This window comes from Anopheles arabiensis, chromosome 3 (genome assembly GCF_016920715.1).
Source record: "Anopheles arabiensis isolate DONGOLA chromosome 3, AaraD3, whole genome shotgun sequence".
Lineage (NCBI taxonomy): Eukaryota > Metazoa > Arthropoda > Insecta > Diptera > Culicidae > Anopheles > Anopheles arabiensis.
The window spans coordinates 72,925,146-73,056,249 of record NC_053518.1 but is presented as its reverse complement, the minus strand read 5'-3'; the positions used below and the strand labels follow the sequence as shown (position 1 = coordinate 73,056,249).

Below are 131,104 nucleotides of genomic sequence, written 5' to 3'. Positions count from 1 at the left end.
ACTCGAACACTTGTTGGAAATCAACTTGATACCTTGGCCTTGTAGGACATTTAATTTTGGAGTAACAATTCAAATTGAAAAAAGATACCATCGTTCTGAGTTCGGAGAAAAAAAAACCTCTCTCAACTGCTAAATTATTACAAACATCACCTTGGAAACCTTAGTCAGGATGCAATTACGTCGAATGTTATGTAAAAAAACATTCAATGCTCTTGTTCTTGTTGCTCCAGCCATCATGAATTAAGTACAAGAGCGTAAATTTTACATATTTAACAACTTATTTTTCGTCATTTTTTTCGCGAATATTGGTAAATTATTACTTTAAGGCTTAGTAAGGCTCTTGCTTAGAATGAAATAAACATTTTCCAAATAAATACTCATTAACATCCTCTGTCTAACAAATAGATTGGAAGTACAGGTATCTTCCACTGAGTAGCATGAAGTACAAATAAACTCACCTACGATACATATGCATAACCATAATTTTCTTCACCCTCTTCGCCATCCCTTTCTCCCCGAGGACAACACGAACGTCTTCGGCAGCCAGGTAGCGACCGGAAAAGTGACCAACATTCGAAATCACCTTACCGTGATCGTGCTCTGTTGCTTCTTCGCTTCACGACAACCGGAAAGCCATCGCATCGCTTCCCCCTTCTTCGCCGGAACCGGAACTCAACTCCCCCATCCGTCCCATTTTGCCAACTGGCGGTGTGTGTCACGTAGTCGCACCACCGGAATCGAGCAATAAATGTCACTACAAATACAGACACCACTGCGTGCGTGCGTGTGTGTGTGTGTTTGTCTGTGACTGCGGCGGAAGCAACGCGGCCCAGAGAGGTGCAAAAGGAAGACGCGCCGAGCACTGAAGCAACTTTCGCCCATCGAGCGGAAGGAAACGACGATTAAAGGCGAACGCTCCTGCCCGGTCGAAGCCCGCATAAGCCGATGGCAAATAAAATCGTTTTCTGATATATGACGCCATTATTCATTTTTATGAGGTCGTCCAATCCGCGTGGGGCACCGTGGGGCTCTTCCCACGGCTCCTACCTCCGCACCACCAACGGGAAACGTACGTAATCGAAACGCACAACCGCACAGCGTCTGCTTTGGTCCAATTGATGCTGAGCCAGCATCTTGAGCGTATGGCGGGGTTTCCTTTCGGTGGTGGTCGCACAAGGCGGGCAGGCTGTGTGGTTTCGCCTGCGCTCCGGTGCGAAAAGCCACCCAGCCGCCAGCCGCAAGAGCGAGGAATAGTCACTCGAAATGCGCGAATTCTCACCGGTGCCGTGGTGATGCGGCTGCTGCTGCTGCTGCGTTTGGTTTCTGCGGTGCATCTACGTGCGCTACGTGATTCGGTGCTGGCCGCAAATTGAGTGGTGTAAGATTACCTGGCGCATACGCTCACCTCATTTCGTCATTTCGAATCGAGCTGGCCGGGTAGGATCATTTACATTCCGAGCAGGTCGCTGTTCAAGCAGGCACTTGACGCTGTTTCTCGGGCAACACCGGAACCCGGGGGTTCGCTTGGCCGGATGCGAATTTCACACAGATTACTATTGCATCGAGATGGGGTTTTGCTGGCGGGGGAGGAGGGAGGACAAACGATTGTGCTCGAATGATTATTGTAATGTTATGTTGCCATGTTTGTTGAATTGTAAGTACAGTGCTTTACAAAGGCAAGGCTTGACATTATTTTAAATTGCTTCTTTTGTGAGCAATAGTAGCATTAAATAAATAAAAATGTTTGGTTTAATCTACTCTTTTCAAACGTCTAGTAAAAATTTGTTTGATTGTAAAAAACAGACGCAATAATATATGCATTTAATATTATTTATGTTCTGTACTTGACCCATTCTTTAGTGTATTTCACTTGTCGTTTTCTGTGTTTTGTTGTATCGATTACTTACTACATTATTTACTTTAAATTTTTTACAAATTTATCAAGGTCATTTTGTGTTTTTTTACAACTTTATCACATTGGCTCTTATACTATCTTTTTTTAATTTCAGCACGGATGGCTTATTTACTTTGTTATCAATTCAATTTAGAACTTCAGTTGTTTTTTTCTGTTTACTTACTTTACAATACGCATTCAGTAATAGCTGTTTTCTCTTCTCTTTTTTCATTATTCCATAAAGTCTTTTTTATTGCTACCTTATCACTTATTAAACTTTGTTTTTGATATTTTGAATATCCTTTTGAATCATCGATTTGTTTGTTTTTTAATCTAATATACTAGTTTTTGTAATGTTTTTGTAATCTTTGATATTTTTGCTTGTCTTATTTGAGCTTTAAAGGAATTGCTTTTGTATTTAACAAGTTATATGATAACTACTTATATATTTTCCATGTTTTGAAATATAATTGGAGTCCTGTCTCGTACTTTACTCGTTCGCAATTTATTACGAAATTTGCCTATGCCTCAATCATCAATCCTTTAACACGGTGCATAAATAAGTGCCGACAGTCGTTCTGGGTTGAGTCATCGACGAGCCCACCACAGCTTGACCACCCCCGTTTGATGAGCTTGACAACAACTCGATAAACGACTTTCAGTGGTTTTACGTCTCAAGAGACTGTGGCCGGGCTGCCGAGCCGGGTTAGCAGCTGTGCTGCCCCGGACCCGAGAATGACCTAACAAGGATAGTAAAACTGAATAACGCAAACCGTTATTTCTCTATGATGGTCTGTTTTGTTTGCTCATTGCTGTGTGTCGTGTTTTCTGGCCGGCTTCGGCCACTCTCCGCCACCAGCCCGAAGTTGAGTAAGTGCTCGGATTTAAGATCCAGCCAAGTATGGTATGTTTTATGATAATTTTCAAGCTCCCCAGCAGCACCAGCAGCTCGGAGCGCTCAGGACGGACGGGCAAAGCGGAAACGATTCTACTCCGGGTCGCAGTCGCTGGTTGTCCATAAACGTGATGGGTTTTTCCTTCCTCTTACGCCCTCTTCTCTCCCTGCTTCGTGCGGGAGAACAACTCTTTTCGTCGGGGCGCTATTTCGTAGCGAATTATTACCGCATTAAAGTCAACCAACTCATCGACGTTTTTATTTTATCACTCCGTGCGTTCGGTCCGCCGGCCGTGTAACCGGCGATGAGTCGAGGAACATAAACCCATTCGGCGGTGAAACGAAGCCCTCGAGCTGCATCTTCGCTGTTACATCTATTTTGTCCTGTTTATCTCCCGCGTTCGGTTGCTCCCAAAAAGCATGGAGATGTTAACGATCCAAGCACCCGGATCAAAACCGAACAAGAAGCGCGTGTCGTGGCTCGGTCGCGTTGACGTATACCGGGAGACGACGACCATAAAGACGTTTAATGGTATCAAATGTACGGATGCTGGTCGTTCCCGAAAAAGGAGCGCCCTCCTAAATAACAAGCAAAAATTACAGGTTAGCGTGAAAAGGTTTGACAAACCCAGACCCAACTTGGCAGGGAATGAAACGGTTTTTACACGCGCCACCGGGGATGGAACAAAAAGGACACCCGAAAGCCGTACCATTTCGAAGTCTGGCGGCGTGCCATTTTGGACAATGGCATTTTGGAAAGCGGATACAGTTTCCGTTTTCTCGCACTGCTCCCCTCTATTGCTCATTTCATCTTGCTTGTGCCGGTACATATAATTCCTAATGCTTTTGTCACCCGCCAACGGAATTGGAGGACCCGAGCACTGGGACTGGGAGAATGCAATCAGCAAGAAAAGCATCCACCTGTGCTGCTTCCACCACTTCCTTGGCTGGGGTTCAGGCTTTGCTAGCGAGCCGGCGGTTTTAATAAGAATGATTAATAATTGATCAGGAAGCATCTGTCACGCTGCGTTACCGATTCGATTGTGTGCGATTCTGCGTGTGTTTTATGGCACAGCTGCAGGAACGCGGTGCCATTTGCTCTACGGGTTATCGGGTACGTCCCGGGTATATGGGAGTTTTATGAGTGTGTGTATGTGTAGGCCAAGTCGTAGCAAAAGGCAGCTTCTTCTTGGGAGCCGTTGTGAAATAATGATGAAAATACCAAACTAAACGTACGGGTCCGAAAGGAATGTTGAAATTCGATCCAGTGAGCGGTGGTTGTGAAGAAATGTGTTTTATGGCCTGCACAATGCGTGCCCTCTTTCATGCTGACTCTCTTTTGTTCAATGAATGGATTCCAGTTAAAGTTTACAGTATCTAAGTGCTTCAGTATCTGGACCAAGCTTTAACATTCAGTCGGTAATTGGAAATAATCAATCAGATGACGTAGCTCAAACTCGATATGTCAAAACAGTCAGTTTAACCGTTTTGTGTACAACCAAAAAACTCTACGTAACCGTGCAACCGCCTACCCGGGTAGGCCATACATTTTGTAAAAATGATGTTTTTCTTGGTTAAAAACGTATATCTTTTGAATTACTTGTTAGATTTGAATGAAAACTGTCTTGTACAATCATAATAATGTTTTATAACATAGCGTAGTATAATTATAATTTTAAGAATCCTATCAATATTTTTTTCAATCAAAAATGTGCTGTAACTCCAGCCAAGTAGGAAGTTTTTAGTGGATACTTATGCCTTTTTTAAAGTTTTTATTACGTTTCTTTCAAAGGTTCTGTACATTTTCCAGATGATTTGCTTGGTGTATAAAAATATATGTTTACAATCTATAAGATATGCTTATTATATTTTTTTAAACCGGCTCCGACCGGCTCCAGACAATTCCGAAGCCGGCTCCGGAGTCAGCTCCGCTCCAACTCGACTGTGCCGGTTCTAACAGATTGCACCAAAACAAATCCTTTTCAGTTAAGTTTCAATTGAGAAGATCCGTAAATAGCTGAATAAATAATGTTGAAAGGAATTTATCAAAAAAAATATCGATAAGTTTTGAACATTGTCCAACAACCACACATTCACATCGGGTGTTAGCTTCTACATTTGCGAGAAGATAGATCTATTTTTTACGCTAGCCTAAAATACATCTCTATTGAAACGTTAGTCCAGAGCCCTTGGTCCGGAGCCGTGGATTCGCCGCCGACCCCGGAGCCATTGATTCACCGCCGGCTCCGGAGCGGTTGGTGCGGAGCCGGCTCCGGAGCCTTGGGTGCGGGGCCGGCTTCAAGGCCACTGGAACGCTCCGAAACGCCGATCGGCAGTTACACTATAACAAAAAAAAATGAATGTGTGTTAACTTTCAGCCAGCGAATTCTATTTCATTTGCTTGGTGGTTGTTGATACCATTTTTAACAAGATGATTTCAGAGTTATTTTCAATATATTGTTACACAACAAGCAATACAATTTAACTGCAATACAATGTTTGAAAGAAAAGAACAAGACATAAGCATCCACTCAAAATATGCGCAGGGCCGGTTGGGGTGTTGGAGTTACAGCACATTTTTGATTGAAAAAAATATTGATAGGATTCTTAAAATTATAATTTTACTACGATATGAAACATTACTATGATCCTATAAGACAGTTTTCTTTCAAATCTAACAAGTAATTCAAAAGATATACGCTTTTAACCACGAAAAACATCATTCTTCCATACAAAATCGATGGCCTAGGCGGTTGTACGTGTGAAGGGTATACAAAGTTAAATAATTTAAAAAAATATTGAAACATTTTGGATATTTTTTTATTTTTTTGCACATAGTTAGATAACATCCTTTCTGAGGCATTTTTAAATTTTGAAGTCGAAACGACTTCTTAATCCAAAGTTATTTTGGAATAAAGATGCAAAACTTACCCGGGTAGGCGGACGTACACATGACGGTTAAGACCGTATTTATATTCCCCAAGCATTACTGAAGAAGTCCTCACGACTCATCTCAAATATGTATATCAGTACAGAATATGTCACTATACAAAGCAATTGCATATTCCAATATACTGGACAATCAATATTTTTATTTGAAAAGAGAAATTAGGTCATATTACTGTAGTTTTTTTTTCTGTAATTATGACCCAATAATCCTAACAGAGACCAGAGGTCTGGATGTACAACATCATCTCTCATTAAGAACATTGAACAAACATCATAAGTTATAGAAATAATGCATGGCCACAAAATGCTAAAAGAAAAAAAAGTTGTTCGTGTCCTTCAAGTTGCCCATAAGTTGAGCCACCAGAAAATTAATACTGAGTTATGTTGTGGCAAAAAATCAGCCAAACAAGGTTTTTGTGCAAATAAACGATTTGATATTCAGTGCTCTAGGTTTCGGAGGTTTAGTCACAAGAACAACGAATGTCTACGTAAATGCTTGCAGCAGTCTAAACTGCCTGAACTCACATCATGTACCACGAAATGAACAATAATTGAATCTTTGCCATCATTTGCATGATTTTAAAACGTTTTCACACCACTTTCACGCCATCTGAACGCTACTTCAGTGTCTTCTCATTTGCCAACACACCTTTTCATCCACTTCACCAAGCATAAGAAACAAAAAAAATACGCGACTATGCACTGTGCACAGTGGTATTATAGCCGATGAACTCAAGTTTACGTGCAACACCGCTTCCGGCGACCGATTTGCAAACGCTCTCTCCCAACGATACGAAGCGAAAGCAAGCTAAAGCACACTCCCCGTTAAAGGACCAACCCACACCGGGAGGGAGGGAAAAAGAAAAACCACATCAAAAACAATAAAGCGTAACCGAGTTACTTGCCCGAAACTCATGTTTTTGACAAACTTGTCGACAAATGTTTCTTTAAGGTGCAACTTTTGCAATCCTTCCCCGCCGCCAGCCGCGGATATGCTACCGGGGCGTTTTTGAAACTTGCTGCCCGATCGAAACAGCCAACAGGAGCGTATCCACACCACGGGAACGGTGGTGCCGCTCCGAACCATCTCAAGGCTGTGAAGTGCGGTGATGAAACTTTCCAGCCCGTACGGGACTGCAGCAGCAAAGCACGAGCTACTTAACAAAAAAAAAAACAACAAGGTAACTCCCTCGGCGTTGGTAAGTGGACGAACGAAGACAACATGAAAAAGAGAGAGAGAGAGAGAGAGAGAGAGAGAGAGCGCGAAAGAGGAAGTTGAAGTGCTGTGTTCGGGGTTGTTTTAGTGCCCAGTGCATTATGTGCACTTTGGCAAGGTGGAGAGAGAGCGGAGAAAGGTAGAGGGCACACTAACGCCGCTGCATTGTGACATAAATCAAAAATGCAAATGACTTCAGTGCCAGTGGGCCGCTACTCAAATCATGGGAATGATGATTGCAACGGCCATCGTCATGTTTCTGCAGCAGCTACCCAGCTGCTACCAACTACAACAACACCGGCCGCATACACTCACCCAACCACCTCTTCTCCTCTGGATGATGACGATGGCGCTGCCGGGTGGAACCTTCCGCACGGCTCGTAAGTGGAAAACACGGACGAATCAAAAACCCACCGAGGAGATAGCAGATAAGCTAAGCTTAGACCTGCAAACGGGAGAACAAAACTGGGCGAGACAGACAGAGAGAGAGAGAGACAGAGGAATACAACAAGAAAAAAGGCGCTTTAAAAACATCCGCTCAATTCATCGGGCCCGTCGTCCCGTACAGCCCACCCCGCATGGCAGGAAGTGCAGTCCCGGAACCCATTGTCCGGGAAGAATGTGTACAAGCTTTTTTATGCACTCCCGGTTTCGTGTAACAAGTACCATCGTCCCCGCTGCTGCTGCCCGTCGATGGGGTACTGCTGCACCGCTGCGGCCCGCTGGGAACGACCGGCAAAGCGTAAACGGCATCGAAATTGCTGCCGCGAAGCACACAAAACACAATCATAATCGCTCGCACACATATACACTGAGACAGGATTGGACTGGGATAAAAGGGGCGTATGACAGGGGAGCGGCAGCCATTATGCTTCACCTGCATTGGATGCACCACCATTGGTTCGCCTGTTCGTCGGTGAGTACAATGCAATGGAACACGCCACTCCACTGGGAAGGAAACTTGCCAATTTTGCTTCTTGTGCTTGTGATGTCGGGAAGGGGATGTAGATAGGTTTTTATGTTTCTGGTGGGTGGTGTGGGCTACTTCATTCCCATGGCGAGTGACACACACACACACACACACACGCCCGACAACCCACTTTTACAGCTCCTAAATGAGCCATCTGTGCCTGGCTGTGGTGCGAGAGCATCATCGCATCGCACACAGATGGGAGCGGCCCGGCGGCGGCTCATGGGCTGACTTTAAAATGGACCTTAAATTTAAGCAAACATCCTTCATCAACCAACTGAGCGAGCTCCTGTGCCTTCCTCTGTGCAGCGCCCGGAAACGAACCAGCACAATCCGTAGCCAAATCCGGAACATGGTCGTGCTCACTCTCTCTCTCTTTCTGTATGCTGGTCATGCTGGTCTGCCATCTTCACCGTACCGGGTCGGGTTTGGCATTGCCACCGACGTTGCAGTGGCGTGATGGAACAGCAAAAGTTATAAACATGCCTGACATAATCATAAATAATGAGTGTAGCATTATGCTGGGAGTGATATTTGCTCTCCAGCCAGACATATCGATACGGCCCTCTGCAAGGGGTGGAAAGGCACCATCCAGACGCAAAAGGGGCAGATGCGGTCCTCCTGAAAAGCTCATGCACACAATCCGGCCCCGATGGTAGTAGAGAGCAGTGGCGAGAGTGTGCAGAGAGTTTGGCTGGCCTTTTCAAATACAATAAACTACCGAGCGGTACCGAGTGACAGTTTGGCAGGACGGTTAAACAAGCAGCTGCCTACGGAGATGACGGGCGAGAGTTTAAACCCCACCATCCTGCTTCGCCAGCATCCTCCTCCTTCCCATCCAATCCGACCAACATCCGGTGATGGGCAAGAAAAGATGTCCCACCACACACACTCTCCCAGGAGGGATGGTTTTGGGCCGGGGATGGGGTTAAATATGAAACATCATCGTTACACGCTGCCGTGTCGTGGGTGTGGGTGTGTGGGTGTGTGTGTCGGCGAACACAGGTCGGTTACACTGCCGAAATGGTACATGATTACCTAATCGGAGATTGTTGGACCCGGGGGAATTGATTCCAAGGATGCCGCCCGATAAGCGGTGCCCGAGGTTCGGCTCGCTCCATGGCGGGAGCCAGCACAAAAGTGAATTATGGCTATTCCCCGTGTACAAGAAAACTGTGTCACGTTTTGTTAGAAGTCACGACACACACACACTCAAACATGGTCATAAAACAAACTGTTTTTCGACGAGTCCTTGAAGGTTCGGGAGGAAGTTGTCCGTGTTTTTTTTTCTCCTCTGTAGTGTGTTGGAGTGAATTCTTTCTGTATCAGAAATTATGCGTACCAAGGGAACGATTAATGGATGAGGGTAACGAAAGGATTACACGGATACGCATGAGTGGATAATTTTGATAAGCAGTGGTCAGGAGTATGACACATTAATCAGTTACAACCAGCTCTTTAGTTGGTAGTTGTGGGAACACTTAAGAAGGATTTATTCCGAGGAACTTTGATTTGAAATCTAAAATCCATATTCGTGGCATTAAATTCCAAAACTGATTTTATTGTTCAAGATCTATATTAGAGTAATGATTGCTGAATTTTTTTTTTGAATGTTGGCTTTAAAAAACTGATAACATAGTTCAATATATTTCAAATAAGTTGTTCATTTTCATTTATTGTACTTTTCTTTGTATCATATTTAAAGTTGAGTTTTGCGAGGAATTTAAAAATACTCATTTGATTTACGTCACGATCTAATAATATTCTAAAATTCTAATGATAGAGAAGAGCAAGTGAGACCTTTGCTTCATTCTAGATTTGATCCAACGACTAATCGTATAGCAGTTCATGATGTTAACACGACACTGCGGGATCAATCTCTCCTACATCAATTGCGATTCCCTATAGGTTTGTTTCAAATCGTAAATAATCAGCTAGCTTTCATCATCGTTACATTTTTTATCAATTTATGTTAATATGCCCTTTTTATTAGTATGATAGTGTGATAAAACAGCTAATCATGTTTGTAATTCCCGATATCTACAGCGATAAAAGTAATTTTACACGTGTGCCTTCACGCATGTTATCAAACCGCGTTCGCACTTCCAAAACTCTCTCACACACACACACACACACTCGATAATCACTGCATGGTTGAATATTGATGATAAATAAATCGTTCCGATATGATACTAATCTAGTCTTTCCACCTCGGTACATGGATTAAGCATGTCAGAGTTCATAAATCTTTTCCCTTAGGTCTGCGCCCCATCCAACTGGTGCGGCAAAATTTGCCGCTGCATATTTTTGCTCCCTTACTTTACATCACAAATTCTCGCCATTCACTCGTACCTCCAATCACTCGTCGGAGTTGTTGGGGTGGCCAACTCATCCCACTCTGCCACGGTTTAAAATACATTTACAAAAGGCGTGATGAATATACGAGCTTCCATCACCACTTCACCAGCACACACACACACTTTACCTCTTCAAGAAGTTCTAGGTAACGGTATAAGATCTGCCAAAAGCTCCTGGCGAAGGAATTTTGCCCAAGCCCATCAGCCCACCAGAGCCTTATGAAGCAGTAGTATTCGTCGAAAGTTTCTTCGCTCGGCGACCTGGCGTATGGATCGAGAGATAGACCCGGCACATTGGTGCCTTCGCAGGGGCCTGCCTGTTTTTATAAACTCCCGCACAACATCTTCGCCAACCTTTCCTTCCGGAGCCGTTCTGCCACCTTTTGGACGTCTAATCTCTTTAGCTCCCGGCAAATCTCTTAATTCTGCTCGGGCTCCGGGGGAGTAAACTCCAGCGTGCGGCACCGGTACCGTGCCGCTGCCGAGGCCGAAAGCCGTTCGTTTCCGTCATGCATAAATTATGGATAATAATTAAACTTAATTATACGGCAGCATTAAAACAATTTTCGAAACTATAAAACATCAACGAATAAATTTTCACTGCTACGAAATTTCTGCTCTGCCCCCGGGGTCTCTTCTGGCCCTCCGACTAAAACTATCTCCCCAGCGTCGTTTGCGTCGTCGTCTGCGTCGTCGTTGGTGTGTGTATGTGGCATCATCTTCTCACGGTAAAGTCTCGCCGGACCTGTGCTAGCTCGCATCCTTGCTGGAGGGTGGAAAGGATGCTTCTGGCGGATTGTCTTTGTCCCGCCTTTCATGTATGCCTGGTTTGTCCTACCCTTTGCCCGAATGAAGACGGATGTTACCGGTGTTTACCGGTTTTAGGTGAGATCCGGTTTCGGGTTTCGGGTGTCAGCCAACATATGTACTACCCGGTGTGTGGCTCAGTACTCAAAGGCCGGGTGCGAGAGTGTGAAAATCTACCCTGTTTGTCGGGTGCATGCAGTAAGAGCTACCCCCCCACCTTTGCAAGTGCAAAAACGGAAGTTCGTACGGTGTTGGGGCCGGCGGCCCGGGCTTATGAACTGAATATTCTTGGGAATTTCGAGTCGATTGCGAAACTTTCGCAACACCAAATTACGAGCACCACCGATACGGAGAACTCGGTTTGGGGAATTAATTTACGATCGCTTCGAACGGATATGATGGAGTTTATTGCAAAAGTTGCGCTCCACACACTCGCGCTGCTTGAGCTCGCAGATCTGTGCGTGGGATGGAGCGGAGGCACTGGGAAATCGTCCGGAAAATCGCACCTCACACGGGCTGAACCTCCTATTCATCGCAGCACCTCCCCGCCAGCTTATGCGAGCTATCGGAAGATTGCAATTTTCGGGAAGAACACAACTCCGGAAGAGCTGCCCGGTGCATCGACGCATAAATATGCAAACTAATAAACTTGTCTGCCGCCTGTGCTGCCAATAACTTTTGCACCGGTGTCAATAGGTGTCGGGGTGGGAAAAGTTTTGCTCTCCATGTCCTAATGGAAACACACACGAATGCACACACACACGATTGTGGTTGAAGATGCAGTTGCAATTACGCGTTGACAGTTTTCGCAACCGGGTGGCGATGGAGTGACATGACAGATGATGGTGGAGGCTGAAAATAAAGTGAGTGGTCCCACCCCACCATCGCTGATTTAAGGCCGGCCGCAACACCTAAACGAGGTGTGGCCGCAGGACCACATCACATATGCTGTTGAGCCACCGATGCCCTCTCGCCTCTCACTGCCACGGACGGGATGCCACGGAAGATATATTAGCGCTGGTGAAGATTTATTGACGCTCCGGACGCACCCGACCCAGGCCGGTCCAACGAAAAAGAAGATGTTTCACTTTTCCGAAATAATACAACCACACCCCCTCGCCGCGCGGGAAGGCACCTCCGGCGCATTCTAGTTTATGTAGTGTACACATGTGTGCCTTTTCGTCTTGGGGAGTAGCTTTTTGGTTCGTGTAATGTCAGCTGGCGTGTTCCTGTCATTGTCACGCATTAATTTTGTACAAAACCGGCGAAGCGAAACAATACGGGATGGAGTGAAAAATGGGCAGCAGAAAACAAAAAACAAAACATAAACTTGACAGACGCACACAGCCACTGACAAGGATGTTCGCGAAAGCTTAGTCTATGAAACGTTATGTCTTCAGACAAGCTGGCTATCGTGCTTAGTTTGAAATGAGTATTTTAAGACAAAAAACAAGCTTCTATTGAGAGCAAGCAAAGCAAAAAGCAACTGCTTTTAAAGAAGGACAATATAATAAATCAGTTCAAATACGACAGAAAGACTGAACCTACGGTTAAAACATTACGTCAACTAATAATATAACGTTGAAGATTCCAAGAATGTAAATTTTAAAGATCAGGACATACACTAGTTTGGTATCCAAACGTTTAAACATGTCAGTGACAAGTTCAAATGAACCCTAAAACGTATTGGTATGGAGTATCCGAGAGTGGTCTCATTTGACCACAGAATAAAATACGTGAGTGTACTGTTTCTTAATGACTCATGAATGCTGGAGCTTAGAGAATCTCATGGAACTAATAGAAATTCGTTTTTGGAGTCATTCGTCTTGAAGTGGCATCTATGGTTTAATATAACGAGACCTGAGAAATTTCAAGTGAAAAGAAGAAACTTCTCTAGTGAGCTAGACCAGGTCTCCAAACTACGGCCCGCGGGCCGCATGCGGCCCTCAAGAGCTTATAATGCGGCCCACGATGACTTTGCCAGAGTTAATATAAATATTACGTTATTATTAATTTTTAAAATTAAAATGTATTTTTTACTTTTCTTAGACAAAAATCAAGCTTTAGTAACACGAAACTGTACAAGTATCGTTGGTATTTTATTATAAAAACGAGATTTAAACGTTCACTCATCAGTTAAAGGTAGTGTCAAATGGCCCTCAACATAATTATTTTTTAAGCAATGCGGCCCGCGAGCTGAAAAGTTTGGAGACCCCTGAGCTAGACAGTAGATCAATTTTTGGAGATATCTCTTATTCTAGAATGTGTCATATGACCGAGTTCCAATACCTGATTTCTGTTCAGAGACACTGTCTTAGAAGATCTGCAAAGTAGTAGGTTTACGTTTATTGGCAAAAGTTGCTCTATGTCTTCAATTTCTAAAGAACCTATGTTGCGCTTCTGTATCTCAGAGATTTTGAAGCTCATTAAAACCTCATTCATTAATAACTTCTGAATTAGTGATGGGAAAAATGAAGTTTTTGTCGGAATCGATTCCGGCTAGATCCGCAGTTTTCTGGAATCGATTCCGGATAGTAGGTCCGAAATCAGTTTCCGGAATCGATTCCGCAATCGGCTCCGGAATCGGAATCGACTCCGGAATCGGCTCCAGAGATGATTCCGGAATCGGCTCCGGAATAGGAATCGGTTCCGGAATCGACTCCGGAATCGGCTACGGAATAGGAATCGGTTCCGGAGTCGACTCCGGAATCGGCTCCGGAATCGGAGTCGGTTCCGGAATCGACTCCGGAATCGCCTCCGGAATCGGTTTCGGAATCGAAGTCGGCTCTCGAATCGGAAATGGCTCATAAATTAGAATCGGCTACCAAACGGAGTCAGTTTTGGCATCGCCATAAAAAAAAGGCGTTTGGGTCCAATCATACTACTTACCCTACAGGCAAAGAGAGCGATATTTACAGGCGAGGGGCATGTAGAAACAGGGGGAAGGGGTTCGGTCGATTTTGTATTGGCCGCCATAGTCGAGCCGCAGTGATTTTTTTCCGAATTGAGAGTGAGCGCGCGCAGCGCTCTCTCGCATGCCTTCAAATTACACGGGGCGCTCTCGCTATACAAAACAGCTGATCAGCTGATACCCCCTCCCTCCCGTTTTTTTCCTCTCGCGATGCGCGGATCAGCTGTTCTTGCTCTCTCGCGTTTCTTTCGGTTTGCGCTGCGCTGTTGCCGCACTTGCGCGCTGCGCTGAACACCCCCTCCCGTGCGTTCTTTTCGGTTTGCGCTGCGCTGTTGCCGCACTTTGCGCGTAGCGCTGGACACCCCCTCCCCCACGTTTCTTACGTTGCGCGTTGTGCGCTGTGCGCTTTCGTTCACTTTGATTTGCAGCGTAATAAAATCGCATGCATCGCGCTGTAACTTAAACACATCAAACTCGTTTGATATTTTAACACTTTATTGAAACTTAAGGCACAGTTCCACACATCGCTAGCCACAATCTTTCCACAAAGCCACACATTTTTTATTATAAATAATAAAATAAAATCGTCACTTCAAGCACCCGATTTACTGCCTGTATGTTGTTCTTGTTGAATACTGTAAAAAAAGCATTGAAATAAAGCAGCGTAATTTACATATTCACGTTGAATTATGAAAGATTATCGCAGCTTTATTTCAATGCGCACAACACTTCATCAATTGAAAATACGGCCGAGGCCGTAATAATGTGAATTGAAATAAACAACACTTCAACACTTCAACACTTCATTTCAAATTACATCGAGCGCCCGGGACTTAGGCTAAAACGCGCGCGGCCTCACACTGCGAAGGTTTGAGTTGTACTGACGATTTTGTGTGGTAGCAAGAAAGGGAACGCACGAGGAACACTCGCTGCACTAGTGCGAGCGAGACACCGACACCAGCAAGCCGCTGCGAGAAAACCAAACTGAGCGCACTGGCTGAAAGTGAACGCACACATTCACACATGTGTGATTGTGTGAGTGCGAAAACTGTGTAGAAAGCAAAACACGCTCTCGCCGCCGCGTAATTCCGCGTATTTCCAACCGTCTCCTCCTGCTTCTACATGCCCCTCGCCTGAAAGACGCACACTTTTACATTCTCATTGCTAGTAGGGTAATGATAACCGCAAAAATCCAAATTTACTTGTAAAAGATCCATTCTCATGGAGATTCCCGGAATGATTTCGCTCCGGAGCCAACTCCGGAATCGGCTCCGGAGCCAACTCCGGAATCGGCTCCGGAGCCAACTTCGGTATCGGCTCCGGAGCCAACTTCGGAATCGGCTCCGGAATCGGCTCCGGAATCGTCTCCGGAATCGGCTCCGGAATCGGCTCCGGAATCGGCTCCGGAATCGGCTCCGGAATCGGCTCCGGAATCGGCTCCGGAATCGACTCCGGAATCGGCTCCGGAATCGGAATCGATTCCAGCATCGGAATCGGCTCCGGAATTGATTCCGAACACGGAATCGGAATCAGGTAGGTCCGATTCCGAGCTCCCACCACTATTCTGAATGTGTCATTATGTTACATCATGTACCATTACTAAGAACTTTTGGACACAGTATGTATCTCCGAGGCACTGTTTAGGCTTTGATGCCTTAATATAACTTCCTTCGGATATCAAACTCACTAAGATCTCCCTGCATTGGTACATTATGTCGTTATGCAATTTTAATGTCTTAATGTTCTTATTAAGAGATAAATTGTAATTTTTAAAACCCAATCCTTGCGTTCAGCGATACGGCCTGACCAATTTTGCATACTGTTCTGCAGGAACCGACCCAAACATAATAGGTACATCCATATTTTAAACCATCTACTAAATAGCACACTATTTGTCTGATCAAAATAAAATGCAAAAATATCATAAATTCGTCGTAATTATGGGGCAATCTATCTTGCAAACGTTCCCACATCTGCTTGCTGCACAGCGCCAGAACTCCTACGCTTTAAGAAATGAATAAATCTCACCAGCATATTAGGCAACCGGCTGAAAAATGGATCAATTGAGCAACCAATAAGCTAGGACCGCTCGGCATCATCCCGCACAAGCGAGGGCATGGGAGAGAGAGAGAGCACACCAGAGGAAAAGCTAATGGTGTAACATATACCGCACAATCAACAACAACACCGAATCACTCGGCCCGGTTAGGTTTGATGGAGACATGAGCTATAAGCAGCCGAAAACAACCACAAAAAAAGAATCAGCCCCGATGTATAATACATCCAGACTCTGCAGTTTCCGCAAGTCACGCTATCATTCCCGAAAAAAAAACATCACATGAGGAGCCTCCTGCAACTCAGATTGAACCTTTTGGCCTGGAACAGCAGAAGATGGGTATAGCAGCACATAAAAAGCAAAAAAAGGCACACACACACTCACACGCAAGCTCCGCCGCCGGGTTTTGGGCACGGTTGGGCGCCACAACAACAAATTTGCTTTACCATGGTGCGCTCCACGGACCGCGGAGAGTACCGCGGAGGCTCCACGGTTGGCAGATGAAGAAAAATGTCGACGATTATTAATCACAAAATGTATTTTCATCCGCGTGTTAGCATGTGGCACTTTATTTCCACTCCAGGGGCGAGGGCTCTGGGTCCCGGGTTGCACGGGATTCGGGGATTTTCTCGGGCGGTTGTCACTGCCTGCTGCTAGAGAGCTATCTTAGATGTTACCCGGACCCCCTCCCGCCACTACCACCGCCGCTATGCCACCGTCCCGCGGGGTTGTTCATTCATTATTCTCTCTGTCAGACATGTTCCGGTATTTGGGACCACGGGGGTGCACACAGCCACACACACACACATGTAATCCCACGCGCACACACACATATATATACGGACCGGCGAGAAATGGTTTACATTCTCGTTCGCGCGCCAGGACTAAACAACGGCCTTGGAGGGACAGCAGCCACGGCTTGGCAGTGCACATTTTTGCTCGAGCTTTTCATCACACTGCCAGCGGCACACATAAGCGTGAGTTAAACGCTTTGACTCTGCACGACTCGGCAAACCACTACGCCACCCCTCCTTACACGTGCTACGACGTCTAGGACAGAGGGCGTCTATGTTACTGCGTGTGTGTGTGTATGTACTGTAGGATTTTGATTTATTTCTCAACGGTGACAAATTTCGGTTGCGATGCGGTGAAATGGAAAAACTGTGCGGTGTGTAAGCATCTTCACAGAGAAGGCTCTACTCCCCCCAATCTCGCCATACGCGACTCGAGCGCGTTTCAGTGGGGCGCGCCAGTGAGTGCTCGCGCGTGCAACTTTGCCAGAAAATTTACGACAAATTGTTAACGCTTTTGCTATTTTCATTAATGCGCGCTACATTATCCGGCGAACGACCGGCTGGAAGTAACCGAGCGAAAAGAAAAAAGAGATACAAGAGAGCACACAAAAAAAAAAGATTAATAAATCGAGCGGTCTCGATCGTAAGATTGGAGCGCGCTAAGCTAAGCAAAGCACAAATCCGCTAGACTGTGGACTGTATTTTTTGTGTTGAGAGGATTTTGCTTCGATCATCAAAGCCGGGCGGTGGCTGCACGTTTTGTGAAGTTGAAAAATTACACCACCAAAGCGGTTGGGCATTGATGGATGTTTCAATACCATGTGGGATAGCACAAGAAATAAAACCATGAACAGATACGTCGACCTTGCATCATGGTAGGCGCGCAGGCTGATACTGAAACGAGAACCACAATCTGTAGGGGAAGGTAGGTAAAGACGGACACTGTGGGTAAGATGGACACTTCCCATAAATGCATGAAAAAGGTAATTTTCGAGTAATTCAACAATGTAGAATCCAAACTGAAGGCAAAACAAGACATTTGAGAATATTTTTGGCATAATATATATAAAATTGGTTAAATCCACGAACAAAACAAATTTTCAATCATGTGCACCCTTGTGGATCTAATTTGACTACTGCCGATCTTAAGCTGTACAACTTGTATTGTTTATATTTCCGGAAGTTTTATTTCATGAATGGGTTGTCGTGATCATTAATGAAAAAACTGGCGAAAGAACGAGAATGAAAGCAACACAAAATATTGTTTTCTGGTGGTTTAAACATTCTGACACCATAGCGGGAAAGACGGACACTTTGTTGTAGGGAAAGATGGACACCAAATTTATTGATTTATTTTACTTCTTTTATCAATTGGTGATGAATATATTTCTTCAAATACCTTATTCCGCTGCTATAAATCATTCAGTAACTAGAGAAAGTAGTGAAATAAGCGAGAAATGAAACACCGGTCAAAATAGTAGCCATTCGTTATGCTATTACTCGCTCGACGCTGATGAGGCGCTTTACAAAATCCAATATCTTGTCACGACTTGGACAACTTTAAGCAATAAAAATATGAGGCATTGATACGACATCGTTTAGGAATAGATGAGAAATTCTATGGGATTACAAATATCAAATGTTGAATTTTGACATGGTGGAAAATGGATTAAACTATTAACAAGTCCCTCAAAAAATACTGGGGTTGTGGTCTTTTTGCGGAGTTATTTTTTCTTGAAGGAAGTTCTAGGCTGTTGTTCTGTAAGCTGGAGCACGTCAGCTGTTAGTGCGCGATATTTCAATAATGCTTTAGATGCTGCATTCTAAGATATATTAGAAGCAGTGCTTACAATTTCTAAAACCACGGCTGAATGAATCGCCGTTGCAATAGGCCAAGAATTGGTTTATAAATGTACCAGGACGTGGAAAGCGATAGAATTTGTTAAAACACTGTAAAACTCTTCACTTTCTAACCTTTTCTACAGGTGTCCATCTTACCCATATCAGGTGTCCGTCTTACCCGAACATTTCAAAACCGCACGAAAAAAACCATGTTTTTCATTCATGAAAAATACGCAAAAATCGATGGAAACTTAAAAGTTTCAACACATTTTCTGATAAAACATGAGTGTAAGATAATATATGCACATTTTCAAGATCGTTGCACTTATATATCCCTAGATTTTTACCATTTCCCTTAACGTGTCCGTCTTTACCTACCTTCCCCTACTAAATTTAATTAATTCCCATGGAAAACTCTTCGCTACTGCAAGAAATACAAACATTACTAAAACCCCCTTGCCATGAAAAGAGGAACTGCATAATTGGACGTCTATTTGATCTTTCACTAACACCACACTGGACACGTCGCTAGACGAGCAATGATAGTGCGAGTGACATAACATTCACCTTTTTTTGCTATGTATAAAAGGAACGTGCAAATGTACATCAAAGGATGAACTGTTTACTTCTTTTCGCCCTATGCGGTGTGTACTAGTGATAGGACAAATGAAATTTGAAATTTCGGAATCGATTCCGGCTAGCTCCGAAGTTTTCTGGAATCGTTTCCGGATAGTGGGTCCGGAATCAGTTTCCGGAATCGATTGCAGCATCGGCTTCGGAATCGGAGCCGGTTTCAGCATCTCCGTAAGAAAACGCGTTTGTGTCCAATGATCTTCTACTTGGCATAAACGACCTACGGGAACATGCCATCCTGCACAGTCTTTCGAGACCTTATTCAGTATCACGTAGACGGGGAGTCAGTCCTTTCTAAGGTGGGATAGTCGCACAAATTGACCACAAAAAAGCCACAAAAAATCCAAATTCGCTTGTAAACAATCCATTCCCATGAAGATTCCCGGACTGATTTCACTTTTGAAACTTCTTCTCGTAGTTCTTCAATTCTGATTCTCATTCCGGAGCTAAGTCCAATCCTGGAGTCAACTCTGATTCCGTTACCGGAGCAAATTGCGATTCCCAGGTCAATTCCGATTCCTGAGCCAACTCCAATTCTGGATTCAACTCGGAGTTAGCTCCACAGTCGGCTTCGGAATCGGCTCCGAAATCTCATCATCTGAATCGGCCCCGGAATTGATTCTGAACATGAAATCGGAAACGGGTAGGTCCGATTCCGAGCTCCCACCACTAGTGTGTACTGATAGACAAAACAATACTGAGAAGTACATTTTCAATAGCACATGTATTCGTTACGAAAGATGCATTATTACAGTTCAGCTGAAATTCACTAGCAAAGTCCATATAGGATACAGGTCGATGCATGCTTAAGGAATTGACAAATGAAAGTAAGTAGAAGATGTCTTGGTTTGGCAGTTGCCTCGTTCGGTTCGTTGGTTTACATTTTGTATGGGATGCTGCACCCGATTCATTAATTTTGGAATTTTTAACCTAAATTCTCTTGAAACTATATTTCTCGAAGATACTTCAAGTGTAAAAATTATTTATGAATACCACACACCCAAAAAACTCCTAAATTCATGTGATATTGTGAAGAAATTGGTGCATCAAAAACAGTTTACTTTTAGTAAAACCCGTGTCTTTGGAGCGAATTTTCGCTAAGAGAACACATTTGAACATAGTAATAATTTTATTAAATTAAGAAAAACGAAAAAAGCTCTTTGGAGCTTTACCTATTTTGATAGGTAAAAATATTCGCCAAATTAACACCCCGTTCACTTCGTGCTTGTGTACGTGCGTGTAGAAATGGACGAGGCAACTGTCAAATCCATGATCTTTGTATTAGTGCAAAAAAAAGCTATGCATCGACCTGTATAATACATAGACTTTGGTCGTTAGGCACGAATTCGGTTGAGTGAAATTATTATTTTGATTTACTTATACAACGAAAAACATTATTCGCAAAACGCTAGAACCGGAAATAATGATAACATTTCAAATTTCAGTACAAATCACTGCTCAATTAAACGATTAAACAAATTGCATGCTCAGCAAACGGGGCGCGCTGCAGCTCATATTTCACGCCACCCCGCTAAGAATAATTGTTTTTCATCAGCTGCTCTCTCCACCACGCGGCGGGGTTCGATATTTCATTCTGCCTTCGGAAAGACAAAACGAATGTCTTTTCTTTTATCTCTCGTCTTGGGAGGTGTGTGTGTGTGTGTGTTTTTTCTCTCTCCTTTATCTTCTGTGTGCTGTTGTCTGTGCTCTGCCTTGTCCCGAGAATCATCAGCGATAAATTAATTTTTCTTCGAAAATTCCTTCGTCCAGTCCAGCCGAGGGATCGACGCGAGCGCGCGACCGGGTGGATGGGTGATGCCAAAAAGGATGGAAAAGTTCATTCATTTCCTTTGCGCGTCAGAACCTCGAGGTGGGAAAGCGACGCAAAAGTACTTCTTCTTCCTTTCGCTCCAGCCATCCTTTTTCGCTATTTCCCCCTCATTGTACTTTCTCCTACCGAAAAACAGTGAGCCCACGGAATACCTGCGAGTAATTTCACGGTGACGTAATTTATGATTCGCATAACTTACATTTCCGGCCGTGCAAAACGCACGCGGCCATACACACATTGTCGGGCCGGGAAAAGCCAGCCCTGCCAGCGGAAACTGTGCAGGCAAGTGAAGACTAACAAACGAATGTTAACATCCACACACACACACAAAAAAAACATAGAACCATGAAACGTGCCAACGGAATTGGAAAGAGTTTTTCGCATCTTTCTTTGCGGAAGTTTGTCTCAGACACTGTGCGGGTGTAAGTGTGTGTGTGCTACTCTGAACGATTGTGTCACAGGGTTTTGTTAGGGGTTTCTTATTTTTTCCCGCACACAACATTCACCTGGGTTCCATCAATTAAAAATTGAACAAAGCATCAGGCCACACGAGCCAACGAAAAAAAGAAAAAAATGGGGAGCTTGTGGGGAAGGAAGAGTTAGAAATTTCCCAAGGAAATCGGTACACCGGAAAAGAGCAAAAGCAAAAAAAAAAGAAAGCCCAAACACACAACGAATCATCTCGCGTCGGAACAGATGATACAGAAAACGAGCGTGCCCATAGAGCAAAGAAAGCAAATCAAACAAAAAAGCACACACACACGCAAACGTCCTCGTACGCACGACAAAGGCGTCCGAGGGGGTTGGGAACAAAAAATTGCACCATTTGCCCAGCAAGGACGGAGGCAGGAAACCGGAAACGAAAACTTCAATATTGTAAAAGCGATCACTTCGACTACTCGGCGGCGGGTATCGTTGCGTTGGTTCGAAAAGTTTTCCCTCAGCCTGCTGGCTTCCTCCAGGCTCAGGTTGCTTATCCCTTTCTTTTCTGTGTGTGGTGTGTGGTGTGTGTGTCTGTGTGTCTGTGTCGATAAAGCTCATACGCAAGGCGCGCGCACACAGCTTGCCGGTGCCACACAGTTGAGAAACTTGCCTCCACCTGCGCCGTTTTTGTGCCTTTCCCCAATTCCATTCTCTTCACGTGAACAGTTATACCATAAGCGGGGCCCCCCCCCCCCCCCCTGGAGGTAGATTTTGTTAAAAAGAACGTCGATGGACCTCGAAATGGATCAAAATGCGGATGGGATGGTGCGCGGGAGCCGCACCGGGGAAAAAAGAACCTGCCTGAATGCTGGCCGGCAGGACACAAAGCAGTACGCTTTTGGCCATTGCGTAGGGTTTAAGTAAAAGTTAGCGCAGCAAAAGGGGTCCTTTCTCGGCCGCTGTGTGAGAACGATTGTGAGCGTACCGACGTCTACTGGACTGGGGATAAGAAAAGGCGGAAATGCACATGTACATATTGGGTGAAGACGCTCTCTTTACAACTTTACGCCACTGAGGGGAAGAACGTTGGGAAGTAAGGGAGCAGGAGCAGAAGGCCAAAGAGGCACAGCCGTACCGACAAAAACATGCCCTTGGTTGGTGTGTGCTGCCATGTCGAGTTTGGCGAGCGCATTTCAGCTTGCAGCGATCTCCAATTCAGCCAGCAACCGAGCCAAACGAAAAAAAAGAGCCTCGGCGACTTCCAACTTCCACACAAAGGCTGGGGCGATGGACACGCTCGGCAGCGAGGATGAACGGTCGAGAGAGAGAGAGAGCAAGATAAGAAAAACAACGAATGAAGAGAAAGAGTGTGGAAAATTTTAACACACTCACACACATACAACACAAAAAAACCCTTTCCACCATGCTGACCGAACGATCACAACGCTTTTCATTGGCCGCTTTCCGTAAGTGAAACGGACGAACTTCATAACTTTGATAGAGCAAAATCTACCCTCACAGTCTTCCCCCTTCCGCCTTGTCCACACACAGCCCGACTTCATACCCCGACACTAGCCCACACACACACAAACGCGCTCCCCGAAAAATGATGCAAGTAAAATTCTTACCGAGAATAAAAGCCCATTCATAGGCAAAGGAGAATGAGCTAGCATGAACGGTCCCGGGGAGCCGGGTTTGGAAATAGTCCTTCGGTTTTTTTTTTGGAGGCGGAAAATACACACACACATAGCGACACACCTATCCGGTTGGAAGGAATCCTTTCGCACAAAAATAGCATGCCACTAGCCCAGCATTCTCCCAACACACCCCCTCCCCCAAAATGTCGAACCTGCTGCAGTTGGCACTCCGTTACGGACGGACAGTGGTGACGGTGGTGTGAACAAAAAACAAGCCCGGTGTAGTGAAAACTTTTTCAAATAAATTTGAAGAAAATTGTTTTTGGCAGAAGCCCCTTCAAAAACAGTGTGTGTATGTGTGTGTGTGTGCCACGGGAAATGCCACACGGAAAGGCCGAAGTTGACTGCTGGCGAACGGTGGGGCAACCCAGAGGAAAGGACACCGATGGATGAGTATTCTCAAGGCAGAAGCATTCCCGAATGTTTCCCCCATTCGTTTTCCCCGTGTATGCTTATGACGAGGTAGTCCTGGGATGGATACAGCAAAAAAAAGGCAACGGACCAAACTTTTCCGTCTATGCGATTTTCTATTGAAAGTGTTGGGCAAGCGGGATTCCGAGGAGACAAAGAACAAAGATGGACAAAAAAAACGGCGGTTCATTTCACGCTGGACGACCAAGCGGCTAAGCAGACGGAAGGCACAAAAGGCGATCACAGAATGATCGATGAAGAAAGGAACGGTTTTGACCGCGTTGAACGAAGAGAAGAGAGAAGGGGGAAACAAAAGGAAACGACAAGGAAGTTGTGCGGAAAACTCGCAAGACAAAAGCCAAAAACACATATCTGTCTAACGGGGTAAAAGATAATGAAAAGTGGTCGAAATCGAAATCAACATAGCAAAACTACTAGGCGCTTCCATCTCCTTCATCCTGCCAGTCCTGTCTTTGTGGAGCGATGTGGCAGTCACACACACACACGCACAAATCTTATATCTCAGTAAATTAATGCTGTCCTGCGGAGGAGCGAAAGGACAGAAAAAAATATTACCAAAGACAAACCGGACACAGGACAAAAAATTAAAAAAAAATCCTTCCCTTTGCTTGAAAATTTCACGCAAGAAGCACACAAAGAATATGACGAAGTTTGCAAAACGGGAAGGAAAGAAACCCAACAAAAAAAAAAAGAGTTCGGCCCGCCTGTCTTGGGCAGCAATTATTTTAAAATAATTCCCAACGCCGCGTGCGCGCGCGTAAGTAATCCCAAACGCGTTCAAACATAATTAAAAACGACGATGATTCCCTTGCCTGGCGTCGACCCTGCCTGCCCCCGGGCGGGGGATTTGCGGCGTTGATAATAATGGTTTCGGCTGGTGGCAGCCCAGGGGGAAGGGGGGGCCGGCTGGATTGTCTGGCAGTAAGAATAAAATTAGTGTCTTGTGGCTGGTTGACTTGCTGGCGGAAGAAAAAGGAAGAAAAAAAGGAGGTACGGAATATCGAAAGCAATTTCGGCGAATCAAACTAACAGCTTCTAATTAAATGTGGGAGATTATTTTACCATCAGTTTGAGGGGGGAGTTTTCTCGCTTGACAGTACGGGGAATGGGTTGGGTTTATTAATGTTAAACACAGAGCGGGTCGTGCTGTTTGCTTCTTCAAAATGAAAAGTTACGTTTCCTTGTGATTAGAATAAGAAAAGGATATTCGGATGACCGATTGTTAAATTTACCGGCTACAATAATGTGTAGTTTTTGGGAAATTTTAGTAACCTCAATAGTCCTCGATTGCCTCCTCTTTGATCACTCAACAAAATGGTGTTGGGTAAGGCATTTTGGATTATTGAGGACTCATTGTCACTCATGAACATAATTTTTCATTTATTAAATGAAATTAGTACCATTTAGAGCTTTGATACTAAACTGATAAACAAAAAACAAACACTTATTCGTTGCGTGCTCGAACAGATTAGCTCACTTATGGTTCCGTTTTTCTATCATAATACATGGAACTCAGTAAAAATGATGTTTGAAAGTGTCCTACCGTTGTCTACCATATCAAATTATTCAAATTACTCCATATCAAATTACCATATCAAATTACTATTCTCGATTATACCAAGCCGGATGCAGGCTCTTATTTACGTTATACCATAAAAAGCGTTCTATATATAATAGTTCACAACGAACGCTTTGTTAGTTAAGCAGAGTTCATGTATCTTTCCTCCCATTTCACAAAGAATCAAGCGACCAACTGAATGAGCACTTGACAAGTGAAGCGTTGCAATGAACTCCGATAACTGAAACGGGTTTAATAGGTCGTCTTTTTTGCAAACAATATCTTGAATCTTAGAAGTCTTGTTGTGGTAGTTCTAGAAGTCTACCGAATTCTAGCTGCTCTATTTTCGAGCAGTTCTTGTAATCTTTATATTTTCTATTCCATCATTATTTAGTACTACGCAGCCGTATAGTCCTTTGTTTACCACGAATGGACGGTCCATGTGAGGCTTAAATCCACGAATCCTTGACGGGCATATTATTAAGTCGTACGAGTCGACCTCTATTCTACAAGACCACCCAAGATGTGGCCGACTTTGAGCAGTTATGTTTCATTATTTGTCGGAAAAGAATTTCAGTATAGGAAGAGCATGTACTGCTTCATTTCCAAGGATATACAATTTATCATAAAACAAAGTCCAAGAATCCATACCAATCATATGATGGGTCGTAAGTCACCGAAGTCTTTTGTAGACAAAACATCTTCGTTTGAGTCATGTTTGTCAAATAAATGGCATGCAAAATGCACTAAACTACTGAGAATTCTCCTCGACATTATTCCTTCAATCATTCCTTTGACTAGAAAAAGAAATTAACGCCAACTTTCAACTTGTTATGATGATGAAAGGAAGCATCAATTTGCTACTTCCTAATAAAGCCTCACCTTCTGCAAAAAACATTGCTATGAAAGTAATTAATTGCATAATTCTAAAACCTAGCTCAGGGGAAAAGCACACACACACACTTATCAGCTCTAACCCCATTTACATGCATCAGCACCCGCGTAAACAACCACAGAGAACGCCCACACACACACAGATCTGTCCCAATCCCTGTGGCCCTGTGGCGTGGCGTGGACAGCGGACTGCGGACTTCACCCGGCAGGGCAAGATTTCTCATTTCGTCGGCAAATTTATTACAAAACTTGTACAATCCTTGACCCTTTCCGTCTATGGGAATGGGAATGGAAAACGCACAGAGCATTCGCCCCAGCCTGTCCCTAGATGTCATCTTTTTCTATTCATCTTGGGCACTTCGGGGCAGTGTGTTGAAAAATAGAATGAAGCCGCAAGAGTTCGCTGCAAATGTGACGATGGGTCTGTACGCAAGGAACCCGGGAGCGAGAAGTAAAACAGAACTGCTTCCACACATTCACCCAAACAAGCGCACCGAAGGAAAAAACCAACACACACACAGAGACCGGAAAATATTAGACAAGTGGACAAGTTTACGCCAAAGACATTTTTCTAGTGCAGTGAATAGAAAATGAGGGAAAGGACTTCTTTCTTTGTGCGTTTGTTGCGCTGAGAGCCTTTGCAAACCGCAGCATTGAACCCAGCCTTCGCATTCGGTACAGTACCCCGGGCGGGTCGGCGGATCTCTCCCGGTGCCGGATGAAATATCACCTACATTTGAATGGGAATATTACACTAGTTTCCTTCCCACACAGCGCCCACCGGCTGTGGGGGTCCTTCCCGGTCGTTCGCCGTGGTTTGCTGTGCGTCCGGGAGCTAGCAGATGGTACCATCTTTATGATTTGCTCTTCGCGCACACAGTCCCCCCGATTTTTTCCTCTCCTTTTCCCACTTATTGCCTCAAGGATGCGAAAAACCACGGCTGAAAACCACGACGCCACGGCTGGAGAAGCAGAGAAAAAAAAAACGAAATGCCAACCACCATTCCTCCCAACTGGGCTGGGAATTCCGCTCCTGCAAAAGAGTGTAGGAAATTATGCTTTAAATACAAGTGCGCGCTTGCTAATTAAGTTCCGTTGCAATGCGGCACCTTTGCCGCGCGCGTGCACTGCAGCGGAAGGCGTTGGCGTCAAAGCACATTCCGTGCATGGTTTGGCTTGGAGCATTGGAGCACCTTTTTTTTCTTCATCCCCCTCCCCCCCCCCCCCCCCCACAGAGCACAACAACAAACACATTCCATCTGCCGTGGTATTCGCCAGCTTTGCTGCTCCCTAATGCAATGTTTTCTGATTTGCACAAGCGTACAGTGGTGTGCGAACATTAAGAAGAGAAGGAAAAAATGACCAAACGGAGGTAAAAAAGCTTTATGGCAGCATATTAAAATAAACCAAAGCTAACGTCGGCCTGAGAAGGAGGTGGAGTAAAAAAAACAAGGGCAACCCAACCAAAACCCGGAAAACCGTGTGCTTTTGAATAAAAACTTCAAGAAAAAGCGGTTTTACACGAAATGCGCCGAAACGGTCGGAACGGAAGGAACGGAAGGAGGAAATGAGGCTTTCGACCTCCCCTCAGCCGCATGGGCGAAAATGAAATGTCATCAGAACAAAACTTTTACCCCTTCCAAAAACAAGAATAACCCGGAAAGCGCGGGGGTAGGGCTGATGATGGCGGCCGCTTTGTGAATGAAAGGTTGAGGTGGTTTTTGAAAAATTTGATTTTTCCGCTCCAACACTTGCACGGTGTCGCTGGAGCCGTGTGTGCAAAAGGAAAGCAAAAGAAAAAAAAAACTCGCATTACTTCCGCCTGGCATGGGTTTCCCCGGGTCTCGAGCGATGCATTTCGGCCCGGTTGCACCCATGGTTGCGCTTGGTGCTCACGAGAAAGTGTGTTCGCTTCGGTCGACGCCTTCAGAAGAGGGTGCCGCGCGCGCTTGTTGCTTGCAGTGAGCCCTGCAGTGCAAAGTGGGGGGGAGGGCAAGTTTGAGGGACTGCAGTTCACTTGTCACAAGTGCAAAACCGCCCGCAACCTGTGCCCACTGGCTGTCGTGTAATGTGCTCTCTATTGGAAATGGTTTTTTTGTTCCTTTTACCTTCCTCGATGTGGATGATGGCTGAAGTGCAGCAGCAGCAGCAGCAGCACCAAATAGTAGTAGTTGTTGGCAGCACCCGGGCACAAAATGCACTTACACGCGGGTTTGCCCACGGCTGGCAGCGGCGGCGGCACAAATGGGAAAACGAGGCCGGCCACATTCTCGGATGAAAATCACTCCATTCGTTATACGACCGGCGACGGTTCTCGCCTTTCTTGCTCCCTTTTTTTTTGTATGTTCGCCCAGTTGTACTCCTCAAGCCCGGATTCCGGTTTAAATTTTCTTGAGCCGACCTTCGCCGGCAGCGTTCGTCCCCGGGTGCAAACCTTTTTCTGTCGCTTCCAATATCCTGGTGATGGTGGTGGCCGCCTTTTTGCATCGCTCAAATTTTCCTGCATGGCAGCATTTCAAAGCCAAGAATGTTTGCCTGATTCAATAAAACATTCTCGAGTGCGCGAGCGAGCGCCGCTTCCTGGTGTGTGTGTGTGTGTTGTCCCGTGAGCCATGGCAAATTCGACAGCTCCCAAGTACGGTGGAGCGTACCGAACTGGGTCCCGCATCCTGTTCACCTCGCTCCACACAACCACCCTGGGAGTTTACTTCTTCGGACGATCCGCAACACACTTCGGGCACTTTGGCCCGGTGCGACTCTCTCCCTGTGTCCAATCAAAATGGCATCATAGTTTGCTAGTGAACAGTGATCAAATAAGCATGCAAACACATACACACACAGAGCGGCGGCAGCAAACAAGCGTAACACAAATATGGGCAGGAAAACACACACACACACGGTTCACGGAGAGCAAGAGTACATCGAACAGGAACAGACAGTAGTGTAGTGCCTTGGCCGCAAGGCTACTGGCGGCAAGCGTTTTGGGCAAATATTTGTTCGTTACACACCGAGTCTCCCCAAGGGTGGAGAAGGGAGAAAGCCGCTGGGATAGTGAGATGGAAGCTACCAGGAGAAACTTGCTCAAAAAGTACCCTACTACAAACAAGCACACACAAAAAATGCTCCTGTAACTCGTTAAGAAGATGCAACTTCCCCGAAGATGAAGGACAATAAAACTCCCGGCACTGGAAAGGGTAAACAATGCGACATTTTCGGCATCCAGTGCTTGTCTTCGGAGGCCCTTGGAGAAATTTGCATCGATCGAAATCGGGATTGGGTGCAGCCGCGCGTTTTTTATTGGAGCTTTTTTACGCAGGTTTGAGCACCAGTTTTCCACTCAGATGCATTTGCATTGTTTGCGCCAGTCCTGGATGCTCTGTTTGAGGTTTGCTATTTGCGCTAATGCACAACCCGAATGCAGCTGCTAAGGTAACAAGGTGGCCAAGAAAGGAAAGGGTATTTGATACCCACCGGGGAGTGCTTAGCCGGGCGAAATTGTCCAATTAATTCTGTCGACCCAGTGTGTCGACAAGCTGGCACCTGTACACACCGATGACCACCACCGAAAAACCATCGCCACACCAACGTCAGCAGGTTGACTGCAAAGCAGTGGCTAGGAAGGGTATGCGATACTGACTTTGAGACCTTAGCAACCTGAGCCAGAGAGAAAGGGTTCCGGTCCGTGAGTGGTTTGTACCATTGGCTGCTGGCTGTTCCGCAGCAAAACGATGACTACAGCAAATAACAACAACAACAACTACAAAAAGCGTTAATACTAACAAGCAGCGATCATCGTCATCCACCAACCGGGAAGCAGGGCAAGTGTTGCCGCCGATCCTGCCCCGACCTGGAGAGCTCTGGAGTGACACCAGGTGTTTATAACAAATGGTAGCGAAAATGATTAATCGTTCCCGGGTCCCGTTGTCGGCGCGGGCTCGGCCAGGTTGGGTCCGGTAGGGTCGCGTCGGTTTTTGTGCGAACATTCGGACCAACCAGCCTCATTTATGCTCCCCCCCTCCGCATGTTCTTTGTGGGGCAGCAGAGGGATGCATTTGCTGGTTGTTTGCTTTTTGTTTTGCTCTTTATGGTTGTACCAACTCTGTACCATTTTTTTTTCGCTCAATCCCCCTTCTTGTTTTGTGTAAATATATATATTCCAGCATAATTTGCCGTTTTCGCGAGATGCAACGAGAGCAGGCAAAGCACAGTGTGCCGTACGCTTTGTTCGAAACATTAACGATTATTATAGTCAACACACGGGCAGAGATGGGGGGCAGCAACAACACCGTAATGATGTTAAATTATGGTGTTCTTTAACGGGTCAGTAGACCCGGTGCACGGCACCGGTGTTGCCAGATGGTCGTCGGGCGGAGCGCTTTCGCGCGGACCTCACAGCAGCTTAGCGCGCGTGAGGCTGGTGATCCTTTATGGTCGTGGGCAAAGCTTCGGTAACTTGTTGATGGGGCAGTAAGGATGATTTATATTGCGGTGGTATGGTAAGGAGCGTTGTAACACAGGCGTTCAATTAAGTGGAAGAAATATTTTAGGATTTTTTGGCATTACAACTATATAATGGCCTGAAAACATTAAACAACTACTGAGCCTTTGGGTACTGTTCTATGCTGGATGTATCAACGGTTGTTTCCTCTTTTAAGTGTTTCTTGCTGTCTTTTGTAGGATGGAAATGGCTCAATATCGTATTGTGTGTTTTCAGACCTATCATACTTTACAATACATCATTCCCAACCATTCAACCACGGTGACTCTCAACTGTTAACGACAAATAATTCAAAGTCCCAATTTCCCCTCCAAAATTTTGGCGCATGCGTATTTTACCCTCCATGATTCACGCAAATTGCAACAGATGGCGCTACAGCTATTGGGTTGTTGTCTAGGATAAATTTGAATCGCTTCAACGGTTTCCAGGACAAACAAAAGGAGAGTACACTTTAGTGATTGAACATTATCGTTCAACTCAAGGAAACTATGATGCAATATCCATTGCTGCCAAAGTATCACTCAAATTCGACCATTAAATGTGTCTCGCCGGTATGCAAAACGCTACAAAAGAAAAGTTCACAATAAAATGAATCCTTACCACCATGCCACATCATGATTCACAACACACCAGACACGAGCACATCCCCCAAAATGATTATTGAGCCTCGCAGCCGCAATGACTCATCGCGTACGCCGTACTTATTTACGTACTGGAACAAATTGTTCTTCCGTCCAGACGATCGGTAGCAATGATAGATGGTTCTACGCAGTGTGTGTGCGTGTCTGCTGCTGGCGCTCAATAAAAATGGTCACCCCGCCACATCGAATGGCATGAAGGACTGATGTAATCCATGCATCCAACTAACAGCAAAACTTTTGCCACTTTTATCAGTGGCTGCTCCCGCGGCAACAATTCCATCATGAACTAAACTAATTTAAATGCTCCTAAACCCGTCCCTGCCGGTTGCTCCCAGTGCAGTCGGTGGCTCGGGGGTTTCGGGTGGTAGTTCATAACAATTTTACAAACCATATATAAACAATCAATTACCGGATCGAAAACCGAACCGTTGTCGCAAATGCTAAGCTGGATGGAATAATCCTACCCAGAAACGGGTTGCTGTACTGCCCCATGTACTGCTTCCCCGTCCGTGGCCGCGCGCTACCGAAACGGTGTCGTCCGGCACGAAACAATTTCTCAACCATCTTTCCGGTACATTTCCGTCAAAGAACGCATAAAACTGTCATACATTCGATCATAAATTTCAATTTCAAAACTGGTCGGCTACCTCGCCCCGTGCCCCGTGAGTGGTGGAAAAGCAGAGGGCCCCTTGGAAGGAGGAAAGGGAAAACCCGGGGAGGAAGCTGCTCGATACGCTCCATATCAGCGGGAACAACTATTTCTCCTACACACACACACACGCACACACAATCGCTTCGAATTATCCCTCACGTCAAAACAAATCATCCCCAGCGTTCGGGTGCGAAGGGTAGAAATGGTCGCACACTCGCACACACACACAGATCGAAACTCCAGGGACAGGCAGTTTGCCCGGCGCGTCAGGCCAGAAATTGCGAAAAGCAGGCGAGCTGACATTTCGGATTTTGTGCATCGTCGTCACCCGTCGTCGTCCCATTGGTATCGTGCTCGCTCGTGCCATTCACCGTCGTCGTCTTCCTGTCGTCCTCCTGTCGTCCTTGACGCAATGAAGGACGATTACGGTGTGAGAGTGTGTGTTTTTTTTTTGTATTTGCTAACTCGCTGTTCTTACGATTTCGCTGCACTTTCCCTTTTCATGTTGCGCTTGATGCTTTATCATCCCCCTTCTGAAGTTTGCCATTCAGTGATTCATTAATGTTTTAATATTTCCCTTTTTTCCCATCCGAGTGCTTCATATTTGCTTTCCATTTCATTCAGTTGATTTCATTTCGGTTTCTTCTCTCTCTGCATCACTTCAGCTATTTCTTCCATTACAGCCCATTGGTGGAGTTTTGTCTTTTCTTTTTTTTTTTGGATTGGTGTGCGCTTGCCACTGGGGGTGGTTGTGTTTTCTTGGCACTACTTTACGTTCTTCTAGCAGCGCGATGCATCCCTACCGGAACACTCAGGAATGTCTTGCCATTTTGCTCGCAAGCATTTCTTTTTTTATTATTTTTGCTTTTGTTTGATGGTTTGAAGAAGTATGCTTTATTCTTCTTCTGTTTTTTTGCGCATCAACGCCGCCCTCCTGCAAATTTATGATTGCGTTGCGCTTGTGAACGTGAACGTCTTAGTCATGGGCAGGGCAGGCGAGTTTGAATTTAATAAAGTGAATGCAATTTCGTAATTGCTTGGTTACAATTATTTATATCGTGCTCGATTGAAGAAAACTGATGCGCGAAAATCGCTTGCAGGAAATGACTTCTCAGAATTTGCGAGGCGTGACCGGAAGATTAATAGAAAAGCTAAGGGCCAACAAGTAAGTTGGTAAGCAAGCGAAGACCATTAAGAGAAGACGTAGTACTTACTCATCATGCTACAAACAAAAATCATTTGAACATTATTTGAGTAAAATACTCTTTGCTTAATGACAACAATATGTCTCTGAGCAAACATTTCGCAACTGATCAAACCATTTCAATCCTTGATGGATTATGACCATCAATATCATAAAAAAGATAAATAAAATAAATGATTTGCTGAATTTGTGCTGCCCCCTTTTTTCCCCGATCTCAATTTATCATTCCATCGCAGAGGTAAAAAATGAGAAACAAACACACCACACATACACACACACTCCTCAAAGGCGTACATTAAAAAACACGTGTGCGCAAAAATGCAAACAGCGAACAGTTCATGCGATACGACCTAATCCATCATGATTTTTCCGATAATTGTAGTCACATAAACGCTTAGCGAAACAAGGTAAACAATTTATCATTAGTACAGCCGAAAAGGCCAAAGAAAAAAAACGAAAAAAGGGGCGAAACGGGCAAAACCGTTTGCCAAAAAAAAATTGCCACCCCTTGCGACTTTCTTACTCGCAGCTCCATTACGGTGCGAAGGAAGATCCGCTTGCGTACGGGCATAGCACACCCCTCGGTGGATTCAATTGCAACAAATCACCAACAAGCCGTACAAGCCGGTCAGAGCACACAGCCAGCCACAGTGCGCCACAGTCGGGACGAACGGTTTCTCGTCGGTTCGTCGTCGTTCCTTCCCTAAGGCCTAGGGGAATATTTATTTTCGATTTCCCTATCGTCGATCCCTTGGGTCCCTGGCGTCCCGTTCAAGACCACTCCGCCTGTTTCGTGTAGGGGACGGGGCGCTCGAACGACCGGGGACGTCCCACCGTGTGGTGCGCCGTGAATGGTATTATTTTTCGATTATTCAATTTTCAAGTAGCTTGTTGAACACGCTGTTTATTTTCCGTGCAATGGGCCGGGATTAAGTTTCGGGTGAAAGTGTGTATGGTCGTGTGTATACACCGTTTATTTTTTGCTTTGCCTTTTCCCCTTCTTGGTTTTTGAAGTTTTTTTTTTTTTTTGCTGTAGCCGTTTCCGTGTTCGCTAAAAACAAGTCCTTTTTCTTATAGTTTTTTCTCCTCCTTGTGCGTCCAGTTCCGTCAAAAGTCACCCCCTCCAACCGCTCATGAAAGTGTTCATCGGGTGGAACACCCATCAAGCATGTTTTGTTGGTGGGGGGGAGTTGCACAACCCCTCCCGAGCTGACCCGAGCAGGCGTCACATTTGGTGGTTATTTGATTTTTATGTAAATCGACCAAATTGTCGCCAGACTGCGACAGACGCGACCCGCTTTTGGTGGAAGGCGACGAGGACGCATATACACACCACGAGAGAGGGTGGTCCTTTCCTGTACGACCCCGGCCCAAAAACTGTTCTGGCGAAGAAAATTACAAACGAAATTGATTTTTCACGCCTCATGAAGATGCAAGATAAACATCCATTTGTTTGAAGCAACTACAAATCAGGGCAGCACCCCACCACCGTAGCTAAACAGGCCAAAACCGTTCTCGCCCATGTATCTGGCGCTTGCTTGCGGGGAGGGTGCATGTTTAGCGAAGGGGGGTGGAGCAAGTGGAAATATTTTATGACGCTCTCTGATTTATTGTATCAATTGTATTGAACTCATTAGCAAGGCGAAAGCCCGTGCCAGCGAACGGCGATAGGATCTTGCTGAGTTTGGGTTGATAACTGTAATAAATATGAAATAGATACTAGGGCCGATGTCAACCGAAAATTGCAGCAGTGTGTATGACACAGCGGAATGAAACTATAAATAGAAACATAACTGAGCCATTCTTTCTCACACCAATATGGGGCACGTTCGGCTGACGCGTGACGAATGGGACAACACGTACGCCAATCCAAAGCATTCATGGAGCGTGTTCTTTGCCGATGACCAGCTCTCAAGTTGTCCTGCTTTCGAAAAAGCCCTTTAAAGCTTGTCTGGGACAGTTTTTTTTCCTCTGTTTGATGCATTAAAGATGATTCCGACGTTATGACTGACCTTCGTCTGGATGAACGAACATAAAAGCTCATAAATAATTAACGAACGTATCAACAACCGATCAATATCTTGTGATAACTTCATGATGTCTTCTTGTACGTTCAGGATCTGAAAACACTGTACGACTAGCTGAACAACAAAATAACTTGAACTTCGGTTTGAGGTACATACTTCTTCTCTATGCTGCCTGCAAATATTTGAAACATCTAAAATCTCACAGGTTTTAGATTATTGTTATCTGATTTTGATCCGTGTCAAGAGAATAAACTGTCACGTGATCTTTTCCAAACAAATAAGCATTATCAGTGCGTCGAGGTATCCCGATTGTAATCCTGAATAACATTAACACATAGGTCGGGTGAATAGTAAAGAAAACGAAAATCAACTAGTTCTACATCTTCATTAAATGAGCTATTCTAAAATACATGTACAGCGGGTGTTAAAGGCGTTGAAGTATATTCAAGATGCATAAGTTCTTCTTGGAGGTGATAAACAATGAAGGTGCTCTAATGTGCTCAGTATTTCCAGAATTACTACAAAATCTATGCAATCTATGAAATCTGAACATATTTTCGTTACCTAGAAGACCACAAGAGGTAAAATCTTGACTTAAACAATTCTCTTATTGAGCCTTAACAGAGGACACCGTTAAATCTCACTTAAGTAGTACTTACGCACTTTTTACTCTCAACTACTACATGATTATGACACAAGAGCCCTAAAATCACAGTTTAATGCTTCCAAATGATCATGTGCACATTAAAGCATCAGTTTCGTCATCTGTTTCCCACATGGCGTGAAAAATCAAAGTCAAAAGAACCATCTCAAACCCCTTTCCCAAACCCCATTGATTATGCAATCGAGATCAACGAACCTCCATAAACAGCGCAAGACAAACCGGTTCCAAGAGCAACTTCCCAACAGCTAACAGCCATTTCGAACGCCTTGCCTTACGCTTAGTATAAAGTTCTCCGCGCAAAAGTATCGTGTTTTTATCGCGCCCCCCATAATGCGAAACCGCCATTGCAGCCTCCGAAAGCCGAGACTTCGCAAAAGAAAACCAAATTCGGCGTAAATGAATGGAAAAACTTCACCGTCCCTTATCAGCGTCACCGGAACTGGCACCGGCCCGCCGGGGACTCCCGGGCACGATAATTAATAAACCATCCCCAAACCACACACGCCGCGCAAACCATTAACATATGTTCGACACGTGGCTAATTGAGAGCCGTGGTACCAACGACGATGCCGATGATTGCTGCCACCGAGTCTCGGGTCGGCACAAAAGTTTTCCCCAGCCGATGAGCATCCTGATAGCTAAATGAGGACATATCCCGCTATCTGTTGCGAGGACGAGATTCGGGGTTGCCTTTTTTTTTTCTTTGCTTTGCTCGTGTGCCATACAACCGCATCGCATTAACGTTGGTTGAATTATCGTTAGCGTAAAGTCTCGTGCCGGAAAAAACGGGACCTTCGGAACTTCCCTCGCTCAACAAAACTCTACAAACAGGTTTTTTGTTTCGTGCATTGCCCACAGAAATGAACTTCGCTCGCTACGCTCACTCCCTTTCGATTAAAGGGTTGACCTTCTGGGCTAGATTGCCGGATCGGATCTGTGCGCTAAATAAATCTTCCAACAAGCCGCACCAAAAAAATAAACCAAACCACACACACACACACCCAAAAAGAAGTCAACAGCTTTTGATTGGTTTTGGGAAAAGCGGTTTTCGTAGCAGAAGCTGGACACTGCCCAAAGAGTTCAACAAATGCTTCGGTCGGCAATTCGCACTCGCTCGCCAACCCCATCGGCGGCGGTCTGGACTTACTCAACCATTGAGCAGTGCGCAATCATTGAAAAATGTATGTAAAGAAGGAAACCTAAATCTAGATCCCGGGGTACGTTTTTCACCCACCGACTGGTTGAAGCCCGAAACTCCCCCACTAGCAAATGGTCACCGAAAATCTCCGCTCGACCACACCGGCGCAACGACCGCGAACGTCTCTCCTCTGTCTCCGTAATGGTAAACAAAGCTTGGAATTTAAATTCTCACTGATTTATTGGGCAAATATGTCGCCATTTAGCAGAGAGGACCTTTCGGATGGCTTGCTGTTTTATTCCCTTTGCTCGTTTTTTCACCCTCAAGCTGGATGATATCGTTTTGTGGTAACTCCTTTTTGCTGCTTTTATCCCGCATCCCGTCCACTTCTACCTCCTGCTTTTAGTCCCTCTTTCGTCTCAATTTTTCCTCTATTTCCCATTGGTTTGGATGGTAATTTTCATCCCTGGACCGCGTTTTTTACCGCCCGCTTTGTGCATCCCGCGTTCGGGTGGACACTTTCCATTTTCCACCACACAAAGCCAAAGCCCGAGCTCGAGCGAGTAGAGCAAAAGAATCGCGTAGCTGTACGAAAACAAAAAAAAACGAAACGCAAACAGTACATCTCCCATGTCTCCCCCGTTCTGCTTCATTTGGCAATTCTTGAGGTCATTCTGTGCAGTGGCTTAACTCGGCGTACTCGGTGGAAAGATGCTGCTGCTACGATATGCAACGGGATAAGAAGGATGCTGCGGTGTGCCGAACCCTCCTTCTCGCGGCCTCCTTCCGACCAGGAGGGAGAGTAAGTGTATATTATCTGTTGACAAATGATGGGCTATCTAGTGCAGAAGTGGCACAGTGGCCGTAGCAAAGTGGGAAGTCACAGAAATGAGATCGAGCACCGTACACACCCGTACAGTAGGTACAGTACCTTGGATTATGCCGTTGAAATTTCCACAAACAATGACATCGGGGACAGGGAGACACACCGAACGAGAAATATTAATTTACCAACAGTGCACGGTGAACGGTCAACTCCGCAGGGATTTTGACGGTTAGTTTTGCTACCGTATAATTGAGCCTTCGTTTTTGGATGGTGTGGTGTGGATTTTTGCATCATCTACGAGGGTAGGAGAGGGAAAGTGCACTTAATGGATAGGGCTTGAATACAATGTAAGCAAATAGAACAGAGGGGAGTGAGTGACTATCAGCGGGACACTGATTTTTTTTCGGCGGGACACTGAGTAGGGGTGCAAATAGATTTAGGGCAGAGGGAATGTGCTTGCACGACAAATTGCTATGATTTCATTAGATTTGGTGCACTTGCTCGTTGTTAGAGCATCATAGCAATGAGAATTTTAATAGAAGCATAATTATGATCATGGTTGTTTCATATTATGATAAATTGCGCTGTTTAATATTATAAAAGTGATTCCTCAAATCTACTAAACTCTTTTTTGGTATTTTAACCCATTCATTACAACTGAAAGCATACAAACCACAAGTCTTGAAAAAAATCTTAAAGATCACTTAAAACAATATACAGTCTGTTCCCGAGTTACACGGTTCTCGAATTACGCGGATTCGGAGATACGCGGCTTTCTAAATTTGACAGATTAAATTTCAAATCAGTACAATTTGCTTCAAGTTCGGTATAAATTGCATTTTTGCTAACAAATTGAAACCGCTTAAAAGCCAGAAATATAAGAATTTTCTGCACGAATCATATCAAATAAATGATAAAGTGTACAAAAGTATTAATTTAAATCTAAAACTGCGAGTAATAAATAGTATTTTAGTCAAAAAACGTGAATTTTGACTTACGCGGATATTCGAGTTACGCGGATTCGTCGGGAACGCAGAAACCGCGTAACTCGGGAACAGACTGTATGCGTTAATAGAAAATACCTCGAAAAATCGACTTGAACAATTTTTTTTATCATTTACTAAGTGTAAACCTTCAAAATCAAGGATAAAAACTGGTTACAATGTTTTGATCCATTTTTGCAAAATCACGGGACTGTCAAAGGGTTAAGTATTTAAACATCCAAATAGATCTTGCACTGACAATTAAATACGATTGGATAAACTTATGTATGTTGTATAATGAACGATGTTCAACTCGGAATATTGAGACTCCATTCAATGTATCTCCGAAATTGAGTCGTTTCTTTGTAGAATTGAATATTTGAGCGATGCATTCATTTTACAATTAAATGTTCCTGATGCTCTAAAGACGAGATATAATCCGATGTTAGTCTAAACATCCAACAATACACTTTAAACGCGTTATAAGTGTATCACTTTGTATCAAGAATAACTCCCTCCCACGGTGCGAAAAACCCTCGCACAAAAGGATTACAAAATTATAACCATGCTTAACTTCAATCCCGCTAATCCACTCATGTTGCAAACTACGCAAACTAAACAACTACATTCTGTTCGCCATTAACTCATCATCTTCGCGAAATGTTAAAATAGAGTTTAATCCTGTTGCTATACACGCCAACGCAAACTTTATCCTTCCGTATGCCAGGCTGCTGCACGCGCTCCCGGAAGTGTGTTGTGACTTTAAAACCCCTTTCGACAAACGCTCTTGCCAAGTGGAAGCTGAGGCACACACACAACATCGTTTTCGAGCGCAACGGGATAGATCAAAGCAGCCGGCGACGATCTTCGTTCCAAAATACGGCTTGTTTATGTGCTGAATTCCAAAGAAAACGTGCTATTACGTCGATTAAAACTTGAACAATGTAGGCGCTTGCCGTGCTCGCATCGGACAACTTTAGGCCCGCGGAAAAAATACCCCAAGCCCTTCTGCAAAGTCAGTTTGCGCCAGGTTCATCACCGCGAAGTGGCGCTTGTGTGTTGTGTGCAACAAAGGAAAGAAAGAAGATGTATGAAGAGGCACACAAACACACAGACACACAATATACAGCCCACAGAAATCGAATCGAGCCAGAGAAGAAGGATAACTTCACTAAAAAGTTCAGCAGTGTACACTATGGCCCGTGTCAGGGATGCAAAGACCATCCTTTGCACATACACACGTACCCCTTACAGGACGACTTTGCAACACATTGTGCGCTTATGTGTGTCTATATCCTGCGAAGGTGTTTGTTTGTCGGGGGAGGGCCGCGTGAAAGAGTCAGTCAGAGTCAGCTGGTTGCGCGAACGCCTCAACGGCACACGCGTTTGCTCCGAACCGTCCGGAAGTGAAGCGTTTTGTGTTCGCCAGTCACGTTTAGCTTCCGGTGCTTTGCGAACTTCCGACATTTGCCGCGTGCATGCATTGGCGGCAACTGGAGGCTTCGCTCGGGATGCTTCTTTTTTTTCACCTACCAGGATCCTTCGTTCCATAAACACCATAAACATTGGGCGGTTATGCTATTTCGCAGCCACGACCCAGGTTCGCAATGGGCCCTTCGTGCTCGGTGGTGTGCTTCACATTTGGCGCGCGCCATCGCTTATCAAAGGCAGTAAAATGCAGCCCTGCAAGGTGCAAGGTGAAGAGGCAAGGGTGTGTGCGGAGGGAAACAATAGATGAAGAATTGTGCAGGAAAAAAAGGTGAGCATAGGTGAAGGGGAGCAAATTTTTGGAAGTCTTCGAACAACCGCGAACTTTGTGCACACGTGCGGGGCGGGGGCATTCTACCTTCTCCGTTTCGTTCGGTCTCGGCTGTGGGCCGAAGAATCTTCCCATCTTTGCATTCTTTGAACCAAACCAATTGATGTGTGATGTGTGCACAAGTGTCTTGGAAGAAAAGGCCGCACGTGTGAGAGTGTGTACGTATATCGCAAAATGTTCTTCAGGACCGGCGTTATGTTTTTATTTTTGCTAGATTTTGCCCTCCTCTTCGGCATTCCAATCGAACCCCGTTTTATCGTACAGCACAGGGCCAGCCATACACGCTCGCACACAGCGAGCCGTTATTTTTTCATATTCGAAATTGGAACATGCCCATACACCCCGTGCACCCCGGTTAGGAAAATGGGAAAGATTGGCTCCGTGCTGGAGTGCAATATTTGCCCGGAAAAAAAGGCAAGTACGTGAACTGGGGGGGCACACATAAAAAGCGGAGCACGGTGCAAGAGAATGAGTTTTGGTGCAAAATGCAAACCAGTCCAGCAAACCTGCCTGCCTGCCTTGCCTGGTGGGATATGTGTGTGTTTGGGCGATTTCGAGCAAACTCTCTGGGATGGAAAGTAAGAAAAAGTTCTACATTTTCCGTGGTAAAGCAAGGCGAATACACTGCCGGTAATAAATGTGGCTGTGCGAGTAGAATCTTAAGAAGGCATGGGGATTGCCATTTTTGGATGATGGAAAGTTTAGTTAAATTTGAAACCATTCCAGGGGGTTTTTATTGCATTAATAATCGTGAAAAGGTCCTCATTTAGAAAAGGAATTGAATTAACTCAAAGTAAATCAACTCGTACATGCAAAATTTCAACATTGCACGCAAGTTGTGATTCGCCAATTTACTTCATATTATTTTAGATAAAATTGATATCAAAAGGAAGCAAAAAGTCTAATAATTGTACAGCGCAACTATCAAACCTGTACCTGTCCAGTATGACCCTACATTCGCAGCACTACCTGTCGGCACCAAACATTCCACCAGCACACACCACACTGTCAATGAGCAGTAGCGCGACTTTTCAAACGATCAAGTGCACACCGCTGTGTGGCATTCCTTCATGTCGACAATCCACGAAATGCTTACCCCATTTCCGAAACCGGTGGTACTCGGGAAGAGTCTTGTTTTTGTGTGTGTGATTTTTAGCTTTTTGTCATGATTTTATGCCAATAGGTTTTTGTTCCCCCCTTGTCGGAGTGCCTGATTGTGCCAGTGTCGCTTGAGATGATTTTCATCATACAGCGCACAGGATCGATTGTTGAACATGTTCGCAGCCCTGCCGATGCGGTGCTGTAAGGCAAACGGTCGCAGCTTCTGAGCGGCGGAATAACAAGGCCACAACGCCAAAAGATGTCTACCACTGGCGCAGCTTTTACCCGGAAATCATCGTTAAACTGGTGCGGGAAAGTAGTACAACAAACAAAAAAGCAGCTGCTTCAGTGAAACAATACATTATACGGCCTCTTTCCCGGGTTAGATGTACAGATCTTCTTGGTCGCAAGAAGGACAACAGCAATGTTGCTGCAGATTTGTGACATGCCAAAACGGTGTTATCCTTTTACGGCGCTTTTTTTTGCTTTTCCTACCGTCACGAGGGAACATTTTTCCACACATTTACGTTCACCTTTCCGTGGTGTTTCGGAGCGCCACTAATAGGTGCGCTCGAGCATGTTTTTTGTTGCGCTCCGCTGTTGTCCCGTGTCGCCGATGCGTACACCGGTAGTATCTTCACTTGATCTCCGCATTGTCTTAAGACGCATTTCTACAGCGAGCAGACGCTGCGCCAGCACCAGTCCAGCCACTCATAAGCATTCATAAATGATAAAGGTACAAAACCCTCCTCCACCTCGGCACATATGGGGCGGTGTGTGTGTGTGCGTGTTGCAGGATGTCCCCAGCATGTCCTACACGTCGGTGTACTGCGTGAAAAGCAAGCGCACCCGGCGCGAGCCCGGTGTCGGCGATGACAGCTGGTGAGCAGATTATTCAAATAATACCCGACGCTCACAGCGTGCCAAAGGATAGTGCACACACACACACACACACGCAACCAACAATACAGTACCCCCAAAGGGAGCTGCTCCCTGCCCCGCGTATCATTCCTATTGCTCCCATGCTGATGATGATGTTGTGATACGGGGACAAAGTGAAATGAAAAATATGTACATTTTTCCGTTCGCTGAATGTAACTCTTTAGCGTTCAAGCGCGAGCTTTTGTATAAGCAAATGCTGCTGCAGACACGGCACACTGCACACAAAAGAAAGGTTTACTTCAAATATGCACGCAGCGAAGGGCAATGCACCACCGACGCCAATGTTTCGCCTCTCGCTGCATTGTTGCTCATTAATTTTAAATCTTCACACTGTTGTGGCGGGGCAGGAAGGAAGGCTGCGCCTTAGTTGCATCTCAAGGCTGGTCTCGTTTCATTTCAATTCTTCCCCTTTTGTCGCTTAAAGTTGTCTCTAGCAGCTCTTTTGTTGTCTTATAAAGGATCGCACTGCTACTAACCAATGTGCACATGGCTTTAAATAATTGTTGCTTTTACTTGATTAAAGACAATACTATAGGCAAGAATTATGTAGCAATGTATTGCTTGAGGAGTTATAAATGGAAATGTTAGTTAATGATTACGTTTTTTTTTGTATTTTAATACACAACGTTAATGGAATTACTTTGTAACGTACTTTGTACTAGCTTTTAAAAATGTTTAAATGTTAAAATGAGAAAAAGGAGCAAAAAAATGAGGATTAAAGATTATCAGTAGGTACCAATTTAATTTTATTACAAAGTTTTGGAGCAATTGATTTTAATCGCTATTAACTACTAATATGCAATTTTCGATTTTATTCCAATAATATTTTTTTATTATTTTGTCACGTTATTGTTCCCAAATTATTTAATTGTGATAATTTTCGTAACTTTTCGATAGTTTTAATTTTATGATTAAAAAAATAAAATTTGACCTCTTCTATGTTTATACAACTAACAACAGTTACAAGTCTCAAATTACAGTTTGTCTTCAGTTTCTGTTTTTTTTTTCTTTTGATTTTAGCTTGACTTGAAGGAGGCGGTAAACGCATGCAGTTTTCTTTTTCATTTGAGCATGATGCATTTACAGAAATCTGCGATCCTTAAACGTCAAATTACCTTTTCCAACAGCTTAGCTACAGGTAAAGCTATCATATTGCTGAAGTGTTCATTATACTACCATTCAGACCTTATAAATCATGCACATACCAGCTCTAGCTCCTCCCGTTCCCTTCCTTACCCCACACAACCGCCACCGGAGAGAGCTCTCTTCACCAAAGTAGCGATGAAAAATTCATCCCATTCTGCAACCTTATTTTCACACACCCAGCAGCTCCGATGCACCGTGTTTGCACGCGCAGATTTTGCGATGCAACTCGAGAGGACCACAATCCCCGTCTCCCTGCGGTAATGCATGAGGGGTATAGCGTTCCATTTTCACCGAGATTTCAAGGCTGGCTGCACGACCATGCAGGCACGGCCAAAACAAACGGCCCTCCCCAAGCGTTCCTTCGGGCACGGCTTAGCAGCCTCAAGAAAATGGTCTTAATTTGTACGATTTTACACTCACCAGCGCTGGGTGAGGAGCGCGAATGACACTCTCTTTTCCCGGTGCTGTCTCAAGAGCAAACACGACAGCATACAACACATAAATCGTGCCGGTACACACACACACACACACACACACACACACACCCGGCTGCCAGACACTTCCTCTAACGCCTCCGGTCGGAACCGGTGATAGCGTGATGAGCTCATATTTTTTCGCACGCCTTTCTTCGGGGCGGGAAACCCCCACACACACACCCACCAACGAGCAGCCTACACCCACGAGGGCGTGTTAGAGAAGGTGGCCGTGGGCCTGACAACTGTGGGCGACACTTAGGAGACACTGTGCAGCAAAAGCATGGGACCGTGGGGCGAAGATAATCACAATCATCCTTTGTGCTGCACACCTACCGAGGCCGGCCCCAACAATTCTCGGAAAACGGCGCCTTTTGGGCTAAGCGGAAATGGTATTCAAGATGTTGTTCCCAAGTGGTACGCTTCGGTGCGTACGTGATGCGGACACGAAGCCGTATCATGGCACAGCCGCCCCCCTGTGCGGTGGGTGCGAAGAAGCATCCACTGTTATAGTGTTGTACACGGCCCACTACTCCCGGGCCCCGTGCGTCCGAACAATTCTGCCGACGAGAGCAACAAGAGGAGCAAAGTGGGCAAGCAGCAAAAAAAACCCCTCCGTGTGTGAAAGCATTCGCAATAGGATTAGGCAATATTCATGAGGATGAACTGTGTGTAATCCGCTTAAATTCCAGCGCCCCGACACAAACAATTCGATTGCCCGGGCCGTTCTTTCTGTTCGAAAATGATGTTGTCGTGGTGCAGCGATTTGATGATGATGTTTACCGATCGATCGGTTTTTAAATGGAGTCTCTGAAGGAGGTCCTTTCCACAACCTGTACACACTCTCACGAAAGGCACTTGATTAGAAGCGTTCGTGAGTGTCTGTGTGATAAATGGATGCTTAAAACGAACCTTTTAAACCTCCCATCGCCACACAGCGACGAGAGGGCAGCCGGCACCACCGCAATGGACACACACACATGGGCGATCGATAATGATTTGAATAATTGATTGCAAAACTTCTACTGTCGTGAGTCACACCCGCTGTCCTGTATGGACAGCGGCCACCATATTACACGCTGCCACACCGTACAACGGTGACGAGTGTCGGACAAAACTTCCGGCCATTCCGGCCACGCTTGCAATTATCGGCCCGATGTAAATCATATTAATTAGTCGCTGAAGGTATGCCGGCGTTTCCGAGTGCTTTAACACCCAGGAAGTTGTCACCCTGGCAGTCATGGGGACGGGGGTCGTCACGAGAGTGCATGCGAGGTGTTCAAAGCTCCAGCGTCGCCGAGATTTACAGTACCTCGTCCAACGGGCTTTTGGAGTGTTCTTTTTTGCTTCTCCCGCCAGCCATTAAATCCTGCGCTCGGAAAGCGGGTGAAAATTATCGTCCCAAGTGCGGAGGCAAACGTTGTCGTGCCGTCGTCTAACCAGTGACCGTCCCCCTTCCGGCTTACCGTCCAACCGTGGGGGCTTGCGTGTAAACTAATGAGAAATTGTTCATGTACCGAAGACTGGGCGTAATTAATTTAGATTGATGTGCGGAAATTAGAACCATCCAGGCACACATATATATGGGAAGCGCAAAACTTCTCGGAAGCAGCTCACCTTACCCACAACCAAGTGGCCAGTTGGTTCAGTTGCATCGTGCTGTTTGTTTGCAATCATGTTTGCGTTGCATGGTTCGCGTTTTTTTCTGAGGAAGTCTGAGGGAGCAACCACGAAGGAAAAACTTTCAAAACGGGTCACACGTTCGTTTTGCTGGAACTTAAAAGTATGTAATGGGCAAACTGGTTTTCTAGTAAATAAAAAAGAAGTATTGATTTAATTATACTTTGGAAGGAAAGAGCTGTAAGCTATTAAAAATGTAATGAAGGTGCATTAGCTTACTTTCTTATTGAATTTACGTGTATTAGTTACCGCAAGGCAAGACGAGGTAAAATATACAGCGAAATGAACTATTTGACAGGTGAAATATCTGTCAGATAACGGGTACAAAATCGCAACTAATTCCATTAAAAAAGTTCAATGTTAAGTATTTCGTTAATTTCCAGTCAACAGTTCATCATTTCTTCCCATTTGTAAATGTTCAGGTCAAGAAGACTCTTTTTAAGTGATTTTCTAAAGCGGATGTTGTATCTCCCCCAACCCTTTAGCTTTACCTGTCAAATATGTCGCCCGTCAAATAGTTCATTTCGTAGTATATTTCACCTCGTCTAGCCTCACGGTTACAGGGGTTTTTTTACTTGATTTCGCAAGCGTAGCAACGTTTAACGCAACTGCAGCATTTGACAGGACAAGCGCATCAGTTGTTTTTGGAACGTCATCACGCTTTAACGGCCCTTCGCACTTGATATCACAAGCGCGGTACACAAAGGGTGTTGCGGCTTAAATCAATCATTAAAGCTGTACCTATAAACGTTTTCAAAGCAATGCACACATTCAGAAGTAATCCAGAAAAAGTAAAGAATTGCGTAAAATATATTTCCCGTGTGATAACAAAAATTGCACGAAAAAGTATGGTGGATAAAAGTTCCTTAAAAACTTGTAAATAACCAAATTTTCAAGCTGCCAAATGCCCTGATTCCGATTATATACTTTTAGTTAAACTCCGCAAAGAGGATTCCGAAACGGAAAATCAACCACTGATCAGATCTTCACCATGCGGCAGATCTTGGAGAAGATGGCTGAATACAGAAACGACACATACCATCTCTTCATAGACTTCAAAGCCGCATACGATAGCATAGCCAGGGTAAAACTGTACGACGCTATGAGCTCATTTGGAATCCCGGCCAAACTGATAAGGCTAGTTAGAATGACTATGACCAACGTCACATGCCAGGTGAGGGTGGATGGAAAACTCTCAGGACCTTTTGCTACCACCAAGGGTCTGCGCCAGGGGGACGGGCTTGCCTGTCTCCTATTCAACTTGGCGCTAGAGAGGGCCATCCGCGACTCGAGGGTGGAGACTACGGGAACCATCTTCTATAAGTCAACCCAGATCCTGGCATACGCTCATACGCTGATGATATAGTCATACGCTGATGATATAGACATCATTGGTCTGCGGCTCTCCTCTAGGAGGCGTGGTAGGCCCAAATTGAGGTGGCAAGATGGCGTGGAGGCGTCCGCCATTAAGGCCGGGATAACGGACTGGCAGACGAAGGCGCGAGACCGTGAGCGGTTTCGGACACTCCTGAGGCAGGCCAAGACCGCAAAGCGGTTGTAGCGCCGGATAAGTAAGTAAGTAAGTTAAACTCCGCAACACTGGAATTGTGATATTGTGTACCGCACTTACGAATTCAAGTGCGAAGGCTGTGTTAAGCGTTATGACGTTCCGGAAACAACTGATGCACTTGTCTCGTCAAATGCTGCAGTTGCGTTAAACGTTGCTACGCTTGCGAAATCGAGTAAAAAACTCTGTACTCTGTTACTCATGTTTCTTTATTTTTGTATTATAATCTATGCTTTTAAAAGATGATTGGATTGTAACAATGGGCTGGATTTGTTGTTATATTGCGAATAATCTTTATTTGTTGTTGTCATACAGATACGTTGTTTAGAAGCAGTGTTGCGAACGGTGATAATCGTCGACAAAAAATTTTACAAAATGATACTTTTTGCAGCATTAGATTCTAGATTAGCGCTTTCATTTGACAATCACGGAAAAAATGTGGTTTGATGATATTTTTCTGGCACAATCCAAGGTGCCTTGATAGCCTACAGGTGGGTCCTAAGCCTTGATTTTGGTAGCCATGATAGAAGGCGATTTCTATGGAGATTGGCAGATAGGGAGTATGGGTTGCAAAGAACTTTGTATGAGTTGCCAAGTGAATTTGGACTCCCTAGCTGTCAAATGAAAATTTGTCAAAGTACACTGGACGGACCGACCTGTAGTAGTTTATACAATCCAAGGATCTCTTTTATCATTCGTCGCCAGGTTATAAGCAAAGGACGGTGTGCAAATTGTACCAGTGTGTGCCGATTGAATGTTTCATTTTACTCTCAGTGTTTAATTGAAAGTTAATAGGAGTTCTTTTACCCAGTTGGAACATGTACTGTGCTGTTTTATGCCTGTTAAACTTTTCGTTCTTCCAGTAGGACCGTTGCAAACGGTAGTGATTCGTTGTCACGGAATGGCAAACAATGAAAAAGGTTATCAATGTTTCTGAATACAGAGTAGGCTGCAATTACTTCTTCTTTATTCTCCAGAAGTGATTGAAGAATTTACCACAAGAAATTTACCCAATATAATCTTCGTCATAGTAAATTCGTCCACTTTTCCGCGTTAACTATTCACCGTTTATTGTAAACTATTTTTCATGAAACTGTCAACAGCGAGCTGAATATGGCAACCTAGCAACGGGCTTTGCATCGACTTGTTCTCCTTAATCGATATTGCTTGGTACATCATTAAACTTTTTTTTATTTTTCCGTACTTCATGTGAACTAGATCTTCATCCATTTATAATTACTCGAATCAAATATGTTTAATTATTAATAAATAACAAATATGTTTATCATAACAAAACATTGATTCGAGATATAAAAAGTTTGTAAAACATAACAATTAAGAAATAAAAGGAAATAAATTAAAATACGAAGCCACAAATCCAATTGTTTCAATTTTAACCAGTATCTCTTAGTGACTTATAAAGCTTTCGTCTTAAAAATATGGTAGAAATAGTCCCAATTGGTACAATTTGGTAATGAAATGCAAGCAAAAGTAACATAAAAGCAGCAATATACGAGTAGACAAAGGATTGCTCCCCATCCCCAATGCGTGTACCCTTCCTAAGCGTGCTTTATGCGGCAAGCAGACCATTTAAATTAAGCTTAAAGTCTCAATTTCTTATCTTTCCGTAGCTACCGTTTCAAAAACACTCGCAACCAGTGCGGCACACTACTACTATTTGCTTGTAACCTGGTTCATGCAACAGCAACAACAAACCACCTGGCATTCAAACAATACTCTGTTTGATTTTCCCATCAAAATGAGCATTTAATTTCCTTCTCCCAGCTTACAGCAGCAGCACGCAAACCAACGCACCGCAGCAGCAGGTGAAAGCAGGTAAGAAAACGAGGTGAGCGAGCGAGCAAGACAAACCTGACGCAGACATAAACGGCCGGAAAAACGATCCGAAACAACGAACAGCAACCACGTGCCGGGTCGGGTGAATCCTGTCACGAAACGCTTCGGGAGCTCACGAGAGTTCATTTTCTACGTCCACCCATCATCGACTACTCCAAATACCATCTCCTGCCCCTTATTTCCACAAGCAGACAGCAACAGACGACGTCCCGGCAGGCACACAACGGCACCGCATTTAAAACAGGACGCAAAGTAACCAAAACAAATGGGAACTCACTTCACTACTTGCGGAGGAAAAGCGCGGGCTACGGGGCTGAACGCGCAAAGAGGATGCGTTACCCTCGGCGCCCTTCGGTGAGTGCCAACGCCGGCCCGAAGAATACTCTCCCCGTGTGCGGTGTGTTTTTCGTTTTCGTTTTCTTTTCTTTTTTTCTGCACCCGATTCGTTTGATTTTTCCCGCGCCCGTTGGTACCTTTTTCGGGTTTTTCTGATCAGTTGCGTTTCGGTGCTGGGCGAGTTTGGCAGCGTGGCAGCGTCTGATAAGCGGTTCGCACCATATTGGTAGCAAAAACCTTACGGGGCGGAACAGTGTAAAAGCGTGTGCACAACTGGTAGCAGATTTTGGGGGTGAATTTTGAAGCGAATAATTTTTTTTGTTTGATAAGAGGATTAATTTTAAAAGGTACGTCAACAACAACAACAACAAAAAAGCATCCACTAAGTGTGTTTAGCAATGTGCAGAAAGTGTCAAACTGTGCTGCGGATTAAATGCGGAATCCTTTTGCTGCTACTGTTTCCCGTGTGCATGTGTGTGTTTGTGTGTGAGAATAGCGGTGTAAGCTCATGACAGTGTGTGGCAGTTATAATTGGAAAACAGGCGAACCAAATCGGGACTACAATATGGCATTACACCGGGTCGGGCCGTTGCCGCCGGGGTTAAGTGCTGGTTGAATAATTACGCTACAAATAGATGAACAGGAATGCCAGGAGCGTCACCATTGAGCCGGATCGTCGCCGTGAGGTGAAAACTGATAGGAAACGAGTCCGACAAGAAGAAAAATGCCTGCATGCGTGTGGCTGTGAGTTCGCACGGTGCGGCGCCTTTGTGAGGCTTTTGTAAAATAATTACACAAAAAAGAGAAACACATGCACACAAACAAAAGGAAAATATATAATACACGCGCGCGATCCAGTGAAGAGGTGAAATGGCGAAGAAACAGAACCAAATCAACGCGCCATCGAGCTTTTTTTCGAGCACCAATAACCGATTGTTACAGCCCTTGAGTTCAAACAAGCGATGGGGAGTAGCGGATTGATAAAACCAAAAAAAAACAGAATACGGATATATACTGTGTCAGTGAGTGCAAGTGATATGTAAAATGGTGGATGGAAAATGGTAGTGGAAAGAAGGGAAAGGATGGAAAACGGACCGATAGGAATGGCTGATATATGGGCGATTGCAATGTTCCACTTTTCCGGTGTTCCACTCCGCACACATGCTGCTTGGAGCATGGGAATGCTGCTGTGATGCTGCCGTTGCATTGTCGGTTTTCGCATTGTTGGTGCCCCCGTTGCGACCGGCAGTGGAACGATTTCATGCGTTAAATCAATATGCAGGTTTTTAATTACTGCTTGATTCTGCGCTGCACACACATGTTCGCGTTCCACATGTGTTTCGGGGTGCTAGTGGGTCGGTTGGGCCGGTTGGGATGTGCGCCGTATCGTGGAAGTTAAATTTGTTGCAGAGGGTTTTATTTTGCGCTTGTGTGATTACTGGGTAAATTTTATGGGTTTAATCAATGTTTTTCATTGATTGCGTTTGCACAAGGGAGAAATGGTAAAAATTATGGTGTTTGGTGCTTTTCGTTCATTGAAACACGCACATTTTGAAGCGTGGCATAGCATGAAGGTTTTCAAAAAGTTTCCTCAACAGAGATTGTTCAAACCCTTTCAAGAAAGTGACTTTTTAAAATCCCAGGAACAGCTTTCTGCAACTTATTTATATTTAGGTTCAAAGCCTCCACTGAAAAAATAATAAATATCCCAAGTTCCAACGATATGATAAGAAGTTGTCAACAATTAATAACTGAATATCTGATGTAAGTAAAGGAACGACACTTGTGCCATTATGAACTCTAAGCAAAGACTTCAGAAAGGAAATTATCTTTGAAGTATACATCCACAACGCTCGCTTGAATACCATTTCTTCTATCTCCATCAAGGTCGTACAAACTTTTCAATGTGAATTCTGTTCTAATTTAACAGTTCCATCGAAATACATACAAGAGGGATTTTTCGTAGTTAAATTACCCTACCTATATACACTTACTGTTGATCTATTTTTAATTTAAAATTTTGAAAGCTATTTTTTGCTCTAGAGTGATTGTAAATTATTGTTATCGTGCCAATTTCCTATAATATGACATCCGTGCGAGCTGAAAGAAACCATTGATAAGCTGTGCAAGAAACAAGCAAACCTGTGAGCCGTTATGTTCCCAAAGGCCGTAAATTCAGAAGTTTCGGCGCCAGATTTTCCGTTCAAAATGGAAAAATGTGCGCTTTTTTTCTTCCAGAACAGTCATATGATTTAAGGATGAAACTTTAATGACCAAAGCTTTTATATGACAATTTAGCGAAAGCTTTCCGTTTTATTTATTGTAGTCCATATCATGGAACACATTCAAACCATTCTTTTAAACCATTAAAGTAAGTGCTTTTGGAGCACTTTTCCAGAGCAAGCTTCTTCTTTTTTTTTGGTTCTTGCAACCGAAAAGAAAAAGAAAAAAGCATGATCGATTGTAGTATTGAGCCATTATCACAATGTGCAATGATTGTGAATATAAATGGCTCGGTTTGCAGCCTCCCAGCCGTCCCACCTCTGCTTTCCTTGCAGCATTTTCTCCCCGGGGCAGTTTGGCCATTATCGTGCGCGTTTATCTACCAGCCCCCTTCCTATACATCCGGTCTGCTCAATCTTTCAAAATCATGGATCTGCTCCGAACGCTCCGAACGACCACCCTCCAGAGATTGTGTGTGTGCATTACATCGTTAAAAGCATGAAACGCAGCGGGAAACGAGCATGAGTGTACTAGGGCCAAAGATGTCCTAACCGACTCGCGGCGCAAGATCCATCATTTACTCTACAGCTTGCTCCATCTCACTCCAGTTCCGAGCCTCTTTCACTGACTGGTCGGTGGTGGTGATGGTGGTGGAATCGATCGCGCCACTAAGTTGACACCGTTATCCGATGTTGTCTCGGTTGCTTGATTGATGACGATAAAATCCTAATGCTTGAGCCAAAGCAAACGCTCCCTTGCCCCTGGAGCCCCCGCGCACAACCGAACAGTGTGTGCAGACACGAACACGCCCGGGTGTAAATTATAGAACGGTACCACTTCACTCGACAAATCATCTTTTTTTTTCACATTTCGCCATATTTATGTCGGCTTGCGATGGTGGGGAATGGGCAAAAACCCTCCCCACTCGTTCGGTTTGTCCGATTCGGAACAATTGATCCGTCACAGAGTGTCTCGAGTGGTACACGACTTGGAATGGGGAATGTACGACAGTAAGGCGAGGAAATGCATGCATGTCATCATACCATCAATATTCATGAAGCGCCAAATCAAGACACTCAACTCTCAAGGCAACGTGAGAGGGCGCGGAGCGCGAGCGGTTGAAAACAAAACCGAAACAAATAAACAAAAAAGACATAAGCGGATGCTGCCGGCACGCCTTCTCGTTCCGCAGGGGAAAAGCAAGTCGATCGAAGGAGACCGGGAGCGAACGATGAAGCATTGTGGGGTGAAAATGACGGACAATTGTCCTGCCACTAAATGCACCGATCCTCACACATGCCCACTGAACCAGAATCGACCGGTGTGGGGAAAAGAAAATGGGCAAAAATGGAGAAACATTGAAACAAAAACCTTTTCCACTTGGGCACGGGAGGAAACCGTCGTCGGGTGGAACACGGCCGGCTGCCCATTCCGTTCCATTTTCATCTGGGCGCATCCCATCGGAAGCTCGTTCAGGTCGTCCAACAATCGGAGCAGTGTGTATGTGTGTGTGTTTGTTGATTTTTGCTTGTGCTCCATGTTTGACTTGGGACGAAACTATGCGCGCACCGTTTGCATGACTACACTCCCCCGAGAGGTCTCGTTTTGGATTTCAGTTCCAGGCTGGATGGGAGGGGGGGGGTGAAGGTTTTGGGTTCCCTTTGACTGGCGGCTGGTTTATCCCGTTCGCGTTTCGCGTAGACGACAGACGCGGGCGGGAATGACAAAAATGGGTGAGATTCAACCCACCCCGCCATACACACCATTCGAGCCGAACGAGTGACATTCCACTCTGGCATTGACGAATGCTTCCGCTGAATGCACTAATGCACTCACCCGCCAGAGCACCCGGCGGCTCTGAGGCCCACTAAAAACAGGGAAGAAAATTTGTCACGGTTTTGCTATTGGGACGTTTCTTTTTTTTTTTTTTTTGTATGTTTTTTTCCCTCCCTCTGCTCACACACAGACACGCGCGCTTCATCTTTTATTCTGGAAACGTTGTCGGAATTGCTGCAATTGTATGCAATTGTGACGGCTGTGAAATGGACTATTGTATTTGCGCTGTGCCGATGCGTTTTTGCCGTGCAGGGAATGGAATGTACGCGTGCACGTATCGACAGCAAACGCATGGGAGAAATTTTTTTGAAGGAGCAATTTAATACAACGGGTGAAATTTATTTGGTGTGCCTGGAAAATCGGATGTGTTGGAGGAATGTTAACTTTACTGTAAAATTCCAATCGAAAACTCCAACCATATTGAAGTGAAAAAATTGAACACGATCCAATAGAACATCGTAGCAAATGTATAAAATGTGAAAATAAACTACAAACACATTTCTACAAACAAAGTCCCAAAAGAGAGCAACACCTTTCAAAGGTTAAACATTCACTGAGGAATTATCCATAAATTACGTACCATCCACAATGAAGAGGGAAGGCTCTTTAAAATGCTACAATTTTCATTACGTAGATATAAGTGTAGTTACATTATCTGTAGCGTAACAGCAATCAAAATTATGGATAATTATTTCATAAATACGATTTTTTTTTGTATTTTAATCACGTAATATATGGATGATGCCTTAAAATTCTATATCATACTGTTTAGTGTAATTTTGATATTTTTTACTAAACTCAACGAATTCTGTCATAAAACCCAATGATTTTTAACCTCTTTAGTGACAAATTTGACCCCCAAAACTCATTAAAGTACACTTAAAGCTCACCAGAATACTGTAAACTGCTACCATTCAGTGCGTAGTGAAGTGTATTTACATCATCACACAATACGTGTTTTGATTTGAACGTTACAAGTCGCTCAATTTAAAATACCCACCTCCAGTCTCCCCCCCCCCCTATACGGAAACCCCATCGTAGAACCAATCGTGCAGAAGAAGTTGCATCATAAGAAATTACTTTCGCAAACCGGCTTTTCTTGAGCTTCGGATGGTAGTGGGAGAAGGTCTTTGAAAACTTCAACCACCGCCTTTTCTTCGAGTGCAAAACCACAACCGAGAACAATCCGAAAAGTGCAAACGAAAGCGGCAAAACTTATCAAATACGTCGAAACAATCACCCCGGGAGCCGATGGGGATCAAAAGATGAGTAATGGTTGTGCAAGGTTGTTCTATGTAGCCCCTACCCCGCCGCCATTCATCATCATAACAAACCCAAACATCGAAACAACACTTCACTGTTGATTGCGCTTTGGCGGTGGGTTTTGCAGCGCCACTACACACACACACACACACACACCGTCGGACGATCAGCACACCGGCGTGTTTTATTTTCAGCTTCGTTCCAGCTGAAAACACATTTCACAAAATACGACTTTCGCCCGGTGTGCTTTCTCGGCTCCGTCGACTGCTCGGTCCGGAATGCTTCTGCCGGTGAAGGCGACTTGCCCCGCTCTTGCTAAACTTTGTTTTTGCTCCGCAAGTTTTCCGCAAACTTTCCACAATCCACAGGCAAACCCCAGCCGCACCTCGCCTGGATTGTCAGCTTCGCTGCCATTTGAAGAAGGACCTCGCTGCAGAAGACTGGTGTGTTACGCTACGTTACGGACCAGTCACAGACACGGCGCACACAGTAAGGTTCGGTGTCGATTCGCTCGACCGACACACCACGGCCACGCGCTACCCATAATCAATCAAACTCCTCGGCATCGTTATGCCGATTGATTGTTTGCCAAGGAGAGCCTTATTGAGTGTGAAATTAACCATAAAAGGTCGGAGGTACTTAATTCAAAAGAAGTTTTCACTCCCGATAATGGTGTGCCCGAGGTGGTCTCGGTCGCTCCGGCACCGGGTTGGAAAGCCCTTCGAATTTCAGCAAATGGTGTTAAAATGAAATTAATCAATATTTGCTGTCGTTCATCAAGCGAAGTGTTAAAGGTAAGCGTTTCCGTGCAGCTTATCTTTTGAAGATGCTCCGGCTTTCATTTCAATATTTCGTTTCGTTACGAAGGGTACTTTTTTGGAAGGGAACTTAAAAGGATTTACCATTGAAGAGTGTTCTATTTCCTGGACTGCTCGAATTGATTCAAATACGGCCCAAAATCCTGCCTAACTCAGCCACATTCGGCACTGCCAAAAGCACTGCTACCGCTACCATTTTTGAGGGGTGCAAATCGTTGACATAATTCATAAGCAAAATATTTGTTTAATCAATTCCCTCCCAACGTTTGCACCAGCCGCGCTGTCTTCACCTCTGCTCGGATGGCTTGTGTGCCGTGTGTCTCTCGCGTGATCTCGTGACATTTCGCGCGCCCTGAACTTTCCGAGCATTTTCTCTTTTTTGATAAACTTTCAGAAAGCCGCCGCACGCCGCCAAATCACACCGTGGCTCTTTTCATAGCCCGGCTTTATCCTTGAAGGCTTCTGGCGGCTGTCTCTGAGTCGGTCGTGCCGTGACAGAGTTTTTGAGAAGGCTCAGCCAAAAAAAAAAAAGAAAAGCAAAACAAGACGGCACCCCGCCAAAGACTCAGACACGCTGCTGCTTCGGGAAGACGTTTTTCGCTTCGGGATGAAGAAGCGTCGGGCCGCGAGGATATACCTATTTGATTGGATCTAACCCCCTTTCAGGCCGATGTGGTGTATGTGTGAGTGTGTGAGCTTGTCTGTTGCCCCAAAAATCGGGGTCGTCATCAGTCGTCGTTGGATAGTGTATGCAGCATTTTTCCTAACGATCCCAAACGATCCCCACCATGGACAGCAACTCTCTCTCTCTCCGCTAGCCGCGGCAAGGAAACTTTCAAGCGTGCCGTACCTTCCACGGCGGCGAAAGAGGTTTTACCCGCCCGGCCCCAATTGCATGGATGAGTGTAAAAATTCAATTACGTTTGATTATGTTTCCGTAAATTGAGGCGATGGCCGGGGAGAAATGAAATGAATGTGTAAAAAAATCCTCCAAAAAACCCTCACAAGCAACGGAGCCACGGGAGCCCCACCAGTTTTACACCTTTCAATTTCTGTCTACTAGGCCGCTTTTATGTTCAAGCATATGCTACGCTCTCTCTGTGTGTGTGCTGTGCGCGTTCATTTGTTTGGGCGATGGATTGTGAGGAGGGGCTTATGTGGAGTGTTTCGTTCATCAGTGCCGGGGCCCGTCAAACAGATTGCCGGCTCGTCAAAGACCGTGTGTCGATACGCATTAAATCCGATCAGTGGGGTAAAATGGATGGAAAAATTAGATTTTTCACGCATCACACGCATGCCCCCGCAATTTGCGAAGGCATTTGAAAGGGGCGTGAGGTAGATGGAAGGCTGGAAATATTGGAATAGCTAGGAAAGAAAATGATTGTTTACTTATTCTATTGGGAAATATAAAACTTGCTGTTGATGGTAAATTCACCACGATAATCAAGAGCTATATTTTAAGCTTATCGTTTCTTCTACTCTTAAGATAACGCAACCTAATTCCATCATTTCGTTCTCCTTTTGAAATGCCCTACATTAGAGAAGCAAAGCTCATTAAGTAATGTGCATTAAGCATCCTTAAAAATGTCATTTTTTAATGGTACGATAATGACAATTCCACCGATGTGTAAACATGCACATTTCCCATCCTGCAGGCATTCTAAAGTATGATGCATCTACGGTAGCCTGTCTTGCCAGACTTGCCAGACCAACATGTACGCTAATCAGGGAAAAGCTCACCAAAAAAAATCCACCAAACTGCCAATATTACTCCTCCCGGAAGTCATGAATAGAAAATGGCAACCGAACACAACAAAAAATACCCAATCATTACCGGTAATGATTCGCCGTTCACAAGATACCGATACCGGGCATGGAGTTGGGGAAGGCTATCCATTGGACCCATCAATGTTGAACAGGGTGAAGACACCGTACCTCTACCCTTCGGAGCTTTCTTCCGGAGCGCTAGACAAACATCTTCAAAATGCCCAGCGTCCTCGAGAACAAGAACGCCTCATTACCGGTTTTTGGGTGGATTTTTTTTTTTGGAAGGTGGAGGATGTTGGAGACTGGAAACAGAGCGCAAGAGGACAAACAAGGAGCAGGCTCTTATCATTTAATGAAAGTTTTCTTTCGCCAAGCTCTAACTTCTGGTCAGTGTGCAATTTTGTGTTCCCGAGAAATCGAACCACCAGCAGCAGCACCACCACCATCACCATAACTACTACCACCGAAGCACCATTAAAAGTTGCTCCTTACTGATTTCCTTGCATCCTTTTTTTGGGAAGGGAAGTGGAGGGAGCATTTTGGGAGTCGACCAAGCTGCAGTGTAATGTAGAAAGTGCGCCGTAGCAAACATTGCGGAGAAACAGGAAAAGTTAGTTAGTTTTGTAGAGCGTATCTTAGCGCAGGAGAAAGAGGCAGCACAACTTAGCGCGCAAGAAATTTGGCCGGCATTTAGAGATGGCTCGGGAGTGTATTTTTCAGCTGTGGGAAGAGTTGCAGCTTTGGGGTCGTAAAACTATTCAGTGGAATTGGTTTTGAGGTGAACCAAAAATTGGGAAAACATTCATTTGTATTGGATGGCGTGGGGAAAAGTGCAGAGCGAAATTAACTCCATCCTAGAACTTGTGCACGCCAGCTAGATTGCAATTGTGGGCAGTACGGCACGAGATTGTTTGCAGCGCTTTAAAGGGACAAAACTACAACAGATAATTTCTCATCGTCCTAGAACAAGAGGTACACTCTTTGTTTGTATTTAAGTTGCCAACACCGAGCTTTAAGTATCGCACAAACAACCCACACAGTAACCGATCTCTGATTGGGCATACCAGTGAGATGAATGACGGACGGTGATACTAGAGATGTTGTCAGCTTTGAGGTGTTGTTTTTCTAGCAAGAAAAAAGGGCTTACAATTTCAAAGCAGCATTCTCTACCTTCTCTTTTAAAACTCTAAAACCTTAACGAATGCAAACGGTTCAGATAAGCACTGTACACTGCTCGAGCTTTTCTGCATAGAAAGGTACCGGGACAGAAGCTTAATTCTCTTTCAAATCAGTCCAGCAATTCACGGGTTGAATCGGTTTTCGATCGAAATGCCGGCCCAGTATGATTGAATCCGACAAGTGTGGGCAGTTTTGTATCTGTGTCTGTGTTGTGAAGGATTTGCTTCAAATGCTATTATTTTTTTTTTTTAAAGTATCGATTGGATAAAAACAAAACTAATAAACCCCAAACATTTTGCAAAGTGTTCATTATAGTCACTTATTTTCATGCAATTATTGGTCTTTTTCAAAATGTTCATTTTTTTATTTTAATTTGAAATAGTTTTCAATCGTTCGCAATAAAATATATACTCTTTGTGGAAAATTTTAAAAATAATTGTTTAGGTCGGGGGACACTGTCCGTACTCGCTAGTGTAATTTAGATTTTCACTAGCGCATCTGGAACTACTAGCGACAGGTGGAAGCTTTTTTTTTGGACATCGAGGGAATGGTCGGACGCGATTTCAAGATAAAGTACTATTTTCACCGTTTTTCCCATGCAAAAATGGCTGGAATACTTGCACAACATATTTATCTATCAATTCCAAAAATTGTTTCCAGTCCAATCTAAGTAAAAAATATGGAAAATTAACATATTTTTTGAAGCGGCTGCAAAGTGAAAATTGAAATTACACTAACGAGTACAGACAGTGTCCCCCGGTCTTTTGGCTATGACTTTTATTCAAGCTGAACAAATTCTGAAATAAGTTTGATGCAAGGTTTTAAATGCATTAAATGTTGACATTATATGCCCTATCAGGTTTTAAAATGCATTTTAAAAGCGTGCTAGAATAAAACGCCTTATTCCAGATTTGTTTAACTCATCTTCAAGTCGTTCACCATGAGCGATTTTGTTCTATCGCAGACAAACTGTATCAGCCCATTAAAGACACTCAATGGCACTGCAGATAAAAAATAACAATATTCACACACATTTCAGCACAAAACAGAAAAGGAAATCCCCGACACACTCGAACGCTCTGATTGCTTTGTGCGTACCGTTTAGTGCAAATACGGATATAAACCCTTCGAGAACGCTCTTCAATCGCCCTTCCAAAGAAAACCCTTCCACCAAAACACCGCTAGCTTACCCCCAAGAACCGTTATTTATCCGCTAGTGAGGCCACCTTTCCCTGTTTTGCAAATTTTCATACCGGCGTGACAAAATTCGCACGCACGCACACGCGCCCCTGGCTCTCGGGTGTGCGCTTGTTAGTGTGGAAAATAATGAATTTACACACGCCGCTTCGGTCGGTTGTTGGATAAATACGCCAACCGAAATGAAGCTTGCCTTGCTCGCCCCCCCTATCGCGCCTTGCATCACCAAAGGACAGTCACACACTTTAATCCGGCCGATAAAACCTCCTCTTCAAAACGGAAAAGCGGCTCTCGTAGCAGGGGGGAACACACTGCACACTGCAGACGGCAGAGGTCCTTCCGCTGCCCCGCACAGCCAGCCACGTGCCCATCATTTACTGCTGCACACGGTGGAGTGGATTTTGCGAATTGTTCAAGCGTTAGCAAATTACTTCCTACGGCTAACTTCCGACGTAGCGTGACGGTTGCGCTCGTCCCCCAGCTTTCTATTCCGGGCTGTGTGCGTGTTTTTTTTTCTTCTTTTCTTTTTTTCTTCCCTCTCACCGTCCTCTGCCTTCCCAATATTAGTGGTGTAAGTGTCGGACTTTGTAAGTTGCGTCTGTGATCGGCTATGCGAGAGGCCCGATCCCCGATTGATTCCTTCGTTCAAACGGTCCCCTCTCTCTCTCCGCGTCAAAGACAGCGTGTGCGGGTGTGCAATTTTAATCCTGCCAAGCACCACCATCCCACACACATACACACACACACACACACACAGGGACACAAGGCAAGCAAGTGTAGGTAGTTCAGAGAGGACGGAAATGGATTAGATGGCAAATTGCGGAAATTCATTGACTTTCATTCGCCTCAAATGGCACATCGTGGCTTCGAGGGAGGGAGCAGCGATGTGGAGTGGGAGGTTATGGAATGTTGATTACTGGGAAGGACAATGGTGTTTCCATGTATCCCGGAAGGAAGATTACTCAGCCGAAAGGCCGCTTTAAGCCCGGGTGTAAATACTCGGGCCCGGCTCGCTTCCGAAAAGAAAAGGCCGACCGGGTACGGCTCTGATTCATAATTTATTGCCTTTCAAGGTTCTTCCTTCGGCGGCTGAGCCACACTAAATTTGACGCTGAGCGAGTGCCGGGAAAGTTGCGACTTTGTTCAACATGCTCCAATTAATGAGCCGATTTAACAAGGTGAATTTAGTAGATTAGTTTGAGTGGTGTGCAAAGTGGAAGCACAACTGGTTCAGTGAGTGATTTAATTTCCCGCTTCGGGGGAAACGTTGAATGCAGTCTATTGAAATTATGTGAACATATTGTCGATACTGGTAGCCCATCAATCTTGATGCAAATGAATATTAACGACAAACTTGCTATTTTACTTTTCATTTTAAGCGAACAACTAATTAAAGCTATGTTGCCTCTAACAATATTCAAAATCTCACAGAAAATTTGGGACACTTTTGTTGTCTTTCATAACAGAGCCCTTTTTTGTAGAAAAATAGGAAAAACAACGTTTCATCATCTTTTATTTCATCAAATTGGTTGATCTTTCAAAGCAGAAAACAGGAAAAGTCTAATATGCAACCATGTAGATGAAACAGATAAAAACTGAAAGCTATTTTTTACACTAAACAAGTCTATACTCCCAAATTACGCTGTTTAATGAGCATTTAAGACATTCCAAGTGTTTTTAATGATCGGCAGATTGTTCATCCTTGATTATATTATTCGCAAGGTACATGTTTTTGGCAATTTTAATAAATTTCTCTTGTTTCTTCACTGTCGTTGGTTCGCCGAAACAGCAATCGTTTTTTTTAATATTTGCAAAAATAACACTCACACAGCTTTATAAAATTCCGTCGCGTCCAGCAGCAAAGAATTTGCATCCCACTTTGGCTACCTTTTCCCGACGATCTGGCCCACGAAACAGTGTGTACAGGGGCACACGAGACACTTGTATGTATGTGTTTCTCTTTTTGCTCAAATAGCCATCTTTTGATTTTGGCCAGCGTCCAGTCCGTTTTGGCGGCAAAAAGAAGGCCTACGCAATAAATTCCTCCAGCACGTGCTTAAGATTATCTCCGGCCCCGGCTCGGTTATTAAATTCTTCCCGAAAGCGCGGATGATTAAAATGCTGAAGCGTCGTCCCAAGCATTCCTCGGCAGCTTGGGCCGAAACAGAAACGGATACATTTGGACGCTCCTGCGAAAGATTTAAGCCCGTACCTTGAATTGTGTTTCAACGCTGGTGGGTTGGTGCCATGTTTTCCAACAGTTTGAGACCAAGATACACCACGCCAAGTGGCTACAAACAATCATTCACTCGGTAAGCACTCGGCTTACGACAACAAGTGAGCGTGTAAAACATGAACGATTTAGCGAGTCTTTAATTTGAGCAGCAGCAAAAAAAGTGTTCAAGTAAACACAGACAAAAAAAAACCAGAAGATCGATAGCGTACCGTGCTGTCGCGTACAAGGCTTTCGCGGTCCTTTCATTTTATTATTACGCTTGCAAAAACCTGCACGACGGCGAAGAAATAAAATTAGGGAACCTTAAATCTCTTCCCAAACTACCGTCACACGGCCGAGGTCACCGAGGCCTCCGGCGGGTCGCGATGTGACAGTACGATATCATAATTCTTCCCCATTAATGTTCTCGGCAGTGTCTTTAGCGTGAGCGTTTCTTCTTTTTGTCTTTTTTTTTTCGTTTTCACCCTTCGGAACAGGACGCGGCGAGCTTTATTTCCCTACAATCCTCGCCACGTTCCGAAGGCGATATTAAGGCACATCCGCTGCAGACGGCACGACGACTAACGCCTCTGTGTGTCTGGGTGTGTGTGTATTAGTACGCGTCGGAATGTATGTATGTGTGTTTTGGGGCACTTTTTTTCTAGGTTAATGCATTTAAACTGCTGATAACGATGGGGAAGTTCGTGCCAAATTATTCCGCAAACCGGCGCGCTATAACCGGCAACCGGAAGGCAAAACTGCTCGCCGGTAAGTCCAGCCGAGTTCACCGTTGCCGGCAGAAACGGTTGTAAATGTATTAAGACCGTTCTTTCTCTCGCTCTCTCTTTCTCCCGCTTTTTCTCGCACAATGCCCGTTCCTATCACTTTTATAAAAGCGCCATTGAGCAAACTGCCAAAAAAAAAAGAAAAATCCCGATCGATGATCACCGGAAGCTGGTGCCACTGCTACAGGCGACGAACTTTCACATTCACAAGCGGCACCAGGCACCGCTTGCGAACTGCCAAAAAGTCAGAACTTCCAAATACCGAAACCATCAACGAAATATGCACGAAGATTTAGGTGGCGGTGGCGCTGCGCTCCGGTAAATCAAACGCCACATGGTTTTCGCGCAGCGCTACGGGAACAGGATAATCGCCATTATTTATTACCGAGCGCGGCCCGGGCGTGTGTGTATGCCCAAAACTTCAAAGTCTTTAAAATCAGCTTTGAGTGCGCTCCGGGACCACTCATAAACGCTTTAGCGCGTACGGTACCAAACTTGGAGCAACATTTTCAGCACACTCCAAATTTGGCATCTTTCAAACGTGCCGAGTGAAGGAAAGTTCCCTAGAAAGCACAACACACGAACTGAGGAAAACGAACAAAAAAACGTTCTTGCATGTATGCATGTAGGAAAAAAGCCTTGCGAGTTCAGGACTTCAGAACAAGAAACGAGCAAAAACAAAAAAAAAAACAATCAACCAGCTGTTGTAGGATCTCCTCCAGCGTACTCCACGTCTGACTACTGTTGTTGCAACTAAATCATCATAAATTTTCCCCACACACATACTCCCCGCTGCAGCTCTCTCTCTCTCTCTCTCTCTCTCTCTCGCTCTCTCCCTCTCTCTCTCTCTCTCTCTCTCTTTCTCTCCCTCTCTCTCTCTCATGTTGCCCAATGCCAGCAAGCAATCGAATCAACAGTCGCGTTTCAAGAACAAAGGAAAAAACAGCAACTCCATACCTACCCCCCCCAAGCGTTGCGTGTATTTGCAAATGCAAAAAAAACCCCTCTCGACAAGTGCAAGTGAGACAAATTATCAGAAGGCATAATAAACGGCCGGACACTTTAGCACCGTTTAAGAATCGTGTGCTGTGTGCTGTGCCTCGCATACCTTCACTCCCGTGGCGAAAGCTCCTGGCCCGGGCGGAGATTAGCATGAAAGAGGTTTGGCCGCGTTTGAGTGTACTGCCGGGGCGAGACATAAATGCTCTTTAGAAAAGCGGTAAAAAAAAGCGAAACAAAACGAAACAGAAGCATCAGGGGTCGGGAAAACAAAAGCAAACACAGGCCGGCACCACAAACAATGGCCGGGCTCAAATAAGGCGCGCGAGAGCGCAAATAATAGTCTCGAAGAAAAACAAAAGCCCTGAAGATCATCCGGTCCCATTAGTGTGTGTGTGTATGTGTGGATTTGTGTCCTTCGGGAGTGTCGAGTGTTGGGAGTGTCCCTTTTCCCAGCCGGTTGCCGCAAGGCTTAAACGGTCATCCAGGACAGCGAAAGCGGGGGAATGTCACACAGCTGGCGAAGGTGATTTTTTATTTGTTTTTAATGGTTTTTCTTTCTCTTCCTCTCAACACCCCTTCCTTAGTGCTACTTAGTGGTGCGTGTACGTGCGAGTGTATGTGCTTTAGTGAAAATTTCCATTCCATAGAGTGTGTGTGCAAGTGTCCGTGTGTGTGAGTTCATAAGCTCCGGTACATTCCAGTTCGCTGCGCCACCAACCCGGAGAGAGAGAAAATGGCCCTCAGCAACCCTCCGGGAGTGTGCGGAAATTAGTGCTCTTGCACTGGTGGGAGCAACCAAACAGCCAAACACTTAGCAAGCAGGTCCTCAAGCAGGAGCTAGAGGTGAAAGGGGAAAATCCTCTTCTCCGAAAGCATTACCTTTCCGCAGGTGCGCCCAGGCTAATACGTCCTCCGGCTTGAGCGAAACAGTGCCAACACACAGGAAGTTTCACCTCCGCCCGGAGTGATCCCACCGATCCCATCAGAAGTAGCAACAACAACGACAGCAACCAGCGCATTATGGCCGGCTTCGTGTGCCATATTCTGCTATTTTTCCTCTTCACCCGGGAAACGGCTTACGGTAAGGAAGAACCAGCTTACTCTTTTTATATCATTTTATTTTATTTATGACAAAAGGGAATTCCAAGGGAACATGCTGACGAAAACAGAATCCGACACTGCTCCAGGAATAGTAGAACGGGTGGAACGAATTTTGTTGGCGGCTAACAATAACTTATTGACAGGTTTGTGGGTAGCAATGTGGAGCATGTGTACCGATAAACACGATCACCACGCGATGCCACATTGGTCTCAGGAACTTCAGGCATCTGTCAGCATCTTGCGTGTGGTTTTACATGTGGCGCGGGTTGTTGAAGTATCCAGCAAAATGTCACTCTAGTACACTTGGTTTTTAATGCACTGCAATCAATCCTTGTTAACAGGGAAGTTATTTCCAAGATGTTCTTAGCAAATCAAGTCATCAGTAGGGTTTTGCTGCAACTATAGGAATTAGCATTCTGTTTCTCCATTTAACTATGCAAAACACACCGGTTGCCGTTATGCTGCAGTCGTGTTGTAAGTAAGCTGCTGTACCTCGGCAGATAGCTTCCTTCTGCTAAAATTACCCTTTAGCTATGGCCCTGCCTACCCCAACCCAGCATCCAATGCAATGTTGTATCGGCTGCTACTCGGAAGCAGACAAACTCCACCACCCCCGATCAGATGTCATCACATCGGGAATATATGTCAACTGATCCGTAATTGACAACGGCATGGATGCTGATAGTTGGCTGCCATCGATTACAATTTGTTCCAATATATCCCTCCCCCTCCCCTCCTGCTAGGGTCCAGACCGCATCTCGACTGGTCGGTCCGTAATTCGTAATAAGCTTCCTTTGCAGCCGTTCCAGGGCATGCCGGCTCAGGAAGATAGCAATGCCAATTCCCGATAACCTAATCAAAAGTCAACAGAACCTACGGACGTTTACGACTCCGAAGGGAAGGGAGGCACAGCATGGTGGTGCCTGAGGACCTGTGCAAGATATCTTCATCATAAACACACAACAGTGTGCTCTCGCTTCAGTACGGTCCAGCGTCCGGCTCGTGCAAGCTCCAAGGGACTTCCTACGTAGAGAGGATCTACGAAACGTGCCGTCGGCCAGGATAAACGATGTCGTCTTCGTCGTCATGACTCTTAATCAACTTTTGTTTGCGTTTTCCCAGAGCGTCTTCGGTTCGGTAATCGATGTGCCACACACACGTATACCTATCGACTTGATCCTGTCTGCACATCTCGCCCCGAGTGGGCATAGGTCACGCTGGACGGTATCAGAAGGACCCTGAGAAGAACCTGAGCAAGTTGCGAAAGTGTAACTGCACCAGTTGTCTCGAAGTGATTTCCATTCCATGAAACCAAAATGTGTGACGATACAATGTGTGTTGAGATTTGTCTTTGCCATTCGGCAACTGGTGACGCTTTGTAGACACAGGCAGCTACCGATTCCGTTTGGAATATGGCACTCAAATTGTCGGCCAGTTGTTGCTGAGCGATGTGGCTATCCGTGTACATGTGGCTGTATGTGCGTTTGTCTGTATCTTCTTCCTCCGCTACGAAAAGTGAAATTAATGTCCATTATCGACCGATTTGCATTGGCTTTTAATTGAAATGAAAGAGCGTGTCAGTAGTTGCCAGCAACTCCGCTGGACACTTCCCAAGATCCGGAGATTCACGTTTTGGGGGACAGAATAAACTGCAGCTCCTTATACCCAAAACAAACCTGAACCGGACACAACGCCGGTTGAAGCATATCGTGCAATCTCTTGGGCAAACGAACGATCTTTCCCGTTGTGACAACACAGCTCACACCCATCTCTGTGCTCCTTCTTTATCCAACTATCACCCTTTTCCGGAGCTGCTGGGATAACTCCTGGGATGCATTTGCATCATTCAAACAATGACCCACGCCGCACCTCCGGGAAAAGGTGCTTTGATGCAGATGTTTTTCGAAACGGCGCAAAAAAGACCTCTTTGCCATTGCGCTCCACCGTTCGCCGTGTGTTGTGCTGTGACTTTCCCTGACTTGACGGGCGCACGTGATGTTAAAATATTTGCATTTCAAATTAGCCCAGCCCTCTCTTTCTCTCTCTCTCTCTCTCTCTCTCACTTAGACGGACACTGTTAGTGTCCAGCGCTGGACGGCGTGCACCGATCCGTGGAAAGGAACATCGAACACGGTAGTAGCTTATGCAAATTGTTCGCTCTCTACCTCTATCGCTCTAGTGTAAACAGCACACAGGGGGAAGTAACCGCCCGGGTAGTAAAGACAAGACATAACGGGAGGAGTTCCTTTGTGCCATTGCTTTAACGAACTTGGGTGGTACACTTTAGTTTCCGCTTTTTTTGTTGTTGTTAGCTTGCTTTTGCTCGAACGAAAAGCTGCTCGAAAATGGTGGAAATAAATAAATTAAATCGTTTCACTGTTCAACCAGTACTACTTCGCTTCATCGTTGGAAGTTGTGCTTTTGTCGTATCTTCGGATCTTCGGTTGTGCTTGATGCATTTCTGCAAAACGGCATACGGCATTATTACGGTTAATTGGATTGGAACAAAATCACCCTTCACTGTGTGGGATTACTACCACACGGACAGAAGGGACTACTAGTGTTATCCCACATCCCGTTTACAAGATAAATCTTCGATATTGCTCCAGGCAATGACACTCAATCTCTTCATCTATATCTCACCTACACCTCAGGCAGCATGCATACCCCCCCGGCAGCTTTTACGACAATTTCCATTGATTGCTTTTCCAGCTAGTTCAACAACGCGCGCTAATGAAAGTTTTCCATCCTGTTACGGGAAAACCGGGATGTAGAGTCTCTGCTCACTGTACTTTCCCACGTCCATTATGTGCGGTTTTCGTTCGACCGTGCCCCACCACGCGTGGCACAACAAATCCCGGGAAGTAGTAGCTTTCATTCTTGTTCTTTCTCTTCTTCTATCCACGATCGCACCACAGAAACCCAGCACCCAGGGCAATATGTTGAAAATTAGAAATGACACAACTTTGCCCAAAACTTCCACTTGTTCGCTGTTGCAAACCGAACCCGCTCGCCGAACGCAACAGGGTACTACTACAGTCCATGCTGGTGCGCCTGAAACCGGGCGTGTGTGTGTGTGTGTAAGATGGATGCACAAAAGCCAACGGCATATTAGCTCGTATATCACGTACGAGGGATTTACCAGCGAGAGAACGTGATAATTAGCTGTAGATTTCCGATTCTTCCGTTGTCTTGCCGGTGTCTTGCGCTGTTCTTAAGTTGTTGCTGTTCACCGAGAGACGGCATAATCATGGCACGTTCCGATTAAGTGTGACAGCTTGTTTTCCACCGCTGCATTTGCCAATCTTGCGCAATGATATTTGACGCTAATTAGCTTTTGCCGCTGCGTGTGGTATTACACTTGGTGGGTTATATAAATAAATAAATTACCAGCGGAAAAATGGACTGGGACTATCCATTACAGTGCCGCCGTGTGAATTCATTTCGCTGCAATAAATGACATCATTTAGAGCAGTAAAAATCCCCAAACCACAAGCCAGCGGAGTCCCAAAACCCATTCAAATGGTCCAAGATGGGTTGTTATTGTTGCTCATCGGACAACAAAATCAAACATCGATAAATCTTCCGATTAAGATTGCGACCGGGACCACCGGGAGGGTGAGGTAGCGACCGATCGCATCACGTACCAAGACGCCGCCCTATCCGTTGTCAGGCTGGCGCCATTCGAGAGAGCCGACAAATTCATGAGCTCAGCACACTCGAAGCACATCACCCCTATACACTATCCACAGAGCAATTGCAATAAAAACGGGCCACCGAATGGCCAGATAGCCGGTATATTCATAAATCAAAACATTCACAAAACATAAACGAGTGGGGTTCGGGACAAAACGCGGAGGATCGGTTTTCTTATCGCAGATGAAAAAATGGTCGCTGCCGTCCTTCGGTCGGGAGTTGATTTTTCTTACGCGAACGATCTTGGACGCGATGGGCTACCAGTCCGAGTAACTATTTTCACCTTATGAAGGGTGCACACAGGAACCATCTGGTTAGGGATGGGCTTTCTTTTGGATTGTTTTTATGGAGTCGGAATTAGAAAGTTTATTTGTATGTTATTGCGGCAAGGGATGTGTTCTTAGCTTTGATAAATAGAAGAAAAAACACCTTATGCTATGCTAATAAATTTTCCGTACAATCCTAAGTATATGTATTGTACGTGTTACTTTTCTTCTGAGGTTCAACAAAGCGGAAGCTTCTTTTTGCGAGATTCTACTCCCCTTGACATACTCGAGTTGCAAAGAAATTTGCTTCTGGCATAAAAAAAGACCTAATTAGTCGACTTCCCCGAAAAAGCCGTTAAAAGCATGTCGCGTTTGAATCTATTTTAATATTGAATGTCAATGTTGCAGAAACTTTATACCCTGTAGTCCAAAAAGGGAACACGAAAGAGTTCCCAAATTTTGGCAGGAAAAAAAAATTCACTGCACTCAGAGAGCGACTTGTTTGATTTCGTCGCAAAGCCAACTCTTGCGATGAAGTTTTACCCAGTGGGTTGAGTTATGACTTGTGACACGAAAATGAAATAGTTTACAGACCACGTTCGCCAGCCGACAAAGGAAAAGAGCACTAGCAGTCGTCGTGTTTTCGTCTTCGGTTGCTTTTTTTTCATCCATCTGTAGTTTGACTACCTTCCTCAAACGGGGAAAAAACCCCAAGGAAGTTCATCAATAGGTTTCGAAAGTTTTACCGTCTGCTTCATCACGCTTCGATTCGGGAAGATGCCTGATAAATATTCATACACAAGTTTTCACCCCAAACTCTTACTCCCCAAAAAGCACAAAACGGAATCGGGGGTAGCCTTGAAAATTGTTGCTTCCGTTCCATTTACGAATTGGGTGTGCGCATTTTAAGCGGCACTGCTTTGCACCGTGGCACGACACAAAAACTTATCCTTTGCGCCTGGATCCCCTGCTCGCGCTACGTTGTCGGAACGGCAACAAAACCTTGGGAATGTTCGAAAATAAAAGGAATTGCTTTGTACAAAAGCAAACTTTCCGTTCGCTTCCCTGCGGGAAAATTCATTGCAGTTTTCCCGTTCGCCGTTAATTCCCACCGCACTACTTCGACCGCCGTTTCCAAGCGAGTCCATTGTCATTCGGTTTCGATTTCCCCCTTTTTTGGGAATCATTCAGATCGCTTAGCTCAATTGAAAATGTTTTCGTCCCCAGAAAATAGTCAAGCGCTGTTTGATTTAGTTTCTCGATTCATCTAACCCCCCACACTCGTCGACAGATTGAGTCCGAGACAGGGTAATAAATGAAACAGAGGGGAAAAAAAGATTTCAACTCGCAAACAAAAGTCACTATCGGTAATCTAATAAATTTATTGGTTTCCTTCATTTAACGTACTGCGAAACTATGCGCACAAAGAACGGCGGCACGGTACGGAAGCCAACATTAGTTTCCGTTCCCATCCGCGTGTGTGTGTGTGTTTGAGGGGACGCGCATTACACATAGTCGCGTAATTTGGCAATTGTTGATTAGATCTTTGGTTTCAAACAACGTTCCGAATGCACATGGCAATAGATAGCAATCGGGTTCGCCGGTTGTCGCCGCTCGTTGCGTAATTCACATGGCCATTATCCCGTCTGCAACATGATGAAAGCGGGCAGCATCATACGCGAGCTACCGGGGGCTACCGGGCTTCATCAATTCCACTTTCTTCTCGAACCCCTGATTTCATCGGAAAACAGGGGAAAACTACCCTCGAAAACCCATCCGACAATCGTTTGTAGCTAGGGACACGGTTACAGGTTACGAAGCCACATCCCAGTGGTCCTTCCCCTACAGGTCGTCGTATCACTTTGATCACTTTGCGTATTAACGGTTTAAAGGCTACCGCAACATCCTCCAACATCCTCATCGCTTCGAATCAATCCCCGGGTCGCCACACAGCTGGCAGGAGGTATTTATTTTTCCACCCATCGCTTTTAACAACGTCCGCTCCGGGCACACGTAATCGAGTTTGGCAACACACACTTGGACACACAATGCGAAACATACCTTGCCGAGGTGTGTGATTGGGTGTGGTGGCAGCGCAAGGGGATCCAATTTTGCGTTTGATTAACTATACTGATCGACCGCAAAAACTGTAGCCGAAACTGTGTAGCCCGGGCCCGGAGGGTTGAAAAATAAACTGACCTATCTGGCCGGGAGAAATCTGCCGCTGTCATCAGATAAAAACGCGCGAGGGTATGGTGGACGTGGGGGAATCGGTGGAAGCGATGCGATTGACCGCAATGATGGTCGTTACTGGAGGAAATATTACTGCGCTTAATCACTGCTGTTCGCATATGGCTTCCGTTGCTGGCATCAATTTGTCTCATTTAGGCGGTTATCTTGGATCGCCGCAGCTGAAACTCAATGGCTCAAGGGCTGTAAAATTAATCCCATTTTACCCTTCGTAGCGTTGTGATGCAAAGGAGATGTTAATATCAAAGAACAAGATCTTTTCTTTTAAAGGAAATTCTTGATTTTCAAAATTTAGATTAATTTGTTGTTTTGTTTTTACTTAATGTATAGAACCAATTTTACCACTAATTAAAAATTCATACAATTTGTTTGCAAAGCATGCGACCCAACTTCACAATAAAATCTTTACTGAAATGATAAAATTAACTAATAGACTCATGCTGGTGACCTTAGCGTTATGGTGCAGTGCCATGCGCTTTAGTTTACACAAGAATGGCACTGCGTTCAATTCTAGGATAGTAGCAGCACAATGTATCAACCATATGGTTTCGCGGTTTTATGTGTAACGCATTGTAAGCTTTCGGTAAATATGGAAAAGGGTAAATAAATCCCTAGGACAACCACATGCTGCACACACTTCTGCTGTTATGTCGTGTCGGTAACGTGATTTCGCGAGAGCAAAAAATAGGAGAAGAGTAACCCAAAAAAACCATTTGTTATAAAATTGTGTTGTCAATTTTTTATCCCTCCATAAATCGTGAATCTTTCACCGCAACATCATGTAAGCCAGGGGTGCGCTGCCCGCCAGATTTTAAACAACTTGTGTAAACAATGTTTTGCCTTCAATAGCTACACCCCGCAAGCGTTGTTAGAGTATTGCTACATTTCTTCACCATTCACCACACACAAACACACAGCATAAAAAAAACTCCTCAACATCCCCTCTCAAACAGACCACGAGCTCCGTATCTCTCTTTCTCCTTTAAGCCCATCGGTTAAGCCAAGCCATCTGTTTGACGATTATTATCCGTCCGCCAGTCCCGTAGTTGCTACAAAAAAAAACCTTTCGCTACCTTTTATTATTGAATTTCACTGCGGTTGCGGCATCGTCCTCCCGGTGCGTATCCGGCCACTTGCGGACCAACTTCGCCGAGGACCGAGGATTGCATTTACTCTCCCGGGCGGCCAAGGTAAAGTCAACCACTGTCACTGTTCCGCACCCGCAAAACGATTGTCCCCGCATCGCCCTTCAATCTCACCCATCACCGTGTCGTGTCGACCGTACTGCAAAAAAAGGTTGCACCGTCGTAGTCTCGGATCCTTGCCTCGGGTCCCTTTTTTCCCATTATGCTGTCGATGGTCGATCCGGTGTGTTCCGGTTTTTGAAAATCGATTGTTTGGGTTTATTTTTAGACGATTTCTTGAACATCTGTCGAAGTCCCCGGTTGAGACAGGGGCATTTGATACACACACAAACTCAGTAAAAACACTTACTGAAAACGATGGCCACCGTTGACGACGAAGAACGATACAGATTTGGAATGAGATTTCACTTCGGAGGGTTAATATTTGTTTAACAATCTCTTGCAATCATATCTTTGTCGGGTGTTCTTTTTACTTTCATTTTCTCGGTTTCCCCCAGCTCAGTACAAACTTTTTATGTGCAAATAATCAATGTACAAGAAGCGAACGGTTTTAATCTCAATCCTTTGCCAGGTCTTTCTTCCCTGTGGCCGCACGCCAAGAAGGATCGCTTTTGGGAAGGATAATGAAGGCTACTTCGGTGGATAACTTTTTAAATTAAAGACAATCCTTGGCCGTCCCGGAATGCTTCAACTTCAACCGGCGCTCGGGCGGACCTTCAACCGGGGGCGTGACGTGATTAAAAGTTGAAAATTGAAACACTTTACACCTGACTCGTGCAACCGCAATCCCTAACCCGCGTCCCGTGCGCGAGGGGCGTGAAATAAAAACAAACTCCCTTTTCGGCAGAGCACCGATTGAAATGGTTGTAATCAGAAACCGGCCAGGTTTTCCCGGCAGCGCTCCGAAAAGGTGAAAGTGTCAACATCAAAGGGAAAAATCCGATGCCATACACACACACACCGCGAGGATTGCGTGTACACATCGAGGCACCACATTGAAAGGGCTTCCAAAATGCGTTGCGAAATAAATTGTAGCCCCACACCCCTGTTTGCCTGTTCCGCCAAAACGCAACACATTATTCAAAATCGTTTCATTGTCACCCGACACACTTTTGGGCCTCCACTCCATTCTAGAGTTTGTGGGTGAATCCTTGCGAATGCAGCATCGCGATAAATCGAAACCGTTGCCATAGAGTTTTGATATTAAATTGTGTCTTTATGTCATCACACACATCAAATTGCCTGTTGGCAGGCGTCACTGTTTTAGCTAGGTGAAAGAGCTCAAATTGTTTCGTGCGAATGGTTTGAATGCGGCGCTCTCGATTCAGCTAGTACTTCACGTGGTAAATCGAACAAAGTCTTTTGGATTTCAGTGGAAACATGAAACATTGAGATGTTTAAAAACAGATATGGTACAGTTGGCGCAAGAAAATGTAAGCTACAATTTAGAATGTTGCGTTGACTTTGTTACAATCAGTTTAAAGTTCATTTCAGTTTCGCATCATTGAACAATGCGCCTAAATGTAGGCTAAACGTATATCTAAATCCGTCCAACCTAAAAAAGCCTATGATTAAAAGCGCTTAAAACCCTCTTAAACATTTGAAACAAATGATACATCACCCTGTTGTTCATGAAGTTAAATACATTTTGTGGTTTTACACGCTTAGTACATCATAAAAAATTAACTGTCGGTTGAAATCGTTTGATTGCAAATTGACATTTCAGTTGGTTTGAAATCACCAATGCGCCTGAATGCAGGCAATTAATACATCTAAAAGAGTAAGGAACATTTCATGCACTTCCGTTCCGCGTCGTAAATAAAACTCATTTCACGGCCACCGTATCCATCATTTTCTTGTCAATCATTCGACGGTAAACTTTACTACACCAATCTAAACTATTAATTATGTTTTTCTTTTTTTTGCCCCTCATAACTTCAAAGCTGATTCTGCAGGCTCTCTCGGCAAAGCACCATAAACCGTTCCGATACCTTAATTATCAAACAGCTTATAAACTTTATTCCGCTGCTGCTGCTGCGCACAACCGCCACAATATTTTTACTTTCCAACCCAACAAACAACCAACTCCGATGTCAACCGACTCTTTTCATTTGATGACAAGCAACACTGGTGTAGTAATCTACCTCCCCCACAAGTCGAAAATACCTTCCGCCTGTGTTTAATCCTCCTTTACCTTTACGTTCGCGTTTGTTATCTCTCCCGGCAGACGGCGGTGGTCACATTGTTGTGCCAGTACCGACACACTGGGAGGTTCGCCGTCTGCATCGCGTTCCTCCCTCGCTTCTCAATTGCTCAAAGTGCTCCTTAAGCCTCCTTAACTGCACTCAATTATTTTCTCCCTCCCTCTTGACTTTTGCACTCTGGCTCTGCCCCTGGGCATACTGCTGGCAACGACGACGACGAAGACGACTACCCACGCCGCACTACTCTCCGACGCACTTCACCAGCACGCCATCATCATCATCCTTCAAACGATTTTTGCCTCCCGCCCAGCGGCGGCGGCGACCGAGCCGAAAACGGACTCAAAACAAAAGGGAGCGCATTTTATGGGGTAGTTTCATGCGATTATTACAGCGTTTAGTTTGAACGGAAAATTAATAGAACTCAATTACTAACCTTCTCTGCGCGTAATGCTACTTCACATGGGGTGCACACACACACACACTCCTGTGTGGAAACATCCAGCGCAGAGGGCAAATGTAGCCCGGCCGACCGAACGTACTTCCCTTTTCTACAGTCCCGCACGCACGGATGTCACATGCCATCGTTCGTTCGTTCGTTCGCCATGGTGGCGGGGATGGCTGCCAAGCTTAACGCTTCTACGGCAAGATGATTGATTTTTAACAGGATTATTACAATTAACTGCAAAGCATTTCCTTTGCCGACGGGGCCAACTCACCCAAACAGTTCCCACCACCAAGGCCGGCGGTATCGTCTTGCCGTGCTGGCAAAAGCGAAAAGCAGGTTGTGATTTATTTTCAATTTCTTTCGCCCTCTTTTGTTTTGCCTACTGCTCGTCGCTCCCGGTGTGCACCGGCAAATGGGAAGCAAATTTATCATTCGGCTTTTATCGCACCTTACGCGCTCCCGCCATCATATCGTCATAGCCGGTGCCCTCAGTGTTTGGGCGCTTTGTGACGTTGATTGGAGCGTTGGGCAGCTGAAGCATTTCCACGAAAAACACAGTGGAGTGTATCATTAGATATTCCAAACTTTGTCGTTGCGTTTTCGTTATCGGAGTAGCTATTTGTATTTCCCGCAGTTTGTTGATTTTACTTTCATTATTACTAGCTTTTCTTCAACTTCCCAGTTCGAAGAAAGATTTGACAGAATGTTACACCTTTTTAGAGTTTAAAATTTGCAACCGAAGGAGGCATTCGCATTCCATGTTCAAATAATACGTTAAATTTATTGGAAAACGTAAAATTTATAATAACAGCACTAAATCTCTAAATTAAAATAAAGGAAATAATTATTCTTAGATTATTTTCGGTACGTTAAACAGCTTTGTTAAACACTCTGAAAGAAAAAAAAGAATGGCAATTTCGAGGATGTTAATACAAATAGGGTTTCTTTACTTATTTGTTTAATAGTCTCGTATTTTGAACGCATAAATTTGTATACAATTGTATATTTTTTCATTATTAAACACTCCGTTCGCATTTGCATACTACGTAACACTCAAAACAAAGTTATTTTTAAAACACAAAACCATCCCCTTTTCCTAACGAACGAACACAGCGGGAAATATGTAACTCCAAACCCATACAACCTTCCTCCGCTCTAGAGCATATGTAAATTTTGCCATTCAGCATTATTTTGCACCAAACAGCGGAACCGTTAGACCGTTCTGCCCGCAAACCGGAACTCGGGTATAATAACCAGGCAAAGGAAAGACTATTTTGACACGTTGATTTATTGTTTGACCAGCTTTTAGGCTAGCCCGCTGCCTTTCATGATTGATGTTACACAGCTCTTGAGGAAAAAACATGGACGCACACAAAACGCTCTAACGGCTCGTGGACCCAGCGTTATCTCTCGCTTTGCATCAACGGTAAATTAAACATAATTTTTACCACCTTTTGGATGAATGATTTGAGCGCATTTGCATACTGATCGATGCGAAACAGATGTGTGTGCGTGTATTTCGCAACACCATGAAAAGCATACTGCAAATCCAGGCTGTTATTGCAAATAACATTTCCATCCTTTCATAAAAGCAGCTCATCATCCATTCGAAAGAAAAAGTAACGCGCTCAAAGACACACTTCGATGCCGCATTAAGACATTCCTGGCTACACATCGGAACGTGTTTCCACCGGTGTCGTGTGACGACACACGCCTGAAGAGCAACCACAATCGTGTTTGCGGTTCCGATCATAAAACACGGAAGTAGAGAGCAAAAAAAACACGTAAGCTCAAGCGCGTTGAAAACACTTTTTCTATCGCGTTCGCGTTCCATTTTTCATCACTCTGCCACAGCTCACACCACAACACAACCCCCGGCGACGGCCCGTCAATAAACACAATGGGCCAGCCGGCAAACCTCAGGCCGGTCCCACTCGAAAATAACAAGTTCAAACTAATGAATCATTAATCCGTCATATCACTCCATACATATAAATTGATTCATTATTTATGCTATTAAAATTAATGAAACTGTCACTCGCGCGCATTCCCGGTCAATCTGGGCGCTGGGCTGGCACAGCCTTCATCTTTGCCATCGAAGCATCGATGATCCCGCACGTTCGACGAAGATGTGATGGTGATGGTGAAAGCTCAAACGTCATCTTTCGTCTTGGACTCAACGTTGGCGCCAAAGTCCGTAACCGTCGGAAGAAGGGAAGCAGAGCAAAGCAAAAGTGTGGTGGAGCATTCCCTCCACATTCTAAAGGGTTAACTTTCCCATCGCAAACTTATTGAATAGTGGTAGCGGTATTGGGTAGGGGACTCGCATACTTTGCCAACCACAACAAGCTTTGGGCGAAAACAACAAGCGTTTGTGCGAGCAATGGATGGGGAGGCAATGAACAAAAACTCCCAATTCTTTTCAGCAGCCAGCCAGTTTTGACCGGACTGGCTGTCAACATCACTTTTCGCAGCAAAGTCATTACCATGACCGAGAGGAAATTTTTCACCAAATTTGACTCCCCCATGGGTTTCTCCCCGGTTGCCAATCGGAATGCTATTCAATCGAATATTCGAGATTGTTGGGTGGATTGTTTACAACGTTTTCCCTCGAACTTCATGCTTTGAGGAAAACAATTTTCCCGGGCTTTTAATGTTTCAGAGAACTTCTCCCAGCGGAAGGAGTACGTTGTTGGGCGTAGTGGTAGTAGTAGCAGTAGTAGAAAGTTTTACGCAAAACAAACCACCCAAATCAGATCAATATTTGAGAGCGAGCGAAGCTAATTCGAAGCTTTTGCTCCGTTGGGAATCTTTTCCACGGAGCTGATTATGGTTTCCACTGAACCGGGTTTCCACCAAACGGTAGGAAGCATCAAATATTTACGGATTTAAAGATTCCATAGAACGGGGCTTGCCCATCTTCATTGTTTGGTTGGAAAGTTTCGTCCTCTTGGCCTGATCTCGTCTTAGTAAGCGATTAAGCTCGTCAAGTTTTTCGTGCGTTCTAAAACCGTCAGCGTCCTATGCAAGCTGAAAAGTAGCACCCGTAAAGCTAACAAGCCGATTCACTAGCAGTATGTGTCTGTGTGTGTGTGTATGTGTTGGGCCACATCATTACACAGCAGAGCACGCCGAGTATCACATTGCCTGCCATTCATTTAACACAATGTTATCTTTCGATTACGCTTATCGTTTCGCTGATTTGAGGTCTGAATAGCAGAGGGCTGCTGGGCTGCTGGGTGGCGCCGATCCTTCTGACGGGCTTTCTGGCAGCATGTCTCGGCAATTAATATTCATAAGCCGCTGACGAAAGCGCTGTCGCTCCTCACGACACGGCACGGGAGGAAGCTTCCGAACGCAAGCACGGGGAAACAGATTGTTAGAGGATGATAAAAAATTAACTCACCTTGCCTCATCCACCAATCAGCTGGGAATAGAGCCGTTCGGGTAAAAATGAAGACATCCTCCCTCCCGCAATAGGATGAAAGGCGGTGGCGAAGTATTCGATAGAGAGGCGAATAAACACAGTGCCGCCAGCCAGTCAGTGTTCCAGTGCCCCGCGCCCCATCATCGAGCCACACGCCGTTGACAACGTTGACAGTGCAAGGACATGCCACCTAATTTATGTATGGTTTTGATCATTAATTTATATTAGTACTCCCGGATAGAGCCGTTCGTGCGGCGTCGTCCGCCATTCTTTTTCTTTCCCAGGACTTTCTCACAAACACACACACACACACAAACACAACAGATCGGTGTGGTGAGGGATTTTTTCAAAGGAAATCATCCTTCTTGAGCGCCAAGTGACAAAGCGGCGGCTTAATGGGACAGGAAAGCCACCCAACTCGCAATCACCCAGGCAGCTTTTGTGGTGTGTCGTACCATCGTGGCGTAAGACGACGCTACCATCACCCCTTAGGGGGAGGCTTTTTCTCGCTTCTCGAGCCCAATTGAGACGGTGCTTTTAGGCTGATGAGTATCGGTGGCATCGGTGGGACTTCTTTTTTTGTGTGTGCGTGTGTGTGTGTGTCTCAACCGAGTTCTGAATAGGGCGTAATACTATCAGTCTTTTCAATGCATGCTTTTATCTACCAGTTGCTGTGGTAATTACTTTATGCGGTGGTGCCCGGTGTGAAAATATTTGCCCCAGCCAGTGTGCGTTAGGCACAGGTCCTTTGGCTAATGCTTATGTGAATAGAATTCCATCGTTGCTTCTTGCTGGATCGCAATCTATCATTATCGGGGGCGTCTCGAGAGCGACTCTACTGAGTATGGGGAGCATTTCGTAAATTAAATATTAAAAGACGTTGATCGATGTTTCAGGTTTATGCATTTTTTAAATATGAAATGTTTGTAGTAATTTAATTTTTCACTTTTTCTATGCGAAAAAAATTCAAAATTCCAAAATTCAAATGTGTTCACTATAAATAAATAAATGCTCCTTAATAATGAAAATAAGTAATTCCATTGCATACATTTAGGCGCTAAGTGCTAAAGATGTCTCTACTGTCATGACATACCCCTTAACAATGACTATTAGTGCTTCCATTGCATACATTTAGGGGAAAAAAGGTACCAAAACAGTTTAGAGCGTGCCAAAACGCCCCAGATGGGGGCAACTTAATGCTCCCATAATAATCATTATCTTTCCACTGTAACTGTTACCTTTATGAGCGATTCAGCAAAAACGAGCTCCGCCAAACGCACATAGACCACTTCTTCAACCTCGATGTAAATGCTTCAAGCATAAATATTTAAGATGACATTTACGTAGAAATAGCGCATAGAGACACAAACTTATCGCCCTGGTCCGGTCGCCGCACCGTTTCGTCTCGGACGGTAGCTTTATGGGCTAACCTTTCGCAAATATCATTCGTAACGCATTTCGAAAATTTATCTCCTGTGTATTCCCCCCCGCCACAATTCTCTTTATCTCTTTTTCTAGTTGCTAGTGGCCCGAGACGGAGCGCTACAGGAACGTCTAACATACTTATCAACCTCACAGCACAAACATACACACACAAAAAAACACAACCACATACGTTAACTATCCCCTGTTCGGAATGGCTTTTGACAGTTCATCGTCGTTACGGCTCAACCCCGTGCACTACTCTCGCTCGCCATCACGCCAGAACTCGTATCCGTGGCATTATTCGCTGCCCACGTGTGGCGCACGCTTCAGCGGTACGCTTCACGGCATCGCCATGCTGCTCCACACATCGCCACACGGCGCGGAAACAACGGTCCGTGCCGAACGGTTAGCCAAACACGGGAGGGAAATCATGCACGCGGTGCATGGTCCCACCGGGACCGGCCCCTGTAATAATGTTCCAATTTTCTCGGACAATAAAAAGCTCATTTCAACGAATTGTTCCACCGTGCGATACCCCGCGTTCCGGATGGTGGGGAAAACTCCGCATCCAGCGCAACCGCGCGATACCCGGAGGAAATTTTCCAAAACTTCCCATCCATCCATCTCTATCGAGTTGATACAGGCTCTGCTCAATGTTAACGGGCACGTGTGTGTGTATGTGTGTGCGTGCGTTTGTGTGGAATTCCCAGCGTGGGGAATAGTAGGAGAAATGGGGAACAGCATTACATCTGCTTGCAGGGGATCTGCCCAATGACGGCATATTCGCACACGTGCGCTCGTTTGATAATGAATAATTAATCGCTTATGAAGTGGCTTGGGCCCTCGCTCCATCCCTGTTTGCTGTGGTGGTGGTGATGGTGATGTTGGGGTAATAAATTTCTCCAGAACTCAGGATGGAACTACCCCTTTTTTTTAAACGAGCTATAACAAGCACGATTGGCAACTGTACCTTTTGTGCTATCGTATTTGTGTTTCCAATTTGAAGTCCATCGGAATGATTGAACGCACAAAGGAAAGCGATCATGATGCTGTCTGCTTGTGCAATAAACCGTAATCTTCAGCCAACCATCCCGTGATGAAAATGCTCCAACCATTCATCGTATCACTGGCGTGCGGAGATGACAGATTTGGGCTGACTGGTGTCACTGAAAATTCGCCCTTGATTATATTTCCCGACCATATTTTCTGTCGCAGACAATAAAAAACACACGTAAGCTCGCCAACCCACAGAATCACGTTTGCTGCATCCATCAAAAGGCTTAATTGAAGAGACAAAGTGGCCTGGAGGATTGATATTTTATTACAATCACACACAACCCACACACGAGCAACGAGCCACGGTTACGCTGATCATCTGACGGCAAACGGCAGAAAGCCTTCGAATGTGCAAACCGGCCGAGTATTCCCCAGGACGGCTGGAGGCTCCACAGCCACGGTACGGGACGCTGGTCACATTCGAACACGAAACGAATACGACCCTTTCCGATTCAATTAGGCAGTGGAATGGATATGGATTACCGCAAATCTTGATACATCACCTTGGTTTCGGTTTCCCTGCTGAAGACTTTTCGCTGGCTTTGGTGTGGCTGATGATCCGTCTGGTGATCTGTCTGGATCACCCCCAGAGGGGTTGCACAGCGTGATGTATTTCTGCCCCCAAAAAGCGATGGACAAATGTCCATCCCTAAACACACATAAAATTTGCAAAAGGACTCCACAGCTAAGGAAGGGTGATCCTTTTTTACAATCAAAAAGGATTTAGTTTGAAGTCAAACCAAAGTTTTTCCAACCCCATTTTAGGACATGAATTTTGAATTTGAAACTCAATTTAGTTTTCGTTTTCCACATCCAAAAATGCGTATCTGAGGGATGCTTATGTCAAATCTATATCAAATTAGACAGCCACCAAGTACGATTTTAGACTAAATTATTGAAGCTTTGGAGCATTTGGAGACTAATGCTTGAAATCAAGAAATTGTAATCAAATTCTCATTCATGTTCATTCAAAACATAATAATATTGCTATAACTCACGTCAAATCAAACAAACATTAGGTACACGTGTTGTCAACATCTAATATGGCAAAGCACTTCTTTCTTATAAGGTAACAAAAGTACAATCCGATTGGAGAACATTTATCAAAAACAAGCTGACATTTTCAATTTTCAAATGTGTAAGGTAAAAAAGCCCCTATATTAGCCAAGAACAGTAATAAATTAAAAAAAAATATTTCCGATTGAATACTTTCAACAATTTAAGGCATATTTTTAATGATTTTTTTTCTCCGGCAAATTATTTGTCAGCTGTCACCGAAACGAATCGGAAGCACACACGGTGTGCGTTGAAAAATGAATCGTTCAAAATCTGATTGCTCGTTTTTCACATACTGCCTCGCTGCTATCCGACACTACGCTTTCCCCTCTTCCATCCCCTTCCAAAAGGAAAGCAATAGTATCGCACTTTATGTTTCTACCAGTTTGAAACTCACTCAAATGTGTACAATATACAACACGAATGAACAGAAGGACAAATTGTGTTCCCGAAATAGGCCAACAAAAGCTTATGCAAAAAAGGTGATAATAACAAGAAAAAAAAACTACACCACACAACTATACAAAAAATCCTCTAACAAAAAAACTCAAACGATGTGTTAAATGGCTTCCCCGTTCCCCATGTCCACACTTTTTTTGTCTAGGTGCTGATACTAGTTTCGTGGCTATTTTGTCCACTCTCTTTCTCGTACGCTTCCGTATGTATATGGGGCGAAAATTTCGATTCAACACCAAGCAAAAGAGAGAACCCCCAGCTGAATAGTCCATTATACTCGACTGGAACGAGGCGCGAAACGAAATAAAACTCCAAAGCGAATACCGAGCAAAGGAACGAGAAAAAAGCGCCCTAATCTCTAATTGAAATAAAAACAAACCATCGTCGCCGTGCGGTGCGATACCCATCCGCGTGCTTCAACAGCGGCATGGTTGCTTTTTCAGGGCATGGTATTTCTTTGTCACCTTTTTGGAACTGGTGACAAAGCAGTGCGCAAAGATAGTGGGGGGGGGGGGGGAAATACAAAAACCAACCGTCCTCCACCTCATGGATATCGTCATATAAAACAAAACAATACGGTGATTATCATCCGAGCGTATCCTTACAACGATTTTCTCCCCACGGAAAGGTGCGCTCACCGGTGCAGAGGTATGCCAGTCCTGTGTGATGGTGTAGGCAAAGGTAGCAAGAACGGGTGGGAGCAGTTTTTCGTTCCGGCTGGGAGTAAATTGTATTTTGCCGGAGCCGTCGTCATCATCATCATCATTTTCGGGCCGAGCAGTAGGGTCAGCGAAGGTACGCGAGCCGCGCGAGATCGTTATCGTGGGGCCCGGCGTTACTCCAACTGGCAACGGCGCAAAACCGTTTGTCGCTAGGGTCGTTATCGCTGCCGTAACGAGGAGCTCTCGTTGGTGGCGGAAAGGCGGAATCGACCAGGGCTATCCAATTTGTTGTCACCGTGTGGAAAGCCGATGGAAAACCCAACCCGGCTAGTCGACTTGAAGTTTGGAGCGGACGAATAGGGGTCCGGCGACACACGCGACCTTTTCCGGTCCTCCGGTTTGAACGATGGCTAAAAATGCGCGGTTAACTCCTCCGCCGGCTGTCTACCAACGTAACATGACCACCACACCACCGCCGGTTGGGCCGTGCGGCGCCGTGCAATATTTTATCTAAATTAAACCAATATTTAGCGGACCCGTTTAATGACGGTCAATCATGAAGGTTTGAAAACTTTTCACTACCTGTCACGGCGGATGGCAAGCGAGCGTAGCAAAATCCCTTCGTGACGAAGGGACATCATGAATACGCACCCTAGAATCGGCTGACTGCAAACCATAATGCAGCAGCAGCTCCGGGAATGGCGCGCTTCCAACCCGACAAGAACGACGACGGCGGTAACGTGGGCTGGCATACCGTTACCATGCTTTATTAATACCCAATAGCGAAAGCGACGGCACCCCAACCACCTCCAAAAACACATTGCCACCAAGAGAAGGTCCACACCGTGCCACACCGCTGTTGCTGCTACTGGTTGGAGGTCGTCAAAAAATTCCATTAAAACATCACCCTCACACATCCTTCCTCGCAGGTGTTTGGCAGCATACCAAGGTGACCTCTTTTCTATTCTAGCCGGTTAGCCTGTCACCTCTAGCAGCTTGTAAGCGCGCATCAAAGCTCAAAAAGTGTTACATTTTGCCCCGAACAGCATGAAGATGTTCTCGTGTGCTCTCGCTGATCCCTTCCCCCCTCCCCCTCAAAAAAAGGGGGAAAACAAATCACACGCCCCAACACAGCATCCGGGTTTCATAAAAACTCTTTTCAACCGTGAACTCATTTCGCCGACTTTGATGAGCCTCGGGGCCGAAGCTGAGGGCAGCGCGGGGGAGGTTTTTGGCCTGTATGACAACTTCTGGTACATTATTTAGCAGTTCATTGTGGGCCCGGCGCACACGCTTCTGACGCGAGCATGCTGACGACACAACACCACCCGTCGGCCCGTGTACGAAATAAAGAAAACGTGTGTATGTCTCCTGCTGTCACATTCCGAGCCGAGCGAAACCTTGTCAGCCTCATTCACATACACACACATACACACACAGCAACACATTCCGGCTATAGTAGGGCACATAACACGCCGGGTAACCAACAAAAACGGACACCCAAACATTCATTTTGCCAGCTTGTTTTGCCAAACGGACAATGTGTCAACCATGGGAAAGGTCCTCCTGTGCTGCCCTGCCGGAGCGACGGTGACCGGGCATCGGGGTGGAGAGATCGGAGACACTTTGCGTCCTTGGGACAAGATGAATGGATCGGTGTAGGTGTTTGCACTTAACGCGATATGGTCAACAAACGACCCGTCATTGTGTGTGTGTGTGTGCTGGGGTTTGAGGCCTGCATGGGTCGGGTGAGTCCGGCTGCATCCGACACGTCCGACGGCTGTCCTGAGGACACTTTTTCTGCACACTGAGCCAAACGGACAGACACACGGAGACACACACACAGTCTTGCATGTAATCGGTGGCATCTGTTGCAGCCGTAACAGCCAACAGCAGCAGCACTAGCAAACCCGGAGCGGCCATATTTTACTCTTCGTTTGCCGGGGTTCTGGCACCGGCCACTGGCAATGACAGTGACGATAACGATGGCCAGTGGTGTCTCGCCGATTTAACTGGTGTGGTCAGCACTGCTTTTCTCACTTGATGCACGGAATGATGATGATAGATCTTTACAGCCCGGTTATCCCTTCGTGTTTCGTGTGGGGAGGCAAAAATAGGGAAAGATTGAAAAACAACACTTGTATGAGAAAAATAGAAACCATGGTTAGCGAAAAAAAAATGTTATTGTGAAGAGTCGCCTTTAGTAGTGGGACACATTAATGTTACCACCCACAACCTTCATTAAAAGTTACGCGCTTCTTCTTATAAATGAATTAAATTAACTAGATTTGAGTTTTTTCTTTATTCCATCATTATTTATCTTCTGGAAATTAATAATCAACTATGTTCTTAGTAACCAGTTTGTTTTTGTCACACAATGTGACAAATATAAACGGTTATAAGACAAGAATCGATCCCGCATCGTGCGGTTTAGCAACTCTAACGCCTTGTCGCGACACCATGCGATCGGGCCGAAAAAAGCTCGCTTAATCCGAAACAAAAATGCCTTACCGAGGTATTATGAATACAACATGATGTTACGTTTTAATAATACTCAACGTAAATAACGATGATTTTTCTTTCCGAGAACATTTCTTATTTAGGAATGCTATTATTTTAATGTACAATTTATGTGTGCTCGTTACATTGATTTCAAAAATACGCACAATCACACACCCACCCAAACCAGAAAAGAAAAGAATCAAGCTCCTGGACGTCAATAATAGAACAGTTTTCATATCTCGATTATACATTTTACAACCGATGAGGAAAACAAAATCGACATCATTTCCGGCAAAAATCGTGAAAGCAGTGTACAAAACAAAAATGAAAGCAAAACATACAATTTCACCCGGTTAAAAAATCCTCCCGTTAAATGAATTTACGATCCTGCATATTTGCACAAGCCACAACACACACACACACACAGCAGTAAAGCTATCACTTTCAGGCTTCTACCAGGAAGTGAAAAAGCTACCGAGAAACGAAGGAAAAAATTATATCATTTTACACCGAAACACCCCGAAATCGAGGCCATGGACTGAGTGCCATGGACAATAATTTGATTTTTATGCTACCCACGTCAAGCATTTTCGGGGTTTTTTTTTATCATCTTTACTTACCTTCTGGTTTTCATTTTTGCCACACCTCCGTGTTTCGTTCCAATCATCTTCTACTTTTTATTTGAATCACTTGCGGAAGGATGCTTTCTTGGACGAGGGCAACACACCCACGGGGGCGAGTGATGCGAGGCTATGGTGTGTCCATCCTATCTCAACAACAACCGGGCAAAAAAAAAAGATCAAAACTCCTACTTTAACCGAAACCGTTGCGAGCCAGCACCGGGGCAAGGATAACGATCAAATCAACGACGAATAAAATCTAATTTAAATAAAGAAGGACCGGTCGACCGCTGCGTTTCGGAGACCGAGAAGAAGACGTCACGGCGACCGTCGGTGTTTGTAAATGGCCAATCGGAGTGGTGGACGAAAGGATAACGAAATGGAGAGCATTTTTTTGGCTTCCTTTTTTTTCTTCTTTTGCTACCAAATATCCTTTCTCAACGCTCTGCTGCCATTACCTTCGTCACAGAATCCGAACGTTATGACCATCGCCGTCACCACTACCACCACCACGACCAGTGAGTAAGTTCAATCGATTGACGTCCCCGTGCGGTTGATGATGGATCTGGGGTAGCGCAAAATCAGCAGCCCGTGCCCGAGCGGTGTTTGCCGCGAATCAGCAGGTCAGCATGAAAACGTAACCGAGCAACTGTGATGGCGGCGAACGATCCTGTTGTTGCTGCGGGATCCATTCCCATGCAGCTCATCAAATTTATGACAGACGAGTGAGCGAGCGCTGGGAACAATTTCAACTCGTACCCAGCGTGTTGCCTCAAACAGAGACAGACACGCGGATGCTGCTGGGGTGTAAATGGGACCGTAAAAACCCGAAATACACGGCGCACAAGCTCATAAGGGTGTAACAAGCAAACAAAACCAGAAATGAACGAACAAAAAATCTGTAACCATTCGAAATATGCACTCACATCGATAACGGAATCGCACATGAGGCAGTGAGACATGCTGAAGCAACATCTCAGATAATGTTCTCCCATTGGTCGCGTTTCAGCGGGCCAGTGTGCATGACGTACATTCGCAATGGTTACGTTGATAAAAAAGAAAACAAGCCATTCACTTTTATATGGCCCCCGGTGGCAGCGGAAATGTTTCCATCCCAACCCCCGCCCCAGTAATGCGCCACACACTATCGATGGACCAAAGATGAGGCCAATATATGCACAGAAATGGGAAAGAACCACCGCGCCCCGGTAACACACATAACGTTCAACTCCCTCTGCTGCAATCAAATCAGATGGTATAAGAGCGAAAGAGTGAAAAAAAAATCGTCCCAAGATTCCCCGCATCCGATAAGTTGTGCACGCTCGTTTTCGAAGCGTTTACGGGATATTGATTTTTGAATCACAATTATTGAAAGTGTCAAAGCATCCCGGGGAGCAGCCGTTTGCATCCGTGCTCCATCCGCATTTGAATCCGCATTTTGTTGCCCAGCACCGTTCGTTGGGCAGTGATGCAGACAGCAGAACATGCTGCACCGAGGCGTCTCGACGCAAAGTGAGTCCCGGTCGTAGCATCTCTTGCACAAACACAACTGCGGCCACGCCGCATCCCTTCCTGCATAATGATGCACTTTCTCGGGGCGTTCGCTATCACAAAAAACACAGCACGCAGTGCACACCCTTTTTAAAGTGCAATCTACTCCCGGATAATAACTTCCCCCAGTAGCGCAGCGGTGGTGCGAACGACTCGAGCGTCGGCCCAGATGACTGACACACACACATACACACTACCGATGCTTCTTGGCTCAGGTGGAAAAGACAAAACCGGTCGAGAGCGTTAAGAACGGTGGGCAAATGGGAGGCTATTTTCTACGAATACGCAAAGAAGGGAGAAAAGTGAAAAGAAAAATCTTTTCACCATTTACTCCCGCCGGAGTAGACGGGGCGCGGCGTGTCCCCGCGGGTTACTGGAGTAGCATAATTTCCCGCTATCTCAGAAACACGTGCAAGCTGATAGTGAAGAAACATAGGAAGAAACAGAAAAGGCAGAAAGTGGGGGGATGTGGAAGTACACAGAGGCAGCACAAGCATAATGGATGAAACACTTTGCGGGTGTGGGAGGAACATCATTGGCGATAAAAATCCTTTGTTACGCCCTTGCAGCTCGGAACGAGTACTACGCGGGTAGGACACTGATGCAGAGAAGAGAGTGATTTGGAGCAGGATATAAAAGGTGTTTGCATCTTTCTTCCTTCTGCTGGTAACGGTGTGCAAGGGAAGGTATTTTTTTCTGTCTTGAAGCACCTACGGTAGTGTTGATAGTGGAATGTGTGATTGCAGAATATGAATGTTTCGAATGTTCCTACATCTTTATCTTTAAATTCTATCGTTAAACTCATTAAATTCTTGTTCACATAGACAAGAATCGAAAGAATATGCTTAATTGGTTCAGCAGAGACCGATATATCGTTGTTTTTCTTTGATTAATTGACCATACTTTCGGTTTCATGAATCAGTTTTTGGTGTTTCTAGGTATGTGATTTTGTCCCTGAGGTATTCGTTCTATCACTCCGATTCTGAAATCAATTGCGAACCCCTGTGTCCTGGAAAAATCCCAGTATTTATTACTGGTTCAAAAAAGAGGTCTTCAAAAAGAGGAGATCTTCTCTAGAATTCACACCAATCTAGTCCCGGAAATAGTCGAATAGTCCCGAGACTTATGTATATCTGTTCTGGGACTAGTCCGCAACTCATAATGGTCTTGGAACCGATTCCGAAACCCTTTCGCGATCTGGTTACAAAAGCTCAAGAATTTTTTGGATGAACCTAACGCAGACCTGGAATTGATTCCATATCCACACCAACCAATCAATCGTTTCACAACCCATACTAATCCTGGAACTTCTTCCTCATACTCAACTCATATTGATGTTCAATTGATCCTGGTGTTCAAACTGCCTTTACTGTTCCCGAAACCATAGCGACCTAAATACCGATCCAAAACCAACACCGGTGCTGGAACTGATAGTAAACCCATTATAGTCCTGGAACTGCTACAAAACGTTCACTTTTCCTGAAACTGGTCTTTATTCCATATCTGTTCTGATACTGATCCAGAACCCATACCGTCCTAAGAACCGATCGCGAATACATGTATCCTTTTAAACAGTTGCACAATTGCACTATTAAAATATTAGTAACATCACAAATATTTGTATAAAACATAAACATACGGAGAGCATTGTTCCATTACTTCTAATTCTACTTCAATATACGCAACGAAACACAAGGAAATGTTTTTCGTAGACTCATGACACTCTTTCTGCTACCGTCACATAGTCTCATCTATTCTATAGTCGGTGGAGCAAAGAAAACTACAAACATCCAAACAGACAAACGACGGTACATTGTTGTTCTGGATTTGAATCTCTGCCCGTTCGAAAGCTGCCACTTTTTCTCTCGTAACAGTGCAACAGTTGCGCAGGACCCAGCACTAGCAGCAGCAGCAGCTAAACCGATACCAAACACGTTCGCCTGTTCGCTCGTAAGAACTCGCTGCTGCAATCTCTGTCACCGCTTCCTGTTCACGCTCCCCGTACCATAGCGATGAACCAATTTGTTGCAAGTGCGTTTTGCTGCATCTGCGGGGAGAAGGGAGCCACCCGGTTTGCCTTCCCACACCCATTGTTTGGAACTGGTGCGAGCCAACGTAACAGAAGCCACTGTGTGCCTCTCCATCCCCAAATACCATCACTTACATGCACACAGCAATGTGCACTCGGCAGTGGTGGAACGTAAACGCTGAAGTGGAGTTCTCTTGTATTACACTTCTGAAATTAATTGCTAGGCTCCTGCTGAAAACAACTGCTGAGAAGAGACATTATATAGCAGGAATTGGTAGGAAATTATAACCACCAACCAGCGTCGTGTGCCAGTAAATTTGCCGTCACTCACTGTGCCGAATGCTTTTTGCTGCCCGAAGTTGAGCTGGTAGTTGATTCAGAACTACCCAATGTTGTCCCTCTTGTTCTTTCGTTTGGAAGTGAAAAATGCTATGAAACAATGTACCAAACACAAGTAGCTTAATTCGGTAACATTGAAAGAAATTTAATACTTTTCTTTGGAAGCGAAGGTTGTAAATTATAGTTCTACTTTTCGTCGCAGAAGCAGTGAGGCAATAGCCAATATTAACCATTGCTTGTTAACTTCCTGCACCCTGACCTTAGCCAATTATAGCACCGAACTGTATCACATCTGATTACACCGCTATTAGCCCCAAAAAGCTTAACGCACCCGACTCAATCTACCCCGAAAGGCCAAACAAAGCGCCGATAACAAGTTGTCCATTTCCAATTTACCGCTGCCTTCCCAGCACAACCGGCAGTAGCCCGTTGGTACTTGCCACAATATTGGACAACGGTAGTAGCTGGCTCATTTCCCAACGGAGCACGGCGAATCACTAATTCAAAAGGTGGTATTTTCGGTGAAGCCTTACAGGGATTCGTCTTCGATTAGTTACATCGACCTAGCCAACATGCTGCCGCTTACCATACCGCCGAAAACATCATATCATACACTCCCGAGAGTTCCTGCCATCGACAAATCGGACGACTGTACACAGACACACGCACTGTATCTATAACTAAATTAATTAACCTGCCCACCGGCATGCGTCCTGGACGCCGGCCACCACCACCCATCACGTTTCATTTCCGAAACGAATAATCAGATAGATGGTGAGAAACGTACAAAAATACACCAGCCAAAAGGAAAACACAAACAAAACCTAACCCAAAAAACCAAACCGCCCGAAAACGAGCCCAACCAGCCGAACTTTGATCGATTATCTGCCAAAAGCTGCTGTTTCACATTTTCCGCCACACATTTTCCGTAGGGAAAGTGCAGTAGGGAACGGTGAAATGAGGGTGGGAGAGAAAAAGCCGACTCGCTAAAGAGATACTGAAATGAAAAGAGACACTTCTTGGGAAGCGAGAAAGAGAGAGAGAGAGAGAGCTGTGGGGAGCTGAGGGCTTTCCCCATGTGGCACCAGCCGAGCACTGAAAGTTCACCTCACTGCTACGAAGTGTGCACTGCAACCAGAGGCACCAGCAAACGGGAAAAAGTACATAAGCCGGCGGGATTTCCAATTTTCCCATCGGTCATTTGAACTTCGGGTCCGGGGATTAGGGATTACAGAATCAGATCCTGAAGCCGGGCAGTTTTGCATGCCAGCTCTGCTGCCCTCGGGGTGGGGTGTATGCGTATCTGCGTTGCGTGCTGCATTTTGCATCTGCCGTCCACCCACTTTCCACCGCTGCCCCTTCATGACAGGAGATTACGAGTTGCCAAACAGCACCTAGGCGCAGCTAGGCAGCCATCCAGCCATCATCGTTATCGAGTGTCGGAATTGTGCCTCGCAATTGTGTGTCAGTGGGCCACAATGGAAAAGCCCTAGCCCGAACTTTCCATTCTCCCGTGACATCTGAAGCGAACTTTCCTTTTTGCCCCAAAACCCAAACCCCGCTTTCCTGGTATAGCTCCCAGTGAGCTCCCGTTGTGTTCAGGTGTTTCTTCCAGGAAATCCTTTGTTATACACATGCCGATGCTTCCGGATGATGACCTCCAGCTAGTTTCCCAACACGAACCAACTTTTGCTCTGAGTTTCTGTGCCGTATTTGCAACCCCTTTCAACTGCCCTACTCTCACCTTCTCCCACAAAAACAAAAAAAAAAACAAATAATGTAACGCTACTGCTGCAAGCCATTCTCATTTTCCACCGATTTCACCTGAATAAACAGCGACATTTGGTAAGCCTCGCGCGCACGTTTGATATGGGATTGTTGTAAATTTTTAATTCACTCACCTCTTTGTTTCACTCTCTCGAGCCCTTTCCCCACCTTCACGACACAAAATCGGTGAAAATATTTATGCTTTTGGTGCTTTCGGCGTACGGTCTGAGGCGAGGCCCCACACAAACAGGCTGTGTGTTTCGCGCTTTCGGCGCTCCGTAAATTAATGACCCGGAAGTGAGTAAATAAATTTATTAACTACACCATTTTGGTGAAGGTTTTTTCTCTCTCTCGACTTCCCCCTGCGCCAAGAGAGGGGGAAACACACACACACAAACAAAACCGTGCAAAATAAAGCAATGCTCTGGTGTGGTTTCAAAGACAATCCCCTCCCGAACGCGAAAGCACCTGCTTTAACCTTGGCCTATTATTACGGCTCTACCTTTGCGTGATGCGTGATGGTGAAGCACACATCACATTTAAATGGCTCGAAGCGTATCATCATCATGAAAATTTATCGTAAATATTATACCCTCCACATATGCGCGCGAAGTATGATGGAAATTTATTTCAAAGCACACACACGCCCATTTGCCACAACAAACACTCCACCGGCAAATGGATTGGAATTGGAATGAGAAATTCTATCCTTTTTTTTGAGTGGTTCTGTTTCTTAGTGCGTGAAAAGAAGATGGTTTCGAAGCGTTGAGATATTAAATTTACATCAAAGTCTTCAAACCAGATACACGCGCAGGACCGCACAGCCAACACCAATCAATAACTTCTATTTATTTGCATTTTACACTCCCCGTTACTGTCGATTGCGTTGCGTGAAACTCTTTTTGAAGCACCTTTTATTTGGTTCCTAAAATTTAAAGGTGCTGCCGCGTACCGGAAACGACCTCCACGTGGCTGTGTATCGCCGCGTATCGATTGTTCCGTCTGCCAACAGTTCACCCGTAACCTGGCTCTCACAAACAAAATCTAATTCCATTCGCTCCTCTGCACCATTCGTCCTGACCAAAAGCGCCCCAATGTTTTTGTTCTAGCCCGCCCGAAGCCGAAAACAAATATTGACAGCGAGAAGAAGCAACCGTCGTCATCCGTGTCTTGCCATGGACCGGTTCGTTTCGCAGCAGCAATCCCCCTGGTTCCCGGGGAAGGCGATAATTGCCAGCACGACATTGTGACCCGCGACACGTCCCACTCTCGGTCCACGAAGCAGGTGCCCCGGGTTTGCGCGTTAATGTTGTTTGTCCAAAGTCACCCGGCAGATAAACATACACTCTCTCCTCCCCCCGTTTGGAAGGACAGTGCAAACACTCTCTCGGCTGTGATCGGATGCCACCATTTTTCCGGCACTATCAGTCTTCTGGCCGCGTTTTGCTAACAAGCAAACAAATCAAATACCATCAATTTCGGGGCGCTATTCACGCCATCCCAGTGGTACTTCTTTGCAAAGCCCACAGAAGCAAAACGTCCTCAAGACGTAAGCATACCGATGGGTAGGAGAACGTTTGAAGAAGCGGCAGCAGCAGATAAGGAAATAAAAATATCATCACACAGACACACCCAGCGGCCCTCTACAGGGAATTGTCGCGCTGCTCGGCATCTCATTTATTTCGAACATGATTTATGAAAGACGCGCCACGAGAAGAGGCCAATATAATGGAGCTCCCGCTGGGACGAAAAAATGCCCGTGCCGGCCGTGTGTGTGTGTGTGCGCGCGCCTGCAGCGTTGAAGGTGATCCTGGGCTACCGAAATCAGCGCCGGTTAAATCATGATAATGGGCTCGCGCGTCAAGCCCGCGGGAACCTAACCGTAAGACCACCGCCGACAAAGCTTGCCGGAGAATGCCGGGCTTGCTATATTTGGCTGCCGGTGAAAGCAAAAATCCAGCGCACATCCTTCAAGAAGGCAGCCAAAACAATCTATCATTATTTGCCCGTCCCCGTCCGCTCCACCGGTTGGTGGTGCCATTTACCTTGAGCTCATTTTCTGCTGAGCGCTTTTTTCGTCTTCTGTGCTGCTTTTGTTGATAGAACACAGTCGTACCTGTGTTTCGGGGCGGGGAGTTAAAGGGCGTAAAAGATGTCTGTGTCATTATCTGGATGGCAGCATTGCCATGTTGGGAAGAAACTAATAATCTTACCCGACTGTTCCTCAAATTCCTATTCTTACGAACAGTAATTATCTCAGTTATTAAAATTGTGCTTACCGGAACTCGACATAGCATTTCACGCGCCTTTCTCAGCTGTAACACATTTGCAAGCTTGTCCCGTAGCTTTCACACTAATAAATTGACTTCTTCAGACATCAGACCGACTTCTTTAACAACTCCTCATAAACCCCCGACGACACACGCTCATAACCTATTTCGACGGTACGGAATGAGGCAGCGAACAGGCACACTTGAGATCATTAATTTTGCCATGTCATAAAGCGAGCGAAATATCCCCCTACTGTTCCCTGTTAAAGAATCACGTCTCCACCTTTGTGGATGGCGCTGAAAGCCCACCGGAGAGTTACGTCGGTGCCCGAGCTTTCGTCATCATTAACCTCACACACCTGTGACGCACGGCACCGGTACGTCACGGCGTGCAACCAAATCTATAAGCTTCCGGGATCCCGTACCCGAACTCGAAGAGCAGATGATGGATGGAATGGTGACGACGGCTTCGTGTGCTACTTTTACCGAAATCCTGGAACAGACTTCCGATACCGTTAGTGGATGTTCAAAGTAAAGGGGGAGCCAAATTTCTATATTTCACTTAGCGGAATTGACAATCCATTGCGTGGGTGCCTGTGCGTTTGGTGGGAAATGGCTATTGAGAGGGCCCCCGGAACGAAGCTCCACAGTGTCAAGAGTCGTTTGCTAACAATGGTTACATCGGCTGGATGGGAAAAGCATCATGAAGATTGCTTTTCGGTGGAATCTTTTTACACAAAGGGTTCCAAGATTCAGGAGGTCTAAAAAAAGCAATCAGAATGTAGTTTACACCTGAAATTGAGTATAAAATTACAATTTTAAACAATTCTACAATTCTGGAGAAACGATCTTCAGTTTACTGTTACTGGTTGTCACATTTTTCAGAACAGCTATTTTTACTTCACAAAGAACCTTGTTTTGAACGAAAAATTAAACGGTAAAACTCGACGACCCTCTCAAAAAGACCAAACTCTTCAGCCCGGCAGCTCTAATTGAATGTTCGCGTGCACCGTAACAATTTTGCTGTCAATTTTCAACCCTAACTCCACAATTTTGCTCCACCGATTGAGCGGGAAATTGACTTTTGAATGTAAAAGCAAAAGGTGCAATCTTCTCTTCCCCGCACCGACCGGAAAGTCAGTTTAATTGAAGATAAATGTTTACCGGGTGCAAATTTATTTCGGGTGTAACCAAACGGTCGGACAGACTGATTGCAATTGTCGCAAAAAAACAAAGCGTTACCGGAAATGGAAATCATATCCCAGCAAACGGAACAAGCACGAATAAACACACCCCAACACAGCCGTTCCCGCGTTCGCTTATAAATGAAATGAAGGATTTTGTTTTGTTCCTAAGCCGCTTTACTCATTGTAGCGATTCGGGCAAACAGAAGAGAAAAACCTCCAAACAAACACCTGATTCATTGAATGACCCCTTTTCTGCTGCGGTGTTACCTACAGGGATGTGTGTCTTTTCCGTTGCTTTACGACTAATTGTCCTTTCCGTACCCAAACGGTAACGCTGTTGTGCGTAATCCGACGAGGGTGAAAGCTCGTTGTATGCCGGGCGAGAAATAAAGCTAATAATGAGTATTAAAAAAAGAACATCAACCTTTTCCATAATCTTGGCAAGCAAAGCGGACGAGCCGCAACGCATCTGTGGTCGCGTTGCGTTGCTAGTCGTCAAACGGTCATACTAACCCTCGTACGGGCGGGCATGATTGAAATGCGGCACGCGGGCAAATCTTTTAACACGTTGCCCTTTTTACAGCGTGCCTGAGGGAAACTTCCTTCACTAAGACGCTAAGCCTGCAAAAATCTCGCGCACACACAGCGAGGTACGACGACAAAACTGTTTCCTCGTTTGGGGCCCGGTGAATACGGAGCGGGTTTGCGTAAGCCGTCGTTGCCCAAAAATACCGAAAGCACATTGCAGCACACCGACGGCATCCGAGAAGGAGAGCAGCGCGCAAGAATAGCAAAGCAAGCAACCAACACAGCTCACAGCTTCCACTGTAACAACACTGTACAGCAACGCGACGGCAGCCAAGCCCCTTCCCTCCGTAATGGTTGTGCCGTTTCGCCCGTTTGACGTGTTGGTAAAATTTGAAGAATTTCAGCAAGAAATGAGAATCACGTGTTGTGCAAATATTTACAAAATAAAAGGATTACATTTCATGCCGGAGCGACCAGAAGCGGCATGGTGCGCGTGCAGCTGCTTTCAGCCCTTCTTTCCCAGCCCGTGCTGCCTCCGCTCCATGATTCCCTCCCTCGTAGAAAGTCTTTTGGCTCAAGTTCCATCCAGGCATACGGGGGGGGATATTCCTCCTTCTCCGCAGGCGTAACGAATACGACCGGCGAGCACATCGAATTACTAAAATACACTCCCACCTTCTGGCAGCTTCGGCTGTGCTTCGTGGAAGTATCTTCTGTGGAAGACCAAGCCGTGTTCCAACAGCGCGCCGACAGAAAGAGTACATTCCCCGCGCTCACGGTCAGCAGCACAGCCCGTTGGATGCCCGCGGCCATAGACGACTGCCGCCTCGGCATCATCGGGACCTGCCGAACGGAACGGCGATAGTGATGGAAGTTTAGCATCTCGTCAGTGTACTCGGGAAGCCGTAGCCGTGTGTGGTGGTCGCACGGCATGTGCTGGGAATTCAATCCACTACTACCAAAACCGACTTCTTCGGAGGGAATAATATTTTCCCACACACACACACACACACGTGTGCACTCCAAAGTATTTCGGTACGAGATGGATGCACTGACGCAAACCGCAGCCTTTCCCAGAGCAATCAGTCTATCGAAGCGCAGCAATCTCGCTGCTAAGGGCCCCACCATGCCAGTCGGTATCACTACGGGCATCCCCGCCTCACAGCGCCTGCCACGGTTGCCTGGGCGAGCTGGGCGCGGTGGAGCGATGATGGGCAGGATCAAATTGCCACTGCTTTCGATTATTAACATTCACCATTTAGCACGGCACTAATGGAAACCATTCACCGCTGCATTATCGATCTCCGACAGACACGGCTGGGATAGGGATTCATTCGCTTTCGCGCTACAAAATAGATGTTTCAGTAGCATCCCGCTGCTGGTTCGCTTTGGTTCGGGGTGTATGGAGAGTACTGTTATGCCACAACGTAACGAGGGATTTGTGCGGTAAATGAGGATTTGGTTGCAAGGCTTACGGTATTGAGTTGGTTTTGGAGCTTCGTACTACTAAAAGCATGCTCAAATAGCACAGAACACAAAGATAGTTAATTTTGTACGAATATAACCAACCTTAAAAGTTAAATATAAGTTTAAATGGAGATTACAATGGTCCAAATGTATCGTATTGCGACAATCTATAAAAATGGGTTGCACTCAAACATAACTTAATGTTCTAAGGATTTATTTAGATTGGATTCTAACTCCTTATGTAGAAGACCCTGCAAAAGTCTCATGCCAACCTCTTCGTCTGTGGTACTTCATGTCGTGCGTTCGAATCTCATCTTAGCTTTGAACTCTAGTGATGGTAAAAATGATGTTTTTGTCGGAATCGATTCCGGCTAGCTCCGCAGTTTTCTAGAATCGATTCCGGATAGTCGGAAATCGGAAACGACTCCGTAATTGGTTCCGGAATCGGGCCCGAATCGGAATCGGATCCAGAATTAATTCCGGAATCGGCTTCAGAATTGATTCCGAAATCGGTTCCGGAATCGGAATCGGCTCCGGAGTCAATTCCGGAATCAGCTCTGGAATCGGTTTCGCAATCGGTTCCGGAATCGGGATCGATTCCAGCATCGGAATCGGCTCCGGAATTGATTCCGAACACGGAATCGGAATCGGATAGGTCCGATTCCGAGCTCCCAACACTATACGAACAATTCCACTGTAACTGCAGTAATAACTTGTATACTGTGGTGTAGGGGTGGGGTGACTCACTCATTTAACACACACACCCAATATAACCCTACAAATCGGTAGGGCGTGTAAAATTGTCACTCTCTCGTGGGTGTGTGTGTGCCTCTGCTCGCGCCCGCCCGCCCTTTGGTTTTTCTTGTCGTGCACAATCGATCGTTTTGCATCCGAAGTCCCTCCGATTATATGGCAAATAAATCTCGAGCGTCCGGAACTGGTGGGTGTCAAACCATCACACCATATTATATTCCTCCTTGATTCCCCCCCTCCCTCTCCTTTCGTCTATCCACACACTAACTCAAAACACCCACACGCATGTAAAAAGTCCACATGTGTGTGCGCCTCCTCGTCGGGTGTGCTTGGTTGGGAAGGATAATTCAACCGGAAAATGCGTGTGCGGCGACCCACTTTTCATGCAGCAGGGGTTTGTGCTGGGGAGCAATAAATTGGGAAGAATCATTTTCCCACCGGGGCGCGCACAGCACTGGGCTATTTGTTTTCCATATTCCGGGGTTTGCCGTGCGTGCGTGCATAATAAAAATTTATTCATTATTGAATATAAATATTAATTTCAATATTTAATTAACCCACATGCACAAGTGGGTCTCTGCTGCCCCGTGACGGCCCAAACAAAAGGCTCGAGCGCGAGTGCGCAACAACACGAGCACACAACACAATCGGGTACCAAATAGACACACCAAACATTATAACAAAGCACCGGCGCGACGACTCTCGCGACCCGGCATAACGCGAGGACCGGTTAATCAATTCACGAGTGTCGCGAGTTTGCTGCAGTGCAAAAAGTATGCAAAATGCCACCCGTGTGTCCGTGTGTACCAGCATATGTTTCAATCGTACGACGGCAAGAGCAGCGAACGGAAATCGAAAAATGCCAATCCACCAACCCGGGTTCCGCGACGTTCCGTTTTATTTACTCGATTAAGCGAACGAACGACTTTAAGGTGGGTGCGGAAAAAAAGGGAAAGACATTTTCACTCTTACCCTCGCGTCTCTTGACGAGGAGAGCGGGGCAGCCACTTGCCAAGCAAACAATGCGCCAGCAGTTAAAAAAACGAAAAGAGGCACAGAAAGTGCCAGCAAACAGTTGTTCCGTTTGTCACGCGCTCACACAATCGAAGCCGAAGTTATAACCGAGCGAAATTAACATTTAAATAATTTAACAGGAAAAGACAAACCAACACACACGTATACAATCAAGCACTCAATTTTCGATCCTTCCGTACGTTTCCTTTTTCGTGGCTGTTCGTGAGGCTTCCTGTGAGGCAAGTGGCGTGAAAAAGCCACCAATTGAATAGCACAGAGAGAAAAAGGAAAACGCGAACGCGACCTCTTTTCTTGACATCGGTAGCGGGTGGACGGATTGCAAAGGAAACCATCTAACCTTCGCGTGATTACGTCGGTTTGATGGAGGGGGCAGGGTTCTCTGTGTCGAAGTATCGAAAGTCGACCGCCTTTTACCGTAAACCGTTTGCACCACCGAGAGAGAGACGAGCGATAATGGGAAATATTTATAGCGCCATGACGTTCGCACCCTGGAAGTTGTGTGTGTGTGTACGTGTTTTCCCCCGAGTCAAGCCGAAGCGGAGTTAAATATTATGTTGTTCAAATTGATAGCACCGAGCTTAATGCATGCGGAAAGGTTTTTCAATTTATTTCACACCCAGCCCCCGCCAGACTTAAAGGTGAAGGCGATCGGGGCAGGAAGGAGGTACTTCCGGCTGCAAAATCGAGGCAGTCGGGGTAAACAAAGTCTCCTCTCTTTCGAGTGCAGCACAATTTAACGCCCGAAGTAGCACCAACGGGTGGGAGCCTCTTTTTTTGTTGGTCGGTGCTCCACACAGGTGTCACAGGAGGCCTCTCTAGCTCGTTTTTGCATCGGTGCAACGTTTGCATTCGGATGTCGCACTCCCCCCGCTCCTGGTTTTTTGTTTGCATTCGGTTCGGCAACTCTTTGAAGACCTCGCTCGGTCCCATAGCAGCACATGCTGGCAGGTTTGTTTGCCACTGAAATAGGGTGGTGGTGGGGGTGGAATTTAGAATCAGCCAAATCAAACCACCCAGCTGCGAAATTCAGTTTCGCAAACCAGGCTGTGAGAGGCAAACATTGCCAACGCCGAAGGCTTGATCAACCATGTGTATCACCACCACCAGACCAGCATCAGTTTGCTGAGGTGTTCCACTTGCTCATCCGGTTTACGGGCATAATTCGGCGTCGGGTGCAGGGTGACGACAAAATGAAAAATCTTGTTTGCTTTCCTCCTTTGTGTTCCGAGATTCAGCATTTTCTCACGGGACGCCGGATGCATTTTTGGACTTCTTTTTTATGGGTTTTTTTCCCCTCCACTAGATTACAGTTGCAGAGCCTTGTCCATACGTTCCAAAACCCAAAATGGCTCAAGGCCCTCTCACCACTCACAGGCCCAATTGAGAAGATACTGTTGGGTCTTTCAAGACACAATTTTGCTTTTTTATCACTCCTTGTCTGACCTAGTTCAGTGATATTGGTAAACCAACACTGAGATATGTAGTTTTGCCAGCATTTTGGAACATGTTTAATTTTTTTTCTCTATACTTTCCAAAAACTTCTTCAAAACGTTCGTCCAACGAGCTTTAAAGACATGCTGCTTAACCCAGAGCATGGCGATGATTTTTAAATTGCTACATTTCTAATAAACGAATCACAGAAACCCTTTACAAAAAGGTCATTGAACACTATCCTTGCTCTCCTTCTCTGTCCTCGTTCAATTAAACAATTTCACTTTTTCGCTGAAAACCCATCAAGGGGCAAATTCATCAAAGTGAACCGTTTAATGTCGAAAAGTAAAATTTCCCCGCCCATCAACAGCAGCAACGTCCGCCGAGCAATGCTGCTGTGATTGCGCCAGCGGAGAAAGAACTGAAATTGCCATTTTGTATTATTAAGTGTCTCATCTTGGCTGCCCATTTTATGATTCACTGTGTCCGCTATTCTGATAACTTCCCCGCGGTCGCACTACGGGTTGGTTTCAACCGTTTCGCGGTGCGTTACGTGAACACAGCGCGGCCGTCAAGTTGGGTTGGTTGCGGGGTGGAATACTGTCGATATGGAATTGAATCAAATTTTTGTGACACTTTCCTTCGTCCACATCGTCTGTTGAACGTGGACTGCGCTTTGCCGGAATGAAGAAATACAGGGAGCACTACAGTGAAAGAGAGAAAGAGCGAGCAAGAGAGATCCGGTTCGACCGGATGTGGTTCCCCGTTTTGAAGCTTTTACCGTGCCACCGTGGCAAAAAAAAAATCAAATGGCGAAAAATGGGAAAAGAATTAACAGGCAAGAATGATGCGCTCGCTGCTCGTCTTGTCAACCTCTCCCTCTTTCCCCAACGTCCCCAGCACCTAAAGTGGCCGTCAAAACTGCGAGACGGAATAAAATGAAATGAAACATTTTAAAACGGCATTCAACCACTCGAACAGCTTCGAGTTCAGTTCCCGCCAAACATCACACGACCTACCTCCATCCTCCCGCTCCACCCACCCCCCCCCCACCCCACCGGAAAGGGCGAAAACGCTTACAAATAATGCAAGCCAAACGGTTTGGCGATGGCAGCATCGCTTTGTCGGCGGAGCGACACGCAAACACGTTGCGCCATCGTGCGCCAACACCGAACGCCGGTCCGAATATCGGTGCCAAAACGAAAAAGGGTACAGGCAAATAGAACGAACGCAAAAAAAAGAGTGGAAACGCCGACACACACACAGTGAATGTTCAAACTAGAAAATTGAATTCGATGTCAAATAGTAGTTTGGCAAGGAGGGAATGGAGAGCTTGCGTCTCCACTTTCCGAATCTCCGATTTGGTAGGACCGCTCAGACGTCAAACTACACCAAAGGCACCCTACCCCTCCACACCCCTTTTGATTGTGAAGCGGGTAGGGTGTACGGGAAGGGGGGAGGTAAAAAGGCAAAGGGGAAGGTCTTGAATTATTTGATTGAAAAATTTGGCCCACAGTTTCGGTGAATTAGCGCGCTAACTTCTCACGTCAATCGATCGGAACCGTCGCGCGTCAACGTCGGGCATATATAAATTCTTCCACTCCACGTGCAGTAAAGTTGCCAACCATGCTTCCAACACACACACAGTATAAAATGGAACGATTTCAGACAGCACCCAGCAGCACCTGACAGCGATCGAACGTGGAGTCCTTCAAAAATGTGGCTCTCACGGTTGCCCCCATTCTACTCTATCGCGCTGACGCGTATTACAACCAAAAAAGCTCCCAACCTCCACTGGCAGTTCATTTCATTGCAGCCCCCAAAAACGGGCTGAGGTTCGATTTTCCGCGAACGGTGGTGCACAACGCGATCCCAGTTTCCGTGAGTCTGTGTCGCTATGGCGTGCGTGAAAACCGCGTTGGTAGCACTGGTAGCAAATTTTCCGTTTGCACACAGCTCGCAGCTATTTATGCGCTAGCCCGTTCCGGCAAGGGAAGGCCGCCGAAGGAAGGGGGGAAACGGAAAACGAAGTTAAACATCATCAGCGTTCAAATATTGACAAACTAACCGAAGTCTACTATCCTAGCCGCGTTAGTGCAGCACCAAGGATGGGAAGCACAGGCGACAACTAGCCATTTCCCCCGCGTCCAGGATCGGACTTTACTTTTATATTTGTCCGTGCGACCAAAACTAGTGCCAATTAACTTCGCCGTACGTGGTTTTGCGATGACTTTGACCGTCAGCCGGCAGCGTAGCGTGCTGCGGAAACTTCCACATGTCGTACTTCGATGTCCAGTGGTCGTGGCGGTGGTGGTACGTAGTGTGTATGTCGATTTTAACGAGCATCGACTCCCTATAACTTATCGAAAACGAAACGGTATTCCCTTACCCGAAGCTCCCCTTGAAGCTCCCGCGGGACCTCACGAACCAGCAGTGGCTGCTCTGCCACTGGTTGTCCCTTTTTTGTCACGTTGATAGCAGGAACAGGGTGTGAAAGGGAGTTGGGAAATCACGCACCCACGTTGGAACATGACATTTGCCGCTAAGCATAGATTATCAGGAACGAGAAAGCTGTGTGTATTTGCGGAGCATCGCGAAGGATGTCACAGAGTTTCGGGCTAATTTTACTGTCAAGGTTTTCGGCTACTTTTGGCACGGAATACCAGGAGTGTATTTTAGTAACTGAATCCTGAGCAGCTGAATCCGAATGTTCCATAAATTGTACAGGGAAATATTTTAATGACAAAGACTTTAAACTGTCTAGAAACTTTTCATATAGAAAGACAACTTCTTGGAGATTCTGAGAAGATGATAAATAAGGCAGGCTCCAATGCACGTCCAGCATACGTTCACCTACGAAGTTCACTGCTGCACAACTCTACTTCTGACATGCAACAACGCTCACTGCTAAAGAAAAACTGTCACACGTTTGCTAATTACACGTCTCAGTTGAAGTTCCTTGTCGCCTTCCCAGGTCTTGATGGATGCGCATTCAACTTTAATGCCTGTATCGTGTGAAAATTGCCAGAATTAAATCAATCACAATCTATCCGCCCACGATATCCAGAAATAGATCATCCCCCGATCTTGGGATCCATTAACTCCAGGCCTGACTGACTGCTTGAAAAGGGTTGCACAGCAACCTGTCGGGCGTTTCCAAATCATCTGCCGCTGCCGCAGATTTCAAACAGTACCTTCCCACCGCTGTTTCAGAAATAAAATCACGTTCGAATGCATGCTTCCACAAATGCTGCGCCAATGCTCGGTATAAAACAAGCACCCAAAACACACGAAACTGCCCCCTTCACTCATCGCCAAATTCCCTGAAACCTGTCACTACTTGACTTATCATTCGGACCACGCAGCCAGCCCAACCTCGATGGTAAGGAGGGAGGATGATAGAAGGTGTATCATGCTCATGCTTTCACCGAGTACACACCCCGTGGATGTGCACACGTCGGTGGTGGTACACACCCGGATGCTGGTTCTGTTGCGGCACCCTATCTTCTCCTCATAGTCGTTGTTGCACTCGAATTCGTTCCGCACAAAACGTGACGCATTCAATTTTAATTAGAACATCACTGGCAAGGCAAGGCTCGCATGCTCGATGCCCGAACCGGAGGAGCCAGAGTGATCGATTATAGGCACTGATGCAATTTTTGCCCAATTTTTGGGCGATCCAACCGGTATCGGGGTTGCTCTGGCCAACTAACTGACTTCGTTTCTGATCAGTCGATTTTTTTTTGTACGCTTCTTCATTTCAGGTACTTCATTCGGAAACAGTCTGTCCGATCCGCTGCTCGATCCGGACTTCATCGACAGCCCGCCGATGGTGCAGCCCAAGTTCACCTCCCGGTCGCAGTCGGTCCGGGCCGTCATCGGCGATACGATTACGCTTCCCTGCGAGGTGGAAAATCTAGGTGAGTATGCTGCGAGCGTCGGGACTTTTTTTTGTTTGCTAGGGCTTTCCAGAACCGTGGAGATCCGCGTTGTGTGCAAAGTGAAAATAAAAAAAAGCTCGTACAAACACAGTCCAAAATAGTCCCCACACACACACACTGAAAGAAAAAGAAAGGAATGAAAAGCAGTCCAACGTTTTCCACTCTTTTTTGGTTGGGTTTTGGGGCCACCATGGCTGTTTGACAGAAACGTGCGGATGAAAAGCGACCCGAGGGACCTCCACCACACGCCAAGGTTTTGTACTACTCAACTTCTGCTGCTTCGGTTCCGGTTAGCAAAAGACACATTCAAATAAATCGTAGCAGCTAGAAAACCGTTAAGGTATCATGCTGGAAATTGGTTACCGTTCTCAACCTGTCGTGTGTCGTGCTCGTTACTGAGCACTCTTTGCTTGCCCCCTACACCTGCAGTCCTTTTTCCCTCCGGTGTTCCTGAGTTTTGTTTCACTTTAAACTTCCGTAAATGGAAACGGAGACAGTTGGCGATGATGCGGGCAGCGGGCTTGCGGAGGGGGACAGGGCAAACAAGTAGACAAAACATTTTCAAACGAAATGTTGAATTTTCTGGATAGCCAGAGCAAGCCGAGCTTGACAGCATGCGGGAGAGGGTTTTTTGGTGCTGCTGAAACTTTGACGCTCACCTGAGTCGAGTTCGTTCTGACGTACTGGGCGGCAGGGATGGGAAAAAGGTAGACACATTCCTTCGAGCCCGGCACCATACCATGTCGTCTAATCTGGCCGATTACAGGATCCCATCAATCTGCATGATTATGCAGAGGGGATTGGAAAGACAGAGAAGAAGTGGAGGAATTACATGCCTGGGAAGGCGATTACAGAGAATTTTTGTGATTTGCGTGTTATTTAGGAAATTTAATTCAGCACCATGTAGCTCTGGGGGTGGGATGTGTTCCGAGCGCGCTGATTAAAGAGTTGGCATGGGATTATTTTAATGGAATTGATCATTTAACGCAATTCAATTTAAGAAATGGGGTGTTGGGGGGTTCCAACATGGTCACATTAAAAGCTGAAAGCAAACAGATCGAGCTATATTCGGAGCAGACAAAGCAGCCACCACCACAAAGAAGCAAGCAAAAAAAGCGAACTAACTAACCTGTTGCTGTATTTTGTGCACTCGGATTGAAATTGGAAACAATTTCGCCCGCGGAGGAACGGGCTGGGATTGGAAATGGCAAAAAAACGGAACAGATAATTCGTAACAATTTTCTGTCCCAACGAGCGCAACTACTAATGCGCCATCGCGGACACGTGCGTTTAAGTTGTTATTTTAATTGAATCACACCCCGACCCCGGCGATCCCGCCACAGCTCTCCGCGCGCGAGGCTCATCATCTGCACAGCGATGCGTAAAAATATACACGCATTTACTAAATCAAATAGCATGATAATTAATTTTTCACTCGTCCCACCCCCGTCCTCTCAGGCCCTCCATTATGGGCCATAATGGACTTTCGCGCTCTCACTTATTAGCCGTCGGTACCATTTCTCGCCAGCCCCACGAACTCCGCTGGAGCTGGCTGTCTCCCAGAGGATGGACCGCTGGACCATGCACACACGCTCGCAAATGTGCAATTTGAATATGTACCTGCCTGTGTGTGTGTGTGTGTGTGTCTGAGGGTATTAGTGTACTTGTATAAATTATTGCAACCTCCACCGGGAGCCCGGCTCACACTACTCACACGAGCTGACGAGTGCGTCAGAATGCAACCTTTTACAGCGCGTGTGTCTGTCCATTTCCAAATCCACCCATCGGAACGGCTTAGAGCATGGGGCACACACACATACACACATAAAAGCACACGCAACCCTTGACCAGTCACACCACCATCAATGATGATGGACGTATGGGAAAGCTCGGCGCACATTGGTGCAATCGAACTGCAAATAAATGAACCGACAATCCGATGTGCACCAAAGCTCTCATCCAACCCTGTATGTCCAGCCTCTGCCACCCCCGAACTCCCACACGTAACCACACACACACACGGTACCAACGCGTGCAATGTATGTACACATCGGGGCGCTTGTATGTGCGGCGATGTGTTTAGGTGGTATTTCAAATTTAATCCTTCCCCATCCTTTCCCCAATTCTGACACATCCAGCATCGGCTGCGGAAAACAGCCCCCCCCCTCTCTCTGTTGCAATCGAAATGAGCATCGCAAAATATGCTCGGCCCCGGAGAGAGGATCTTGTTTCAGGATTTTCGGTGTACCCAGTGAACACCGCACCGAACTGTGAAACAACCGCACAGGAGCAGTTCCACCGGTTTTTGTGGACCAATCGTGGGCCGGGAGGATTTGGCATTTGAGGACCACCGACACCGATTTCAATGCATTTTCAATGTACCTTCATCAACTGTACTTGTGTGATGCTTCTTTTTTCCCTGTTCCCCTTTTTTTCGTGGGAGCAAGCGATGCTCATGGAAAGTGCATTTTTGGGAGCACCACTTTGTTCCGCTAATTTCAGGAGTGCGTGTGTTGTGGTGGAGGTAGCGGAGAGCTTCCTACATTGGTTGCTGCTTCTCTGGTTTGAATGTACGATGCAGCTAATTGTAATTGCCGTTCAAATCATTACACTTCCACCCAGCTACAACAAGCGCTTTGATTTTGCTGGCCATTGTTTGAAGCGGCTCGCTCGCGCTTTTGAAGTTAATTTGTGCAGCGGGCGCGTTTTTGTTCTGTTTTCTACCGTCCTGTGCTTTTAGGGCGTTTGCATAATTTTATCCGCCAAGGGAAAAAGTGAAAAAATTGTTTCCAAACACTGTGCGTCTGACGTGATATCCACTGTTCTACACGACCCCGGGGGGAAACCAACAACAATGGGAACCATATTAACAAACATTCGTTGTAAAATAAATCTACAAAATACACACACCAACGGTTTCTCAGTAGTACACTCAAACATGTCGGTGGTGCATTTTTTCCACCGACGAGAATTTCCGCGAAAATTTTCAAATACATGGAAATTAGTTCCGAATAAACTGCAACACGGGAGAGCTTTTCGGTGAAGTTTCACTTGTTGCGCACCCGGGTCAAATTACAGCTAACCACTGTACACACAGCTACTGCTACTGCTGTTAGGTTGACGTTATTTCTCAAATTTGTGGAAAAATCCTTGCAATTGTTGTTGTTTTTTTCCTCGGATGTTGAACGCAGCTCAGCAACAGACAAGTTGGAGAGTATCATATATTGTTTGAGTATTAATTTTCATTTATTCTCGGGATGAATCCACCATGAATATTGAACTTTATCGTTACAGAGAACTCGAACGCAGCATTTAAGTGCTGTGAACGTGCTCTATACAGCTCAAATGAAGTGAAGCAGAACTAATATCTGTTTTGGCACATTAATAAAGTTTATATTAGTTATATAGACGGTCTGAATCTATCTACAGAGATTAAGCCAAGAAAAAAAAAGTTAACAAACGCCGATTCGTCGCATGTTCATCAGGTTAGCTCATTCAGGTTCATCAGCTTAGCTGCTAAAGCATAAATGTTTTGTCAAGAAGGGTATATGGTGAAATCTAATAGGGCAGATTCGAACTGAAATTGATACAACCCGGATAAAAACCATAGTCCCCCTGACAGACTGCAATTTCAGCTCTCTAGCTTAAATTAGAGAAAAGGCCAACTATAGAACTAAAAACTGTCAAAGGGTGTAACTTGCAGCTAAATAGAAAAATTACAAATGTTCAGGGAAGTCGTGCCTACTACGGGCTCCACAAACTCCTGCGATCCAGAAGACTCCATCAACACACGAAATGCGCCATATATCGCACACTGATTCGTCCGGTAGTCCTCTACGGGTACGAGTCTTGGACTATGCTGACGGAGGACGCCAATACACTCGCCGTTTTCGAACGGCGGGTGCTAAGGACTATCTTTGGCGGTGTGTGCGAGCAGGGCGTGTGGAGAAGGAGGATGAACCACGAGCTAGCTGAGCTGTTTGGCGGTGCTGATATCCTGACGGTTATCAAAGCCGGAAGGATACAATGGCTGGGACACGTGGTGAGGATGCTGGACTCATGACCCGTTCGGCACGAGGCGTAGAGGAGCACAGCGAGCTCGTTGGCTGGATCAGGTGGAGTCGAACCTGTCGGAGATCGGATGCAGCCGTGGTTGGAGGACTCGGATGCAGCCCAGGACCGAGTTTCCTGGAAACGGATTGGCGACCTGGCCATGTCTACTAGACGTGCTCGTACATGAGCAGGCCAAGAAGAAGAAGACAAATAGAAAGCAAAGCAATTTAAATTTAAATTGAACCAAAATAAAACATTCCTACATTGATTAATGATCTCAAACTTGCACGCACATATTACATCATTACAGCAAGCTTATCTTGGCTTGCTTACTGAGCAAAAACTCAAAGCAAAAAAAAACTACAGAATTATGCAAATTGCGAATCGAAAGCTTGCACCGCCAAAAACATGTCCCGAAGGGTTCTTGGTACCTAAAACAGTAATTCTGTGCGTGTTTTTCTTCTTTCTCCTTCGGTCTCGGAAAAATGTTTGCATCCAAACTTTTGCCCTCCCCCCGTAGCAGCACAGCGGCACGAGAAGACAGACTGTTGCTGTGTGCCCTGCAAACTCCACCACACTGCCCCATCACCACAACGAACAAACACACCAAACTTTGCTTTGTTTGGCCATTTTTCTCTCCAGCGTTTGTAAGCTTCGAAGCGAACATAATAAACAACTGGCGGCAGTACAACGCATCCGCGTGCGCGCGGCGCTCGCTTGATAAAACACTGTTAGCCGGTACACGCCGACGGGAAAATGGGGTTTTTGGAGAGAGATCCGCGTAGCCGGTTCCAGCGGGGAAAATGCCAAATGGCAGCGAAATGAAAACAAACAAAAAAGGCAAAACAAGCAGCAAGATATTGGAAGAGCAAGCAAGCGAGCGAGCCTGGGCCCAATTGCCACACGCGCGCGCTAATGCATTGTTATTATGCTGCTTTGCCCGAAACACCGAAACAGCACCGCGCAACAACCGCCGCAAAACAAAACTGCGAATTCGTGCCAAATGCCAATGCAGCCCAGGCAGTCCTTGCATTACTACTGCTGCTGCTGCTGCTACTGTTGGCTGCCATCTTTCACCGCACTTACTGCAAGTCCCCCCACTGTGCGCTCTGCTCTGGCATTGGGCTGTACATGCTGCTGCCGGCAATTTTCGCGAAATTAGCAATCCTATTTCCATTTCGGTTGCAGAGCCCTCCGGCCATCAGCTGCAGAAGGTGGAGGAGGCGCTCGTTTTTGCCTCTGTCAGGAGTAATGTGAAATAATGCAGAGCCAAAAGGAGTGGTGGAAGGCAAAGGAAGGAAAAAAGGAGCAGTACTGTGTTTTTTTTTGTTCCTGGTTCTCACTGTGTGTGTGTGTGTGTGTCTGTGAGCGACTCAGCAATGTTGCAACATGAAAGAGATGATTTTAAATTAAGTTTTAAATTCATTTGCCAAACGGCAAAATGATTCTTCACCGCAAAGCGGACTCCGCGGCGCAGCCCGCACGAAGATTGCATGATTTTTCCTTCCCATGAGCTTTTTTTTCTCCCTTTGAGCTCTCTTTTCCTTGGTATGCGATTTTTTCTGCCCTTTTTCTGTTTCACTATGCCACAGTTGTTCCGTTGGCGCTTTGGTGGAAAGCGATACAAGCGATAGAGTTGGTGGCGCTCCACAGTTCGACAAAGTGTGGTTAGTGTGTGCATCCACATCCCGCGTTCGCTTGTGGGAAGACGGTTCATTTTTTTTTTTTGGTCCCGAGTTAATGTCTTCTTCACTCATTATCGCAAGGTTTGGCACGTGCATGGGCCCGAGGGAGGATGGTTCGTTGCAGCCGCTGATCGTTGGTACCGCCTTCTGCGGGAGGGTTTCGTCCCACTGACTTGGTGTTCTTGGCTTTATTGGCGGGCGAGCTCCCGGTTCTAATGAGCAGATGGTTTTACAGTTGTGGGCGTGTGCAGCCTCAACCGACCAAGACAAAGGGGAGCACAGCAGGAAAGTGCATTTTAATTCGCTCATTAACATTAAACTATTCAATTATACATTTGCAACGATGATGTATGCTAATGGTAAAAGTTCCAATCCAATTTTGCAAAGTGTAGATCTAGTTGCTTCTTTCGCCACAGCGCAAAACCGCGCCAAAGTAGGCAAATTTGGGAGAAAAAAAAAGCCCGTAGCCACTTAGCATGTTGGAATGGAAGACGAATAAAACTGCGCAGAAACAGAATAGCGCTTGGTGTTGAATCTTCTGCAGGTGTTACTCGTGAGTTGGTGCACAAACCTGAAGATGAAATTAATAGACACGATAGTCCTGGCGTGCGTAGACTTGCTTTGGAGATGGGGAAAGTTGTTTTTGATGATTCACGTTGTTGAGGATAAAAAACACGCTTTTAAAAGAGTTGATTTGAAATACCAAAGTGTTGGTTTATTCACTCTTTGGAGTTTCATAAACTAAAACACCATGCAAATCCTACACGACGTCGGAGAAACTTTCTCTTCAGAAATTCAACTCATTCACTGTCTCCTTTTCTGCAAGCAAGTGTGTTTTGAGTTATATAGATATTATTAAAGAGTTGCTGAGTTGAGTTATTCCATACCTCACCTTGCAATATTCTAATCTTACTCTTACTTCTTACTCATAGTGAAACATCTCTAAATCAAAAACTGGTATTAATGCATAGTTCAGACACTCGATTCAAGATTTCACATTATCAGTTGAACAAAGTTTGAAAGATAGTGAGCTATCTTTGGAACCGTCTGGGCTAGACGCACCCGTCTGCAATAAGGTCGAATTTCCCATTCGACCAGTCACTTCTTATCAGGTTCCGAGACGCCCTAGGGCAGCTGGTATTCTACTATTAGTCATCCAATAAGTCACAGATAGTCAGACGCATTGAAAAAGGACAGACACGAACAACAGTTGGAGTCCCAAATAAAACGTCCAAGGAACTAACTTCTCTCAATTTCTATGACAGCAGCAGAAGTTTGCTTATTTTTAACAACTCCTGAGAATGGCTTTCCGGTGTTACAGCAGTGCATACTTTTCGTGTAAACTTTTCCACTTTTTTCCCTGAGGACCCTGACGAGGAAATCGACGCCCGAAACTTTTCCATCGCATGTAAACCTACACCACGCGTAGTACAACACAAGACGCAATACCTTTCGGCAGATGCTCTGTCATCCACGCTACCCCCCCAATAATCCTTGACATAGTTCGATCACGCGTTCGGTCAAGCTATGCCCCCGGCGAGAGGACCGTGTGCTTTTTTCTCTCTCCCGCACTCCAATTTTCCTTTCCGCTTATCGCTAACCATTTTCCCGCTCTTTTCTTCCACCCTTCATCGCACACCGCCGCAGGCCGCAACATTCTGCTCTGGCGCCGAGGGAGTGCCGTCGTAACGGCGGCCAATCTTATCATTACGCGCGACACCCGGTTCAAGCTGCTCGAGGGCTACAGCTTGCAGATTAAAAACGTTCGCCCGCAGGACGCCGGGGATTACAATTGCCAAATCGGGGACCACGACAACCGGGACCTGGTGCACACGGTCGAGATACTGGTGCCACCGTCGGTACGCTCCAATCCGGAAACCGGCCACGTCACGGTACGCAAGGGCGGTACCGCTACCCTGGAGTGCAAAGCCTCCGGCAACCCCGTCCCGAGCATCAGCTGGACAAGAAAGGTAAGCTAAGGGACGACACACACACACACACCGCGTCACTTGTGGAGATGGTGGACACTATCCAGTTGGGGGGGGCACATCGTTCGCCTCCCGGGTTCGCCTACAAGCACACGCAATTTACCGACACAGGGCTGGAAAATCGTGTTTTTGCCGGCGCTTTTTGCGCACCTCCTCACCACCACCCGGTTTTGCTGATATCCGATTTGTTCGTTTGTTCCGCAGGATTCGATACACGGCTCGCCGCACCTGTCCGAAGGGCCCACCCTCACGCTGGAGAACGTAAACCGGCAGGACAGTGGAACGTACCGGTGCTACGCAGACAACGGCATCCGGGAGCCGGTCTTCGTCGACATGCAGCTGATTGTACTCTGTGAGTAATTGATTCGGGCACAGCAGCGCCGCGACTGCAGCAGTTTTATCCCCACAAAAGCTCCCCTTGCTCGTACCGCAAAACACTCCCACACCGCCGCTCTCCCTCTCGAAACAGCTTCGGGTCCGGATTTGTGCCGGAAGCAATCAGTCACTAATTGTGAAATGATTCGACAAAACACACTCCTCCCCCTGCTTGCTGTGGGCTAGCGGAGAAGACTCGGTTTGCTCGGTGCCAGCGACGGTTTAAGGGTGAGCTGGTCAGGGGCGCTACCATTATGAAGTTCGGCTGCGTTTTGTGCAGCGATTTCAAATCACTCCCGAGCACACCGATGGACATCGATCGAACCAGATTTGGATTGGATTAAAAATACATTTCTCAATTATTGTCCAGTGGGTCGGAAAGATAGCTAGCAGTGTTTGGGCGTGCTTTTTTCTTCTTCTCCTCGATTCGTGTATCAAGTATTTAATGAAGATTGGAATTGGTTTGGTTCGCTTCGTTTCCAAAATGGTTTTTGAAATCTTTCCAAATCTGTTTTACGTTTACACAAGTTTTACAAAAATCTTAATTTTTGCAGTAAATAATTGGCCTTGCTAATTAGTAGGTTAGGCACATACAAACGTATTTTTTCTTAGTGGAAAAAGTGCAAAAGTAGTATTTATGAAACCAAATACTTGAGATAAATTACTATAAGTGCTCTTTCATCTCTGAGCAGCTCGGAAGCTTAATATATTTCATGTTTTGCTGGTTGATTTTGCATTACCTTTATCTTATCAGCTCAATACAACAACAAGACGAACTGTTCACCAATTTGAAAAAAAAAACAATTTACGTTTTGAAATACTTTTGATTCCGTAATAAACTTAAAAATTGCATAAAAGCTACAGAAATTTTTCTAAATTAATCCACCTATTAATTTATCAGAATAGCCTTATCGTATCAATATAAATAATTTAAAAAAAAAAAAACAATATTTTTAACAATTTTTTTTACCAATTTTGCTGACGTTTGCAGTTTTTTGCAAAGGTGTTATTACACGAATTTGTGATTACAAAAGCGTCATCCATGAATTACGAAGCGCTGCGTTGGAAGGCAGCAAGTGTCGTGAAACGTTAAGATTTGTTACATGGAGAAGGGGAGGGTACGTTTGTCAAGTAATATAAAATAAAATGGTTGAAAAGCATAACCATTCACGGAAAATAAGATATTGGAAGGAGAACGGGTACACACAATCCCAGAATTTTTGATGCGTAATTTTTGAAGAGGCTGTAATTTTTTCTGTCAATATTACAGTTTTTTCCACTAGAGAAGTTCAACATTTGAAATTGTATCGTTACGTAATGGATGGATGACGTCAGAGAGATTTTTTTTATATTTTACACTGTATAGTTTGCCTGCTTTCTTAGTGTTACATATTCATCCATCCAGTTTCTTTTTAAAAACTACAAAAAAATAGCTATCAACATGTACTTTATGTAATTTCCGCCACTGTGGCAATTTGGTTCCGGCATTTCCCGTTGTTTAGAGCCCTGAACGTGCAACAGAATCCTTCCAACAAAAGCGGTTCACCGGTTTGAAGTTATTTATGGTGAATTCACGGGCTAAACAGGAACCACTTTCTCAAGCCCTTCGTTAACAAGACGACCCCCTTCCTCATACACCATGCTGCGCCCTTCCCTCTAGAGCACGTTTTCAAAAACCGTTGTGAAATGCTCATAATAATCGTATCATAGCGGCACTCATGCTAATCGTATTAGGGGTCGAGAAATGAACCGCTCAGGCCAGCCGTGCACACTGTACAACACACACTCAACAAACAAAAAAATGAACAGCCCAAACAAACGAACAAAGAAAACGATACACACACTAAAACCTCCTCTCCTTTCGTAGAATGGAGGCGAACAGAATGGACGATTCGGGAGAAAATGGATGTGCTACTTCTTGGAACTGGCATCAGAGCTGCCCATGTTTGTCTGTGTTGAGTGTGTATGTGTGTATATGTGGCCCTCGCGTTGGAGCTGATTTTGATGGATTAAACTGCTGCTGCTTGTTTGATAAATTTATATTCCTCCCTCCCTGTCTCGCTCGCCCATTTGCTACACGCTTTGCTCATACGCTCTACTCTCTCCGCTTCTCCACAGCTCCACCGGAAATCACGGTCGAAAAATCCTGGGTCCACGCGGGCGAAGGATACGAGGCCCAGCTAGTCTGCACCGTACACGGCGATGCTAATCCTGAGGTAAGCGCATACAAAAATAAAACTCGTATGCACACAAGCATAGCACAAAAGGGTTTTTTTTTTTTGGAAAAAGTGGTAAGCGTTCACCCTGCGTAAAACTTCAGCCCTACAGTTGCGGGTCGTTTGCAAAAGGACAGAGTAGCTTTTAACGTGCTCCCGCGGTGTGTGGATCCTCCGCCCGGAGGGATAAGTGGCAAGTCCTTTGTACAATCAATAATAATCGCGTTAAAGTTGGCACGAGAATTTGCTCCGGTGGAAATGTAATTTAAGCTACCTCTTTGGATCAACCGTGCTGCACACTCTTACTGCGCAACAGCGCCATCTAATAAGCTGAATAAGCAACAGCTATGACTACTACCTTTTTTCTCCGGATCAATAATGTTAATGTACTTAGCAGCAAACCATCTACCAACCCATCTTGGCTTTTATCTTAGCGAATAACTCTCGGCGTCCGGAAAGAAAGTGAACAAAAAAAACAGCAAAAAAGTAACCCGTAGCACGTGGCCGTGGCCTGTGCACGGAATACCGGGGTTTCCTCAAGTTCGCACCATAAGTCCACAGTCACTGCTGCATAATGCATTTGGAAAAGCAGCACCAGCAGCAGTAGCGGCACTGTTGAAAAATGAAACCAATAAATCAATCCCGCTGCTGTGCGCACCATATCGCCCGGTAATGATGCTGGGAAATGGCCGCCCAGGTTAGCGTCAAGGCGGCAAAGAAAAGCGATACCTCCGGGAGAGCTCGGCAAAGTTATGGGAAAGCTTCCGCGATGCTCTTTTCCCCCCCATACCATCAGGAGGCAAAAAGAATGGGGGAATACATTATCCACCGATAGAGTGGGATAAAAGCAAGCGCTGCTAAAATAAAACTAGCTGCGCAATCGTCGGTGATTCTTCCGTTGAATCCGGGTTGTGGTAAAAACTGAAAAACAATACATTGTGAAAGCTTTAGAGACGGTACTGGAAAGCAGTGGAAAGTACGCTGTACGTGTGGTGTTGTGACATTCTCAACAATTTAGATTGCTAATTATATGTTGATTTGATTTCTTTAAAAGTGTTTCGTTTATCTGCACACTTCAATTTGAATATCAAAGGTAACTTGAATGATTTGTCATTGATTGTTTGGCCTGTATTCGAAGAACACTTGAAATCGTTGAAATAGGATTTTATGGGTTGAACATTTTGAATTCCAATGCATATCTTTGAGTGGAAAATATCAATCTACGTTTCGTATAAATGTTGAACTTGGTCGAAATTAATTTCAACATTTCCAAAACCCTGATACCAATCGGTTGAAGATGGTTTAACTGATAAAACGTTTAAGCTGCCCAGAACATCTAAACCTCTTCAATCAGCCTCTACCTTTACGAATAGCTATACCAAATTGTGCACATTTATCCTTACAACTATCACCCCTCTCCTCAACTACCACATGCAACTGACTGCATCTACAGCCAGCAGCGCTATTGACGAAAAACCATTATGCTGAGTAAAATTGAGTTACGCGATCCATTTCCGAATTGCAGCAAACTGTCGCTGTGCGAGGGTTGGGTTGGATGAAGAAGCGTTCGATGTAAGGATCGATTCCTTTTACCAAAACTAACCCATTGATTACTTGCTCCTTTCTCGGTTTTGGTTTTGTATCCACATTTTCTCTTTGCTGCAGGTTATGTGGTATCAGGACTCCTTCCTGCTGCATCCGAACGACCGACGGACGATGGATACGCGTGGCGAGAAGCACTACCTAACCGTGCGGAACGTACGGGCATCGGATTTTGGCAATTATAGGTAATATTTCATGTACCGCTGTGCGGATAAAATACATTTAGCAACAACAGGCCAATAAATTGGAACTTCTTTCCAATTCTTACATCTTTTTCTCTCTGTTTTAAAACAATATGAATATCGAATCAATCGAGCGATTTTCTTTTTCTACAAATTTTAACACCATTTTCATTCCTTTCTCCTCTTTGCTATTTTCACCGTGCAGCTGTGTGGCGGAGAACTCACTCGGACGCGCGAAAAAGTACATCGAAGTATCGGGCCGGCCCGGGCCCGCACAGTTCCATTCGCCCATGTACAGCCGGTACCGGGAAATGTACAACCTCACTTGGAGCATTGAATCATTCCCGCTGATAGAGGAAATAAGATTACTCTACAGAAAATTAATGGTAAGTAACTCTACCGGCCGGCGGGAGAGAATCGGCAGAATCGCTCCCACGCCGTGTGTCGTCGTTACGGTCGGATCGTTCTCTTATCACCTTCTCGCTGGGGCAAGTAGCAAGCAACCGTACGGTGGGTGCGGTCGCTAAAGAATCCTAGAGGAAGAAACTTATCTTCCATTACAAATTTATTCCCCACTCCTGTGCTAGACAGGGTGCCAAAGCTAGCGGGAAGCTTTCGCAAGACGTTGCTGTTAAGGTGCTGTGGTCCGGGATGATGTACCGGCTTGATGTTGCATTCTTCCCTTCCTAGGTCGATTTATTATGGCATTCTACGCCCTCGCACTCGCCCGGCGCAAGCCACACTTGCAGTGTGTGTAGCTTTGTGCAAGTAATTATTGATAATACTGCTCTTTCTATGAGCGCGGCATTTCAAAGCATTTAAATTCTATGAAATCGCTTTCAAATGAAATTATATCTATAAAGTAAGTGTTCCAACTCCTCCAAAACAGCTATGATTCGAGAGCTCAATAGCGTTTACGCTTCTTGAATATTTCCCCGGCTTATCTGCAGCGAACCATACATAAATCCTTTCTGCTTCTTAGCTTCAGCATACTTCGTCCTCCTATTGCCTACCATTAAGTGTAAGCAAGGTGTATTGAGATAAAACCGAACACCCAGGTTGCAAAACCAATCCCAGGACAATAGAGCACAACCAAATACGTCTAGACGTGCTTAGCTTTCATTTTCATCTCAGGCAGGCCCGACTCAATCCTGCTCGTTTTCGGCCTTCCCACCCAATCCGCACACATCCGCGAGAATCTGAAAACTGATTTTGCGTACTTTCTTTCTATTTTTTCCCACTCCCACTCGTGTGCAGATGAACGAGACCTTTCAGCATCCGGGCAGATGGCACGACATTATCCTGAACCCACCGTCCACCCGATCGGAATCCTTCCGGCACATCATGACGTACACCATCAAGGGGCTGGACCCGAACTCGGTCTACGAGACGATCGTGCAGGCGAAAAATCGCTACGGCTGGAACGAGGTAAGCAGAGCGCTTTATTAACAACCTTAGATAGGAAAACAAACGCGATGAAGCGTCACGATTTCAATTGGTTCAAAGGGTTAACGTTTTTAAATGGAACGTTTAAAGTATGATGCATCTAGGGGAAGGTAGGTAAAGACGGACACTGCGGGTAAGATGGACACTTCTCATAAATGCATGAAAAAGGTAATTTTCGAGCAATTCAACAATGTAGAATCCAAACTGAAGGTAAAACAACACATTTGAGAACATTTTTGGCATAAAATATGTAAAATTGGTTAAATCCACGAACAAAATAAATTTTCAATCATGTGCACCCTTGTTGATCTAATTTGACTACTGCCGATCTTAAGCTGTACAACTTGTATTGTTTATATTTCCGGAAGTTTTATTTCATGAATGGGTTGTCGCGATCATTAATGAAAAAACTGGCGAAAGAACGAGAATGAAAGCAGTACAAAATCTTGTTTTCTGGTGGTTTAAACATCCTGACACCAAAGCGGGAAAGACGGACACTTTGCTTTAGGGAAAGATGGACACCGAATTTATTGATTTATTTTACTTCTTATATCAATTGGTGATGAATGGATTTCTTCAAATATCTTAAATAAGGGTATTCCGAAGCTATAAACCAATCAGCAACTAGAGAAAGTATTGAAATAAGCGAGAAATGAATCACCGGTCAAAATAGTAGCCATTCGTTATGCTATTACTCGCTCGACGCTGATGAGGCGCTTCACGAAATCCAATATCTTGTCACGACTTGTACAACTTTAAGCAATAAAAATATGAGGCATTGATACGGCATTGTTTAGGAATAGATGAAAAATTCTATGGGATTACAAATATTAAATGTTGAATTTTGACATGGTGGAAAATGGATTAAACTATAACAAGTCCCTAAAAAATACCGGGGTCGTGGTCTTTTCGCGTAGTAATTTCCTTAAAGGTAGTTCTAGACTGTTGTTCTGTAAGCTGAAGCAACGTGTGCTGTAAGTGCGCGATATTTCAATACATTTTAGATGCTGCATTCTACAATATATATATATATATATATATATATATATATATATATATATATATATATATATATATATACATATATATATATATATATATATATATATATATATATATATATATATATATATATATATATATATATATATATATATATATATATATACAAACGTTGCTTCTTCTTCTTCTTCTTCTTCTTCTTTGGCTCAACAACCGATGTCGGTCAAGGCCTGCCTGTACCCACTTGTGGGCTTAGGCTTTCAGTGACTAATTGATTCCCCCCATAGCAGGATAGTCAGTCCTACGTATGGCGGCGCGATCTATTTGGGGATTGAACCCATGACGGGCATGTTGTTAAGTCGTACGAGTTGACGACTGTACTACGAGACCGGCTAAAGCGGTGCTTACAACTCCTAAAACCACGGCTGAATGAATCGTCGTTGCAATAGGGCAAGAATTGGTTTATAAACGTACCAGGACGTGGAAAGCGGTAGAATTTGTTAAAATACTGTCAAACTCTTCACTTTCTAACCTTTTCTACAGGTGTCCATCTTACCTTTCATGGTGTCCATCTTTCCCATATCAGGTGTCCGTCTTACCCGAACATTTCAAAACCGCACGAAAAAAATCATGTTTTTCATTCATGAAAAAAACACAACAATCAATGGAAACTTAAAAGTTTCAACACATTTTCTGATAAAACATGAGTGTAAGATAATGTATGCACATTTTCATGGTCGTTGCACTTATATATCCCTAGATTTTTCCCATTTCCCTTAACGTGTCCGTCTTTACCTACCTTCCCCTACAAAGTAGGGGAGAGCTTGAAACACAATGTTCACAACAGCACAAACGCGCAAAAAATTCACAATAACCTGTGTTCCCAACCAGTGCCCGCAAACAGCGCCAATTGACAATATCTGCTATTAAACGTCCACACAGAAAGCACTCAATTAGAATGGCAATTTGTGGCCCGCACACACATTCACCCCATCCAATTCACGCCGCTTTCACTCTTCTCTAGAGGGCTACAGCATCCTCCGTACAGCTTCGCACCGCGCTATCAGTTAATTACATCGCAAATAGAGGCATTTCCATGCCACTCATTATGGTGGAAAAATGTACATCAATTACTATGGCACTTGAAATTTACAACGAATTTTGCCGCACACTGAGTCGTGCACTGAGAGAGCCCCACAAGCATTAGGAGTGCCACAAACTGCAATGAATAGTGTGCACACACACACACACACACACACAAACGTGCATGAAATATGCAAACAAAACAATATGGCAACACTAGAAACCGATTCACAGCCACATAAATGAGCGATAAAATCCCACCGAAACCGCGCCACCAAAGCGCGTTCGTCGAAAGTTCGAATGCAGTTAACCAACCAGCGAACATAAAAAAACAACCCACATGCGAATGCATCAAATGCATTGCCCACCCACACACACACACACACACACACACACAATCACTACCCCGCGGAGCAATCCCCACAGTGCCGCGGCGCTGGTGGGGTAGAAATAATTTACATAACATTTTTAATTACCTCATTCTGCGAAAATGTAAATTATCGCCACCGTCCTGGGGCGCGGTGGTGGAAATGGGCATCAGATTTTTTCCACTGAACCGTTTTCGGGGTCAGTGTATACGGCTACATTTGCTCCGAGCGTCGATCTCGATTGTTGTGCCCCGCGCCCCACCTTTGCCCCTTTCCTTCCGTGCGTCGCTTGTGGACCGATTTTGCAACAATTTCCAACTGATAGGCTGATTAAAATTGATTGCACACTCCACAGTGCGCGCGCTAACGAGATTCTGCAGACCAGCAGGATGTGCGCACTTGTGTGCATATGCATCTCCACTCATCCCACCACCTTCCTTCGCTTTCACGCTTCATCACACCCCTCGCCCACTTGCAGAGAGTGAAACAAAAGAGCAGCGGCAAAATCACAAATTAACAACGAAACGCGCTGCAGGAAAAAAAACTTCCGTACACATACTTACGCATATACGGGAGTATAAAAATAGAACGAAATGGGGGGAGGGGGGTTTCCAACCACTCCCGAGCGCATTTTTTGAGTTTCCTGGGTGTTTTGCATGGTCGGTGGCACCAAAATGGTCACCGATCGGGGTTAAAGCTTCATTTGATCGGATTGTGCATTGCGGGCTGGAATTCAGCACCGGCAGTTGAACGCTTTTCCGTAAAAAGGGGAAGTAGGGGGAGAGGGGGGGGTACTGTTTAATTACGAACGACAAAGGATATCTCGCCCAGCGGCACACAGTGCGCACACTTCCATGGGTCGCAGAGGGCTCCGTTCAATTTCATTATCGTATTCTTAAGCGGGCTCCGAGAACCTCTCCTGTGTGCACACTGAACCGAATTTTGTCGCAATAATGAAACCTACCCCGTTTGTGCGTATGTAACCGATTAAAATTGACATGAAAGGAGTATCGCACAATTTCCATTTGCGCATTTTTTATTTAATTATTTAAACTCTAGACCGTTAGCGAGAGCTGCTTCTTTTTCATGGCAACTGATGGAAAACATTTTCTGTGTCTCTCTCTCTTTGTTGTTTTTTTCTCTCTCTCTCTCTTTTTCAACTGTGCTTTTAGGTTAGTGACATTTTCCAGTTTTACACGCTCAGCACGGACATGCCGAACGAGGACGTGGAGCAGACGCTCGGCTCGACCGCTTACGGTAACAACTTTCGGGCACTGAACCACTGCCCACGCCTGCAAACCGACGGCATGCCGGGAGCGATCCTTCTGAGCTTAGCGGCGGCCGTTTGGCGATTGGTAAGAAAGTAAGCGAGCAGCAGCAGTAGCAGTTTGGCGAGAAATGTACTGCGTACTGGGAAGTGAGCGAGCTAAGGAAACATTTTCCTATAGATGTGTATTTTAAGTTTCTCATCCTAACAGACAAAACGATACCTTTGATTTTTGTGTTTTAAATCATAATTAATAATACAAGCAGGAAAAAGAAAACCACCATAATGTTAGGAGGCTAGTGTACAAGCTGTTTGAGGATATGTGTGAACCATCCAACCGGAGGACATCCTTGTGTGTACGGTTTTTTTTTTGTTCTGTCCTAGCAGGACAACGTACTGCGTGAATTTAAATAGAACTTAGAGGGAAAAAAGAGAGGGTACGTAGAAAGAGAGAGTGAGAGAAAGAGAAGAAGAGAGATAAAGAGAGAGAGACAGAATGAGAGAGAGAGAGAAAGAGAGAAAGAGACAGAGAGACAGAGAAGAGCAAAAAAAGACAAATTACCATGATGATTAAATGAGGATTAGGGAATACACAACAGACAAGAAACACGGAAACATTTAAAACTGTCTATCGACACGACACACGAGAGGCATGATTTTGTAGCATACACACACACACAGTGGAAGTAATTGTAGCACGTAAGCCATGTAAGTAGGATAAGACAAAACAAAACTAAGCGCCGTTCAACGAGGATTTAGATAAGCGACACACAAAGCCCCAATTCAATGTAAAACGTAAAAACCCAGAACAAAGCAAACCATGAACATATAAGGGGGCGAGAAAAAAAATGATATACCATAGTTGAAAAGCCAAAGAAGATGCTGCGAGATGCACAGGGGAAGTGGAGATCATTATTTACTTGCTAGCGAGCAGAGCACAAAACTGAAAAGATTTAATTTTCTTCACAAATTCTGTGGTAAATGCGGAACACGAAGGAGACGCCCGGTAGTTTACGGTGTATGTGAGTGTGTACCTTTTGGTTTCAGTTTCACATGTTTGTCCATAGCAAACGTGAATGTGAAATAAACCATCCATGAATTCGTGGGGATATGTGTACCCCCCCCCCCTCCTCTTATGTTTACCTAGTTCTGTTTTTCTTTTCGCTGTAAGTGCTCTTTTTCTGCAAGTGTGTAATAGTGCGCTCTCCGAATCTATACTGATATACTGATGGGCAGCCTGCATCTTAATATTGTAATGTACCAGTGCTACGATGAAAATAAACTTTATTTTATTCGAACCAAAACGCTACGACCGACTATATTAGGAATGGATTATTGAGAAAGTTCGTAAACTTGACAGCAAGACCTGCTCAAGTTCTGATAAAGAGCGTCTTACAGGGTTTTCCAGGGGTACTCATAGTTGTGAGACCCTTCCTTGACGCTTTCCTATTGGAAATGAACTTTATGTGTTGGAAATTGGACTGTACCCTTTTTGAACAGGATCCTATTGGATTTGTCCAGCAAGGGTGCTATAGAGTCCAATTCCCATTACATTAAGTTCATTTCACGCAACAAAGAGTCAATACAGTGACCCACAACTATGAAAACTCCTGGAAAACCCTGTATATGGTATGAAACTGGGTTAATCACAATTATTTTTAACAGCAATTTTTATCCTACACATTTCGGCTTTCATCTGCTATTTATGACGTTTGACAGCGCTAATAAAACTACGCTTTTCATAAGGTATGCCCTTCCTTTTCCTTTTGCTTCTCCCCGGAAAAACTAAACAGCTTACAATGCATCATCCCCATTCAACGCAACACCAGAAACACATCCCTCCCTCCCTCTCTCTCTCCTTCTCTTTAGCTCCCTCGATCACTTTTCCGAAGCGAATGTGATTTGTTGGCTTTTTGCTTCGGGAACAAATCACTCCAATTGACATCCACAGCAACTCCGGTCCGACCTTCTTCCTCGTTCGTATGACGATGCTGAAAACCTGGCTTTTCTTCCATTTGCCACGTTTGTGTATTCATGTGTGAGTATATGTGTGTTTTTTGCCCCCCTCTACCTCGTATCACCACCAAAACAGCCTTTCGAACTTTCCATTTGATGCACGAAAATTGAACCGCCCAGCGCTTCCGTGTGGCGGCAAATGCTGCAAAGTATTGCACAGCAACCGTGCCAAAGAAAGCGAGAAAAGAAAAAAAACAACTCAAACCAAAAAATAAGAAAACCAAACTCTAATAGATGGTTTTTCGAGTTTTTCCACCTCTTGCCCCCGGCGTGCTCTTCTTACTTTCTTCTCCACCATCGCTTGCTCCACTTGCACTGGGAAAAATGGCGTGCTAACGTAAACAGCATTCAGCATCAGCAGGACCAGCAGCAGCAGCAGCAAAATGAGTTAAGTTAAAATGGGAAACAGTGAAATGAAATTTACCCATTCACCATGTGTTTCGTATCGCTCTTTGTCTTTCCGGCTCAGCTCAGCAAGTTCTGCTCCCTTCCCAATAGAGAGTTCGGCACACTCTTTAGACCCGCTCTTGTGCCCGCAACGCCAGGGCACAGCCATTCAGGGCACGAAGATCCCGGCGCACCGAATGGAGCAGCCGCAGCGTCGAAAAATACATTCTGCTACAAGTATTGCGCAAACAGCCCACTCTTCAAAGCCCCGTTGCTTTCGTCCGCCACCATTGTTCCCCTGCTCTTATCCCACAGCTCACCGAGAGTCGTTAAGGATATGAAACTAATAAAAAAAAACCACGCAGAAGAAAAATTACGCTCAACGTTGACCTGACGGCACGAAGTCGATTTGAGTTATGGGGGGGAAATGTGTGCGCCCCCCTCTTGCTACAACAAGCCGCTCTCCGGCCACAAGGCTCCACACACTTTTGAGACCCACAAAGGCAGGCGAGGTGGAAGAAAAGCGGCGGATCGGTACCGCCGTTATGCAGTGCGCGCTAAATGAATTGCAACGCCGCACCCAAACGCGCACACTGTTTGCTATTTGCGCGGCGTACACCATGGAACAGATTTTAAATTAAACGTCAATGTTGGGGCCAGCTGCCTTTGGCAGCTTACCTGTGCGCGCGGAGTGATGATTCCTGCAGTTTGGCTGCCGCGCTCCACCCCTCGGACTCTCCCACCCCCTGTCCGTGCTACGAATCGAATGCCGCGTTGCGAATGCATTCTCTCTGCGAATGCATAAACATGGCCCCCGTGTCAATAGCAGCTGCTGCGCGCGTGGAATGCGGGCGTCTGAAATGTGGGAGAGCAAACGCGTAGGGATATTTACACATGAATGGATATTTCGCCATTTTAACTGCCTCCTGTTTTTTTGCTATTAGTTTGGCTCGGAACGGCGGGCATTGCTTCGTAATTATGTTTCTTATTGTTTTGTTGCACTCTGCCCTCTTCTAGCGCGTGGGGGTGGGTTGATGTGTGCATAATGTTTTCGAGGGTACTCGTCGAATGTATTGAAATAAATGTGCACTACTGGGGCAACTACGGGTATGGGGCACACTCCCATGTAACTGGTAATGGTATTGGTAATGAGAAGCTTTATTACTTCACGGCGATTCTACGAGTTTGCATTCTGGATTCTGTTTCTGGATTCTGATTTTTTAACATAGTATTCATTGAAAATGGCATGGTAATAAAATTGGAAAATTAAACGACTAGATCCAATAAAGTTTTAAATTTCAAGGATTTTGTCCAACAGTGAGAAAAAAGAGATTTTCCCTGTTCAAAAATCATACTGGGTTTAAACAGTAACTGTCAATAGTATGACATTGCGACCACATTTAATCCATTAATGAACAGTTAAAACCCCAGATCTTTGCATAACAATACATAACAATTCTGCAATTTCCTATTACCAAAGCCTATAAATACGATAACCCAAGATAACAACGATGATGCAAATGAAGTTTTGTTTAAAAAAAATCAAGACAATGTACTCACCACACCAGAAACATCAGACCATTAGTCATGATCAGGGATCGGCAAACCCCGATCTACAGGCAGAGTCCATCTAGCCAGCCATTTTGGAGTTTAACATGTGTGGATCTAAATTTGAAGGATAAGAAGAGAACATTTAATTAATTCTTCAGATTTCGTCTTCAGGGTTTTTTGCACACAAACAAATACCAAGCACTGGTTAAGAGATCTTTGGATTTTCAAGTTTTTGATGTAAAAAGATCAAAGAATCAAATTCAAAAAGACATGAATTAAGATCGGTAACGGTAATCAATTTGAGAGCGATGAAAAATGTCAAACCTACGTAATTGACTACATTTGCTCCTGGCGCATACCAAATCCACCCTTTCCAAACCATTACGCACACAGTGAGCTCTTCAATGCAGCACGAGCATGCTTTCCCACGACCAAAACCAAACCTGCCTTGTCAAGAAATGGGCTTAACGACTTGTAAAATCGTCACAACTTTTACCACCCACCGAAACCGAAAAATATCCAAGCTTACGAGTGAGCGTACCATCAACGGCGGCCACCATTCAAATCCCACCTCCTGACAACCTTAACAAGTTGTGGCTCCTCTGTGTGTACACCTTCCGCGCTGACGAGGTAATCTTCGACGAGGGCCAACCGGGGCAACCCGGTTACCGTACGCTTTACACACCATCATTAATAACGACGCTTCGGGCGACATCTCATCGAGAGCATCTCACACCCTTGACAGGCGCGTAAGCGCATGAGATGTTTTGCATCTGCAAGCCGCAAAAGAAGATGAATGATCGGCCACCTCTCGCCCATGTACGCCGCGGTGGTACCACAGTAAACATTACACAGGTGCGGAATCGGGGTGAAGTAGGGGAGTTCGATGGGGGATGAATTGAACCAGCCAAAGCATGAAGAAAATGTGTTTACGTGCGCGGCACAGGGCAACACACGCAAGGCAAGCATTCTCGGATCGATAAACATTTAGCACAATATTTTTACAGCACCTTCACCTCCTGTCATCGAGCAGCGTGTGTCCCGTCCTTGACAGTGCTGGGGGGGAGTTTTGGAAGCCGGTCCTGTGAGCGAGTCTACGCGCCGATAGATTATGTTTGCAGAGAACACAATAAGCCAGCCCATCAAAGAAAGCGACAGCGAAGCCCGGCCATGGTTTGTTACCTCGAGGGGAAACAAGAAAACACACACACACACTTTCAACGAACAGATACACCGTGCAGGAGAGAGGGAGGAACATGAAAACAACCCAATCATTCGCCTGGTGACGTTACCAAATGACGTTTGTCGATATTTGCGTACGACGATCGGTTTTCGATGAAGTTTTCCATTTCCTCTCCAGTGCGTCTGTCTCCGGGCGAGCTCATAGGGGAAGCACCAGCAATAGGACCACCGTCGTATCGCCATATCGCTGGGTTTGTGAGATTTTTGTTTCCACCCTGCGCACCCCACACCTCATCGCGCAGCCAGATGGTTCAAAAGGTTTCCATAACAGTTTCACGTACACGACACGGCACAACCCTACGGTGGTGATGGTACCGAAACCGACCGAATGAGTTTTGTGGCAGGGACAGTGAGCGGGGGTTGAGAGATAAAATTCTGTGCGTGTTCCTTCCGCATGCTTGCCGGATACGATACATGTCGCTCGCTGACAGTAGATTGACTTAGGCGTAACAACATCACTCATGGAAAGCCCGCTATCCACTACAAAGGCGCGCGGCACAGTGCAAGAAAAACGAGAGTAAATCAAGCGAAGGATTCGTCATTGTTGCTCGTGATGGGGGGCCTCTGCAACACTTTCTTGGAATGTGGAAGCTGTCGCAGGAAATGCCAGCCATTCAACTCGTGTGTATGTGTGTGCATGCAAAAGGAGGGAAAAAACTTTTGGCTTCCGGAAGGGCGCGGTCTTTTTGTGGGAATGTGCATCGTTATCTTGTCCAGCGATTAACGATCCTTCTTGCAGGGGTTTTTGGACAAGTACTTTTGCGACGTTTTTATTGACTGTTGACGGCTGTTGTCTGGGAAGGAGAGACAACATTGTCTGGTACAGTTGAAGTCAACACATCGCATCGTGCACAATGTTTTGATTGACTAAAATTTAACACTCAATTAATAGAGAATATAGAAAAATACATTCGTACGCTTCCACATGGAGCTTTTATTAAGCTTTTTTACTCAGATATAGTCGATCAGCCGGGTGGTGTAATGGTACACGCGATGGCTCCAGCTTAACCCGGACATAGTTCAATTCCCATCCAGTCATACATCACCAACGCAGTAAAATACCATTTCCATTGAAGGTGTATGTTTATGTATTGAAAATAAATCTTGTAAGTTGCGAACATTTTTCCACCAGATAATATTGTGCCTGTGTGTGTGCAACACCTGGCAAAGTAGTAAAATAGAGTTAACAACCGATTTTTAAGACCCATGAACTAAAAACTTTATCCGAAAAAAGAACCATCTTTACATCAAATTAAAACGAAAGTTTCTCTAACCGATCATGCACGAGAGAAGAGAAACGAGTTTATAATTTCCTGTCATCTCTTGCGGTTTGATGCAAGAATGGAGCAAGGATGCAATTACGCTGCCCGCAACAACCACATCCGATTATTTATCTTCCGTGCCAAGTAACTGCACTTTCCAACTGTCGTTTTTTTGACACTACCTGTAACGACGAGTGCAAACTGTTACAATCGGGTGCAGTTCCGACACAAAGCACTTTCGAAAAACCTCATCCGGCGATTGTGTAAGCGGAAGTGGAAAACGAAAAAAAGGGAAAACCTCTCTCCCAAAGGGTCAAAAAGAGTGCACCACTTACAAATCCCGCACGGCGAATTGAATTGCATAGAAATCACAAACACGCCGTGCATCTCCCATCCCCCACACACTCCCATCCACTGTGGCAATTGTGCAACGAAATGTCGAAAACTTTCATCCATCAGGCACACCGAGAGCTGAAACAATTACAATTAATTGGTACTTTTAAATTCTAGTAATAGCAAATACATTCCCATCCGTCCAGCGCTGGCCGTGGCGGTGGCTGGTACCAAGCTGTGATAGTTGTGCAGGCGGGGGGAGGGAGGGAGGAGCACGGGATCGGTGGAAACAGGAAATGGACTATAATGCTTCCGAGCGGTACAGTGCGGCACTCGGTGCATTCTGGAGCTGCACCGTATTGGTGCTAACGAACAGCATTTCGATGGCGCAAGGGATGCAAATTATTCAATTAACTCTTAATTGCTCTTTGTAGTATGGCTTTGAAACTTTTCTCCCGTTCACTCTTTTGGTCTGGGGATACTTTTTCTATGGTTCTGTTGTGCTCTCCGCACAGAGCGAACGCGCCCTCTGTTTTCTTGTTCATCCGTTTTCCGCGCTCTCGGCAATCATTCTCTCAATTGGATTCCGTGGCATTCGGGCAACACGGGTACAACACGGTCCGTCACGCAGTTTGGAATGTAATTTTTCTTTGCTGCGTACTGCACCAACCAAAAAAGGGGGAGGGAAAGTCCTTCAAACGCAACCAACGTTGCACTAAAGTCCCATAATGGACGACCGGATGGATGGGCCGTGGACCGAACGGGGACCGAAAAAATCAAACGAATGCAATTCGATTCACTTCCCACCGGGGCCCAGCAGTTTATTTCATTCGTTTCAAATTAGAACCGAATTCGCATTGAAAATTGTTTCACAAAGAAGTAGCATTAATAGAATTTGTACTTCCATTAGCCATACTACACAGTTAATAGCATTGCATTTTTTCTTTTAATTGGTAACTTAACTACGCAAAACGGAAATGGAAATAATTCCTTGACAGATATTTTTTGAATAACAAAAAAATTATTTTGTTTTCTTCTTTTGCCACTTTGGGTGTTTAAAAAATATTTTCAATGAATGTTCAAGAGCATATCGTACCATACCGCCAACAAATATGTTGTGCCCAACTTGGTCTTCAGCATCATACTTCCCAAGTAAATGTCCTTATGTGATAGAAGAAGACTTCCTTGCATATTGGTATTCGTCCCACACAAGTCTACCACACGATTGTACGATATACTTTAGCCCAGTTTATTACCGCTCGTCTACGTGTCGTATTACGAATCGAGAAATGTCTTACATCGTGGACAACCCCCAGTACCACTTCTCCCTGCGTTCTCCACGATTGTAAGAAGTAAAAAAAATCAAACGAAATGTTTCCAGCAGCACTTCAGCAAGTGCTCTGGCTCACCCTTACCATCTCCGCGGGCACATCGAAGATAGGCTAAATAAAACGAGCGATAATTTTCCAAACAGAACTGTTTTCGCTATCATTTTTGAAATTGAAAATATTGCTCAGCAAATCGCAGCACGTAAGGCCGTACACTTTACCCCGGGATGGTTATGGCATCGCTCTCTACCTCCTGCCATGGAGCCTTGGAACACAAGGGGCAGACCTATTTATTTACCGTAGCTACTCACACAGAGCTCTTAGAAACTGACGTTCTGCTCGTTTGTGGGATCTGCTTTTTTTCTGCAACACAATATTCGTCGAAAATTCAGGCCCGTGCTGCCGGTACCCATCGGCAAATGAGTACCGGCAGCAGCAGCAGCACCAAATGCTGAAGTACAATTTTGGCCCTGCTCTCCTTTCATTTATCTTCCCGATACTCTACCAACGACAGCCAAAGGGCGGAAGGAAAAAATAACATAAATAAAAGCATCATCTCCCTCCCACACACCCACCACGCACAAAAAAAAACTTCTCTCATACCCATACACAGCAGCAGCCGCTGCCGCCGCCGCCAAGGGGCACACACGATACGCCCCGGCCTACCCTACAAAACCCCTGTGCAAGGGTAGCCGCCGGGGCCAAAGCCGAGCATAAATTGAATGAAAGCAGAGATTGATTACTTTAGATAATGAGACGCAATTTTCTTTTTCATTTGCTGTAACGAATCTTTTCGTAACACTCCCTCCTCCCCATACGACCGTCCTCTGCTTTAATCCTCCTTCCCCCATCGTTACCCTTCAGCCGTATAGAATTCGTAACCGCATAATTCGTTGCTCTTGTCCCGAGCTCATCTGTCGAAATCCAACAGTACCGTCAGAGGGAAGGAGGAGCTTAACTTTCCAATCCCTCTTATTTTCACCCTTGCCTTTGTTTGAGCTCATTTAATTATCAAATCCGACGCACTCGGCTGTAACGAAATTGAGCCGAGCCGAATATCCGATAACAGCCAGGCGGCGGCGTGCAGCAACACTCCAGCGGCAACCAGTGT

General features: G+C 45.3%; 1 protein-coding gene across 3 annotated transcripts; it reads left to right on the top strand.

Moving 5' to 3' along the window:
- The first annotated feature begins 49,884 nt into the window (after window positions 1-49,884).
- Window positions 49,885-123,178, top strand: LOC120903231 (protein amalgam-like). 3 transcript variants are annotated; one of them, XM_040312523.1, is made up of 10 exons: window positions 49,885-49,924; window positions 64,583-65,079; window positions 104,431-104,586; window positions 111,993-112,315; window positions 112,538-112,685; window positions 114,827-114,924; window positions 116,590-116,711; window positions 116,914-117,094; window positions 117,966-118,136; window positions 121,780-123,178. In XM_040312523.1, exons 2-10 carry the CDS (start codon window positions 65,019-65,021, stop codon window positions 121,972-121,974), a joined length of 1,455 nt encoding a protein of 484 aa, XP_040168457.1. In that variant the 5' UTR covers window positions 49,885-49,924; window positions 64,583-65,018; the 3' UTR covers window positions 121,975-123,178. The 3 variants fall into 3 exon arrangements, with proteins under 3 accessions (XP_040168457.1, XP_040168456.1, XP_040168455.1); XM_040312522.1 differs by having other exon boundaries at window positions 49,888-50,005; XM_040312521.1 differs by having other exon boundaries at window positions 49,888-50,060.
- The last annotated feature ends 7,926 nt before the right edge of the window (window positions 123,179-131,104 follow it).

What these genes read in the sequence shown, in the direction of transcription:
- LOC120903231 (XM_040312523.1), top strand. Translation starts at nt 65,019, where the DNA reads ATGGCCGGCTTCGTGTGCCATATTCTGCTATTTTTCCTCTTCACCCGG. An exon ending in CTGCGAGGTGGAAAATCTAG is followed by an intron (nt 104,587 to 111,992) that starts GTGAGTATGCTG and finishes ACACCGCCGCAG; the next exon opens with GCCGCAACATTCTGCTCTGG. An exon ending in TACTCTACAGAAAATTAATG is followed by an intron (nt 117,095 to 117,965) that starts GTAAGTAACTCT and finishes ACTCGTGTGCAG; the next exon opens with ATGAACGAGACCTTTCAGCA.